The 144,179-nt window shown below is 38.5% G+C and overlaps 1 protein-coding gene across 1 annotated transcript; it reads right to left on the reverse strand.

Annotated features, from left to right (window-relative positions):
* Positions 1 to 4,527: 4,527 nt before the first annotated feature.
* On the reverse strand, positions 4,528 to 86,671 carry TMC2 (transmembrane channel like 2). The gene is made up of 20 exons (XM_056800672.1): positions 86,524 to 86,671; positions 71,278 to 71,623; positions 68,345 to 68,497; positions 62,323 to 62,413; positions 56,550 to 56,631; positions 56,342 to 56,448; positions 51,831 to 51,929; positions 49,531 to 49,673; positions 45,712 to 45,859; positions 42,603 to 42,791; positions 38,732 to 38,911; positions 34,291 to 34,440; positions 30,148 to 30,276; positions 24,844 to 24,911; positions 23,682 to 23,921; positions 20,209 to 20,334; positions 15,511 to 15,589; positions 14,186 to 14,294; positions 4,977 to 5,128; positions 4,528 to 4,632 (listed from the first exon to the last, which is right to left on the reverse strand). Exons 1-20 carry the CDS (start codon positions 86,669 to 86,671, stop codon positions 4,528 to 4,530), a joined length of 2,844 nt encoding a protein of 947 aa, XP_056656650.1.
* Positions 86,672 to 144,179: the final 57,508 nt, after the last annotated feature.

The following is a 144,179-nucleotide window of genomic DNA, read 5'->3' on the forward strand; positions in this document are numbered from 1 at the left end:
AAGTGACCCCTGAAGGAAGAGAAAGATCAGAAGGAATAGGCACTTTTCTGGCATGGGAGATGGCTAATGTTTATACATGGAAGCAGGACATGGAGTGCTGAGCTCTCAAAATTTTAACTCAGCCTCTCTTCTTGGGGCAAAGGCTTAGTGCTCTATATTTTGTCCATCTCCTCTCTGTCCCCCTTTTCTCTCCCTCTCATCTTCCTTAATTTCCATTCTAGCCCTTCTGGACAAATAGAAAGGTATCTGATAAAATAATTTGCACTAGTGTTAAGGACATAGTGGTACCCATCCCAGGGAAGAGGACCCAAGGAGAAGTCTGTCCTGAGACCAAAATGGTAGGATTTGGAGTCAGTAAGACTCAGCTTTGTATCCCACCTCTGAAGCTTATTTTTGGGTAAATCACTTGTACATTTAACCTCAATGAGTCTCAGTTTCTTCCCTTGTAAAATGTAGATGATAATACCTCTAGTAGTCACATCAGAGGACTAAAGGGCAGCATCAGTCTGTAAATGTCATTGTCAATGCTATAGTTTCCCTGGTTCTACCAAGTCATGAACTTCAGAGAAACCACATTACACTGATTGAAGGTTGACTTTTTTCCTTGGGAATGAGGCATGATTGAGGGAAAGGCAGTGACTGATGGGAAGTTCCTGCATTGGTAGTGGGAAGAATCATTGTACAAACAAAAATCAGAATGAGGAAGACAGGTCTAAAGTAGAAACACAATTATAATAAAGAATACAGTAAAAGCTATGGAAGATAGAGAGATGCCACATGTAGCTTGGCTCTAATAGATTGTGATGGAGGTAAGTGATGAGCTATTGAGCTAAAGAAAGGACCCTCAATTTGGTGTATTCATAGCCATAGTTTTTGTTTATTTATTTATTTGTTCATTTATTCATTCATTCATTCATTCTTTTATTTATTTATTTATCTATTCATTCATTCATTCATTTATTTATTTGTTTATTTATTTAAACCCTTACCTTCCATCTTGGAGTCAATACTGTGTATTGGCTCCAAGGCAGAAGAGTGATAAGGGCTAGGCAATGGAGGTTAAGTGACTTACCCAGGGTCACATAGCTAGGAAGTGTCTGAGGCCAGATTTGAACCTAGAACCTTCCATCTCTAGACCTGGCTCTCAATCTACTGAGCTACCCAGTTGGCCTCTCATAGCCATAATTTTTAAAGTTGGGAGGGACTTCAGAGATCTCCCACTCCTACTCCTTCCCCATTGTTACACAGATGAGAAAATGGAGGTTGAAGACATTTAATGACTTGCCTAAGGACATACAAAAATTAACTGGTACACCTAGGATTTGGATCCAAATGTTCTGGTGCCAACCTAGTGTTTTTTTTTTTCCATTGTATTCTACTTCAGAATTCTTTGGGCATGCAGAGAATTTTATTCTAGCCATGTTTATTCTGCTTTTCCCTTTAGCTTTTTCTGAGCTCCATTCACCTGGAAAATTCTTGATGCTGCTATGATTTTCCACAGCAATGACTGACTTTAAGTGTCAAAGGGGGAGATATTTTGGTGTCCCCTCACACTTATTGCATCAGTACTTATCTATTCTATTTAGACATCAAGCCTTTCCTAGACCCACAATGGATGAGAAACTTCTAGAAGGCAGGGTCTGGGTCTTCATTCACTCTCATCTAACACAGGGTGGAGACTTGGTCAATATTTGTTGAATGTTCGTCTTAAACAACGGTCATCAAGGTGCCCATGGAAAAATGTTTTCATTAGTCCATCCTGGGGATACTAGCTGGTCAGACCTATTGCTATGTTTCCGATATTGTGAGTGGGAAAAATGTTTTCTTCGAAGTCAGAGAACCCAGCAATCAATCCTAGCTTTGCTGGTTACTCCCTGGGTCATCTGGGGCCAACTCCTTGCTTTCCAAGAGCCTCAGCTCAGCTGTAGAATGGGGATGCTGGAAGAGATGACCTCAGATGTTCCCTCCAGCTCTAAATCTGTGGTCCTGTGATAGCAAATGGATAGCCGAAGGCAGTCAGTAGCAGAGGGACATAGAAATGGGGAGAGAAGGCATTTTATGGAGCAGAATGGTGCCAGTCTCATACCACTGAGCTTTTTCTTCTTTAGCCTCAGGAGAAATGAGATGGATTTAATCTTTCCGCTGATGCCAGAAAAAATTTAACAAAAAAAAAGGTTTTTGAAGTCAGTTCACAAAATGGTCCTTATCACCATCCCTAGGTTTATTTATTTATTTATTTCTTAAAAAGAAGCACTCTGACTGGCAGCTTTGCAAATTGATATGAATTTAACCTTCAGGCAATAAGATAGTGAGTGGCTAAAGGGTTTGGAAATTCCTTAAGATAGAGACAATCCTAATCTTTGTTTAACAAACAGGGTGAATTAATATAGAGGAAAGGGATGTGGTTTTGGAATTTTGATGATTATTTTTGTTATTCTGTCCTTTTTCATCTTATCTGTGTCACTCCTATGATCTTGGGTAAGTCACTTGCCCTCTGTGGGTTTCAGTTTCCTTCTCTGTAAAATGAGGCAGTTTAAGGCTAAATTATACCTAAAATCCTTTCCACTTGCACATTCATTGATTAAATGATTCTGATATTTTGTGAATATATTATTCCATTATATGGGTCTGAACTTGGTCCCTTACTAGTTAGTAAGGATGTGATGTTAGACAAGTCACTCCCCCTCTTTGTTTCTTACTTTTCTCATCTAATAATGACATCTATAATGATTAGCATTTTATAGTGCCTACTGTGTTCCAGGCATTGTGCTATGTGCTTTACATGTACTTTATCATTTGATCCTCACAACAGCCCAGGTTAGATAGGTAGGTACTATTATTATCCCCATTTTATAAATGAGAAAACTGAGGTTAAATGATTTGCCCAGAGACAGACAGCCAGGAATAATAGCTAATATTTAGACAATGCTTACTACATGCCAAACACTTGACATTTATTATCTTGTTTAATCCTCACAATAACACTAAAGTAGGTGCTTTTATTCCCATTTTAAAGACGAGGAAACTAAAGCATCAGATTAAGTGACTTGCCCAGAGTCACACAGATAGTGTCTGAAGCCAGATTTAAATTCCACCTCTTTGTCTATAAAATGAAAGAATAGGGCCAGAGGACCTCTGAGGATGATTCCAGTTCTAAATCTGTAATTATAGGAACCTATGAGCAGATGACAGCAGCTTGACTCATCTTGAATTCAAATCTGGCCTCAAACACTTACTAGCGATGTGACCCTGGGCAAGTCACTTAATCTTATTTACCTTAATTTCCTCATCTGTAAAATGAGCTGAATCTCAAGGAAAAGGCAAACCACTTTAGTGTCTTTGCCAAGAAAGCTCCAAATTGGTCATAAAGAGTTGGGCATGACTAAAAAATGACTGTCAACAAGAAAATGAGAAGATGAACTTAAAAGTCCCTTTGAGTGCTAGCATTTTGTGGTCTATGACTCCTTTATTTCACGGGGATGCAATTTTAGGATTTTGTGATTCTCTGATTTTTTTGATTCTGTGACTCTAGGTCTGGACCTTTTGGCTCTGTGACTGGTCCTTTGCATTCTGTCTCTCAGCCTTGGACAGTCTGATTGCACGTTTCTGTAATTTTGTTTCTTTTGTTTCTGTGATGCTTGTCCTGGCTCCATCTCTGACATGCTTTCAGGATTTCAGTTTCTTCAGGGGAAAAATAAGATGAGGTTGGGGCTAGCCTTAAGAGTCTTGAGTTTATGACTCAGAAATCAAATGAGTTCTGTCCATTCTGGAGGGTGGAATATCTATTCTATTTACTTCTTATCTTATCAAGTCAAGCATTGACCCAACCAAAGTCTTTAGAAACTAAATTCAAGAAAGAAATCTCGTGAGTCTATAAATGTGAGGATGATATCTTAGCTGATTTGCTTATTGGTCATAAAACTTGGATGAATCACTTTCTTTTCTTCACCTTTTATTAAGTAGCTTACATTTATAAAGCATAGGTAAATTACAAAGTGATATATACATGTACGTGTGCATATATTATTATTATTTCAAACTTTACTTTAGAATCAGTATTAAGTATTGATTCTAAGCCAGAAAAGTGGTAAGGGTTAGATGATGGGGGTTAAGTGACTTGCCCAGGGTCATGCAGCTAGGAGGGGGAAAGGTTTCATGGTGCCCAGTCTAGCATTTTTCTTGAAGCTTTCTGGCTTCTCTCTTCCTTCTTCACAGTGATGCTCCTTTGTCTTTCTGTCTCATTCACCATCTGTGATATGTATAGTTGGAAAATCTTGAAAACCAGGACTACATTTCCCAGAAATCTTTTCCCTCTCCCAGCATCCTTTTCCCTGCATCCTCACATTTGCACGGTTACATGATTGGTCCTCCCTCTCTCTCTTCTTTCTCGAGATCCTGGTAGAGCTAGGCAGGTTTTTACACTAGCTTTTCATTTCAAGTTGTTCTCAATAAATCTTATAAATATAATACTTCAGTTATTATATATTAATTTAATTCTCACAGATATGAGAACTTAGCCCACCAGCACTAATGTCCTGTGTTTTTGTGATTCTGTGGATGCTGGCTTGAAGGCACCTGGAGATGCCCAATTCGAAGTCCATTGGGTTTCCAGAGATTAGTCTTGGGGCTGGCCTAGGAGATGCTATAGTCAGAGCAGATGAAAGAGACTGAATCCTCTACCCTACATCGCTTGGGTGCTTCAGGTTACAACTCAGATGGCTACTTGGTGTCCCTGAGCTACTGGTGCTCCTATTGGACCGCTTCCTTCTGCTCCCTGACCTCCCACATCCGGGGCTGTTGTAACCCTGTAGTAGACTCTAAAGCAAACTCTAAAGCAGAGATGATTTTGTTTTCTTGGATTTCACAGACCCAGAATGAGCACAATGCCTGGCACGTTGTAGGAACTGAATAAACGTTGATTGATGGATGGATGGAGGAGGCAGAATGGTGTGATATCTGCGTGGGAAGGGCAGTACCTTTGGACTCCCTCCTTTCCTCTGTGACCGTTGGTCACTGTTGGGGTTTTTTAGGTAGCCAAAATGTGCATCTTCCACGAGCAAAGACACGAAGAGAGCCAGGAATGGTGAGTCCTGTTCCCGTTTCCGAAGGATGGGTAGCTCAAGAAATCCTAGAGGTGTGAGCATTCCCTTTAAACTTAGAGCAAGAGAACCTAAGGGAGCTGAGAAGCAGACACCAGGAGAGGGCCAGAGGGAGAGGCTGAAGGCATCATGGCTGAGTGTTAAAATTAAAAGTGAATCGTTGTCCCGCCCCATTTCACACCTTGCTGCCCTCTGGACTGGGGAATAACAAAGCAAACCCTTTATAAGAAAATGGGAGGAACTGTGAAGGAAGAGTGATGGGAGGGCAGAAAGAGGAGGGATTCAACCTCTAAAACACTGTTCTCCTCTTCAGCATTCCCTTCATGTCATTGAATGGGGTTCTCCTATCCCTTTCCAAGGGATGAGCCCAGTGTCTGGAGTTGGGGCTGAGGCTGCCCAGGTGGGGGTGCTCCGGACCTTGAGCCAGGGGGTCGGGTAACTGCCAGGCGCAGAGTGGCTGGTAGCATCATTCCTCTTCCAGAGCTAATATTCCTGCTATCCCCCTCTTCCTTCTTCTTAGGATGGTTTTGATGATCAGAGTTTGGCTTGTTTCCTTGAGACAAAAAAATGGGTGGGAGAGAGAATAAATAACATAAACATCAGTGTATTATTTCCTTTTTCATTAAAAAATTTTTTTTCTGCTTCTTCAAACTGAAGTAACACACCAGAAGAGTTATTCATTCCTGGACTGTTTGGTGAAATAAACTTGGCATGTTTCCTTGGATATATTTATTTGTATTCTTTCTCTATACATTTACATGTTGAGCTGTTTGCTTATACTTGCTATGATTGAAAAGCCCCTAACTCCAAGCCAGTCAAGTATTTTACATCTGTGATATTGTGGAAGTGACCAAGTGGTAGCATCTTCTCACTCCTGATAACAACTTTTTATCCTCATTCATGCCTTTTTAGAAATCCTCCATAAGGGCATCAACTCCAAATGTTCTAGGTTTCTGCCTGTAGCTTATAGACACCAGTGATGCTTACATTTCATTCATTGACTGTTAAATGCTCTGATCACATAACAGGTCTAGCTCCTTGTCCTTGAGTTCTTCTCTCTGGTCCTATGATATGCATGCTTTTATGTTACTTCTTCTGCCCAGTTCTTTCTTGGTAAGTTTACTACAGCCTACAGGACTACCATAAAAATAAAAACATTGGCACTCCAAAATTCTTTCGTTTGTCAAACAATTTAACTATATTCTCTCATTTGAGCCAGAAAAATATTGATCCAAATAGATAGAACTTTGTTTCAGGAAAAAATCTTGAGGTTTATTAAAAACAATTTTTCATGTATAATCCAACCTATTCTTTTATTTTTATTCAACTTCAAGTCTTGTTCAATTGTCTTTCCATAGTACACAGGTGGACTTAGCCCTATGGGTTGTCCATTGAGCAGCATATTATGCTCTGGAAAATAGGCATTTGACATTCACTTGAGTTTTTATAGATCTCATTTAAGAGTGTTAATACTATCAGCACCATGTTATCAGCAAAAACATATTAGATAAAAAACGTTTGATTAACTTGTATGTTTGGGGTTTGGAGAAGGAAAGAAATAAAATCAGGAGAGAAAAATCCAAAACAAAACCCATTAGGAGGATCTTGCTATTTATAGGGAACGATTCTTTAATTTGGACTCTCTGCAAGACATCCTCCAAGACAGTGGCAAGTGCCTTTGCTGAACATTCTTCTCCTTGTTCTATGCTTTGCTTAATATTGAAGATCAGAGGTTTGCCGAGCAAACATCTTTGTTGTTATATCTTTTAAGGAATCTTGTATGATTTTAACATACAGCCCAGGGGGCACCCTGCTGGAGGAAACCATTTTTTTGTTTGAGACAGCATTTTGCTTGATCGCACCAAGTACATTTTTAATAGTCAACAAATAGCAAGCGCAGTGAATCTTATATACCTTGAACACTTTAGTCAAATCTGGAACTGGTAAAGCAATAGCCTGCTGTAGAAAATCACAGGAGTATAAATATAGAACTGGAAAGGACATGAGGGGTCAAATACTCTAATCCCTTCATTCTGTAGCTGTTTCAGTTAAAATCCTACTTTCTGCAGGAAGACTTTCCCAATCCCCCTTATTTATATACGTAACCCTTGCCTTCTGTCTTAGAATCAATGCTTTAAATTGATTCTAATCAATATAATTATTATCAATATAATCAATACTTTATATTGATTCTAAGCAGAAGAGGGGGAAGGGCTAGGTAATAGGGGTTAAATGACTTGCCCAGGATCACATGGTTAGGAAGTGTCTGAGATCAAATTTGAACCCAAGACCTCCTATTTCTAAGCCTGGTTCTGTATCCGCTGAACCATCTAGCTTTTCCAATCTCCCTTATTTTCAATGCCTTCTCTGTTCATTTTCTCCTATTTATCTTGTGTATATTTTATTTGAATGTAGTTATTTGCATGTTGTCTTTCCTGTTATCTGTGAGCTCTTGGGAGCACCTTTTACATGTCTTTATATTCCCAGAGCTTAGTGTAATGCCTAGCACATAACAGGCACGTGATAAATATTCTTGCCTCATTACAGATGAGAAACTGACACTTAAATGACTTGTCCACAGTCATACAAATTAAGTGGCAGAGTCAGGTTTTGAACTGAGGTTCTAGGACTCCAAATCAAGTAGTATTTCTATTACAATTTCTTCCAAATCATTCAGAATCTTTTCCTCTTTTGACTATCTGGAAATACTCTCAAATTCATATTGTCTGCAGCATGGACCTACATATAATTGTTCTAGTACAATTGCTTTTTTCATCTTGTTTACTCTTTTTTATTTCCATATATAATCAATAACATGGACTGTGATGTTAGAAGCCTGAATGTGCTAGTCCCACCACCATTAATGGAAAAGAATAATTTATTGTATAAATCTTGATGAATCTTTTATATTTTTTCATCTGTCTTTCCAGGCTCTTCGGATCTTCCGAGACTAATTGAGTCTCACATCAAGCTTTTTTTTTTCCCCTTCTACTACTTTTCACTATTTTACAAAGTCATACTACTGATAATATTCTAACATTCTCCTTCCAAAGATTTTTAAAATGAATTTATATTCCAAGCTGATGTTGTCCTTGATAGCCGTACTGGTCTGTTTGGAAAGGAAATTAAAAGTGTGTTGACTGAGATAATTTCTATGCTCTTTCAGTTTTGTTGTGATTGATTAATATAGATTAACATTTCTTAAAAAAAAGCCAATAGTCTTTATTGGCTTCTGTTCTTTTATCTATTTCCCAGTTTTCAGTAATTTAAAAATACTATTTAAATACATTTAAATGAGCTTTAAAAAAAACCCTTATCTTCCATATTCGAATCAATATTTTGTATTGGTTCCAAGGCAGGAGAGCCATAAGGGTTCTACAATTGCAGATAAATGGCTTGCAAAGGATCTCACAGCTAAGAAGTATCTGAGGTGAAATTTGAACCTAGGACCTCCTGTCTCTAGGTCTGCCTCTAAATCTACTGAGCCATCTAGTTCTCCACATGAATGAGATTAATAAGCTTGTTAGAATAAGTAAGATTGTAGTTTTAATTGCACGTCATGCCTTTTCTCTTTCTTATTCTAATTTGGTATTAATTTTGATCCTTGCTTAAATAAGTCGATAGTCTGATTATACAAGTTAGCTGATTCAGAACTGACTCCTACATTGATCAATTAACGTTTTTTTTTTTGTATTTGACTATAATTAATTTCATTTTTATCATGTCAGTTGGTGTTAGCCATGCAGGTAACTCCCAATTTGCTACACTGAGAAGATTCGTGGACCTTTCACTTTTTTTCCCTGAGCCATATTATCTATACATTTTAGAGTCATTGAGTATTAAGTATATAATGATCAATTTTGAGGAGTATATTGATTTCTTTATTAAATCACTCTATTTCTTTATCTTTTGCAATAAATGTTATCACAAAAACTTTAATTACCTTCATGATGATCTTTTCCAAATGCTTATCATGAGTCCTACAATATGAAATGACTAAGTTATCTCTGAAATGCTGTGTCTATTGTCTGGATACATAATAGAAGCCATTTCACCAATTCCTTTATTTGCTTCTCTAGGGAGTCTCTGAGTCAATCTTTGCATTTAGGTACAACTTCTATTTATCTTATTTTATTTATAGCAACACTGTTGAGACTAAGATGATTCAATATATATGTATATTTTTCATTATTCTGTCTGTGATTGGGATGTCTTCTGCAGGAAGTCTTTCCTATTCCTCTAGCTATCTAAAGTTGTCTTCTATCTGATCTTTCTAAGAATCTACTTATGTACACGTCATTTCCCCTATTAGAATGTAAGCTTCTTGAGGGTATTTTTCTTTTGTCTTTGTAACCCCAGTGTCTAGCAAATATTAATTTCTTGATAAAGATTGTTGATTGATTGGTCAGTAGATAAGGATTTGACATTGAAAGTACCAATTAATCAGAGTCTAAAAATTGTGATTCTTGGCACTACCACCTTTGTTCTTTGTCAATACTCCAGAAAGACTAAAGGCTAGTTTGTATTTTTCCTTCTTTCTTGGATTATCATGGCCAATAAGTAAAGTAAGATAAAATAAATATTGCAATGTGTTTAAATCAGATTTGATACAAATGCAATAGATAGAATCAGTCATCAGCTTTTCAAGGCTCTGACTTTTTTCATTTGTGCTTTGATCAGAGGTGATATGCAGAGAGCCCTCTCTGGTTTAAAAACAAGGACAGTTCTTGGAAAATTAGGAAGAGTCCTTTATCTAAATATTCCTGTACCTGAAAAAAAATCATCTCCATTTAGCTGTTTTTCTTTTTGTTTTGGTGTATGTGGTTTTAAAGAGCCTTTGAGGGGCAGCTAGGTGGCTCTGTGGATTGAGAGCTAGACCTAGAGCCAAGAGGTCCTGTATTCAAATCTGTACTCAGACACTTCTGTAACCCTGGACAAATCCCTTAACCCCCATTGTCTAGCCCTTATTACTCTTCTGCCTTGGAAGAAATACTTAGTATTAATTCTAAGATGGAATAGAAGAGTTTGAGAAAAAAGTTTTTGGGAGTAGGCATGAGTAAAGACATAGTCCCAAGTACTATAAAATTAATGGTATAGATGTTTGTAATATTATCTTGGAATTAGGATAACATTTAGGATTCTGTGTAAATATCTCCCAGCCTTGAGATCCTTTGATCAGAAATTAGATAATTTCTGGGGAAGCAGAGCTGCAGGACACCTAATTTATCCATATGAAGAAAGTAGTCATTGTGAAGATTGGATTTAGTTATCTCCTATTGTAACAATGAAGGTACTTAGCTCTTCCTTTATAGTGAAGCTAGAATTGTAAGCTACAATCTATTTTTAGATTTAAACTACAAAAAGGTGTTAAGTGACTACAAAAGGTGAATTTACCAAAAGAGGTGTAAAGTAACCCAAAAAGATATAATCTAACCAGAGAAGGTGAGAACTAAAGAGTGGGCAGTCTTGGAGAAAAATGTCTCCTGTGATTGGTAGATATGAAATTTAGGGTAGATGACAGAAGAGAAAAAAGATCTTTAAAAAAGAGGACCAAAAGGCAGAAGGAGATGATTTGATGATTTCAGATTCATTTGGATCATCATTTGGATACAGATGATTCATTTGGATTCAGACATTCAGACATTTGGACTCAGATATTCAGGCAGTTCGGAGATTCGGGTACTCACTCAGAGGAGGGACTGGAAGACTGATCCTTGAGGAGTGACTGGAAGGCAGACACCCAGACTTCTTTTAGACCAGTGGTTCTCAACTTTTCTAATGCTGTGACCCCACAATACAGTTCCTCATGTTGCGGTGACCCCAAACCAAAAAATTATTTTGGTGGCTACTTCAAAACTGTAATTTTGCTACAGTTATGATTAGGAATGTAAATACCTGATATGCATTATGTATTCTCATTGCTACAAATTGAGAGGTTGAGAATCGCCGTTTTAGACTGTTACCACTGGTGAGTGAAAAGCTGACTTAGTGACCCCCGACTTTCTGGAGGTGTGAAGTCTCCAGAAAAGGCCCATCTTCTTGAGACTCTCTTCCCTTGGCTGGGGTTTAGAAATTCTAACTCATATCAGAAGAAGCCAGAGTTTCTCAATCTCTCTCTCTCTCTCTCTCCCTCTCTTTCTCTCTCTTACCTAACCATCCCTATCTGTGTTCTCTCTCTCTCTCTCTCTCTCTCTCTCTCTCTCTCTCTCTCTCTCTCTCTCTCTCTCTCTCTCTCTCTCTCTCTCTCTCTCTCTCTCTCTCTCTCTCTCTCTCTCTCTCTCTCTCTCTCTCTCTCTCTCTCTCTCTCTCTCTCTCCTTATTATCTTCCTTCTATTGTAAATATTGTAAATAAACTACCATAAATTTCATTTACTTTAGTAATTCATTTTGAAATTTAGAAATTAAATCCCTGGCTACCACCTAATTATATAAATACTCAGAGTCCAACCACAATTAATTTTAACATCATCCATCCATGCCTAAAAAGGAAATCAAGGGGGCAGCTGGGTAGCTCAGTATATTGAGAGCCAGGCCTAGAGGTGGGAGGTCCTATGTTCAAATCTGGCCTCAGTCACTTCCCAGTTGTGTGACCCTGGGAAAGTCACTTGACCTCCATTGCCTAGCCCTTACCACTCTTCTGCCTTGGAACCAATACGCAGTATTGACTCCAAGGCAGAAGGTAAGGGTTTAAAAATAATTAAAAATAAAAAGGAAATCAGCCTACCCTCTCTTGCAGGATTTACTATGGTTAGCAAAATGAATGGAATTAACCTTTCTTCCCAGATGGCACTTGTTTTAATTAGCTTTAGATGGGGTTATTTCTCTTGAAGTGGGAAGAGAAGGGATTGTTTCAGAGTAATGTTGCCTATCTTTTTTCTACCCTGGGTCTCTCCATATCCCCACCCTGGTTTCTGCTACTGAGTTCTATGAAGTTAAATTATTTTTCTTCATATTCATTCCTAATTTGCCTAAAATTATTATTAGTTCTTAATTAAATTAATTAAAATTAAATTAATTAAATTCACTTAAAAATCAAATAATTATTACATTATTTCCAGCAGAGCTGGATGTCTATAAAGGCTAATGTGACTGGTTGCTGTTTGGAGGTGGTAGAAAACCCTGTGATGCCTTGGTATGATCCTAGATGTTCTCACGAATTTCAATGACCACAGCAGGTGCTGTCTTATCAATTGGTATTGATGTCAAGGACTAATCAGGTTGGCAATCTCTCATCTTCTGTAATAATAATCTGCTACCAAGCCATGCTTTGATCTGGTAAATTTCTAGGCTCTTCCCCTCTTCTCCCTTCTGAAATGTGAATGACTGATGGAAAGGTTTTATTTATCCTTCCCAAGTGCTTCTTCCAGTAGCTGAAAGCAGAAAGTTGATCTTATGGAATCAATAAAGGCAGTTCCTGAATAGATAGGTTCTTGCTTAGATTCTACATTCTGGCCATATTGGGAGATTACTGGTTGCCAAAACCAAACATTCCATTTTCTACATCCAAGAATTTATACAAACCATCTACCATGCCTATAATGCAATTTTTCATCATTTTCACATTTTAGATTTCTTATTTTTTTTTCAAAGCTCAACTCAGTTTAAGGGTCACCTTCTTTATGAGTTTTTTCCTAACTCTCCTCACCCGCAAGCTGTTAGTACTCTTCCCCTCCTCAAAGGACCTATTATTTTCTTAGGTATGTGTATTCTATTTGCCCAGTAGAATGTGAGCTCCTTGAGAGAAGCAACTCTCCTTTTTATCTTTGCAGTCCCAAATACGGTCTTGTTTGTAGTAGGCAGTTCATAAATATTGAATTGAACTATTCTCTTTTAAAAGGGAAAGTTAAGGGGGAAAAAAAGCACTTGGTTTTCATCTGCTTCTCTGCTTTTACCATTAAAACAAAGAAAACCCCCAGGGGAACCTTCCAAAGCCTCCCTTCAGCTCCTCCATCATCCCAGACCCCACAGTCCTCCTCTGTTCCAGTGGAATGGAGGAATCATATTTAGATATCCATGGAAACTCTTGAGCTGATTTCCCATAAACTAATACCTAAAGCATTGCCACTACATAATGTATTTGAAGGTAGCTCTAAAGGCATCTAGGAACACTTTCTTCTGTCAGCAGCCTGGTGTGCTTTGCTGGTTAAAAGGAAAAATAAATCCGGTTGTCTGTATTGAAATGGAAGGGTAGTTGAAAACATAAGAGGAGAGGGGGATGTGGAACTGGAGGGAATGCTAGAGGAATAATAATAGTAGTTGGCATTTCTACAGTGTTTTACAGTCTACAAAGCAGGGTATAAGTGCCATCTTGGAGCCTCAGGATAACCCACTGAGGGAGAACTTTTGGGATTATGATTCAGATTTTAGAGAGAGGAAAACAGCCCCAGAAATGTCAAATAACTTGCCCCTGGCCATTCAAATTCTGATGTGTCAGAGATAGTAATGACTCCACATCTATCACTCTTTCTTTCCTTTATACTGTTGGGTTCTAATCAGTGTAAATAAGTGGCTGCATTATTGGAATGTGCGTGGCATGTCCACAGGGCTGGAACTACTTACCATGTTTTTCTTTTTTAAAAAAATCTTACTTTCTGCTTTAATAAAAACTCTAAGACAGAAGGGCAAGGGCTAGCGGAATGGAATTAAGTGACATGTCCAGGGTCACACGGCTAGGAAATATCTGAGGTCAAATTTGAACCCAGGTCCTCCTAATTCCAGGGCTGGCACTTTATCCATTGTAACACCTAGTTCTGCCCCATCACTATTTTTTTTTATGATGATAACTTTGAGTAGTTTGAATACACTCGGCTACTTCATGGAATTCATTATTTGCATTAATCAGAACCCAGCAATACAGTCCTCAAGTTTCAGGAGCTTAAGAGATCCTATATTATTCAGAAAGACAAGGATAAGGGCTTTATGAGGAGGTGAGAGGATGTCTAGACGCTCCCGTACTGACACGCTTTTACATCTGAATCATCCCCACCCAATATTGCCCAGATACTTCCACGACCAGATTCCCCCATTATCCATCGGGTCAGCGTCTGTCCCATTGAAAGGGAAGCTGGGACTCTCGAGCCGCTCACCTTCTGCGGGGGTTTGGAGCTGGTCCATGTTCTTGAGGTTATTTGTGAGTGTGTCCTGGAAGCTTTTCCTGGCTTTGAAGCTTTTGCTCATCTTCTCCGCTTCTCGGAGCTGCGAGGAGGAATGATAATGACAATAGGAATGATGTCACTTTGGTGTTTCTATATTGCCTTACACATGCCTTGTTAATTTACCCAACAACACCCCTGGGAGGTAGAGGGCTAAAATATCCTCATTTTATAGAGGTGAGAAACTGAGCCAGACAGGCTAAGTGACTTAGAGAGGATCTGAACTCAGACCTTCTTGCTTCTCGGTCCAGGTCTCTATCCACCTAGCTGCTCCACTAGTGATTCCTTCCAAACAAATGAAGGACAGGCACAGGCAATAGGGAGAGGTAACATAGTGAAATCCTTAAGAGGAGGAAACATGGCTACATTTTTTTTTAACCCTTACCTTCCTTCTTAGAATCAATAGGGTGTATTGGTTCCAAGGCAGAAGAGGGATAAAGGCTAGGCAATGGTAGTCAAGTGACTTGCCCAGGGTCACACAGCTGGGAAGTGTCTGAGGTCAGATTTGAACCCAGGACCTCCCGTCTCTAGGTCTGGCTCTCAATCCACTGAATTACCCAGCTGCCCCCCATGAGCTCTTTCTTGAGATGAGGTCTGGCGGATGAGTTGGGCTTTGGAGATAAAGCAAAATATTATGAGGATGATACACTTTCCTTGGAGCAGAATTCACAGAATTAACTTTAATTAGTTGCATTGCTGCGGTTATGGATTTATTTTACAAGCAGAGTTTGGGATTCCATGTAATTCCTCTCTAATTTGGCAGGAACCAATATTCTTACTCGTTATCAATCATTACCATTACTGTAATTAACCCCCAAATGTGCCTATATGTAAATGAATACAATTGAACAATGGGGGGGTGCTCATTTCTTTTTTGATGTTGAGCTGGAGATTCAATTTCAGGTGAAAAGAATTTCAGTTAATTCTTTAATTTAACTCTAGGTGGTTCAATGCATAGAGTATTGGACTTGGAGTCAAGAAGACCTGAGTTCAAATCTCCCTTTTGCTGTTTATTAGTTGTGTGACTCTGACAATCTCTTCCAACTTTAATTTCCTCATCTGTAAAAAGGGAATAGTAATAGTTCCTGTCTAACAGTTTTGTTATGAGACAACATGTAGTTTGCTAACCTTGTGACTATATAGATGCTAGCTAAAATTGTTATTATTCCTAATCCATCTGGGCTCATGAAGCAAATCTGTTTTGAAAATGAATGAATCCATTCCTGCACCCTCCAAGAAGGAATACCCATTCTACTCACCGCTTGGATTTTTTTCCTCAGCTGTATATTGGCTCGTGCAAGGCCTTTAGAAACTGAATTCAGGTAGTAGATAGCCAAGCTGCAAAAGAAAAATTGGTTCAGTTACTTTTGGAGATAATCACAGATAAGCCTCGATGTTGCCCAATTTCCCAAGGATCCAGGGGGCAAACAGCTGGGGAAAGGAGCCTCTACTCTTTTGCTCAGAAAGAGATATGCTTTACTTTCTTAAATCCTTAAAAACAAAACAAAACAAATCTTTATTTTCTCTCTTAGAATCAATATTAGGTATCGGTCCCAAGCAGACGAGCAGTAAGGGTTAAGCAATTGGGGTAGAGTGACTTGTCCAGGGTCATGTAGCCAGGAAATGCCACAGTCAGATTTGAACTCAGTACTTTCCATCTCTAGACCTGTCTCTCTATAATGGGGGAAAATATTGATGATTCTGAGTGGTAAGAACTGGCTGACAGTGACCTGAGAGAAAAGAAATCAGTGAGTGCTGGGGGTTTCAGGCATGGCTTTGGGTGCTGTTCCCATTCCCACTCTAAAACTTCTTGAGAAATAAAATAAAATTAAAAAAAATGATCAACTGTGAAAGGATTAGCTACTCTCAGCAATACATCGACCTAGAACAATTCTGAGAAATTTATGCCAAAGAATGCTACCCACCTCCAGAGAAAGAACTGTTGGAGTTAGAATGCAGATCAAAGCATACTATTTTTCACTTTGGTTTATTTGGGTTTATGTTTTGGGGTTTTGGTTTTATTACTAAAAAAGAAATTACAAAAATGAACAACATGGAAAAAATAAAATAAAATAAAATGAAATTGAAAATTTCTCAGGCCACAGAGATTCATTCATTGATTGATTTAAGAAGCATTTCTTTTTTTTTTAAACCCTTATCTTCCATCTTGGAGTCAATACTGTGTATTGGCTCCAAGGCAGAAGAGTGGTAAGGGCTGGGCAATGGGGGTCAAGTGACTTTCCCAGGGTTACATAGCTGGGAAGTGTCTGAGGCCAGATTTGAACCTAGGACCTCCAGTCTCTAGGCTTGACTCTCAATCCACTGAGTCACCCAGCTGTCCCCAAGAAGCATTTCTTAAACAGTCTTATGCCAGATTCTATGCAAAGTGCTAGGAATATAAAGAAAGGCAAATATATTGTCCCTACTCACAAAAACTCACAATTTAATGGAAGAGCAGGACACATGTCCGTGGAGCAATACTCTAATCCCTGTCTCTTATGCAAGCTGGGCTAGCTTTTCTTCCAAAGGCATCGAAACCATCTCTGAGATTGGATTGGGTCAGGGACACTAAATATTTGAGCTGTTGAGATCACTTCATGGTAAAATAAACAAACAAATACAAGAAAGCAGCAAGTGAGGAGCTCCAAGTGCACTTGCCTGATGGACCAAGATGGTTAACTCAGAGGCAGGAGAAATTCACTTAGCTGAGGCAACTTAGAGTATCTTCAATGAATATATTTATTGAAGATTCTTCTCCTGCTATGGATAAATATCTCCTTTGGATTATAGTCAGATGACCTACATCTAATCTCATTTCATTTCAGCATCGAACATAAACCACCAGGGGACTGACTTAAATAACCAAGGTAGAATTAGGGAGCTGGTAGATCACTTTTGATTCACTGGGATTCATGCTTTCAGCAGAAGAAATTGAGGCTGGGATGATTTTTGACTCAGGTCATGGAGCTAGTAAGAGGCAAGATTTTAACTCAAGCCTTCCTGTCTTCAAGTCTTCTGCTCTATCTACACCACCTGACTTTCCCTGGTGAATTTGCTACTTCTGGGCATATTGCCTATCAGTTTATCCACAGAGAAATATGTATCTAAAAGTTTAAATGAGATAATGTATGTAAAGTACTATGTAAACCTCTTTGCCCTAAATAATTGCAAATGATTATTATTACTATTTCATTCTTATGGGTGATGTTTGGTTACAAAATGACCCTGAAATAGGTCATGTAGTGGATAGAATTTTGGAACTGTAGTTGAGAAGACTCAAGTTCAAATTTGATTTCAGATACTTATAAGCTGACTGACTCTGGGAAAGTCATTTAACCTGTTTGCCTCAATTTCCTCATATATAAAATGGGAATCATAACAGCGCCTACCTCTGAGGATTGTTTTGAGGATCAATATAGATATTTGTATAACATTTTACAAACTTTGAAGAGATATATAAATACTATTATGAATCTTTTATGATTCATGTACCTACATAGATGGCTAATATGGTTGATTTTTGTAACTGACCAAGAGTGTTGAGATGTGAGCTTGTTTTCTATATATCTACTTCAGGCATCTCCGAGACAGATGCAGTAGCCAAGAAGACAAAAGAGATTTTCTACAAATCTTCCTATTCTCACATGCTTTTGATTTCTTTTGCTATGACTCTATGTTTTGAAAACTTTTTATTACATGCAGTTTGGAAATATGATGACATCTATTAAAACATGGTTGTTAAATTTTTGTGGGTCGTTGTATTGTCCAGGAAATTGTGGCTGATGATTTCATCTATAATAATTCTTCATTTCCCATAGAGTTCCTTTGTTAAGTACTCCAGGATTTTTTTTAGTTTTGTTACTAATAGTTGTTTCCCGCCCCCCCCCCCAGTGATCAAGTAGTTAATTAAATATAGTGCTAATCTATTCCCCTTTCCTCAAAGGCAAGGTTATCATAAATCTCATCAATCTGAAATGCAATATGTTCTATTATCTACTACTCCTGGGAGATTCACTGTCCTTAAACACTGTGATCAAGATTTCTGTTTTCCAAACTCAATGATTATCTTATTTTTATCATAGCTTTCTGATAAGATGATAGGTGAATATTATATCTATTGTGCAGATGGAGAAACTGCAATGAATAAGAGTTCCTCATGGCTGTAGAGCCATTTAGTTATTGGACTACTCTCAACACTAACAGTTTTTGGTAGCACCAGTCTTAAAGTTTTTGTGCCCAACTCCTCTTCTTGTCGGAGGCTGTAGCCTGGGCTCCATCATTATTATAATGATCACATCTCTAGAGCATAGAGCTAGGATCATTGTAACAAGATTCCCTCTTGCTTGGTGGTCTTTTCTGCTTTCTTTCTGTGACTAAGGTACTGGCCTATATATTTCTTCCCTTTGTTGTAATTTCCAGAGTCTTTCCTTGGCTAATTCCATTTCTCCATCATGGACTCATTGGACACCCAATCAAGAGAGCATTCCTGAATAGTGAATTATGAATCAAGAAAGGTTGTGAGCTCTAGGGACTACTGTCTGCAACCTGGCCTCATTCTTGTGGGCATCTCTAGTTTGTGGTGTGCGCTGTCCTTGGTACTTACTTTTCATTCTCTGCTGAGTCCTGGATATGAACTTCAGAGAGGATGGAACAACATTGTGCTTTTCTGTAAACCAGCTGCAGAAAAACCACTGAAGACTGGGGAAGTAAAGGGAGGTTTGTGGATAGCCAGAAGGGTGAGGAGAAGACTGAAGGAAATCTGGAACTATATCAGCATGTTCTTTGCATCACTGGGTTACAATGATGAAAGGGCAGAGATAGTTTATCTTTAAACATATTTAAATGTGAGGTTGCAATAAGAATCACTCTGGGAGAAGGAAGAGTTCTTTACTGATAAAAAGAAAGCTAAGCATAAACACTTAAAGTTCAAGGTTCTGGAAGCTCAATTCAATATGGACAACTTTTTTTTTTAACCCCTTACCTTCCATCTTGGAATTAATACTGTGTATTGGTTCCAAGGCAGAAGAGTGGTAAGGGTTAGGCAATGGGGGTCAAGTGACTTTCCCAGGGTCACACAGCTGGGAAGTATCTGAGGCCAGATTTGAACCTAGGACCTCCCATCTCTAGGCCTGGTTCTCCATTCACTGAGCTACCCAGCTGCCTCTGACATCTCTTGATTAAACACTAAGATGGGGTACCCTGATGTGAATGAATAATTAGTCATCCCCAGATAAGAAATAATTCTTATTTTTTCTGGTGTTATTGTAACTGTCTCAATCACATTTTACTTAAACTGATGCTAATATCTCTTTGCATTTCATAAATATATACAAAGGTTGGCATGCCAAAGTCTATGTAAGTTAGAAAGGAAGAAGGGATAGCATGTGTCATGTGGCACAGGAAAACTTCTGTTTTTTAAAAAATATTGTTGTGAATGATCAAGGTATGATTATATAATTTTATTAGGACCTAATTTTTCTTATCAAGTGGAAGCCTATTGATCAGATGCAAACCAAGAACAAAAAGATAAAGATGATTAAAGGCCTCTATCCTTCTGTACATTACTCCATTATAGGCTGATTTTACTGGGGGAGGCAACATACACAATAAAGAAAGGAGTTGACTTTGGGAGAAATGATTTGCATTGCACCAAGGCAGGAGTCTTTTGGCCACCACTGTTTTGAATTCACTTCGTTTCCTCTTATATCTTTCCTGTTCTCTGGTGATAAATTCTTTTGGGGTAGGTGGAGAGGAAGCCAAATTTATGACTTTTTGTGAAGTTTAGTCCTCAGAGGAAAATTTACTTATCTAAAGATTACTTTGGAAACCAAGAATATGAGATCAGAAAACAGTCCATGTTTCCAGAAGAACATCATAATAGTTACAGAGAAAAGAGTAGGATAGGAAGCATCACAGGCCAATGGCACACAAATAGACAATCTCCACTCCCAACTCACGCCATGAGTAGAATGGCTGGTATGATCAGGCCTGGATTTGCTATATAAGCAAAGATCTTGCCAACGAAGGTTGGGAAATCATTCTCAATGGTTTCTGGGATGACATCATACATTCTATTTTTCCCACTAGGAAGAAGAGAAGACTGGTCAGCCACCTGTTAATTTTTATCATCATTATGATTTCTATAAATAGCAATTGTGTTCCTGCTATTTAAAAATGTGTTCTGCCTACCAATATAGAAGAGTCAAGTCCCATTGCCAATGTGGCAGAGAAATAGACTGTTTGCTCAAGGGAAAACTATTAGGATAAACCATGCCAATGATAGAAGTTCTAACAGAATTTTTAGTTTATACCCATCTTTTCTGCTTTTCCTCCCAGAGTCTCATGTTCTGCACAGATTACAATGTATAATACTCTCATTAACCAGCCACGTTTGTTCTCTTTATTTCTTCTTCCTCTTTTCTATTATGCATTTTGCCCTTCTTCCTTATCCTTCCATCGCTCCTATACCATTGGTGGGTTCCTCCCAGAACCTCCATTTTGAGAAAGTTCCAGTAAGTAACCCCTCACTCAGTAGACTTTGTGATTCTGCCTCAGTGTGGGCATCTTTGTCTAGCCCTGCTTTTAGCTCCCTTTATGCCTATTTTCTCCCATTAGAATGTAAGCTACTTGAGGTTTGGGACCACCTTTCTTTTTGTTTGTATTTCTGACTCCAGTGCTTAGCACAGTGCCTGGCACATAGTAAGTGCTTAATAAATGATTATTGACTTGGCTTTTCCTAGCTTGATTTTCTCTTGATTCTCTTATCTACTTATATATATATATATATGTATATATATATATATATTTCTGTTATCTCAGTTGACATTCACAAGTTTATGTTTTTATACTCTCCTGTATATTAAAATTTTTTTTAATTTTGAAATGAATAAATGTGACCATTTCATTGTAATAGTTAATAGCAAACCTTTGTAAAGCTCTTTAGGGTTTGCAAAGTATTTGACAAATGTTATATCATTTTCTCTGAAAATAGTATTATGTGATAGGTGTTATTTTTATCTCCATTTTACAGATAAAGAAACTGAGTCTGAGAGAGGTTAAGTGATTTGTCTAGAGTCATACAATGCCATCAGGTGAATAATTTAAAATGAAAAGAGATGGAATTTTACAACAGGATATTTATGATCATTAGAAGTATTGAACCTTCCAAAATGTGATCCAACCCGATTGGTTACAAAATTCTTATTTTTTATTTGTCCATCTGCAAAGTTAAACTATGTATATTGAGAGACTTATTTGATGGGCTTCCTGCTCTGGAGGATGTCATAATCTAGGCAGTATATGTTTTTCTTTCTTTCTTTCTTTCTTTCTTTCTTTCTTTCTTTCTTTCTTTCTTTCTTTCTTTCTTTCTTTCTTTCTTTCTTTCTTTCTTTCTTTCTTTCTTTCTTTCTTTCTTTCTTTCTTTCTTTCTTTCTTTCTTTCTTTCTTTCTTTCTTTCTTTCTTTCTTTCTTTCTTTCTTTCTTTCTTTCTTTCTTTCTTTCTTTCTTTCTTTCTTTCTTTCTCTCTTCCTTTAGCTTTAGTAACAGCTCAAAGGAAGGAGGTATAAATGAAATTAATTGATCAGTTAGCATCATTAAACACCTACTAAGTTCTAGATGCTGTGCTAGGTCCTGGGGTTAAAAATAGCAAGAAGGATCTAATCTCTACTCACAAGGAATTTATAATCTAATAGAATGAAATGACAACGAAGCATCAATCGTTTTTCATACTTTTAGCAAATAGTTAAAGAGAAAGATAGGCTGAATTTATGATTTAAAAAAAGGTATGTAGGACAGTAATAAACTTCCCTGCTCACCTTTTCCATTTCCTTTACTAGCACCAACAATTAAGACTAGGCTACATTTAAATGGGCAGAATCTATGATGCTTTCTTATTAGCAGATATGCCAGAAAGGCACAAAATGTGGGAGATTTAATATATAAACTGCATGTGTGTCTCCCCTTCTCTCTACTCCCCAACATAGTATAATCAAATTAAAAATGAATGAATTCAGAATAAAAAATATATTCCTGAAAGCCTGATTCTGTCTCATGTACAGAAGCAAATAAGTGTACCCTGGAGCATAATAGCTGATTTAACTAGCCAATGACAGGGCCATTTCTTAAAGCCCTCAGTAGATCTCTAACTAGGGCTCCGTTCATTAGCAAAAGCTCAGGACCACGCAACCAAAGGTCTAATTTGTCCAGATTTGTTGCTTTCCTCTGACTCAGACAAGATGTTGTGTCTCTGCATCCAATTAGGATGTGATTAGCATGCCAGGGCCATCCGAGGCCAAGGCAGAAGCATGGAAAGAAATGCTCCTGGGGGAGCAGAGGTAGACTGGGCTTGAGTCAGTAGAGCTTTGTCACAGGGAGAGCGAAGCACCCAGCAGTATCTAACCAACACAGTGTCCTGCCATCTTGCAACCCCTCTCCAGTTTATCCAACTTAATGTTGGTTTTACTGGAAGTTCAAATCCAATGGCTGATGTCTAAATTCTATCTGCCTTCCATCAGTTTATAAATCATCTTTACCCCAGCTTACCTTCCTTAGAAAACCTTTTAATATATATTCTATAAGTTTACTCTTTTATGAACCCTATGGTGGTGGTGGGATGGGATTTAGAATGGAAACTCCCTGAGAACTGAGACTTTTTGTTTTTATCTTGTATTCCTAGCAGCTAGGACTGTGTCATACCCATAGTAGGTGTCTAATGAATATTGAATTGATTTTTTTTACAAAGTAGAAGAATCAAGACCTCTGTTCTTCCTGGACTCCATATTCATCCACATGAAATTTATTTTCTGTAGAGGAAGGGGAAGATAGCAAGCATTTATTACATGCCTACTATGTGCTGGGCACTGTACTAATCTCTGAATCTTAAAGCTCATATGGCTTCTTTTGCCTGCATTCCTTCCTTTCCCAGAGAGCTCTTCCTATAACAAAGACATCTTCAGGAAAATGAAATAACATGTTGGAAAAGACCAATGTTATATATAGTTTTCCATACTTGCAGCTTACTTCCTCCAAGCGGAAATAGAAATTTATCTTCTAATTTTGGAAATGAGCAAACACAAGCTTAGAGAAGTAGTGATTTACAAAAGGTAACACAAGAAGTTAAGTAACAAAGCTGGACTTTGACCTTAAACTCCTCACTCATCTCCCTTGCATCAGATTTTCTTTTTTTCTTCTTCTTTTAATCTGTGTGGTAATTAGAAGGAATTATAATTAACTGAGGACAAAGATTCTTAATCCATTTCATGGGTGGAAACTGAGGCTTCAGTGATTAAGTTAGGACTTAAACCCCAGAATTCTGACTTGAGCCCAATGTTCTTTCTAAAATCTGGACCCAAGCTATGGATCTGATCATATAAAACCAAGATTAGAGGGCTGTTTCCCACCTTTCCCCCCAACATATATCATTGTACTATACCTGAATGGCCCACAGTCAAAAGAAGGGGTCAGAGACATGATGGTATAAGCCACTGGCAAGAGACTGAGAAACAGGACCAGTAGTAACAAGCCCATATAAAAGTTATTTGATTTAGAGGCCTTGAAAACTCGTTCATGGGGGACATTGCTGCTCATCACTGCCCAACACTGAAAATACATGGAGGTCAGTAAGCGTAGCACATTAATACCAACGAGTCCAGGTGCATAAAAGGAGCCCATCCTGAGAAATAAAAACAAAAAATAATAAGAAGCATAAACAGAAGGGAATAGGAAGGGTGGGAGAATGGGGGTCTTTTGATAGCAATGGAAGGAAGGCTACCGAAGGGGAGGAATTGGAGAGCTTCACTCAACCCATTTATGAAGCTATTTTTGATGAAATCTCCATCCATATGAAAGAGACAATAAGACAGAGGCAGAGAAAATGATAGATTAAGAATCAGGAGACTTGAGTTCCAATCTCTTCTCTATTCCCTAGCTGTTTGACCATTGGCAAATCACTCAGATCTCTCATCTGAGTTTCTCTAAATCAAATGAAGTTGGTGTTCAGAAAACCATTTGAACCCTTTAAAAGGAAGCATAAAGGCTAATGATTAGCAGTGTTCTAGTATAACTTCTAAAACCCAGAAGGGCATCTGGAAGAAACTATTGATTCCCTTCTATATTTGTTCCTCTAAGTAGATCTTTTGAAAGAGGACCTTGATTAATCAATTACTAATGCTCACATCAAAGTCTCATAAATTAATACTTTTCTCTTCAGGCAGGATGACTTTGCTAAAGAATATAGCACAAGGGTATAACCAGAGTATTTCTTTGGGGAAATGGACATCTGCTTGAACCATGTGGGGAAAATCGAGAGAGTAATCGGAAACCAAGTGGGAAGGTTATATAGAATTGTTGAATGTGAAAACTGAGAAGCATTTCAGATCATCTCACCCTACAATAATTTTACAGTTGAGGAAACCAAAGTCCATAAAGGTGAATTGATTAGTCTCTGATCACATAGTGCTATATAAATGAGTAGTTTTAAAAAACTCATCATTCACATTGACATCATTATTTGTGATTGATACAATTAGGGATACAATTCAAGTATCTTACTTCCTTAAAGCAGGTGCCTCCTAAAAACTCATGAAGGGTCTCACCAGATCATTCCTTGGTTGAAGATCAAACCCAGCACATTTCCACTAATGTCAAACTCCGAGTATGAGGGCTACCCAAAAAGGAGAAAGAGGGGAAGCATAATTAAATGAGTTCAAAAAGTGGATAGCCATCACCAACATCTTCCCACTGGACTCAGTTTCTTTGACAATACCTTGGTTTTTAAAAAGGAGGTTTTAAACATGTTCTTAAAGCTAAACAATACTATATATATGTGTGTGTGTGTAAACTATATATATATATCTATAGATCTACACTATGTATATGTGTGTAAATTTTTTGAAGCCAAAGGCTCTTTTAAAAATATTATCTTTTATTGTGTCCACTTCGCATAGTTTCTGGTACATAATAAACCATTAACACTTGCCTCTTAACTGACAAGTATCTTCTCGTGAGGAAAGGAAATGGAATTTGCTTTTTTTTCCTCCCCATGGGCTATCGTTTTAAAATATTTTCTTTCAGTCTATTTGATTTAGTTTGGTCCTCTACTGTAAATGTTCCTTGGCTATAACAAGAAAAGAATGAGCCTAATGAATAAAATAAGTTTAGATAAACATTGTTCATTAAGTTGTGAGATGTGAAAAGAGGACCTATGAAAAAACAGAATACTTGTAAATTCTTCCCCACCAGCATCAAAACATCTGTGAACATTACCAGGGAGGCCAGTGAAGTTAACCTCGATTTAGAGTTTTGCTTTTTTGTTTTGAACTTTTTTTTAAAGCCACATTGTGTATTTTGTAAAGTATCTAAGAGCAAAGAGGAAGAAAGGATTAAAAGGTGGATATCCTCAAAGGCTACTTTCTTGTACTTCTCAAGAAAAGGATTCTTGGGGAGGAGTAGAAGAAGCCAAATTAAGATGGGGGGAAATTCAGCTAAATGAAGGGGAAAGATAGAAATTGATAATCTAAAACTTTCCTCGAAGAGTTCTAGGTTCTGTGCTTTGATCTAATCAAGTATTTTATAGCTCTCAAGTCATGAGTCTGACAAAATTCCTGAAGCATGGTGGACATTTAAAAACCAAATCTTACTTAAAATTTATGCCTATCGACTGCTGAGTGCAGTGAGTGTATATAGCAACAGTGAGTAGCTAGCCTTTATACAGCACTGGAAGGTTTGCAAAGTGCTTTACCATAATTAATGCATTTGATCCTCATAGCAATACTGGGAGGTAGATGCTATTATTACCATTTTATAGATGGGGAAATAGAGGCAAACAGGTTAAGTGACTTGCTCAGGGTCATATAGGTAGTAGTAAGTGGCTGAGGCAGCATTTGAACGAGATTTTACTGACTAGCATTCTATCCACTCTAACACCTACCTTTAATAAATGTTCTTTGTATTGTGCCACTAAACAGCCCAATTATAAACAAACTGTCCTTTTAGACAAATAGCAAATATGATCTTTATCCCCAATGTATGGAAGTGAAAGGCTTCTGGTGAAGATAAAAGATAATACATTCCCCAAGGGACTAAAAAGAAAGTGAAGAAATAACTTGAGGGACTAAAGTAAAACTGAAAGATCTTTGTACAAAGGATAAAAAACAAACAAACCTATCTGCTAAGGAAAGAAACAACCCAGAATACTCAGTGTGAAAAAAAGTTTTCTTGTAGGCTTTTAGAGTTTTTTTTTTAAAAGGTCTCTACTGATTATTGAAGAAAAGGACTTTAACTAGTGAAGTAAATAAAAATAGAAAAGAATTCCTTCTCCCTCTTCACCTCAGGTAAAATGTCTTTGATGAAGATCTCATTTCCAAGTTATATAAGGAGTAGCTTTAAATATATAAACATAAGAGCTATTTCCTCATTGATAAATAATCTAAGGACATGAACAAGCAATTCTCAAGGGAAGAAACTCAGGTTATTTTTAGCTATGTATAAAAAAACTCCCAAATCACTACTAATCAGAGAAATGGAAATTAATGTAATTCTGAGACCCCACCTCATACATATCATAGTGGCAAAGATGACAAAAAAGGAAAATGATAAATGTTGGAGGGGCTGTTGAAAAACAGGAACATTGATGCACAGTTGGTAGACCTTTCAACTGTCCTGGAAAACAAATTGGAATTATACACAAAAAATTACTAAACATATTCCCTTTCATCTAGCAATACCACTGCTAAGCCTATAACTAGAAGAGATCAGTGAAAGAGGAAAAGTTCTTATATATACAAAGATATTTATAGCAGCTCTTTTTGTGGTGTCAAAAAACGAGAAACTAAATGACTGCTCCTCAGTTGAAGAATGGTTGTATGTGTTGTGATATATGAATGTGATTGAATATTTTCTAAGAGATGAGGAAATAGATAATTTCAAAGACACATGAAAAGAATTGTATGGATTGATAAAGTAACCAGGAGAACAATTTCTACAATAACAGTGCTTAAAAAAACCCAAACCTTTAAAAGCTATAAAACTGTGATATTAAGGACTACCTACTATTCCAGAGGACCAATGATGAAGTATACTATCTACTTCCTGACAGACAGGTGATAGATTTAGGGAGCAGAATGAAACATATTCTATTTTTGTATATAGTCAATGAAAGAATATATTTTCCTTAACTGTGAGTATTTGTAACAAGGAATTTGCTTTTATTTTCTCTCTCTCTCTCTCTCTCTCTTTTTTAATCCCAATGGGGTGGGAGGGTAAGAGGTAGAGGAAAGAGATTTCTATTACTTAAAAATAATTTAAAAAATCAAAGAATTGGGGAAGGGTTCTACAGACAGAATATTTTATGACTTTTCCAGTAATATTGTTTTATTTTCTTTCACGGAGTGGGAATAATCTGCAAAAGTTTATAATATTAAAATAAAACCTATCAATAAAACTTTAAAAAATGAACCAATTCTTCTGGTAGTCTTTTGATGATAATGGTCATGTACTCAGAGAGACATTTCTGCTAAAGTATTTCACAAACTGTTAAGTTTAGAGCCTCAAGTGAATAAAAGTGGAGCCCAAGAGGTAACACATCTCACGGTTGGGTACTCCACTTACCCAATACTATATAAAGCCTTTGTTTGGTTTGAATGAGACCTAGAGGAGCAGGCAACAGTCTAAGAAGCCCTATACTCCCTCACCTCCTGTGATCCAGGATATATCTCATATATATATATATATGTATATATATACATATATATATAAAATAATGCTGCATAGAGCTTATGATAGACCCTAGCTAAGAAGAAATGGCATTACCCCCTTGGGAATTTGGATCAAGTCTCTGCCCCCTGAAGCTTCCAATTATGTTTCTTTTGAGAAAGAATTGCTGGCTAACCTGATATTGGGCCATGGAAGGTCTTACTATGGGCAACCAGTTTTTTGATTCCTGTATCTTTAATGGGGTGGGGAACTAGGTGGCATGGTGTATAAAGTGCCAGATCTAGAGTTAGGAAGATATGAGTTCAAATCCAGTTTTAGATCCTAGCTGTGTGACCCGTGTCAAGTCACTTAATCCTATTTACCTTGGTTTCTTCATCTGTAAAATGATCTGGAGAAGGATAAGGCAAACCACTCCAGTATCTTTGTTAAGAAAACCCCAAAAGGGGTCATGAAGAGTTGGACAGGACTGAAAGTGATTAAACAACAAGAATATTTAATGGGACCAAGACCCAAAGTCATAGTTGGGGCAAGGGGAAAGGGGATGGAACAAGGATTGTAGACTTGTATCACTTTCTAAATTATTAATATAGAAATAATTAATAAAATATTAAATATTTTATGTTTCTCCATAAAAAGATGCCTGTGGAGTGGAATAGTTGTGATTTAGGACAGGACATGTGTACTTCTCTTCTTCCTCAACCTAGAGTGCATTCCATGGTGCAAAGCTCTTCAAAAAGCACTAAATACACTGGAATTAGATAGGATTGCTAGCACTTGCCAGGGAAGTCCCAAGCAAGCTTAAGTAACCTTTCATGGAGACAATGGGAACACAGGGGAGATAGGCTATATGTCTGTGGGGAAAATCTACATTTAGATTTTCAGAGATGCTAATTGCTTGACAAATTCTGCTTGGCTTCTAAATCTCTAGCTTGAGTGCTTCAGCCCTATAATAAAGGAAGAGAATTCCAAGTTTATAAGTCATCATTTTTTTTCCTAATCAGGGACAGGACCTGAGTTTGATGCAATAATTAGGACATTTTAAAAGAGAGTTCTATAGTTAAGGTCCACCTTGAAGTAGGAAGGGAAAGAAGAGGAGGAGAAAGTACAAAGTTGACTTATGACTTGTTCTAATCTTTGTCCCAGCTGTGTGACCCTGGGCAAGTCACTTAACTCTGTTTGCCTCAGTTTTCTCACCTATCAAAAATGATTTGGAGAATGAAATGGCAAACCACTAGTATCTCTGCCAAGAAATACCCCCCCCCCCAAAAAAAACCCAAACTAAACTTCACAAAGAGTTGAATATGAGTGAAATAAGTAAACAATAACAATCTTGTCCCTAAGAAATTTTAGCTTTTTTGGTTCATTGGCTCCTTTTTGGGGAGCCTGTATGAATAATGAGACTTGAGTTGATTGCAGACTTTCATGACTGAGCTAGAAAGCAGAACTCTATTATAGCTGGACTGTGGTTTGTTGATTTGCCATTACTATATTAATGGCATGGACATGAGAAAGGCACTATTGCCAAAATGCTAACATCAACTGAGCTGATTTAAGTGAAATAAAAGTATAGCAGAATACAAACTGCTTAAGCACAGGAACTATTTTTGTTTTTGTATCCCTGACACCTAACACAGTGCTTTGCAGAGAGTAGGTATTTCATTAATGTCTCTTGAATAAATAATAAAATAATTGAATATGAAAGGCCCTGTCTTAATGCTTATTCCAAAATAATGGACTGAAAATCATGCCATTATTTGACTTGTGTAGCACTTTCTGAAATGAAAAAAGCTTTCTTCTACTGTTTTTTTTTCTTTTGATTCCATTTTTGCTTTTACCCTCTCTCTCCTTTACTCTTCTGGTCTTCTGGCCTCATTAAGAACTCTTCCCATCATCACACATCCATGGCAACCATCCAAGTAACACCCTAAATGTATTGACTAAATTTTTCTTACGTCAAAGACTACCATTTTAGAAGGTCATAGTATAAATTAAACTGGAATAAGCTATGTTTTTCCTTCTCCAAGCAAATCTCCTAGCCTACAGAAAGTGCAGAATAGACACTTCCATTCTCTGAAATGGCAAATAGTCTGTCCTTAGGCATTAAAAAAGTCCACAAACCTACATATAAAAATAAAATAAAGGAGTTAAAAACATTTGCACCAAAAGCCTATAAAACAATGACCTACAAATCCTGCCTCCAGGTCCCAACACCAGCAGTAGTTCATGAATCTGACGAAGCAAGCCCGAAGGAAGTCTCCCAGCAGGATGGTTATAAATGTCACCAGGATGTCAGACACTGTGAGCCTCACAAATTCCTGAAAAGGGAAGAAAAGAAAAGAGCTGTTGGTGTTGTGGTTTTTTCCTCAAGGATGTTGGTCACTGTCTCTTGACTTCTACTCATTGATGTTTTGGGGCAATACAGTTGCTTCTTCCCAAGACCAGACATGGACCCTTCCAGTTTATTTGGAGAGGATGACCCAGAACCTCCTACCCCATTTAAAAGGCATTCAGTTTCAAAAACAGACTGAAAACACGACTCAGGGGTTCTGTGGGCATCTTGGACCAGATTACCGTAGCACACTGGATAAGTCACTCAACCTTATTTTTTGGTGTTTCTTCAGTACAATGAGGAGAGAGCTGCATATTTCCCAATTATTAGGAAGTACAGGAGGTCTCCAAAAACCTCTGGAAGCAGAAAAGATGAAATAATAGCTGTCTTCAAGTATCCAGCTGTCCACCTATTACAGAAGTCTTGTTATATGATGCTTATTATCATCACATCTAGGTAGTTTGTTAAATAACAGAAGTCCTATTATAAATAAGAAGTCCTAAATAACTCTTCACAGTTCTCTCCATATCTATACATGGCCCTAGGCCATGGGTTTCATTTGATTCAGTAATCAAGTGCTAAAAACTTAATATCCCCAATGGATTGTTCAAAGCTTTGGGGATGCGCAAAGGAACTGGTGTACCCCATTTCCTATCTTGGTGCTTTTACACTGACTTTCCCCTATGTTTGGAAGGCCCTCCCTTCTTACCTTAGTCTCTTAGTTGACCTTATCTTCTTTATAATTCAGTTCATGTACCATCTTCTTCATTAAATCTCTCTTAATCCCATTCTCCCACCCCAATCTGCTACTAAGTCATCCCTCATGAAATCAGCCGGTGTCTTTCACATTTGCATGCCATATATTTATTTACAAATAAGTATGTATTCTCTCTCCTATGACAATGTAAACTTCTTTTGGGCAGGGACTATTTTTTTCTTCTTCTGGTTTTGTGAACCCAGTATTGGCCACATAGTTAGCACTTGTTAAGTAAATGTTAAATGCTTGTTGAAGAAAACAGTCTCTACCCTTAAGGAACCTTCTGTCTAGTAGGAGGGATGACCCTAATATGGAGATAACAACAAATATTATCTGATAAATGAACAGAAGCAGTTGAAACATAATGACATGGGATCATTAAGGGATGATAAACCCTTTGTAGTTCAGTGAAGTCTTCATGGAATTGGTAAGCACCTCAGCTCATCCTTGAATAAAGGAATAAGATTTTTAAAAGTGTAAGAGATATGTAGGGTGATCCCTTTTGGCATGGGGGTATTTCTTTCCACACTCTCCTCATTCCATGTGGAGGCATTGTCATAGTTAAATAGGTGATTTTAAAAAATAAGTTATTTTTTTTAGCCCTTACCTTATGTCTTTGAATCAATAGTGTGTATTGGTTCCATGGCAGAAGGTGGTAAGGGCTAGACAGTGGGGGTTAAGTGACTTAACCAGGGTCACACAATTAGGAAGTATCTGAGGTCAGATTTGAGACTAGGACCTCCCATGATGTTTTTTGTTTGGCTGGAATGCAGAGGGTATGAAAGTGGGGAGGATGCAATAAGATCTGCACTGTTGATTTCAATAAGAAAGAGGAAGACCTTGAATGCCAACCTTAAGAGTTTCTATTTAATTCTGTAGACTATAAAGAATCAGTAAAGATTTTTGAGCAGAATAACGATGTGGCCAGACTTGTGATTATGCCATCCTTGGTGTGAAGGATGTATGAGAAAGGAGGGAAACAAAGTGTGATACCTGATCAAGAAGCTATTACAGGGACAGCAAGGTGGCTCAGTGGAGCCAGATCTAGAGATGGGAAGACCTGGGTTCAAATGTGACCTCAGAAACTTCCTGGCTGGGTAACTCTGGGCAAGTCACTTAACCCCCATTGCCTAGCCCTTACCACTCTTCTGCTTTGGACCAATACACAGTATTGATTCTAAGATGGAAGGTAAGGGTTTTAAAAAAAGGAAATTATTATAGTAGATTATATGAACATAAACAAGAAGAAATAAAGAAAGTAAATGAGAGACTGAAGCAGTTTATGAGACTAGTCTATGGATAGGGTAGAAGCCATGGGAGACCAGTAAAGGTCAGTTGCTATAACACAAAGAAGCTTTTCCTTCCTCCCTCCTTCTCTCCCCTAGTATTCTGGAAGTATTAGTTCAGCATTTTAAGGGTTAAAAATGGTTTTTACTAAATTTGTTAGTTAAAAAGAATTATTGTTGTGGTCGCCATTTATAAAAATTAAAAATTGAACTATGAGTACGTTAGCAGATTTAGTAGCTTTATTACATCAGTGTAGAGATAGAAAAGAGGGAAATGTAGGAAGGAGGTGGAAAATATTGCTAGCTAAATACCCTATAATTGCCAATCTGAAGAAATCCAGCTCAACTCTGACAAAGGCCCTCTCAGGTCCTGATCTCCAACCAGGAGTCATGGTAGTCTCTTCAGCAAGAGTCTTACCAGGGCAGAATCAATCTCCAATGCAGAAGTCCAAGGCAGAGGAAAAGACCCTCCAGTGTAGAGATACTAATGCAGAAGTCCTCCCTCAGCCAGAACCACCAAGGCAGCAGAAGTGAATCAGAATGTCCTTGGCTGGCTTTTATAAGCAGTTTTCTTCATGTCACTTCCTGTCTCTCTGGTTTCTCCTTCCTTTCATTGTGGGCTGGTCTATCACATCTCAAGAACCAATCAAGATCTCTCAATTTGCCTAGCACTTCCCCAGGGGAGGCAGTGCTTGTGGTCTTTTAAGACTAACAAAGTGTTAATGACTAAGTAAGTTTGAACTCTCTTTGTTAGTAACTTACTAAGTGTTAAGTAGGGGTACTTCAAGTTCCTGATTGATTAAATTAAAATTAAATTAAAAATTAAACAAAAATTCCCTTTTACAACATATCTGGAAAATGAATTTTATAATGAAAAAAGTAATAGATCATGACTAATGTATTTGCTCTGTTTATTTTGGAATTGGATGCCTACTGAGGGAAGGATGAGCCAGTGGGAAGTTTGGGGTGGGAGTCAGGCAACCACAGTCAAAAACCCAGTTCTACCACAGCCTTGCTTCATGACCTGAGGCAGACCTGTAGACCTCAGTTTCCCAAACAGAAGTTGAATTAGATGATCTTTAAGGTGCCTTTGTGCCTTAACAATATGATTCGATGCTCTCCTTCCCTTGTTGATACTACATTATAAAGGGAATTACTGGGAAAATGCCACGCTCCATTTTCCACGTGAGCTTGGATGGTTCTCTGAGTGAGTTCATTTTAGCCTTGTCAGAGTAGAGTTCACAAATATCCATCTCTCCTTTGCCCCCTCTCCCCACCACTTTGCCACTAAGCCCGAGCCACTTGGCAAAGATGTACAACTTTTTACTCCCACGGTTCTTGTATTTCCTTTGACAGATGTCTAGACCAGTGCTCTAACTTGCTGAAAGGCAAACCTTTCACAGTAGATGGCACAACAGTTACACAGGCCATTCAGCGGTCTGGAAAAAGCCAAATGAATCATCTAAACAGACAATGTGCACTCTTGAATTTTGTTCCTAGGAAGCATGTGTCATACACTCCGGGAAGAAGTATGAATTTAGGTGGCATAATACGCTGCACCAATGTGAATCACCATGGCCACCGCCATTGATGGGGTTTCTTCTTTTTAAACAAATATCTCAGTGATGTTCTGTGACTTCCTAAGTGGTATTTGCTAATTATAGGAGGCACATGGAAAAAAGGTATAGAAAACTGAGAAAATGGGCTCAAGCAGGGGGCTGGAATTCACTAAAGAAAATAGGTATGACATTTCCATGGTTTAGAAAAATTATGAAAGTGGCAAGGAAATAAAAAGATACTGGGTGATGATAGGATTCATTAAAATACATTTCAACATATACATATTTTATATATACACATTTAAGATATATGTAATATATATGTACATTTAAATATATATCTAATTTAAGTATATATACAGTCTACATTTTAAATATATAATTTATATATTACTCACGATGCCCACTGTTGTCTCCCAACAAGAGCCTCTGGGCACATCTGCTGGATGAAGTGGGGGCCGAGTCACACTCTCATTCCACATAGAGGCATTATAATAATTAAATAGGGTCCAATGGGTGATGTTCTTTATTGCTTCTTCATTAGAAAGCTAGAAAGAAAGATTGAGATATAGGGTTGACAATGTCAACATTGGGAGTCCATCAAACCAAGGTAGCTTGCAAGTCCTGGATGAGGAATCAGGATACCTGAGTTCTAGTTTTGACTGTGCCACCAGTTGTTTGTGTGACTTCTCTCATCTCTTCATTTGCTAGTGGAGTATTTTGGATAATTAACTTAGTATATGGCAGTGGGAAAATTTCCGTTTTTTTGAGTCACAGGACTTGGGTTCAAATTCTTCCTCTTTTATTACATCCTTTGACTTTGCGCAAATATTTAACATGGCAGATTCTCATCTGTAAAATGAAGTTGGACTAGATAACTTCTTAGATCTTTTTTAGCTCTAAATCCTGTGACCTTAGACTATCTCACAAATCACTGAAACACTATGGATTGGATCTTGAGAGACACTTAGAGTTGTGTGTCCCATTGTAGATGCTACATCGAAGGTATGAGGAGATCCTGGAGTGGGTTCACAGGAGAACTAGAAAGATGATTAAAAATACTGGTGGGGCAGCTAGATGGCTCAGTGGATAGAGAGTGACCTGATTCGGATTAAGATGTAATTGGGAAATATTTAGTAAATCAAATAAAATTTTGATGGAACACAGATAATATTACATATTAAAACTGTAGGGATCTTTATGTGTATTTTTATGGTTCCCATTTCTGTTTGAGTTTGATCTCATTTCTCTAATTATTCCCTATTTGGACTGGGAGTTCTGAAGTACTTTGTCCCTTCAAATATATGGGGGAATTGGGGATGAGAAGGGAACTTGATTATAACTTCCATGGATATGTGGGAGATCACCTTTTTTCATGTGTAGACATCGGTGTGCACAATGTAGGCTAGGGGTGTTGACATACCCTGGGAAATCCTTCTCATAAGGAGGCTAAAGGGCAGATGGATGGATGGAATGGGAATACTCCCCCAGATGAGAGATTTGATTCTCTTGCGTCTCATTGACTTTGTTTCATGCCAATCAATTGCTTTTGCTAGGAGATTTATGTGCCCCTGGTGTAATCTAGGAATGGAGTAATATATTTATTGGTCTAGGCATATAACTTACAAGTGATTATCCCCAAATAGCTACACTGAACCTGAGAATAGCAAAGGACACTACATAGGCAGGAGCAAAACTTTAAAATCTGGACCCCCACAGCAATTTCAAAATCCCTTGATTCCACCTTTTCAAATGAGGGTTTGAGGAAAGGGGATACTTTCTTTTTGGCTCTTCTTTCCCTAATTAATGCAGGGAAACTTGAGAGTTCCTGATAAGGTAGGAATTATAAGGGAAGGTTAAGAGAATGGTGACTATTTTTTTTTTCTCAGAGAAGAGAATAGTAATTATATATGTATATATATATATATATATATATAGAGAGAGAGAGAGAAAGAGAGAGAGAGACAGAGACAGAGACAGAGAGAGAGAGAGAGACAGAGACAGAGACAGAGACAGAGAGACAGAGACAGAGACAGAGACAGAGACAGAGACAGAGAGACAGAGACAGAGACAGAGACAGAGAGACAGAGACAGAGACAGAGAGAGAGACAGAGACAGAGACAGAGAGACAGAGACAGAGACAGAGAGAGAGACAGAGAGAGACAGAGACAGAGAGAGAGAGAGAGAGACAGAGACAGAGAGAGAGACAGAGACAGAGACAGAGACAGAGAGACAGAGACAGAGACAGAGAGAGAGAGAGACAGAGAGAGAGACAGAGACAGAGACAGAGACAGAGACAGAGAGACAGAGACAGAGACAGAGAGAGAGAGAGACAGAGAGAGAGACAGAGACAGAGAGAGAGACAGAGACAGAGACAGAGACAGAGAGACAGAGACAGAGACAGAGAGAGAGAGAGACAGAGAGAGAGACAGAGACAGAGAGAGAGACAGAGACAGAGACAGAGACAGAGAGACAGAGACAGAGACAGAGACAGAGAGAGAGACAGAGAGAGAGACAGAGACAGAGACAGAGACAGAGACAGAGACAGAGAGAGAGTTTCCCTCAAATATTTGAAGCCTTGTTAGAGAGAATATGGTGGAGAGATAGTGTTGAATAATAGATATCTGAGTTCAAGTATTTCCTTTGACATTTGGGGATGTGACCCCAGTCAAGGCACTTAACTTCTTAGTGTTCTGGGCAACTCTGGAAGACTATATAAGCTGATGACCTATAGGGGTAGAGAGTTTCTTCACCCTGGAATTCCCAATTCCATTGAAATAATGGGTTCAAAATCCCTTTATTTCTGGAGTATTTACCATCTAAAAGGTTCAAAGTCCTCAAATGAAGTATGTGGAAAATTAATATTGAACTGTATTAATTTTAATATGAAACCTTTCTTAAACTTTGGGTTTAGAAGGTCAGCCATCTTCCAAGTTAAAGTAATTTATTCCCAGGCCTCAGGGCATCTCACTGGACTGGCTTTGTTAGAAGCAGAGTGGACACATGCTACTTATTTATCTGTAAACAAGAACTCTTTAAGTAAGAGAAGTCAGCAAGCTCTAGTCACCATTTTGGACACATGTCCAGACATGTGTCAAGGAGGAAGGGTGTGTGTGTGTTGGCATCCTCCTGAGACCAGCTTTATCCTGTGATGAAGTAATGAGGGAGGAGTTGAGGTATTTGGGCCCACCTTCTCTGACAATTTTCCAATCAGAAAAGTCTTGGGGAGGGACTAAATGGTGACAACACAAAGGATATATATTGGTCTGTGTCACAGGAACTTGCTCTCTCTTGCATCAATCTTTTGCCCTGCTCCTACTCCTTGGTGTCCATTTGGATTATGGAGGGAGCCTAATGGCTAGTTTAAATTTTCTTGAGAAGCTGATTAATAAATTAACTTAAATTTAATATATACTGTCTCTCAAGACTTTAGTGGTTATAAGTAGGACTTCTAAAAGATGCCCAGGGTCAAAGTTTTGCCATTCTGATTTTGTAGTTATGGAAATTGAGGCATTGAGCGTAAACCAGAGAAGGGAATCTAGGGTATTTTTAATAAGATAACACTGAAAAACCCAACCTCCATCATCAAGGTTCCAAGGGGTGCATTGCTGGCAAAAAAAGAGTGTTCAACAAAAGGATAGATGGATGAACGGCTAAAGGTAGATTTTCAGATGAGATGTAGGGTACAGGCAAGTCAGGGAAGAGAAGTATGGAGTATAAATAATCCAATAGGCATTTGACCACACACAGTGGCCTTCAATGATCCAAGCTCTGTCAGTTGTTTTAAGTTTAAAATTATTCAAAGTCTTTGCTGCAGTGTTTCCTCTCAGATGTGGGCAAGAAGGATAATGTCTCTTCCTTGAACCTTGGCTGCAAGTTGATGAATGACAGTCACAGAGATTATCTAGCTAGAGGTGATTCAGTGTTTCAGATATTAACAATTCCTAGAATCATAGGATTTTAGAACTGGAAGGAACCTCAGAGGTCACTTAATGTGACTCTTTTTAATTTACAGATAAGAAAATAGTAATTTTTTAGTCTTGGACAGATTAAGATCTGGGCAAGGACATTCAGCTTATTTGTGCATGAACTGGAAGAGGATTTTGAGTCTCCTGGTTTTCTTCTTAGCCCTCTTTTATCATTCACCCAGTAGAACAAAGAAGAAATGCTCAGTCATCTCTGTAAAGTAAAACCTGCCTTTTCCATTTGAATATTAAAAGGGCTATTGAGACCTAAGAATGCAAGTAGCTTTTATGATCAGAGACTTAAAAAATGATGTTGTCAGCCACAAACTTTGAGGATGGTGGTATTTTTGGATGAAGTACTGTGGTGTTCCTGGGAGTCAATGGGCAAAGCGATGATCTTGGAGCAGGGTCCAAGTCTTGGTTCTGATACTTATTAGTTAAGTTACCATGGACAAATCTCTGAATCTCAGTTTCTTCTTCTGTAAAACTGAGATAATAATAATCACATTTCTTACCTATTAGGGTTGTCACATCTTCCATAAAGTGGAATAATTTTGGAGAGTGAACTTTTAGTTTGATTGTTTTTTAGGAGCTCCCAGGGAGTAAAATCTCTCAACCAACATATATTGGCACTTCCTTGACATCTTATAGATTGAGAGAGTTGCCCAAGGCAACTTGTGCTCTGCCACATAGCTAATTTGTGTCAGAAGTGGGACTTGAGCTCTGGTCTTCCTGATTCAAAAGCTGGCTCCCTGTACTTAATTGGATATCAGTGTAAATTATTATAAAACAAAACTGTTGTTCTTATTAATTATAAAAATAAAAATGACCAAGTAGAAAATATTCTGGGGACATGATGCTGGCAGTATTTTACCTTCAGATGGACATCATCCATTAAGGCCAACAGGAAAGTGTAGAGGTTTCCAAGAAAGAGAGCAAAGATACGTCCTAGCTGCCACTTCAATCCAATTCGAGGGTGGTAGTTCTCCAAGGCAGCGATGGTTTCAAACAGTGGTGGACAAAACATTCCTAACAGGGACATTACAATTTCAACCTGCCAAATGGAAAGAGTCAGCGATTAATTTTTATCACTATTAATCAATGCTGCTACAATCATAATGCCAACATCACAACCATAGACTTTATAATTTTATTTCTATTTAGCCTGCCAACCTTTTAACATGATGGTAATATCAAGTCCAGTTCCTTGAAATACTGAGCCATGGCAGGTCATATCATAGCTGGGATATTTAGAGGGAGATTCCTGTTGTTTGTTATTGAGTCTGACCATACAGTAAGATTTTCTTACAACTTCAATTCTTATTTTATTTCTATCTACTCTGAACTCCAGCAGCATTTGTCTCTATATCCACAAAACTCATCAGCTGATAACATTTGGTCATGTGTTGTCCTCCAGGAGGGACTTATGCTTGCTACTTCTATTGCCCCAGAAAGACGATGCTTTTTTTAAGGGGTTACTTTATCCTTTGCTGGTATTGGTGGTCATGTAGTGACCACTTAGCATTCTTTGATTGCTCATTTGGTTGATCCCATTTATATTTATATAATTTATTTATTTTGAATTTATATTCATTTATTTATTTATATTTATATTATACATATATTTATTTATTTTATTTATATTTATATTATTATTTTATTTATAGTTATAATTTATATATTCTGAATTTATATTCCTTCAGAGATGGAAAAATGGGAATAACAGTGACATGGAGATAGAGTGGAGTACTAGAAACTCTACCCGGTGACCTGGCACCATTTTGAAAATTGCAATAATAGCCCAGAGTTGTTAATATGGTGGTTTAAGGATTGCAAAATATTTTACATATATTATCTCATCTGATTCCTACCACAACCCTATGTTATGTGCTAAGTGAGGTTAAGGTCATGCCTGGAGATTCACACAGATCTTTTTTTCCCCTTTAATCTTTACCTCCCTTCTTAAAATCAATACTGTGTATTGGTTCCAAGGCAGAAGAGTCATAAGGATGAGGCAATGGGGTTATGTGACTTTCCCAGGGTCACACAGGCAAATTCAGGTCTTTATGGTACAAAATCCAGTGCTCTATCCACTCTACCTCCTAGCAATTTCAAATGAATTTGTTGGAGTTTTCCCCAGATTGTTAGTTTCTTGATGGCAGGTTTTGTCTTTTATTTCTTTTTTGTATACTTAATGCTTAGCGCAGTATTTGGCACAAAGTAGGTATTTAATAAATAATTATTGATTCATTGATTGTGCTTATAAGAGCCATAGGGTGGCTTAGAAGAATTAATTTACCTGTACCCTCAGTCACCCTTGTTTTGTTCTACATTGGAACATCTATTGGATTAGGAAGTCAAAGGATTGGTACTCAAATTCCAAGATTACTGCCAATCCCTTGATCAATCCTTCTTGGTTTTAGGTTTTTTTCTCTAAATTGAGAGGATTGGATCAGGTGACCTTAAAGATCTCCTTTAGCTCAAAATCGGTTACCCTATGATTGACACCATACTTTGAACATTGAAGGCCCTTAGTGAATGGAAGGATGGATGAATGCAAAATGTACTGTTCATGAGTTCAGATGGGTGCATGATATCAGTGGCAAAAACACAGAGAGAGGAGTTTTCCTGAACTGCTTCCTAGAATCACCTCAATGGCCAAATTTGACATCTTTCCAGTTTGCTAATAATGGACAATGAGATGATGATCATCATCACTGCATCCAGATAAATTAGGACTGCTCAGTCCCTCTCCACAGTATTTCTAGGCTACTGGCTGTGGTATCTCCTTTGTGAAATGACTTATTACTGGGGGTCTTGAACTACTTGGACATCTCACATAACTGCCCCTGACTCTGCAACTCTCAACACATAAATTGTACAAGGCAGGGGAAGAATGCAGGTCTCTTGAATTTCTGATTTTCATGAGGACATTGAGGATCAAAACTTGGGATTATTGTATCAATTACCCTCATCAGGCCCACCAACCCCCCCACCCATCATATCCCTGTGAGAATGGAAGAGGATGGAAACTTTGCTAGTACATAGAATATGCTACTCGGGTTCAAAATAAATTAGAAGGGAAGTAGAGACTTTTAAGCCTTTATCCCTTTCTCTACCTATCTTGCCTTATCTTCCAGTCTGAATTCCTGCCCTTTCTAGACCTGTCCTTATAATACATCTCCTTGGAATTACTATATTTGGTGCCCTGGGAGATTTCTTTATAAGGTAGAGGATGGAGAAATCCATCCAGCAATCTATTTTTTATTTTAGCAGACCTTAAGAGAGAACTTATTATATGGAAAACAAAGTTAGTGGAGTGTCATGGCCAAAGTGAGGAAGACTTGAGTTCAGATTCCACTTGGGGAACTTTCTAGCTGTAGAACCATGACTAAGTAATGTCTTCTCTTAGCTCCTCAGATACCTTTCTGACACTTGTCATCAGAATAGGTGGAAGAGTTCCTCTACTAACAAAAATGTGCTATATTGGCTCAAAATTAAATGCTCACCAGTCACTTGTGTACTTTGATCCTAGCTAATCCTAATAGAGAAAGCTCAGGAATAGTTTTGGGAAGAGTGATGCTTCAGTCATCATCCTGAGAAACCACCCCCATGGAGACACAGACTAGACATTATTCCTGAAGGGATTACAGTCCTTGCTACTGAAGACCTAGAAAGGAAAGGTCTTATCACTAAAGTCCTTGTATTGTCAAATGGTTCAGTATCAGAAAATAATATCATTTTATCAATAGAAATGATATTAAAGAAGAGGCATTGCCATTGGCTTTGTCATAGCCCCTAAGGACCAGGGGACTTTTCCATTTAATTAATAACTAAATTTATAACATAAACTATATAATTGTATAAATTCTGAATTTATACAATTATATCTAATTATATATATATCTATATATCATATGGAAATATAATTTATAAAACCTTCCATGAATTTTCCCTCCCATTAGAATGAAAGTGCCTTTGAAAGTAGACAGTTTGACTTTTCATTCTTTTTCTTTTTTTAAGCCCTTACCTTCCATCTTGGTATCAATTCTAAGATATAAGAGTAGTAAAGGCTAGGCAATGGGGGTCAAGTGACTTTCCCAGGGTCACACAGCTAGGAATTATCTGAGGCCAGATTTGAACCTAGGACTTACTGACACCAGGCCTGGTGCTCTATCTACTGGGTTTATTTAACTGCCCTTACATATGTTTCAATGTAAGCACCTCAAGGATAGAAGTTATTCTGGTTTTGCCTTTGAATCCCCATCATCTAGTATACCTATCATAAAAAGGTATTTAATAAGTGTTTATTCATTGATCTTATAATTGTGGTGGGAATGAGTTTGCTAAGCAAGTTATCATACATGAAATCGCATGTGATTCATGAATCATACATGTATCATACATGAAATCAAAAGCAAGAATATTTCATTGATTTCAAAGATCTAACTATCTCCTCACACTGGAAGCTCACGTTTTAAGCTACAGATAATTCATACATTAATTATAAATCATCCTTATCAGCTTATTAAAGCAGATCTGTTAAGGAACTCTAAAAGGCAATACTCAGAAGCTAAGTTCCATTTGCTATATCTGCTTAAAAAATCTAAAAAAAAATCTGTAACTTAAGCTTTTATGGATTCAGACTGGTTTTGCTTAACCCTCTGCTTGCCTGAATCAGTCAGATTTTACTGTGTGCAACATTTGACCCAATGTGAGTGGAAACTCAGCTTTCCCCTATTTACCTCGTTCCTTTCATACCAGCTGACATTTTGCATTTTGGAGAATTCCTGGGATCGCTTCACCACAAAATAAATGAGGTACCCACTTCCACACAAGCAGCAGATGATGAGGAAGTTGGCTAAAACCCGGAGAAATCTGGTCAGGTGGATATTTTCTTCTTTGTTGCTTTCTTGTTCATCCACAATGGATTCCTTATGTGTATATTAAAAAAAACCACCAAAAATAAAAAAAAATATCAGAGTAATCTGGAATTATAGCCTGGCCTTCAGACTCAAAATGGAAGGAGTGATGAGACATAAAAGGTTATATAGTACACTACAAACTCCCCAAGGGCAGGAACTTTAGACACTTTTGTATTTCCTGAAGTTGTGTGATCAATTCCACTCAACAAACATATGAAGGGGCAGCTCGGTGGCTCAGTGGATAAAAAGCACCATTGATTTATCAATACCCAGTCCTGGTTCTAAGATAAAAGGTAAGGGCTTTAAAAAAGGAAGATAAAAAACCCAACCAAACAGAAAATGAAGCCTCAGACAAGGCGACATGGTTGATCTTGGAATCAGGAAGGCCTGAGTCTAAGTCTTATCTATGACATATACCTTCCCTGCCACCATGGACAGGTCACAACCTCTCAGTGATCCTGGCGATTTCCTAAGGGTCTACGTTTTGATGGAGTTATTGATCTGTAGGGAGTTTTCACATTGGGAATTTCTCAAACTGATGAAGTTGTATGTTTTATGCCCCACTTTCCTCCCAGGCTCCTACTGTTCAAAGTTCAGTGCTAGGCTCTGAGAATACAAATAAAACTCTCCCTGGCCTCAAAGAGCTGACTTTCCTTGGTATTTACTCAAATGTTTGCTGAATGAATGAATATTAATAACAAATCGTAAACACTGCAGGTCAGTCTCTGGTTTTAAACATGTTTGAAGGTTATATGCCAAGAACACTACCTACTATTTGTCTTTGGATAAAAACAGCTATAATACCGGCAGACTATTTACTATTCCCCATGGCACTATGGCTGTTTAGTAAATTCCTTCATCACTTGGAAGGGGATCTTTTTAACCAATCAATAAGTATATTTTGAGCACCTGCTGTATGCTATGTACTCTATAAGGCACCATGGATAATACATGGGAAGTAGGAGATCTGGTGGAGTTAATCTTTTATTTGGGAATATTTGGGAATTTTTTTTAAACCCTTACCTTCCACCTTGGAGTCAATACTGTGTATTGGCTCCAAGGCAGAAGAGTGGTAAGGACTAGGCAATGGGGGTCAAGTGACTTGTCTAGGGTCACACAGCTGGGAAGTGTCTGAAGCCAGCAGGTATTTTCCTATGGAAAGAGCATTTGGCTGAGAACAAGACCTCCTAATCTCATATTTGTCATGAATAATACCATAACATTGAGCTTTATGTTGGTCTTTAATGTTTGTAAAGTATTTTACATATATAATTGATTCCTATAGTAACCCTGTGAAATCAGTGCCCTAAGTATTATCATCCTTATTTTATAGGTGAAAAAACTGAAGTTCAGAGAGGTTAGGTGATTTGCCAACAGACACAAAATTGCTAAGTGTCCCAGTTGGGATTTCTGATTCTAACTACACTCTAGTGTCTTTCCATGTTGTCTCTTACCAAGTGACCTTTGACATTAAATCCCAGCTCCTTTACTGGTCTCAGTTTTTTTTTTAAACCTTCACCTTTCTTCTTAGAATCAATACTGTGTATTGGTTCTAAGGCAGAAAAGTGGTAAGAGCTAGGCAATGGGGGTCAAGTGACTTGCCATCAGTCACACAGCTGGGAAGTATCTGAGGTCAGGACCTCCCATCTTTGGGCCTGACTCTTAATCCACTGAGCTACCCAGCCGCCCCCTGGTCTCAGTTTTTTTAAAAAAAATATCTGACAAATGAAGATGTTGGGTTATATGATCTTCAAAAGATCTTTTCAGCTCTGAGATGCTTCTACAATTCTATGAATTAGACAAAAGAAAGTATATGTATGGAAATTAATTCTGAGGAGAAAGATATGGTGGGGCAGGGAGCTAAAAGTAGGTAAGGAAAGCTTTTGGTAGATATGAAAAATCACTGGAACCTTGAAGAACATTTGAATAGGTAGAAGTGAAGAAGAGCAGAGCAAATGCATGGAGGTGGGAATTAACATGATATATTTGGGGAAATGAGGTTTTTGAGGAAATTGAAAACTAGGTAGAGCTTTTGACTTAATTCAGCAGATAATCAGGAGACATTGCCTTGTGGCATTCTCTAAAAACAATGGGCTTCCCTCATTGTTCCTGTAGAATTGTTTGACCATCATTGCAAATATATTCCTAGTAGATGGAGAATAGAGACTATAGGCAGGGTCAGTCCTTAGACACAACTGTGAAGTAGATATATAGTTTGTTTTTGCAGCCATTCCCTGTATCCTGTCAGCGTTCATATTCTCCTTTCGAGATAATCTCTTCCTTTTTATTTCTTCAGCTCCTTCTCCCAACCCTACCTCCCACACCTTCCTGATTTTATGATCCATTCCAATTTAATTGCATTTGCCTCTTGCAAGTATTTAATTTCCACAGATGACTGACAGAAAGAAAAGCTTTCAAAATCCAAAAGAAGGCATCGATTTTTAGTCGAAATTCCTGCCTGATGACTCAAATTATACCAGGTAAACAGCTGTCATCTTTGCTTATTGCTAAGATTGACCTGCTTCTTAGTCAAGCAGTCAAGAAGTCCTTTTGTTCTTATCATTACCATGGGTCCCAAATAATGACTTGGGTGCTCTGGGGCCAACCTTAAGGCATATACTAGAGAAAAGAAAGAATAATAGAATAGAAAAGGAGCAATAGAGAAGGAAGAAAAGAGAAAAGGAAGATATTATGGATAGAGCAATTCTTCATTATAAAAAATAGATGAGAGATTCATTCATTAAGAACCAATAACAATTTTTTCCCCCTATAAAACCTGAGATAAAGGCTTAATCCTATCTTATAAAATTTCTGACATGAGGCTGTTAGGAAAATTTCTTTCCAAAGCTCTAATTGAGTTGGTTTCTGCCAGTGCCTAAAATGCGAGGAAATTTCCCCAAGAAGAAAGTGGGCCCAGGAGGCTGGCTACCTTGAAGCTGGTGGTTATAGATGCATACTTGTTGTCAGCTGTCTCTGGATTGCCAATCAAATAGTCCCAGCTAGTAAACATCTTGAAGCTGAAAGTGAAGTTGTCGCCATTTCCTTCACCTGTGCTTTCTTGGGCATTGCTGGCCATGCTGCAAGAGAAATATTACACAGAACCAGAGACAGTGTCATTGGTTTATTTTGGCCAAACATAATGTTCCCAGAAAAACTCTGGATTTGTAAAGAGCTGGAGAATAGGAAAGACAGAAATCCTACAGCTTAAAATGTCAGCAAGGTGGGTATCTTTTTAAAGATAGGTTGGATAGGCTGATGATACTCTACATATAGTTCATCTCCCTGGAATTCAGCATTTGCAAAAGCAAATCTTATTAGGTAAGAGAGGGGCAACTCTTTTACCTTCTTTATTTTATAGTTCAAAACATGGAACATGTTCAGAGAACTACCTGAGGTTGAACAGCAGGTGCTTATGGTAGAACTAAGTTCTGACTTTATCAGATGCCTTATGGAAACTGCATTTGGCTTTTGTCAGTTTAATGAGTTTACCACTATCCCCTTTTGGTGCCTCATCATGATGTATAGGTGATTCTGGATTGTGGTTTGGTAGATTCTGCTAATCTGAAAAGACTTAAATCATGGGTTCATTGATGCACCATGAGTCTATCCTTTAGATCAGCTCAGGGTTCTTAAGGTTTTTGGGTGTATCATGGACTCCTTTGGCAATCTTATGAAGCCTAGGGACCCTTTCTCAGAATAATGTTTTTAAATGCATGAAATAAAATACATAGATTTACAAAGGAAACCAGTTTTATTGAAAAAAGTTTTCAAAATATAAGCAAACAAAACAAAATCCCAGATCCCAGGTCAAGAACCTCTGTTCTAGATAAATATGGACAGGTTCATTACCAGAAGATTGGTTTCCAGGTAATAAATATTATTTTATATAGTAACTCATGAAGACCCATTTACTAAGGCATGGAGTGGTTCTGATATGTATGATGGGAAGACTACCCATGGACCTGGAATTACTGATCTCTGAAGAAGTAAAGTAATAATAAAAATTCATATTTATAGTAGTATAAAATTTTTATAATAATTTACATCCATTATATCATTTTATCATCACAACTGTCCTGTGAAATGGGTACCATTATCACCTTTATTTTACAGATGAGGAAAATGTGGTCAAGAAACTTGCCAAGGGTTACACATTTAGTTAGTGACAGAGGCAGGACTTAAACCCAGGTCTTCCTGACCTTAACACTAGCAATCTATGTGCTGTATTATGTTACCTCTTATAAAATATTAGAGAATATTAAAGGATCTCTAATTCCATGAAAAATTCTGCTATAAATTGAATAAATTGCCCCCCTCTTCTTATATAATCTGTTATTTTATGAATCTAGATATTCTTTTTTAAAATTGATTTTACTTGAAGAATTATTGAATATCTATTAGATACCTAACTCTCAATCTAGTTTATCTTTCTCAAGATCAGATAACTATACATTTAGGGATCTTAGAGGTCCTCAAGTATAAGTTAATTTTTAATCAATTCTAATATCCTAGAAATTGGCACCAATAATAATAGTTTGCAGTACATTAAATAGAAAAGAATTGAAGGACGATGACTTTCCATATTATTTTCATTTGAACCCCTCTGAAAAAGATGAGAAGACATGAAATAATAATAATATCAATGCCTTATTTTCACATGGGACATTGTAATTTTCAAAGGACTTTCATTTCCATTATCTCATTTGAAATTTAAATTCTGTGAATGAGGAGATAGAGATAATATCTCCATTTTACAGGTGAGAAAAATGAGGCTCTTTCATTACAGGGCTTTGCATATAAATGTAAATATTGGCTCACAAGGATAATACTTCACAGGAATTTGGGAATGGTCTAGGCAAAATGGAACAAAAACAGATTACTGGTAGGAATCAAGGAGTATAATCAAGATCATTTTCCTAATTTGACAGGGCAAATCTATCTATCTTGAAAGACTCATCTTCTTCCTTCCTTCCTTCCTTCCTTCCTTCCTTCCTTCCTTCCTTCCTTCCTTCCTTCCTTCCTTCCTTCCTTCCTTCCTTCCTTCCTTCCTTCCTTCCTTCCTTCCTTCCTTCCTTCCTTCCTTCCTTCCTTCCTTCCTTCCTTCCTTCCTTCCTTCCTTCCTTCCTTCTTTCCTTCTTTTCCTCTCTCTTTCTGAAGAAATCTTAGTTTTTATGTGTCATATCCCAGTAGAATATTATTAAGCTAGATCTGCCTATATCTTGTCAATTCTTGGGGCTCAAGACTTTTTTGTTTTCATCATTCTACTGGAAAGTGAGGCATGAATGAGGGAGCTGTCTGTCTGTGGTGCATATATATTCCCACAAACCTCAGTGCTGGGGTAATAATAATGATAGTTAGCAATTGTGAACCTTAAAAATTCTCAGACCCTACTTCATAAGGTTGGATTGTGAACCTTAAAAATTCCCCATTGGGACCATCCCCCATTTGGGCAGTGAAAGTAACTTAGATCAGGAATGTGAGAACTCTACTTCACCATACTTAAGTATGCCTTAGGGGAAGATAAAGTTGTAAACTCCTTTCTGAACAATGAAAAGTACTTAAACCCATACTTATAGTGGGACAAAAAGTTCTTAGGCCATGCCTATTTTAGGACTAATACAAAAGGGTGATAAGTACCTATAAAGGTCAAGCAACTTGTGAATTTACAAGGAACAAAGAGGTGAGAAACTTACTCAGAGCTTTCCTGGTGTGAATTACTCAAAAATTTACAGCTTCTTTGGTGTGAACTAAGAATGGTCTGTCCTTTGAAAAACGTCTACTGTGATTGGTAGATATAAGGACTTAGGGGAGGTGACATAGGAGAAAATGCCCTTTAAAAAGGAGCTCAGATTCATTCAGTGGGGCATTCAGATTGAGGATTGAGCTGGTGGAGGCAGCTGAGATGATGCTGGCCTGGTGTCACTAGAATCCTTGCTTGGATAGATCTTATGGTGAGTGATTAAGGACTGACTGATCTTTCTCTTAAGGGCTTAGGCCTGGGTTGGCCAGGGCTGCCCTGGGCTGGCCTATCCTTTTCTCATTATTCCCCTTTTCCTCTCTTTCTCTCCTTTTCTTTAATTCCTCATTTGTATTAATTAAAATCTCTATAAAACCCAGCTGACTTGGGTATATTTGAATAATTGGGAATATTTCCCTGGCGACCACCTTATATTTGATTTAAAAACAAAACACTGTAGTGAAAACATATTTCCTGCGGTCACAACTTACTCATCCACTCTTATATCTACTACAATTTAAGTCTTCCACTATTTAATCACTACAGTTTATGGCCTCAACTATTTTAACTGCCATGCATTTGTAAAGTGTTTTAAGTTTATAAACCACTTTACAAGTATTATCCTATTTTGTTCTTACAACAGTCTTGGTACATAGGTATTATTATCATTTCTATCTTATAGATAAGGAAATGGAGGCAGACAGAAGTCAATTGACTTGCCCAGGTCACACAGCTTGCAAGTTTCTGAGGTTGGATTTGGACTCAAATGTTCCTGACTCTAGGCCTGGTGTTGTATCCACTGTACCACTTAGTTGCCCATTTGGTACTAAGAATAAATACTATAGATCGAATCATGAGCTATGCTGGGAGAAAGGCTCCAGTGTCATTGGTCTTTTAGATGAAAATGTGAACTTTGCATAGGAAATTTGTGATGATCTGTGGAAGTCTGACTTTCAAAGACAGCTATCAGAGAGGAAACAGAAATATTTTAAATGAAGGAACTCTACTTACGATCTAATGACAACCATTAGGCTGTAACCAAATACACTGACCCCAACCATGAAGTAAGCCATTGGCAGCCTGTACTTCAACCATCCAATTGTTCTCTGGTTGTTGTAGTAACCATAAAAGAGAGCAGAATACTTGATGTAGCCCTGCAGAATAGTAAATGTCAAATGTTTACTGTTCTGGTGACTTATGTTACTGAGTTTAATGAGTGTACAATAAACTAGTAGATATGGAATACAGAGCCCCAGATGCTTTTATTTTATTATTATTATTATTTTTGCAGAGCTTTACTTAATGCTTGAGGTAGAGAGAAAGGAAGGGAGCAGAACTTTCTCTCTCTCTCTCTCTCTCTCTCTCTCTCTCACTTTTAAGCTCTGGTGTACTTTTTTTTTTTGCTCTCTGAGCTTTACCATCATATCCTTTCTTCCCTTTGCAATATTCTTTTTCTCCCAACAGGTATTGGGATATAAAAGTTATAAATTGAGGCTACATTTAGAGACAAAGGATATCTATGTGTGTGTGTGTGTGTGTGTGTGTGTGTGTGTGTGTAACCATTCTAGATCATTTTTATTTTTCCATTATTTCTCAATGTCTGGATTTAATGCAGCTTCATAAAAAATCTGTTTTTTTTTTTGCTCTTCTAAAGTACATGAGGCCTGCCCACAGAAGAGTGAAGTGATATAGCACCTGTGGGTTTTTTCTCTCCTTAGGTTCCATCTCTGTAAATCAAATCTCAGCCAGGATACTCTGGAGATGAATGGCTAAAGCAACCAACTGTTATGGGGTAGGAAGGATGGCTGTGAATTTGAACTACCTCTTGTTCTATGGAAGAAAGGATTCTGGAACTGTACTGTGTCTTTTCAGGAACCTGATCACCAACCTTAGGGGTAAGGATTTGATTGGAGGAGTGTCTGTGTATTTGCTTGCAAGAAGTCTCTGCTATTTCATGATGGTATAACTCCATGCAGATGCTATACTTTAGGTTGGGGAGTGGAGGACCAAAAACACAATTCTTGATCCTTGGGAGCATTTCAACTTCTGATCCCTGGGGTAGGGGTGGAAAAATGGTGTGGTCATGACAGGCCAGTGTAGAATAAATGGGGAAAGTGGACTCACTCTTTCATTTTTCAACCACAAGTATCACTTGTTTTAGACTATTTTGGCTCTGGTGACTATGAATAATCCTTTATTATAGTGGTACTTGGAGGGGATGGGGGAAGCAGGAAGGATGTTACTTGTTAGCTAATCATCCTCTCCTACTGAGTGGGAGAAACATCCTGGGTGGTTGGACTAGCATTCTTGACTCCTTGTCACTTATACTGCCTGTGGTTCCCTTTCTTGGAATTGGAATGATCCCCCAAAGCCCTAGATCAACTTTATTTATCCCCTATCCCCAAATCATTAGGAATGTTGAGCTGTTACTAAATACTTCATCCTATCCTATCTTCTCCCTCTCCTTCTTCCTCATCAATTCTCCACATCAGGATTTAAGTTGTTTTTTATTGGGTTTGGAGGGGACCTTGGGGTCTGTAGACTAACAAGGACTCCAGGCTTGCCAAATGATGATTAGAGTCCTTGGGAATAACTGAGAATTGTTCATGCAAATCTCTGACATGTGGAATTTTCTGGGTCAGGTCTGGCAAATCACCATTGCACATGTGCCATTAGGCTTGTCATCAATCACCAGTTCATAAAGAGCCCCTTCTTTCCATTACAGAGGCAAGGAAGAGTAAAGAATGTCTGAGATGATGAAGTAGCCAAAAACATAAAGATGACTTCTAGAGTCCATTTTCCATTTTGTAATGGTTATTTAGGCAGTACTTGATTCGCCCTCAAGTCCCTGCTCACTCATGGTGCATGTTCTATCCCAATTTTTCTAATGCTTATGAGCCTTCAAATCCAAGATGGAGTTATTTGTTTAAATTCCATGTTTTTTGATGGCAGCTGGGTGGCTCAGTGGATTGAGAGCCAGGTCTAGAGCCAGGAAGTCCTAGATACAAATCTAGCCTCAGACATTTCCTAGCTGTGTTATCCTGGGCAAGTCACTTAACCGCCATTGCCTTGCCCTTAGTGCTCTTCTGCCTTAGAACCAATACACAGTATTGATTCTAAGACAGAAAGTAACAGTTTTAAAAAATCCATGCTTTTTTTCAATGAGCTACTATTTGAATGTGGACATTTTAATAAAATTACTGAGCTTTCTCCATCAGGATTAGAAAATGGAGGCTTTGTGAGAAGTGATGCAATGCTTTAGTGTGTCAGCTAGTAAAATAATCATGTTTATGGGTGGATTCAATACTTACCTCGAAATCCCAAAGAACCGAAAAATCCATAGCTTTCTCTTCCTCAGCCCGGGGTACAGTTTTCCTCGGTATACTTCCATAGGGCATACCCATTAAAACCTGGTTGAGGAAGAGATTAAGATGTTTATTTCATTGACAATAAATTTCTCTATCCCCACCTCCATTTATGTGTGTGGCTGCATCCTTAGCTTCCACTGTGTTAAAGCAGGGCACATACCTTTTCCCTTATTTTCTTGTTTACTGAATTTTGCTGATGGGTCTCAGTACAACCTCTGCCAGCAAACTTGGGTAATTTACTTGTAGAAGGAGCAGACAGACACTCCAGAATGGTGTCTTCCAGCTTCACTAGCTTTCATAAAATTATCAGCCTCTCCACGGTAGATTGAGTTCCACTGTTAGTTGAATTTTCAAATACTGTTGTGCAGGAGATTATCACAGTGTGATAGCACTTTTGTGTTACAAAATGACAGTGATTTACAGAAAATTACTCTGAGGATCTGAGTGATTTTGGTTTTCAATATATAGGCTTGAGGATTTTTTTTTTCCTTTGAAGAGAACCACACACTGGTTTAACCAGAAAGAAAAATTTACCTATAGTCATATTAATATTCTCAGAAAAGCCTAGGGGAAATAGTGAAGTAGCCAACTACGCTTTGGAAACCTTCTTTGTACCATTTAATGCCTTTTACTTCTACTAATACTTGTTCTTCTTTCCAGATCCTTATTCTGGGCAGATTTCCTCTTACTCTTATTCTCTACTTTCTCATCTAAATCCCTGCTAATGTGTTAACTGATAAGAGTTTAAGGTGTCATCCCTCCTAGAAATACATGAAGCTCTTAGCTTGCAAATTGGATTTCAATTCATCTTCCAGTGCTTACAATCTATGAGACCTTGGGCAAGACATTGAACTAGACCTTGACCTATAAAATGAAGGGGATAGACTAGACAGCTTCTAAGGTGCCAAGAATTTGGAAATGTATGACATATCATTGCCAGCAGTATTTCTGTTAAGTTAGGGGGTTAAATAGACGTTTATGAACATTCCTTTTATAGACTATTGCTTCTACTTGAAAATATATTCAGATTTCTAACAATTCATTTAAAAATGAAATATTTCAACAAATGAGTGTGTGTGTGTGTGTGTGTGTGTGTGTGTGTGTGTGTGTGTGTGCGCGCGCTACCTGTATTTGCATTGTCAGTACAGATTAAAAAACTTTGTAGATCTCAAAGAATGTAACTTTAAAAGTGGAATTGCAGACATATGGGATGTGGCAGATGAGGACCCCTGCTTGGCACTCCACATCATAACATGCTATTAGCCTATTGGATAGGCTGGGTCTGCTGGAGGGTATCTCCCTAGGGAGCCCTGAATCCCATTTTGAGGATGCTTCTTTAAGATGGATAACTTTATGAGTAGATCAATTACACCATTATCCTTGGAGGCAAATGACTTCTACATCTCCCTTTTCTGAGAAGTCAGCCAACCAGCAAGTTTTTAATGTATTAGCTATACTTTGACCCCTCCACTTGACTTGTACTGACTTCTGAGCTTTTCCTTCAGCTCCTAATTTCTTTCTGTGTAGGAGAATCCTTTATTTTCCATTTCAGCTTTTTTTTTTAACCCTTACCTTCTATCATGGAATTAATACTGCACATTAGTTCCAAGGCAGGGTTATAAGTGACTTGCCCAGGATCACATAGCTAAGAAGTGTCTGAGGCAAGATTTGAACCCAGGACCTCCCATCTCTAAGCCTGACTCTCAATCCACTGAACCACCTGGCTGCCCCTATTTCAGGTCAAATCCTTAAGATTTGGGACATCGTGGAGATTGCTCAGAAAATCTCATATATTATTTGGTGTTTTAATGAGTTCTTGCATTTCTCACTGGTGTCTAAACTTTTTCCTGTTAGCAAGTAAGCCCCTTGGAGGCAGGGATTGTTTCTTCTCTTGTCTTTGTATCCCCATGCCTGGACTTGACATGTACTTTAATAAATACTCATGGGATGGGATTGGAGTGGATTAGTAAATTAAGTACTTTTAGGTACTGGGGGAACTTTTAGTGTCCCCTCTGATATGAAGAGGAGAAGTACATGCACTGAATAGCTTAATTTTTCTTAATACCCTCTTGGGAGACTTCAGGCTTTTAGCATCCATAAATACAATATAATAGATTTTAATTTTATTTTTTTAATTTCACAGACCTTAATTTATTTTTAGCCTTCATAATTCTATCAAATAGAGAACGGTGTCAACCAGAGCAGATTTTTAAAATAAAAACTCTTACCTTCTGTCTTAGAATAGAAGGCAGAAGAGTGGAAAGGACTAGGCAGCTGGGGTTAAGGGATTTTCCCAGGTCACAGAGCTAGGAAGTATCTGGTCTTCCCAACTCCAGGCTGGCACTCTCTCCATTGAGCCACCTACCTGTCCTTACCAAAGTGGAATGATAATTGCTTTGCACATTCCCCCCCCAATCTTAGAGTGTTTCCTGAAGACAATGAGAGGACATGAGACCTCTCCAGGATGACTTAACAACAACATGTCAGAGATGGGACTTGGATCTAAGGCTTTCTGATTCCAGCACACCCATACATTTTAAATTACCTTGCTTATGAGTCAGGAAATTATATCTTTTAATAAATCTACATAGCATTCATTTGAAAGGTTACATTTGATTTTAGGGCTTGTCAATGGAGAGTCCTGCTAAGCTAATAAGGTATGTGTAAGCAGGCTTTATAGCTAATGTATAGTTTGGAATAAAGGGTTTATAAATAATAGAGCTTGCATTTGCAGTCTGGGGCTATTATAACACATTGGCAGCCACTTTGAGCTCATCCATTTTAATTTGCATTGTGTTGAGAGTTTTGAATTCCATGATGAATGACTGAATAGCAAAATGTCTCAAGGGTAGTGATGAAAGGTAGAATTAGGTCCAATGTGCTCATTAAGCCATTTATAACAGGACGATTATTGGCCAGCTATTGTAAGGCTGATTAGTAAACCAGGCAGAAAATATTACATGTAGGAACCATGTTATTCTGGAGCCTTTTCCAAGAATGCATTTGGATTCATAGGACGTTGCTACTAGCATAAGCAAAGAAAGTTAATTGTAGGTATGTACTGATTTTAATGTTCTTGGCGGTCTAGTGGAAAGAGCCAGGGTTCGAGAGTCAGGAGGTTAAGGGCAAGTCATTTAATTATTTTTGCCTTGTTTTCTTTACCCATAAATTGGGAACAAGACTCAGGTATGTTGGAAAAGTTGAACAGAACAAGGCAATAAATATAAACCTGTAATAACAGATAACAATTAGATACTGCCTTATTATTTGCAAAATACTTTCCACACTTTGTCTTATTTGAGTTTCAGAGTCAGGAATACAGATATCATTATCCCCATTTAACAGGTGAGGAAACAGAGGCTCTCAGAATTTGTGTCTTGCCCATGATCACAGCACTTAGTACAATGGCTGGTATATTCTTTTTAATTCAATTAATGAAACATCTATTAAGCACTTATAGCATGCCAGGGACCGGAGATACAAAGACAAAACCATCTCTGCTCTCTAGGAGCCTATAATGGTCAAATATCATAAAAACTCAATAAATAATTGTTATAGGGTTACCATGTTAAGGAATGTTTAAATCTGGTATTTGGACCTGGGTTTAAATTATTATTATCTTTATCTGTGTAGCCTTGAACTAATCGCTTAGCCTTTATGGACCTCTGTTTCTTTATCAATAAAATGGGGGGGATTGGACTGAATGATATCTAAGATTTCTTCTAAATCTAAATCTTATGGCAATTTAAAGAAATGGAATCTGACCTCACGAGAATACTTATGTCAGAAGCACATGTAGTCTAGTTTTGTCTATTCCATTGACCTGCTGAGGGCACAGGACTATTGTGAAGATGACATTTCAAATTATTACGATCTCTTTTATAGCTAGAAAACGCTTGGTACGGGGGCAGCTGGGTAGCTCAGTGGATTGAGAGCCAGGCCTAGAGACAGGAGGTCCTAGGTTCAAATCTGGCCTCAGACACTTCTCAGCTGTGTGACCCTGGGCAAGTCACTTGACCCCCATGGCCTAGCCCTTACCACTCTTCTGCCTTGGAGCCAATACACAGTATTGATTCCAAGATGGAAGGTAAGGGTTTAAAAAAAAAGAAAGAAAGAAAACGTTGGGTAAATGCTACATTGTGAGAAGAATATTCATGGTTTATATTGACTAGTATTTGAGATTTCCAGTGTGCCTTCTTCACAACAATGCTATCAGATAGTGGCCAAATATTTTAGGCACTTAAATGCCCATTGGCTGTTTGATGGCGAGCTGAGGCTTTTAGAGAGGTTAAATGATTTTTTTTACATAGGTTAAGAAGTGGTCTAGCCAGATTTCAAACTCAGGTCTACTATCCTTGAACTCCTTTTGTTCCTTCTGAATTCTATTGTCCCAGATCTCTTTCCATGACAAAAATTAGGCCACTATTCCCAAATAAAGAGGCTTCTAATCTTACCTCTGGGATGATGACCAGACCAAAAATCAAACCAAAAAGCACCAGATTCACTCCATACATCCATCGGAGGAAAATGAAATAGGAGGCTACTGAAGAACCAAAGTGACCTGGGATGAAGGAAAAGAAAGATGCTGAAGTCTGGGGGCCATTGAAAGTCCCCTGGCCGGTGTGAGCAGAACCTATGCCCCAAGCACCCAGTAACACTTACTTTCGATCTCTTTGATCTTCATTTCCCACGGAATACACTGAGTCTTGAAATTATCAAAATCTCGCTTAAATTTGATCCATTTCTGAAAGAAAACGATGGACTTGTAGCATTCTCGCCAGAGCAGCCGGAGGGAGAAGCCTGACTTGGGAGGTGGAGGATGGATGGGGTGGGGACGCTGGGCACTTTTTGGGCATGACTCAATTGGAATCATCTTGGTTCAGCCCTTTGGAACTATGGCAGGTCCACAGCCACAGAGGGGCAGCGGTGAGGTGGATGGCAAGCAAAGCCTTCTCCCCACACTATTCACTTGTAAAAGAATGGAGAGGCTTTGGCAAGAATTGTGAAAAGTGCCACAGCAGCAGCCTATCTACTTGCCAAATCTACCCAGTGCTTTGTTAGTCAAGTCAAGTCTATAAGCAATATTTAGGACTCTGCTATGTGCCAAGCATTGTGCTAGGAGAACACAATCCCATCTTAGAAAACAGTAGATAAAGATGGTACTTGAGAAAAGCTGTAGAAAACATACTGTCACGTAATAGAAATTGTATCATTCTGGGATCTCCAAGAGATTGAAAAAAAATGACAGAGAGGCAGGCTGGTCCAATGAAAAGGGTGCTGGACTTGCCATCAGGGGAGACTTGGGTTCAACTTCTGTCCGCGACTGGTTGGGTAGTAGTTGCTAGTGGCTACCTTCCAGATCCTCAGCTTTCCCATCAGTAAAATGGGGATCAGAGCTACCTGCCTCAGGAGTAATGTGAGAAAAGTACTTGTAGACCTGATTATAGAAAAGTGAATACAGTGAGGGCAGTCCTCAGTGAGTCAGGGAGGCTCCCTTCAGTGAACTTACGAAAGGATGGGAAGGCATGAGTGAACTCTGATGTGCATCCCCGGAGAGAGCAGTCACAACAGCAAGATCACAGATATTTTTGAGTGGTTGAGTATTATTATCAGACACAGACATTGATTGGCTAGGAAAATAAAATCCTATGGCCAAATCAGATTTGTCCAACACTCATTTTTTTTCCCTTTCCAAGTTATTGTAACCTTGTTTCTCTCTTTTCTTTAAACCTTTACCTTCTGTCTTAGAATCTATACTAAGTATCAGTTTCAAGGTAGAAGAGTGGAAAGGGCAAGGCAATTGGGTTAAATGACTTATGCAGGGTCATACATGTAGGAAGTATCTGAGGTTACATTTGAACCCAGGACCTCTTGTCTCCAGATCTAGTCTTTTATCCACTGAGCCACCTAACTGGTCCACTGACTTTATCCTTTCATTATCTTCTTTGTTTCTCAAGACTCAAGGCCAATGAGAAAAGAGAATATATTCTTTTAATTTTTTTTTTGTGCCCTTGGTAACCAGTAAGAGTCTAATTGATGTGAGTTGAATTTATTTTTTTAATCCAATTAAAAAGGACATAAAATGATTCTATGTCTAAGGTACTAGAGATGTTAAATAATTTTCAATTTACAGATAATTCCTGCTTTAAAAATCTAGATGATAGGGGGCAGCTGGATGGCTCAGTGGATTGAGAGCCAGACCTAGAGACAGGAGGTCCTGGGTTCAAATCTGACCTCAGACCCTTCCCAGCTATGTGATCCTGGACAAATCACTTATCCTCCATTGCCTAGCCCTTAGCACTCTTCTGCCTTAGAACCAATAGACAGTATTGATTCTAAGATGGATGGTAAGGGTTTTTTTTTTAATCTAGATGATTTATCATAGACTTTATGTTTAATATCAATACAACTAATTAAAGTTGCCTTGTAACTACTTACATTACTCTCACTTTAATACATAAAATACTCAAAGAATTTTTTAGTTCCTCCCTTTAAGTCTCCTCCAGGATGTTTTTGTCTATTTCTTCTGATTTACATTTCCTCTTATATGATGGTAGGTTTGCAAACTTTGTTTTTCTGATTCTGTTTTTATTCAAATTGCATGATTTCTTTTAAAATACATTTTACTGATATCTTTTGTTTTTACACTAAACACATTTCTAAATGTATCCTTTTTTATTCTTTCTCTGAGTGAACAATTTCTTATAAATATATAGAAAAAAGGAGAAAAAAGTTCTGCAAAAAGAATATAATCAAACAGGATTTATATATTTTCTCTGTGCTGGGTCCTAATTACATTACAGTATTCCATTACATTCCAGCTAGGTGATACAGTAGAGAAAATACTGGACATAGAAGAGTGGGGTTCAAATTCAGCCTCAGACACTTACTAGCTATGGGACCCTAGGCAAGTCACTTGACTTCTGTCTGCCTCAATTTCCTCATCTAGAAGTGGGCATAATAATAGTCCCTATCTCCCAATGTTAGGATAAAATGAGATAATGGTTTTGTGAGTTTTATAACTAAACTTTGTAAGCCTTAAAGCAGTATATAGATGTTAGCTATTGTTTTTGTTTTTATTATTACTACTACCACAATTTAATCATTTTTATACTTTTGGACATTGTAACCTCAAAATTTCTTAGACTTATAAATGTTGGAAATTTCACCATTGGGAAATTTCATACTTGAAAAATTTCCTATTGATAGTGGGTCTTGACTATTGGAATGTGAACCCCATTGGCATGGGAGGTTCCTCCTCCTCCCTTCTTAAGATTACTTTAGGACAGAAACCTTTTGCTGAACAATGGAAAGGACTTTGACCTATGCTTAAGCATAGAACAGGAAGTTCTTTGAGTCATGATTGATTTTAGAATTGATACAATGGAGATACTTGGAATCAATCTCCACCCTATTCAGTCCTAACAGGATTGAGTAAGGGCTGCAGCCTAGATCAAAATTTAATTATTCCAATCTCTACTCTACTCAGGTTAACAGGATTTAGGAAGGGCTGTAACAAAGGAGCAAAGATTTAATTATTTGAAAATATGACCTTCAACAGACATGTGCAAAGCCAGAGACCTCTGGGCGGTCCTGGGTTAAGCTAGAGCCTCCATTGGCACAGGGAAATTGATGGACAGTGATTGGTAGATGTGAGGACTGAGGGGAGGCAACTTGGATGGTTTCCTTAAAGATAGGGGAGTCTGAAGACTTGAGGGGTGGTGGAGAAGTTGGTCGGTGTGGTTGCGGTGTGCTCTGAGAAGCTTGCGCTGAAGGAAGCTGAAAGTGGGGGCCTCTGAGACTGTTTCTCAATTTTGGTCACGTGAGTAATAGGGACTGATCTCCTTTCTTTGCCCCAGCTATCTAAGGGCTTGGGCCTTTTGGCCTAGCCTAAACAGAGGGGGTATTTAAGCCCTATTCCCTTCTCTCCCTTTTCTCTCTCTCTCTCTCTAATTACTTCCTCCTATTGTAATTAAACTCCAAAAAAGGTTGACTGCTGATTTGAGTTTTCATTTAGGAATTACATAGCTGAATTCCTTGGCGACCTTAAATTAATATATATCAGTCTTTTAAAAGTGATTTCCTTGTAACAACATCGAGGCTGCCTCCAGGATTTTTGCAATTGCAAAAAATTCTGTTATATTTTTTGAGACTATTTCGGGGAATATCTTCAATCATGGAAGTATTACATTAGAGGGGAAGATTATTATTATTATTTTTTAAACCCTTACCTTCTATCTTAGAGTCAATACTGTATATTGGCTCCAAGGCAGAAGAGTGGTAAGGGCTAGGCAATGGGGGTCAAGTGACTTGCCCAGGGTCACACAGCTGAGAAGTATCTGAGGCCAGATTTGAACCTAGGACCTCCCGTCTCTAGGGCTAGCTCTCAATCCACTGAGCTACCCAACCCCGGAGGATTATTTTTTATACGACCAGATTTCTCTCCTAAAACGTTGGCAATTCTACCAATGATATTTCACCACATTCTCTCTGTCTTTGACTTTCATGATTTCATTGTTTATCATTTGTCCAATTTTCTGGTTATGATGTATTATGGTTATGATTATCTGGTTATGATTAAAGATGTTTTAATTAATATCTTTTTATTATTTTTGTGAATGAATTTTTTTCTTTAAAGCCTTGACATTGTCTTAGAATTAAAGCTGTGTATTGATTCCAAGGCATAATTGCGGTAAAGACTAAGCAATGGGGGTTAAGTCACAGGGCTAGGAAATATCTGAGGCCACATTTGAAACCAAGACTTCTCGTCTATAGGCTTGGCTCTCAATTCACTGAGCCACCTCACCAACCCTGAGAATGAATTCTTTTTTCAAGCAATTATTAGCATTTTATACTTATTCTTTTCGAAACTGTCATCTCATATTCTTTGACCATTTATTCATTGTGGTCTGGAAGTATGTTGGATTTTTTAGCTAAAATACATACTCCTTAAAGGTCACTGCAGATATTTTTATCTGCTACATTACATTGATATTAGATGATTCTTCCTGGTCCTTTATTATTATTGCATCTCACATTTGTTAAAATGTGCCAGGAATTTTTTTTATAGTGGCATCTCATTTTTAGCTCACTTACCGATGGAATTTTATGCTATTAGAAATAATTAGAGCACAAATTAAAGTCCATATCCAAAAGCCAAACATTAGTATTTTTTAGTATAGGTTGCAAGAATTCAACAAAACAGATCATAACTCCAAAAAAAAAATTGGGGGATGTTCCTTTGTCTTTTCCCTTGATTGCTTTGATCCTTAAAGATCTCACCAGGAAAACAGAAGTGAGAAACCCAGGGACAATAGGTATGTAAGTAGGAATTGTTAGCAGTATTTTTTGGTTTAGATCTTTAATTTACTTGATACAGGGAACTCCTTAATAAGGCAACTCTATCAACCAATGCAGACGTGCCACTGGTTATGTCACTTATAGTCTTAGAGAACTTCCTGGGGAAACATATTAAACAACTTGTCCTGTGTCACACAGTCAGTAATGTATGTCCTAGATAGGATGAACCAAAGTTCTGGACTTTGAAGTTATCTTTTTGGTAGAGCTCTGCATCCTATGGGAATAACATAAGGAACAATTTCCACGTAAATAATTAGAAAGGGCTTTTAAAATTCACTGTTTGGGGGCAGCTGGGTAGCTCAGTGGATTGAGAGCCAGGCCTAGAGATGGGAGGTCCTAGGTTCAAATCTGACCTCAGACACTTCCCAACTGTGTGACCCTGGGCAAGTCACTTGACCCCCATTGCCTAGCCCTTACCACTCTTCTGCCTTGGAGCCAATACACAGTATTGACTCCAAGACGGAAGGTAAGGGTTTAAAAAAAATAAAATTCACTGTTTATTTTACATGAGATAGACAGGGCATGGGACACGGTCAAGCCAGGAGGCACAGGGGAGTCTTTGAAACAAACATTGGCATAAAGAAATGGCTATGAATCTCTTGCTCGTGGGATTTTTTTCTCCTGGGTTATGCCTGGAGTGGAAGAACTCTTTACCCTGTAAAGTAACAGATAATTTTCCAACAATGAGTTGGAGAAAAAAAAATAAGTCTCACATAATGTCATCTCAACAAGGCTAGCCTGGGCAGAGCAGGGCAAAGAGATTTGACAGAGCATGGAAGCAGGAAGAGAGAGGATGGATCCACTTCCCATCTCTGTCAGCAACTCATTGTGTGACCCTGAGCTAGGCATTAAGCACTCTGTGTCAACACGTCTCATTAGCATCCTGGCAATCATTGTCGTTGCCATCTGAGAAGCGTTTACATGGATTAGAGATTTTGTATTGATGATAGGCTTCCCTAATACCTCCGAACACAAGCTCTTAACAATGTCCCCGCCATTATGATTGAATAAAGACAAGACTGACCCAGAAACCAAGCTGCCCCACTCCCCTTGATCTCTTTGGTGAGGCACATACCTTATTCATCATCATTTTATAGGCGTAGAATTTCTTGCCTTTTCCCTTTCCTAATGCTCCTTCAAACTTCTCTACAAAAGCTTGGGCTTCCCTAGTCAAAAAATAGGGTAAGTGCTTAATTAAAAACCAGACATAAGAGAAATAGGCTCAGTGAGGGTATGGAGGTGACTTCATAATAATATGGAAGGAAGCTTTGCTATCCATACACATGTTGGGTAAGAAAGATATGAACCAGCCCGTCTATTAAATATTATATGGCAGATCAGAGCATCTTGAGGGTCTGCATATATATCCATGACTGTCAAGCTGGAGATATGCTGGATTTAGGCTACATACACACATATACACACATACATGCTCATTTGCACATACATACCCCATCAGAGTTCAGGCCAGGGTCTCTTTCATATGAAGGTAAGAAGTTCTCTTTTTGTGCCTCCATTCATCACACAAAGATGGCATTTTGTGCCACATCAAATAAGCCAAAGGCAAACATATCATAAGAATCAGATGAGATAACAAAGTGTTTTGTAAACCTTAAAGCACTATGAAAATGCCAGTTTATAATAATGATAATAATAATTTTATTTTTGCTGTTTCAACCCTGTCCAACTCTTCATGACCCCCGTTTGAGGTTTTCTTAGCAAAGATGCTAAAGCCATTTGCCATATCCTTCTACAGATCAGGAAACTGAGGCAAATAGGGTTAAGTGACTAATCCAGATTCACATAGCTAGTAAGTATCAGAGGCAGGATTTGAACCCAAGTCTTTCTGATTACAAGTCTGGCATTCTATCCATCACATCATCTCTTTTATACCAGATTTTATTTGCTTATGTTTACATATTGTCTTCCCTGAGAAAATGTAAGTGTAGGAACTTTTTTTTAACCTTAGTACCTAGCAAAACGTCTGGCACATAGTAGGTCCTTAAAGAATGCTTTGTTCGTGGACCTTGCTACTTTTCTCTACTCTTCCCTCCTCGACTCTTCTTCCTTTACCTTCTGTCTTAGAATCAATTCTAAGTATTGATTCTGAAGCAGATTTGAACATAATATCTCTGATCTCTGGTTTGGGTGCTCTATCTACTGAGTTACCTAGCTGCCCCATGCTACTTTTCTGGATGCCAATTTTTCAGAAACTTATAAATGAGTTGGGTATCGTTGGGAAGAAATGCAAACAGGAAGTTCCAGATGATCTGAAGACTTGCTGTTTCTGATTTCTCTATAACTTTGAAATCTAAGACTTAGGAAGCTATTGGGTCTAATAGAGACTTGACTTTATTTCCCCCTCTACAACACATGGTCCTCTAACCTCCACTTATCTACTTCTATAAGAGGGAACCCATTGCCTCTCTCTGTCTCTGTCTCTCTGTCTCTGTCTCCGTCTGTCTGTCTGTCTGTCTGTCTCTAAATCCATACCTTCTGTTTTGGTATCAGTTCAAAGACAGTAGAGTTGCAAGGTCTAGGCAATCAGGGTTAAATGCCTTGCCCAGAGTCACACAGCTTGGTGAATCCACTGCCTCTGGAGATAGCCCATTCAACTTTGAGATAGCTCTTATTGTTAGGAAGATTTCTTCATCTATTGCTTCCAGTCTTCCATTATATTGTCAACTCCTCCATTTGACTATATTCCTCAAAACAGGGACTATCTGAATTATCTTTGTAACCTTAGTACTCAGTGCAGTGCCTGACACTTAGTAGGTGCTTAATGGTTATTGATTGGCCTATTCTGCTCCTTCTGAGTCTCAGCTGAACAAGTCTAAAACCTCTATTTTTATGTATCAACCTTTCAGATATTTGAAGACACTGACACTGTCTCACTTGTATTCTTTGTATTTCAGGTGATCCCTTTTCCTATTCTAGTTACCCTTTTTTGGATATGCTTCATCGCATCAAGGTCAACCCTAAAATGTGATACACATTAATAGTATAATGGGGACAGGATCAGAGAAACAAGGAGCCTCCTTTCATCTGGAAGTCAGAACTATTCAGAACAGAACATTGATGAGACTTTACTCAACATTTCCATAGGAACTATAACAACTGATTTTGACTTTCCTTCTGAAGGGAAGTTCTTTCCTTCCTTCCTTCCTTCCTTCCTTCCTTCCTTCCTTCCTTCCTTCCTTCCTTCCTTCCTTCCTTCCTTCCTTCCTTCCTTCCTTCCTTCCTCCTTCCTTCCTTCCTTCCTTCCTTCCTTCCTTCCTTCCTTCCTTCCTTCCTTCCTTCCTTCCTTCCTTCCTTCCTTCCTTCCTTCCTTCCTTCCTTCCTTCCTTCCTTCCTTCCTTCCTTCCTTCCTTCCTTCCTTCCTTCCTTCCTTCCTTCCTTCCTTCCTTCCTTCCTTCCTTCCTTCCTTCCTTCCTTCCTCCTTCCTTCCTTCCTTCCTTCCTTCCTTCCTTCCTTCCTTCCTTCCTTCCTTCCTTCCTTCTTTCCTTCCTTCCTCCTTCCTTCCTTCCTTCCTTCCTTCCTTCCTTCCTTCCTTCCTTCCTTCCTTCCTTTCTTCCTTCCTTCCTTCCTTCCTTCCTTCCTTCCTTCCTTCTTCCTTCCTTCCTCCTTCCTTCCTTCCTTCCTTCCTTCCTTCCTTCCTTCCTTCCTTCCTTCCTTCCTTCCTTCCTTCCTTCCTTCCTTCCTTCCTTCCTTCCTTCCTTCCTTCCTTCCTTCCTTCCTTCCTTCCTTCTTTCTTTCCTTCCTCCTTCCTTCCTTCCTTCCTTCCTTCCTTCCTTCCTTCCTTCCTTCCTTCCTTCCTTCCTTCCTTCCTTCCTTCCTTCCTTCCTTCTTTCCTCTCTCTGTCTTTCTTTCAAGTTTCTTGCATTAAAAAGTGCATTTCTAAAAAGAAATATTAAGTGACCCTTCTTGTGCCTTCCTTCCCTCGTCTTTATAGAGCTTTCTATATTTAATAAATGTTAATTGAACGACTCAGTGAGGATAAATAGTTATCCAATCTTTTTCAGTTTTGAAAGAGCTCAGGGCGTGAAGAAGGCAAGAGGGTTTCTGAAGAAGGAAGAGAAAGAGGATTGTGAAAGTAGAGGCCTGGGATAAAAAGATAAACTCTTCAGCCTTTTACCTGAAACTTTGTCTAAGGAAGGGGTAGCTTTGATAATAATAATAATAATAATAAATAGCTCCACATTTATATAACTTATACAATATGCCAGTGGATATGTAAATGCTTTCCAAATATTAGTTCATGAGATCCTCACAATTCTCAGAGATAGGTGCTGTTATTATCCCCATTTTACAGATGGAGAAACTGAGGGGGTAAGTGACTTTCCCAAGGTCACACAATAAGTGAGACTGAATTTGAACTCAGGTTTTTAGGCCCAGTCTTCTATCCACTGTATCCTCGATTCCCTACAACTGAAAAGAGAGAAATAGATGGTGTGCATTGAGATTTCTTCCTTCTCTTCTTCCTCTTCCTCCTCCTCCTCCTCTTCCTCTTTTTCTTCCTCCTCTTTTCTTTTCTTTTACTTTGAAGGAAGAGCTCAGTTACTTTGCTTCTCTAGTTTTATGAAGGAAGTTTTATATCTCTGACTTTGGGTAAAGGGGCTTCCATCCCAAGGGATTTGTTAATTGATTTATTGCTTTATCCAACCCAGCTTCAGACAGCTGGCACCCAGAAGTATGCAGTTTCCCTAGATAATTGAACTGCATAAGTAAAAAGGGAGGCCAAGAGAGAATTCCCAGGGGAAAAAGAGGAGTATTCTTGGCAGAGACAGAACCAGGGGAAACGGGTTGAAGGATCTTTCTTGCTGAAATCATTCTTTTCTTTCAAAACCCAGCTCTTTCTCTATGGAAAGATTTCCCTGATTTCCCTTCACTCTTACTCCCACTCCACAGAAGCGGCCATCTCTCCTTGAATCAGTAGCATCACTCTGACCTCTCCAATAAACTTGATCGTATTTTAATTTACTGTCTACATGTCCTTTACTCTAGTGGGGAAGCTTCTTAAGGCAGGACATGGATAGTCTTTCCTCACTAGGATGACCCAGCACATTACCTTACATAGATTTAGGACTTGTTGAGAATATACTGAATTGAATTGTATTAAACAGGCTCTATAAGCGAACCCTGAGGAAAGAGAGTGAGGTGAGGGATGCAGCTTGCTTTACCCATTCTCCTAATTCAAATCAGTTGCATAAATGGAGATTTTGAGCCTTTGGACTTCACGGCACAAAATCTCCATTTTAATCTTTACACAGTCTTTGAGTCAAGTCCAATATCAATTTGACTCAAGGTTCGGTTTAAAGAATATCTTGATGTTCTTGTTCCAAAGCAGTAGAAAATAAGCTTATTCATTCTAAATGTGTATACAGGCATGTCTATGTGCCTAGGTGTATTTATTGTGTGTATGTATGCTTGAGGAGTGGGTCTTGGACTTGTGATGGCATTGAGACAAAGGAATCTCAGATGAGAATATTCCAACTAGTTCGAATTGGCATCTTTTCTGAACTTGCTCTCTTGGTGTTCTTGGCAACTCTTTAAGACTTTAAGTCCCAGGGTCAAACAGCCAATATATATCTGAGGTAGGACTTGAACCCAGGTCTTCCTGGCTTTGAGGACAGTCTTCTATCTACTATACCATTGCCTCTCAATGACTTAAAATCTCTCTTTCGTTCTCTCTCTACATACATATATCTTTGTTTTTGTGAATAGGGAATCTGTCTATGTTTCTTCTTTGCCTTAAACAGTTCCAGTGTTTGTCTCCCTTTGGAGTGTTGATGCTCCCTTCTTGACACCATAATGTCCCTGCTAGGATGCCAATTTTCAATTTTTCCCGAAGAATTCCTAGAGAACTCTCACGTACATATCTATCTCCCCAAATGCCCCAAATGCCTTAGAGCAATGGTTCTCAAACTTTTTAGTCTCAGAACCCTGTTATTCTTGGAGGACCCCCAAAGAGCTTCCATCTATGTAGGTTACATCTATTAATATTTACCACCTTAGAAATTAAAATATCCCAGTATTATTATGAAAACAGTTCTGACCTTACTGACCTTCTAAAAGGATCTCACTGTCTTCCAGGAGTCACTGAACCACATATTTACAACCATTGCCCTAGACACATGCTGTGTTTTTTATTTTTAATTTTTTTTCAGCAAAATGGTAACAGGGGTAAAAACAAAGACCTTTGAAAAAGGAGGGTCCTAGATTCAAATAATGAGTCTGGAACTGTTTATATGATGCAGGGTATAGAAAGCAGGAATTAGAGAATCAGCCTTGTGATCATGATGTTATGGGTTCAAGTGCCACTTCAGATGTATACTTCTATATGACCCTGGTCAAATCATCTAAACTCTAAACACTGCAGGCAGCTCTCTAAGTTTGTGAATGATTGAATAGTTGCTGATTGGGGTTGGTAGAGGGATTTCCTCTCTGGTTTAGTTTCTCCTAAACCAGGGAAATCACAGGTCTTATATCCCATTCTCCCATGACCTGAGGAAAGTCACTTTATCCATATTTCAGTTTCCTAATCTGTAAAATGGGTATAATGATGCTTTCATTACTCCTCTCATAGACTTTTCTGAGAAAAGCTCTCTGTAAACATGGAAATGATACAGAAATATGGATTGTTATTGAATGTTTGGAAGGAGGTGGCCTTGGATGATAGAAGCACTTAGTTGATCAAGATGACAACATTGGATCATATCCCGTTTTGTATAATTAAGAATTAAAAAAAATTTCTTAATCCCATCTCACCTGCCAAACTTTAAACTCAATGGTAGGAGACTGAGTTCATATACTGCTTCTGTATCGTGATGTTAATTACCGTAAATATTCATGGATTGAATTGGTTCATCCTTCCCTAAGATCAAACCCTGGGCTGCTGAAGAGGCAAGCCTTTGGGCTAGACTAGAGAGAGTAGGGACATAGTGTTCTCCTTCCCAAAGGAAGGCTTGGTCTCAGAATCCTCACAGATAGCCAGCTTTAGAACCATTTAATTCCCTCTGGTGTTGGTGGGTCCTGGCAGGGAACTGGTGGAACAGGGAGAAAGGACCCAAGTAGAAAGAGGACTGATTCTACTTTACCTGAGAACTTCTAATTTTTTCATCATTGGCCAAGGCTTATTCCGGATGGTGGCTATGATCTTCTTCTTTTCTTCCACCTGCTCCATGATGCGAGCCATTTCTTCCTCTGAAATGGACTCTTCATCTGAGGAGTTGGAAACTGATGGAGAAGAACTAGGAGAGAAGTATCCGATAGAGAGGAGAATTAAAAAACAAACTCCAACCATGGTTCTTTTATTTTACAATGTTGTCCAGACCCTGGGAAGCCTGAATCACTTTAAAGAAATAAAGAGATCATCATCACCATCATCATCATCATCATCATCATCATCATCATCATCATGCCACACATTCTATAGTGCTTTAATACTTACAAACTATTTCCCTCACAACATCTCTAGGAGGAAGATGTCACAAATGTTATTGTCCATATTTTACAGGGGGGGGGACTGAGGTACTGAGGGTTAAACTGAGGGGAACTGAGATTCTGAAGGGCTTGTTCACAATCACATAATTAAGAAATATCTGATTTGAGATTTAAATCCATGACTTTGGACTCTGAGTTCAGTGCTCTCCTCACTGTGTTAATTTGGAAATGAACAACATTGTTGGGAAAGAAGTAAAGGAGTTTTTTTCATACCCCACATTCACCTGTGCTGCCTAGGCTCCATCACTACTGCCTGGCAATGGTAGACTGAGAAGGGGAAGTATAGAATTCCCTCTGCATCTCAGAAGGATCCATTGACTTTTGTTTTCTGGGACCTATTGGGGTTCTTTGGAATTGATGACTGTCCAGGGCACTTGACCCCAGAATCATAGCATCTTAGATTTGGAGAGGATCTCAGAAGTCATTGACCCATGCCAGCCCATTCCCGAATAAGAATCGTCTGGACACTGGTCATGATAAGAGTCCATCTGACATCTGCTTTCAGACTTCCAATGAGAGTGAACCTACCATCAGTGAATCCATAAAGTATTTTTTTTAGGTGCCAAATATATACCAGGCAGTGTGCTAGGTTATAGGGACAAAAAGGGAACTGTCCTTGTTCTCAGGAGCATATGTTCTATCAGGAGGACCTGATATATATCCACATATAGGGATAGGCTCTGGACTATCCCTATTTTATTGTTCTATTGTTTTGATTTTATTGTTTGTGATTTTATTGTTATTGGCAAAGCCTGTTTGATGAAACTCCTTTTATCAATGCAAATGTGTGCCTTTTATGCAATTTCTAATTTTGGAAGCTTTTCCATAGCATTAAAAGATGGACATTTTCTGGTCCACAGCTAATAATAATAATAGTAATAATGATGATGATGATGATAACAACAACATAGATAGGACTTACTTTGTGCCAGGCATTGTGCTTTTTTTTTTTTACACCTATTTCATTATTATCTTGATTTTACAAATGAGGAAACTGAGGCAAACAGATGTTAAAAGCAAATAGAAATTAAGTCACTTGTTCAAGGTCACACAACCAGTAAGTGTTTGAGTCTAGTTTTGAACTTGTCTTCCTGACCCTTGTTTTAGTGCCACTTAGCTGCCCCAGTGTCTAAGAGAATTTGAACCATATCTTCCTGGATTTAAAGCCAGTTTTCCATGCCATATTACTTTTCACATAAACATAAAATATACATAATATAAAATACATGTTATTCATTTTAGGTGATGAGGTGGACACCAGCAGCTCTTTCTACTTTTGGACAATTGTAGTCTTTAGGAATTTGTTTCCTAAAACAGGATAGATATACAGAGAGAGCTGAGTTTGAAATGTACTTTTGAGACTTATTAATTAGGTAACCAAGAGTAAGTCACTTAATTTCCAAGGTCCTCAGTATCTTCATCTGTAAAAACGAGGAGGATGAACAAGACTGTCTCTGAGATCCTTTCCATCTCTAAATCAACAACCTTATTCTAGCCCCCTGACCTGTGGGATCCCGGGCAAAACACTAAACATTTTTGGGCTCAATTTTTCTCATCTGGAAATAAGAGAATTAGATGAGATTATCTCATCTGACTGATTCTATCAGTCTAGGATAAGTTAAGCATTCGTATAGTTCTATATGCTAATTGGTTGTGGGAAGAGAATGAATGGATGAAATTTTATTTTGATTATTTTGACCATTAGTTTTTTCTACTTTCTCCCTAAGCTTCCTCTCAGAGCTGCTAAAAACTATCAAATTGACAAAATAGAATTTCATAGTTTTTTCCCTTCTATTTCCATAGGAAGCATTTAAAAATGGAGATTTCAACCCCAGACTTCAATCCCCAGAAGTCCTTGGTAGTTCCCAGGATTCCCTGAAATCTCACCAGAGGTCCTCACCTGGGCTGAGAGCAAAAGGGATATTTAACCTGACTGTACCACCTACTCACTCTCTCTTTGCTTCCGCTTCCAAGCACACGTGTCTCTCAAGATGTAGAGTAAGTGAAATTGAATAGGCTTTCAGCCCTCCTAGGCACGTGCTTTCTTATTTTGTGTTTTCTTTATTTCTTAATCTTTAATAAACCTCTAAAAATACAATACTTTTAGCAGAGTAACTAATTTTAACTGTTACACTCATCAGAGGTAAGTAGCCCAAAGATGGAGAGAAGGAATAGAGAATCCTTGAGGCTGGCTAAGTTTCCAAATGACTGATGAACATCTCCAAGACAGGAGATGGTGGGGTCCCTCTAAAGCAGAGTTTCTTCCCTTTTTTATAGTATGGCCCCCACTGGCACCTTGGTCAAGGTTATAGAGTCTTTTTCAGAAGGATATTTTTAAATGCATAAAATAAAATACATAGGATGACAAAGGAATCCATAGGCTAGTGAAAATAAAAATGTAGTTTTTTTTCCTCTTTGGATTCTTGGACCTCCATCATCTATCCACTGACTCTTTTGGGGTTCATGGATCCCAGGGTAAGAAGTCCCTTCCTAGGATTAGATTAAGTTTGGAGGTAAAATATCCTACCTGTATTTCTTCAGGTGCTTCTCTTTCTTCTTCCGAATTTGTTTTTCTTTGTTTTTGGCTTCTTTCTGTTCCTTATTGGAAGCCTTCCTCTCCCTCTTTCTCTTCCCATTAGAAGACTTCTCGGCTTTGTTCCATTCATCTTCCCCAAACATTTCACGGTGTTTTCTCCGTACATCTTTCTTCTGGTGGAGAGCCTTGATCTTGATTTCTCTACTGCCTTCTTCCTTTTCTTCTTTTCTGCAATCATGAGTTCTCTTTTTCCTATTGGAGAGAGCCTGTTGCTTACTTGGTATGGTGTCTGACTTTGGGATTGGCTTTCTAAAGGTTTTCTTCCCTTCCACCAAATCTGTACAGAATAGAAATGGACATGGATGACACCAGCTTGCCTCATGTTCTGGGATGGGGAATCCACTCATTCTGGTGTGCAGAGTTCTCCAGTTTCCTCTGAGGAAATTGGAAAAGCAAAAGTAAAAAAGGCTAGAGGGGTCCAGGCGACTTTTCTACCTGGGTGACAGCCAGTAACACATTTTCACTGTTTTTATTGGATAGTTTAGAATCCTCGAAATCTTGTTTACTGAAGTCAAGAAAAGAATTAGCCCAATGCATGTGATCCAAATCCAAATTGCCTCTAAAGTCATCTAGAAACCTGGGGCAAATTACATCAGCCAGTCAGTCCCATAACTCTTAGTTCAGAGAGGAATGGTTCAAACCAAGCGGGATGATATTACTTGTTTTCCTTGCTGTAGGGCCCCTGAGGGGGACTATGCTTTGATAGAACTTTTTTCATGAGTTGACAAAGTATCATTTCTTAGAAGCCAGGCTGCCATTAGCTATTTGGTCTCCACCTGGAGGTGTGGGTTCACATGCTACTTCTGATACCTCTTCTTTGGTGGCGGGGAGCAGCATGTTGTAGTGTCACTGTGTACCACAAAGTACAGAACTGGAGTCAAAAGGTCTAGCTCCAAATCCTGGCTTTGTCTCTTACCTGTCAATCTCTTGGCCTCAGTTCCTCATTTGCTAAATGATGGAGTTGGTCAAGATGGCTTCTAAGTTACCTTCCTCGCCTAAATCTATGTTTCTGAAATCTGTGTCCTCCCCACCCCTCCAACTCCAAAAATGGGAATAAGAAAACTCATCTTAAAAAAGAAGGGACTAATAATAAACATAAAATAAAAATTCAAATAATAAATACATAATTTATTAAAGAAATAAAATGAAAGAATAAGGTAAAATGTAAATAAATAACATTTATTTAATTAATAAAAAATTTTTTTAGTCATTGTGGCTTGGGAACCTCAGGTGGTGACCCAAGACCAAAGTTACTCAATAGTCTATTCATTTGCAATGGGTTCGCAGGAAGCCTGTGAATGTAGTAGATTCTTGAGAGCTTCCTGGCTCTCTGAATTGTAGTTCCTAAGTACGTGCATTGTGTATCCCTAGGGTGTGCTTCCGGCCATGATGCCAATCTAACTCAGCAAAGTTTCCTGGTTAGTCCTAGCCCTAAAGTCAATGACATTTTCCCCATGGCCTCTACCCCTCCACCTCTAGCCCCCATCTTGTAAATTTTCCCTTCTTAATGGAATTTCCTCATTTCCTATCCCAGATATCTAAGAAGTATCTGGTTTCCTCATCCTTTTTTAACATCAGGACCTCCTCTCTCCAATCGTTTTATTAACAGCTAATCTCAGGAAACAGTCTAATAAACGCAAAGCCTTAAAATGTAAATGTCTTACAACTTGTTGTCTTGGACATCTAGGTGTTAGGTGACTTGCCCAGGGTCACACAGCAGTACGTAAAGGGGTGCTTGTCCCTCTCATGCCATCTCAACTCTAAGGGTGGTTCTCTAGTTCCTGCTATCAACTATGTCATATAAACAGCAAGTCATATAATCAGTGTCAGAGAAATTATTTGAACCTAGTCCTTCTTGACTCAAAGACTTGTGTTGTTTCCCCTCTCACTGTGCTGAAAAGATCAAACAAAGCCTATGTCTAGGCAGTGGTTGGAAAAGTATGGCTTAGGGATCCCTGGGATCTCCAAGACCCTTTGAGAAGGTTGGCGAGATCAAAACTATTTTCATAATATGAAGATATTTTAATTTCTAATTAAATTAATTTACAACATGGTAAATATCCATAGATTTAACCTACCAAAATGAAAGTTCTTTGAATGGGGTCCTCATTCAATTAGAAATATAAACCAAGAAGTTTGAACTCAGGTCTTCTCGACTCCATGACCAGTGCCCTATCCACTACGCCATCCTGCCTCTCTGGGGTTGTTGTGGAGATCAAACAGAAAGATATATATATATATATATATATATATATATATATATATATATATATAATGCTTTGTAAACTTTAAACCCCATGCAAATGTTATCTCTTATCTATAGGCAGTCCCTTAAGACTTCCCTGCAACTTAAATACTTTTAGTTAATAATAGTTCTCCCTCCTATCATGCTTATTCTTCTTCATACTTAAACCCCTCTGTCATAGAAATGAAACTAGCACACAGTGATTGTTCACAGGGAAAGAGAATCCAAAATGCCAGCATTTCCAGCAAGAGACTCTCATGCAACTATCAGCTCCAACTAAATTCAATCATTCTCCCTTGTAGTCACGATGTGACTTGCTCAGTTCTATTATGCAAGAATATCCTTAATTCCAGATGACTCTGAGTCATAGGATCAACGATGCCAGGCTGGAATCCACTTTCAGGGGTTCATCTAGTCCAACCCTTCTCTTTACAGATGAGGATATGATGGTTCCTAGAAACAAAATGGTCTGGCCAGGGTCACACAGCTAATTGCAGGATAGAAAAAAGGAGCCAGAAGAGCAGGCTGTCTAGTTCTACAGGCATGGTTGGGCTTCAGACCTACTTCAGCCTGGCTATCTTCAGGGATGACAACTTACATGTGTACCCCATCTTTTGCTCTCTCTTATATTATCTTGATTTGTTTATCAGAGATCAAGATCTCTCCCTCTTTCCTAAGGCTGCTATTATTGAACCCTTGTACCTCACTCAGTGCCCTAACTTAGATGTCATGGCAGAGGGTCTCCTTCCACATAAATTCACACTTTGCCACTCATCTGTGGAGTTGAGGGAGTCCCTTTGATCTCCTGCTATTTTGGCAGTTTATTTGCTTCTTGATTGGGGAGGTAGGACTGATGTGGTTGGAACTCCTAAATCCAGGAGTGACATGAGGTTGGATGGTGTCGTGGCATTCTGGATTTGGAATCAACATGCACTAGAGTCATGTCTCCTCTAGATGTGGGCAAGAATGGCTTGGACCTTCATGGACTTCTGAGATTTGGAGTTTTTGCTTATTTCTTGAGATAAGGAAATATGACATGGTTTGGGACAGGGGTCAGACTAAAAGGAGAGCTTAATAGATAGGAGAGAGGTCAGTTAGAATAATAGAAGGGAATGGTAGGAATTTCCCTATCCAAGGAGTATCATGATGACCTGGCAAGCAGTGGTGGCCACATCTTCAGTTCTCCTCCTCATAGTCATGCCTCTTTCTGGGACACTAGAGAGGTAAAAGCTAAAGCTTTATTTAAAAAAAATTGGGGGCATTCATTCAGGTGGCTAGAACTCTGAAGAAGAATAAAAATCCCAGACATAGGGGAACTGACTGTCATTACCCCCTCTCCTTGCCTTATTTTAATTATTTCTACTCACTTTTTAGTTGATTTTCTTGGATTCTCTAACTACACCATCATAATAACTGCAAAGAGTGATAATTTAGTTTTTTTATCATCTACTTTAATCCCTTCAATTTCATTTTCTTCTCCAATTGCTAGCATTTCTAGTACAATATTAAATAATAGAGGTGATAATGGGCATCCCTGCTTCACTCCTGATCTTATCGGGAATTTGCCTTACTTTAGATGGATGTCACTAGCACCTATTTCTAAACTTTGTTTTTTATTCTGTTAATATTAGACTACGTTAGACTAATATACATTTTATTCTGTTAAAGACTACATTAGATGAATCTTAAAGACCTTTGTGCACCGCATTTATTTGTCTCTTCTCAGTGGAAGTGGTTAGATCCCTGGATCTGGAATCGAGAAAGGTCAAGAAGACCTGATCCACTTCCTAGCTGTGTGACCTAGACAAATGACTTACCCCCTGTTTGTCTCAGTTTTCTCAAATGTAAACTAGGGATAATAAGAGGACCTTCTTTACAGGATTGTGGTGAAGATCAAATAAGAAAGTATTTCTAAAAAATGCTGCTTGGCATAGTGCCTGGCATAGAAAAGGTGCTCCCTATAGAATAGGTTCAACCCCGTCATTTTACAGATGGAGAGCTAAAGCACAAATGGGTTATTTTTGGTCTTTTAAATAAGCACCTGCCTTCCTATTTCCTTTTTTCCCTTTGTTCATGACATGAGGATGTGGGACAGCTCTGGGAACCATGCAGGGGAAAGTGACCCCTCCTGGATCAGGACTAGGAGCCCAACCTTCAGCCTATGTTGGAGAATTTTCTCCCTCTAACTGGGATGGGGAGTGGGCATTCTTGAAAGCCATCCTTCATTTCATAACAACTCTTACAGGGGCAAAATGACTATGATTTGGGGTCCTTTAAATCTCCTTCAACAGACCCCAAAACCTAACAAAGCAGCCCCAGGACCTTGGGCAAGGCATTTATTTAGCTCTTGGAGGGTCAGTTCCTTCATCTTTAGAATGAGGACAATAACTGTCATTTATTTGTCGTAGGTGCAGCCCTTTGTAAGTCTTAAAATGTTACACAAATGTGAGTAATGATAATAATAATAATGCTATTTATATAGTGCTTTAGGGTTGGCAAAATACTTAAGACAAATCTCATTTTATTTTTTCTAACAACGTTGGGAGGGGAATGTAATTATTATTCTCATTTTAGAGATGAGGATACGAAAGCAGACAGAAGCTAAGTGACTTTGTTTGAGGTGGATTGCTATTATGAACCTTGAGAACCTCCCCACCCCCTTTTTCATTTATCAGGAGCTACAGGGAAGCAGAATCCAAGCAGGCATTAAAGGCTTAGATCATTCCTAGTCTATAGGTTCTTATGGCTCTAGAACTGGTACCCCTTTATCTTTCTTTAGGCTCCACAATTCCCAGGCCTTCCTATCTTTGGAACACCATGAGTCACATCTACTCATTCATAAATAATTGATGCAGCAATTTAAGGTTTTCAAAGCACCTTACAAATATTATATTGATGCCTCATAACAACCCTGGGATGTAGGTGTTATTTTTGTCCCCATTTTAGAGATGAGAAAACCAAGACAGAGAGAGGCTCAGCGATTTTCTCAGCATTACCCAGCTGGGAAGTGTCTGAGGATGGAACTCTATCTACTGCATCACTATCCTCCCTTAGAAGGCAAAGGGCAAGGGCATTAGGGGCTCCATCCACCTTGTTAATAGTTCTTTTTTCGCAAGATTTTCTATCTTGCCACTGTGTGTGGAATGAGAAGCTCATAGACTCTTTGACTCAGGATGTTAGAGTTGAAGGAGAACTCAGAGACCATCCAGTTCAATTTTCCTGTTTCACAGAGGAAGAGAATAAGGACCCAACTGAGGCACAAATTCTCTAGTCAGCAAGGTGGAATGAGCGAAAGATTAAATGACTGAGGAAACTAAGATTAATTTTCTGAGCATATGGATTAATTAAGGAAAGCATGCCAATTGTCTAACAAATTGGGACCAAGTCCCTTCCTCAGTTTGGTAATGGACCCTGAATCATACAAGGAAAGACAGATTTTTTTATATATTAAAAACAATAAAATATATTTATATTTATATATTAAAATTTATATATTAAAAACAATAAAATAAAGTCTATTCATTTAAAGGAAAAATACCATATTAGGTAATCCAATTTCCAATTGTATGAAAGATTAGGGTCTTTCCAAGTTGGGATGGGGAGAATGAACAGGTGGAATTCTCTGAATTCGGAAGGTCCCCATGTCTGTATACAATCAAAGGAACATGAAAGCAATAACTAATTGATCAGTGTGGGGCCAGCTTTTGGAGAAGACATATGGGTTGCTTAAGATGTACAATAATGAGAAAACTTCTTATATCAGTCTTAGAATTTGATTGCATTTCTGGTCAACATAACTTAGGTCCTTAGCTAAGGGTCTCTAAAAAGCACTCTAAACAGGGGTCCAGTTTCTTGGCCATGTAGGGCTAGGTTCAAACAATTTTCACCCCATCCCAATTCTCACAATTAAATAAACTTTTCTTACAGGACAGAATTTGGTCTAAGCCCATAATTGCATAGAAAGGGAACTAAGCTAGCTCCAAAATTGAGCCACAAGATGGAGTCTTCTCAATGGTCCACTCAATTTCCATAATTAATCACTTTCTGTCCTAATCCCTCAATTTTCTTCACAGAGGGTACTTTACTTGTTCCTTGCTACAACTGGGGCCAGAGAGTTGGTGTAGTGGCTAGAACACTGAACCTGGAGTCAACCAAGATCTGAGTTCAAATGTGCCTTAGAAACAAGTTGCATGATCTGGGATATTTGCCTCAGTTTATTAATCTGTAAAATGATCATAATAATAATAGGGTCTGTTATGAAGATCAAATGAGATAATATTCAAATGCTAGATGCTGTTGTTATTGTTATTAGTATCTATCATCATATCCCCTTAAAGCTTCCACAAAGCTCTTTGGGAAAGCCATTACAGCTGGAAGGTAAATTTTCTACAGCCATGCTAGATATGTGCTCCTACTCTGGTTCTTGCTTTATTATTATTGGACTATAATTCCTTGGAAGAGAACTACCAAGTTCTCAGATCATTGACTTAGAAGGGACCTTAGAGCCAAATTGTTCAATCCCATCACATTTTAAAGATGGGGAAACTGAGAACATGAAAGGGTTAATTGACTTGCCCAAGGTCACAGAGGAAGAACTTAGGAGAACTAGAATTCAAGACTTAAATTTCTGACAGTAAATTTAGCCTGGGCATCCACTGGGCCCCCCTACTTTTTCTATTCATCTTTCTTTGTACCTAACATGTACAGTTTGCATAAGTAGCTGCTCAGCTATTATTTTTGTCTGTATCTATGGTTTTGTTGGCCTAGGGAACTCCCAGTGAGGGAAATCTCTCTACTGATGCAGACTGGCACCAGTTCTGCCATTTAACTTCTCTCTGTAGTGAGTCCAAAGACTTTAAGTGACTTGCCCAAGGTCAGACTGCCAGTATGTGTCAGAGGCAGGACTTGAATTTCTCTCTCTCTTCATGACACCTAAGGTGGCTTTCTAGCTACTCACTTCCCTGAACTGCAGCTCCATAGTTACTGCTGAATAATTTATTATTATTTTGAGTCTAATCCCCAAGTGTTTCCCACCATAGCCTTTGGAAGTGTTCTTGGCTATTGCCAGAGCAGAAGAAATCTCTCCTTTAGCAGGGAAGGACTTTAGTGTCATCTCAGGCAGCATCTAGTTAATTCCTCTAGTCTTGGTTTTTCAATTAACTGGCATTGTGACCTTGGGCAGATCATACTTCTTTGGGACTCAGTTTCCCCATGTGTGAGACAAAGGAGTTGTCATTGATGGTCTCTAAAGTCCCTTCCAGTTCTGAATAGATGACCCTGCCTGTCATCCTATTGTGACAGAGTCTGGCACTAAAGAAAAAGTCTTGTCACACTATGATCTCTTATCCATAAGTCAGGAAAAAAGGAATAAATGAAACAGGTTAATATTAAAATAGTATGTCATAGCAATTAGGGGCCATCAAGGAAGAAGGTTTTTATCCTCAGAAAATTATTGACTATATCTATTTAGCAACTAAATAGAATATATTAGTGTGCAGGAGGAGATCTGACCCATTTCGAAGGTTTGTACAATAAAGATAATCTTTAAAATGACTTTTTCCTTTTTTTTTTCCTATTAAGGATAGGCAGAAGAAATAGGATAATCAAATGATTCATTCAGTAATGATTCTAAGGAGGACATTTTAATACATTTATTTGCTATTTCTCTAATGACTTTCTAGAAAATAACCTCAATATACTTACTCTGGGCTTTTGAACTGAAAATCCTAAGACCTCAGAGAATGGTGAAATCCTTCTTTCACTGTGAAGAAGGCATTATGGTTCAGAGGATAGATCTATGCTCCTGGAGTCATGATGACCTGAATTCAAATCCAGCCTCAGATTGAGACCCTAGAAGGTGTGGAGATACTGATGAGGAAGTGAGGTGGGAAGAAGTAAGGGGCAGAATGACGATCTTGTTCCTTCCATTCCCATCTCTGATCTACCCAACCCCAGAGTTCCTTTTATCCAAAAGTTCACTCAGAAAAATAGAATGTCACAGTGGAAGGGGACAGGAGAGAGCATTCAGGTCAATAATAAGAGTAATAATAGCTAGCATTTGAAGAGCACCTTAACATTTGCCAAGCACCTCACCAATAGTAGCTCATTTTATCCTCACAATGATTGTGAAAGAGAGGTGGTATTTTTAACCCCTTTTTAGAGGTGAGGAAACTGAGGCATAGAGGTTAAGTGACTTGCTCATTTATAGCCAGTAAGTGTCTGAGGCAGGATTTGAACTTGGATTTTTCTGGCTCAAAGTGACCCTTAGCATCAGCAAGCATCATCTGCAATGGGGATAAACTAGAAGCCTTCCCAATAAGATCAGGAGTGAAACAAGGATACCCATTATCACCTCTGTTGTTTAACATTGTATTCAAAATGATCCTTAGCTGTGTGACCCTAGGGAAGTCACTTATCCTATGTTTGCCTCAGTTTCCTTTTCTGCAAAGCAGAGGTAATAATATAGGACCTATCTCTACCTCCCCAGAGTGTTGTGAGGATCAAATGAGTTAATCATGAAGCACTAAACATAGTGCTTGGCATAAAGTAAGTGCTATCAAATGTCAGTTATTAATTATTACTATATAGAGAAGGATTCCTGAGGACTACATATTGGCTTAGGAAGATGCAAATTAATATTATCTATGTTTTGTTGAATTTTTAATTATTTCCTTAATTTTTCCCCAATTATATTTAAGGTTGGTTTGAGTGTACTCAGGAGGGTTGTGGGTTCTAGTCTAGTGTTTGAATGCTCTGGTGTGGTAGATGGCCTTGGAAGACCCATGTCTCTGACACATACTGACTGTGCCTCAGAGAAAGTTCCTCATCTTCTCAGTGCCCTTGTGAATTCCCTAAGACTAAGAGTTGGGGACAACTAGGTTGCACAGCTTGGAATTAGTGGAATCTGAGTTCAAATTTGACCTCAGGTATTTTCTAGCTGTGTGAGCCTGGGCAAGTCACTCAACCCCAGTTACCTAGCCTTTGCCCTTTTGTCTTAGAGTTGTTACTAAGACAGATAGTAAAGGTTAAAAAAAAAGACAGAATTGCAGAGAAGGTGACAATCTGCACTGAGAGAAGGAGTTTTCTCACTAGAAGTTTGCATAGGATGGGAGGTCCTAGGTTCAAATCTGGCCTCAGACACTTCCCAGCTGTGTGACCCTGGGCAAGTCACTTGACCCCCATTGCCTAGCTCTTACCACTCTTCTGCCTTGGAGCCAATACACAGTATTGACTCCAAGACGGAAGGTAAGGGTTTTAAGAAAAAAAAAAGAAGTTTGCATAGGGACAATCCCTCTTTCTATTTGCTTTTTCCCTCTGTCCTGTGTTTTCCATCTTATACCCAAAGGGGTTCTCCTCACTGATCAGGTCTAGAGACTTCCCCTTGCACCAATCCAATCCATACATATCCACATTTATTAAGCACCTACTATGTGCCAGGCACTGGGTTAAGTTCCCAGGATACAATTATCCTCACCTTTCACTGCCCATCCCAGATGTATCTGACCTAATAATTCCTCTTTCAGGAAAAGAGGCTAGGTCCCTTCCCTAGCTCCATTAAGGGATTAAGGGGATGCTGATGATGGTGAGGATAATAATAGAAACTCATTTATACAGCACTTTACAAAGTGCTTTCCTTACAAGGACTCAGAGAGAGAGGCAGACTAAATAAAAGGCAGGATGGTTCTTGAGCTACTACAATTTAAGGCTGCACTGAGACTTTTGGGACAACCTATGTTATTACTCTGGTTTTATAGATGAAGAAAGAAAAGCTCCCAGCAATGGAACTAGAAAGTGATCAAGACATCTCAGAACTGAACTGAGGTCTTTTAACTCCCAATTCAAACCCCTTTCTGCTATATTATTTGACACTTGGGGGATATAATGCATTTTTTTTTGGTGCTCTTAATAAGACTGGATTCCTAAGAAAAGCTAGCAAAAATGTTGGGTAGAAAGGGACATGTCTAGGCTCTCTGTCCTCCAAGGGAGTCACTAGAGGAGATGTGGTGATAGCGAGGTGGAAAGGGGCAAAGCGCAGAATATTGTCTTGTTCCTTCCATTCCCATCTCTAGTCTACCCAAGCCAGGAGGTCCTGCTATTCCAAGGTTCACACAGAAACACAGAATCTCACAGTGGAAGAGGACAGCAGAAATCATTCAGGCTAATAGTAATGATAGCTAGCTTTTGTATAGTACTTTAAAATGCCTCCTCCAGAGAGATCCTTGTCCTAGACTGAACAAAAAACTCTCAAGTCCCTTTTAATCACCTAAGCCAGAACTCAGCTAAAGACAGTCAAAACCATAATTACTTGTCCAATCACTCTAGTCTCTGGCTGTGGCATCTAGGCTTCTCCCAGCACCTTAGACTGAGACGAATGCTTCCTTCCCAAGATGGTGGCAGGGTCCATGTCCTTCCCCGTCTCCAAAAATCTATCTAAGCACATTGAATTCATTGGAAGTCCCAGAACTGAAGTTCTGCCCATCTTTTCATATTAATCTTTCTACCTCAATTAAATATCCTTAAATTTATTTTGGTAGTTCTGTGTTTTTTTTTTTCAGGTTGACATAATAAAGATGAAGTAGCTTGGAAATCCATCCCTCCCATAATCCCCTGTGACTGGGGACCACAGTGGGATAGTTGTGACCATTTTTTTCTGCACAATTAATTTCTTCCCAATGTTTCACTAGAATTCTTAGAATTTCTGACTGCTTTGTCTTTCATTTCTTTTGAAAAAGACTTTTTTTCTGCTTCCACAGTGATGTTATTTTTATTTATTTATTTGTTAAAGTTCCCAATTATCTCTTCCTCTTCTCCTCTTTCTAGCACTAAAGAAGTAAAAAAAATGGTGGTCTGTCCATTTTCACTCTTATTTTATCCTCACAACAACCTTGGGAGACAGGTGCTATTATTATTGTCTCCTTTTCAGAGGTGATGTAACTGAGGCACAGAGGTTCAATGACTTATAAATTCCCATCTCTTGATAAGAGAATAAACTCCTTTAGTTTTCTTTGTTCTTCCAAGGTTACTGAGCATGGATGGAAAGAACCCCACAAAAATAGAGATGGCTTCATTTAGTATGAATTTATGTTGCAGATCTTAGCTGGTGACACAGCTTGGGGTAGGGATAGAAAGGAGTTTAGGACTCCAAGTTCAAGTCTTGCCTTTGATACCCATTGGCTGTCTGACCTTGGGCAAATAAATCACTTAATCCCTCATTGACCCCAGACAACTTCCAAGATAATTTTAAGTCACAGAGCAGGTGCTGAACTATATCAGTAGAGGGAGTTTTCTTTCTGGAAGTTCCCTCCCTCAACAGACTTAACCGCCAAACCTCAGCTAGATTCCCTTCTTCCTTTCTCAAGTACTTATCTCATTTTCCATAGTCTTCTGTATTTCCACTCCTGCTAAATAGGGAGATTTTAGCTTAAAAAAAATCCATCTACCAAGCAGATTTTCCATTGTCCTGTGACTTAGTCCCAAAGAGTTTTCTCAGACACCGAACAGGATCACACAGGTGGTATGTGTCAGAGGCAGAACTTGAAAACCAAGACTTTTTTTGTTTTTTTAAACCTTTACCTTCTGTCTTGGAGTCAATATTGTATTGCCAACCAATGTATTGGTTCCAAGGCAGAAGAGTGGTAAGGGTTAGGCAATGGGGGTTAAGTGACTTGCCCAGGGTCACACAGCTAGGAAGTGTCTGAGGCCAGATTTGAACCCAAGACCTCCCATCTCTAGGCCTGGCTCTCAATCCACTAAGCTACCCAACTGCCCCCCAAACCAAGTCTTCTTGATGCCCACAGCCTCATTTCTAGCCATAATGCTGTATTCCCTTTTTTTGTTTGTTTGTTTCTGAGGATGTGGGTTCTTATTAGATGTCAAAGACAATCATTCTATGGCAGGGAAGATATTAAATCATCATCTAGTTCCTGTGGGTGAAAACAAGTGGAAAACCTGTCTCCAAACGTGGGTATACAATCATTTCAATATCTGAAATTAAATGAAAACGATAAAAACCAACCACTACCACCAGCACTCCCAACCATCCCTCTGTCTGTGGTGCTGCAAAGCTATGCTGTTTGAGAGCTGGGGATTTAGGTGATTTCTCCTTGTTGCAAATAGTTTACAATGACCACCAACCTGGGCTAAGTTAGGAGGCTGGACAGTAATGAGAATGGACTGAAATAGCCCAAATTCGTCAAGCCTATGTGAGCGTGGGGGAAAGAGGCTCCTTGCATGTAAGCAGGTTCCAATCTAAGTCTCCAACTCAGGAGATACACCTTGGAGTTGTTTCCTGAGATCAGAGGTGAAGTGAATTGCTCCAAGTCAAATAGGGAGTAAATTGATATAAGTCTCCTTACTTTCAGCATCAGAAAGAGGGAATAAGTGATCTTCTTCATATGTGCATGGCACAGATGTAGCACAGATGGAGAAGACAGCAGTGCTTTCTCTTCAGTGCTCTGTCTGGGAGAGGGACTGAGCTTGTGATTTCATTGGCATAGAGAACTCCCAGATGACTAATTCCCTCTACCACCCATGTCGTAGCAACTTGTAGTCTTACAGAATTGTCTGGGAGCCTAGTGACATGGACAGACCAGGTCGTCCTCGGTATCAGAGATGAGGCTTAAACATAGACCTTCTTGGTTTCCAAGCTGACTCCTTCTACTATCCCATGATGCCTCTATTAAAATACTACATTCAATTACAGAATTAAGCACGCTATATGTCCCAACACCAAATGGTAGAAGGCTTGGACTGTGTGGGCTCTCTTTCTGCTGAAACCTACTGTTTATCTTATGTGGTGGCACGAGAACCAACCCAGTAGCCAGGAATCCTGTCTTTCTATAACTAATTTGTTGACATTTGGCAGCTCACAACATCTCTAGGCTTCATTTTTTTTCATCAGTAAAAGGAGGTGTTGGACTAGATTTAACTGAATTCAGCTTAAAGTGCCCAAAGATCTCAAAGATGCTTACTAACTCTACAATTCAGATTCTGTAGCTCACTATCAAATTTTCCATTCCACCAATAAAATTCATTGGTCATGGGGCAGATAGAATATTCTTACCAGTGATTTACATTGCATTAATGATTTCTGGAGGAACCTAACATTGGCAGGAATCTCAGAAAAATGGTAAGATCCTATGGAAAGAATGTTGTCTCTGGAGTCAAGGACTTGGATTCAAATTTTACCTCTGATGTTGACTTACTTGTATGATCTTGGGCAAATTAGTTAATCTACATGTTTCCTTAGTTTCCTCATCTGTAATGTATGTGTGTGGGGTTGGGTTAAATCACTTTTTTTTTTGTATATTAGGCACTTATTCAACACATTAGGAGGCAAAAAGTAAAATTAAATCTAGCCCATGCCCTCATGTAACTTATGGATTAAATCACTTCTGAGATTCCTTCCAGGGCTGAAGCTACAACCCTCTACCTTAGCAGCTTCCTTTTGGTACTTCTCTGACAAGTAAGAGGTCATTTAACCTCTCTTTGAAGATTTCATGCTACTTCCTAAAATAGCTCATTTTGCTTTTGAGTAAATTTTTTTTGTTTGGAAGTTTTTCTTACACTGAATCTATATTTCTTTGCAACTTCTAGGCAAATCAAGCCAACAAACATTCATTAAACACCTACTATGGACCAGGGCAATTTTGGAATTTTGTTTCTTCTAGATTCGGAGGGGAGAGATCTAGTCCTATGATTTCCTTGGCGTAGTAGGGAGCACCCCATGAGGAAAATCCTTCTACCAAAGCAGATCAGTAACAGACCCACAGCTCAGTCCCTAGTCTTGCCTTCTGGCATCAAACAGAGCAGGTTCAATCATCTTTGCCCTATAACTGGCCAAATATTTGATTTCAACCACTGTTTCTCCCCCTGAGTATTTTCTTCTTTGGGCTAAATATCTTCATGTCCTTTAAGTGAGCTTCATTTGCCATGTTCTCATCTCCCAAAGTGACGTGAAGGTTTTGAGAGAGGAATGCTCATGGCTAATAGCCTTGTGATTAGGAAGCTAATCTAAAAATTCCATAAAGCTCCATCAAAATGTCAAAATCTAGGTTGTGAGTCTCATCGTACTGGTGTTAGGAATTAGCTCCTTGTGGGCAAAAGAAGAGTAATCTTACCTGCCAGGAACATATTTCCTTTTGAAAGATAGTTTGTCATGGCGGAGAGATTACTGGATGATATAAAAAAATCCCAGCTATCAGAAAGTTCAAATCTCGTCCCTGACACCAGCTATGTGACTGGGCAAATCATTTCAGATCTCGTAACCTCCGTTTTTCATATGTAAATTGTGATAATAGTAGGAACTATGTCAAACTATGAGACTCAAATGAGATGGCATATGTAAAATGTTTTACAAACTTTTAAATGCAATACACGTCAGTTATCAGGATCTTATATAGATTTTATAGAATATCAGAGATATAAAGGACTTCAGAGATCATCTAATTGGATTTCTTCATTTTATAGATGAGGAAACTGAGACACAGGGTCATTAAATGAGTTGCCCAAGGTCACACTACTAGTATAAGAGAACTTTCTCTAGAATCTAGGTTTCCTGGTACCTAAAACAGAAATTCAGTTTCTAAGATCAAAGGATTTGGAGCTGAAAGGAATCTTTGAGGTCTTCAAACCAAATCCCTACAGGAAACTAAGGCCCTGAGAGATTAAACATCTCAAGATTGTATAGCAAATAAATATTGGAGGCAGGATTTGAATTTAGGGCTTCTTGACTTCAAATTCAGTACTCCATCTCACCTTTCACAGGTACCTATCCCCAGCCTAAAAGGAACTTGGAGACAAGCACATAAGAAAGGATTTTGGCACTTTAATCACTGTAAGCAATCCCATCAATGCTCATCAATGTATACACAAGCCAGAAAAGCAGTTTTCACATGAGTATATCTCCCAAGACATGCAAGTCCTCCCTTTACCTCCACTGAGTGAGTTCTTCATAGGTCCATCCACGGTGATATTCACTGTAAGATAACAAAGGAATATGGGATGAGGGAACTTGCCTTTGGGATATTTCCCTTCATCCTTATATTCAGAATCTTTCAGGATCATATCAATCACCTGCATCTGGGAGTGAGCTTCTTTTCCTCCGATGAAGCCTCAAATCTCCCTCCTCTCCAGAGAGTCTGGACATTTCTGAATGTCCAGGAAAAGTCCTAAGTAAGATTTCACACCCAAAGAGCAATTTCAAAAAGGCTGCTCTTCCCAGTAAATAACAAAAAGCCCCCCTAAACCCCAAATAAGAATTATTGAAAGAGAACACCCCCAAAGATCCCAAAATCCATAACCCACCTTCTTCCACAAGGACCTGTAATTGGCTTTTCTTTTTCTGTGTCATGATCAATCGATCTTTTATTTGTTTCCTCTGGAGTCCTCTTGGTCCTTAGCACACACCGTGGCAAACCTCAATGACCATCATTGGCCTGCTTCCTTTCACATGGCTGGAGCAGGATGTTTTTTTGCCACTGGTCAATTTCTTCAAAGGTTTCCCAGGATGTAGTTGGGGAAAAGGAGCCAAAGGCAGGGGACTGGGAAGAAAGAGGAAGGGAGTGGGAGAAAGAGAATGAGAAAACACATGCTGAGTGTCGATCAATCCAGTCTGCACACTTTTCTGCTCCTGTTTCCTTGGTGCCAAGCTCTGGCCTGCCTTAGGTTACAGGGCATTATTTAAACATGAAGCAGGGCCCCAGACAGCAGACGTTGGAGGGGGTCATCTATCAGGGGCCACCACGGCTTCCATGCAATTCAGGCAGAGAATAGCAAGGCTTTTTAGATGAGTGTGTGATGTGGATTTGGAACACTCAGCCTATTTGCTAGGATGAGCTGCCCCTTTAAGGACACCCTTCCAGTTGTTGAATGCTTTATGAATTCTTCCAGTACAGTAATGCATTGGGTCTGGTGGATAGTTCCTTTCCTCCAGATATCTGGCCTTTGTGATTGCCCATTTGGCTGTTAATGCAGTAGTCTGGCTGTAGGACCAGGCAGGAAAATCGAAGAGCTTCTGATATCTAGGCTTTCATTGATAGAGTCGTTGTCTAGTGTGACTATTCTCCAGGGCTGCTGCTTAATAATTGACACCAGAAATGGCTGCTCTGTAACTCACTTTGAGTGTCTTGGACTAGAGTGGTCTGTAGGTAGCTTAAATATGAACATACCTGATGCATTCTCAATCCTCTTAGTACTTGGGGTTCTGCACTAAATTTGACTTGGATCTAAACTTCCTTTTGGAGCAGCGAGGCGGTATAGTGGATAGAATGCTGGGTCTGGAGCCAGGAAGAGTCATCTCCATAAGTTCAAATCCAGCCTCAGACACTTACTAGTTGTGTGACCCTGGGCAAGTCACTTAACTTTGCTTGTCTCAGTTTCTTCATCTGTAAAATGAGCTGGAGAAGGAAATGGTAAACCACTTTGGTGTCTTTGCCAAGAAAACTCCATATGGGGTCATGAAGAGTTGGATATAACTGAAACATCTGAATGATACAATCCAATACAAATTTAACTCTCTCACAGGCTCTCTAGCAGATAACAGGACATCTATTTGTTCTTGACTTCACCGAGATCTTACAGTTAGTTGGCATTTAATCAAGTTAAGAAAGAACCTAATTATCCTGATGGCTATTTGGGGCCTTTGTTTCCAAGGTGTACCAGACTTACTTTTGTTGCCAGGTATTTTGTGGATAGGTACACCTTTACCAGCTCATGATGTTCTCATTGATCCTTCATATATTTACCCCCTTCAGATAGCTGAGTGACCTTGGACAATTCACTTAACCTCTCTGTGCCTCAGTTTCTTCATCTGTAAAAGGAAGATAATAGGGGGCAGCTGGGTAGCTCAGTGGATTGAGAGCCAGCCCTAGAGACGGGAGGTCCTAGGTTCAAATTTGGCCTCAGCCACTTCCCAGCTGTGTGACCCTGGGCAAGTCACTTGACCCCCATTGCCTAGCCCTTACCACTCTTCTGCCTTGGAGCCAATACCCAGTATTGACTCCAAGACGGAAGGTAAGGGTTTAAAAAAAAAAAGGAAGATAATAATTTTACCTACTTCACAGAGATGTTGTGGAGATTAAATATGATAACATATGTAAAGTACTTTGTGACTCTTAAATCTATATGATGGTGGTGATTTCCAGGTGAATAACATAGCCTCCTTTAGGACAGAAATAATTTCATTTTTGCCTTTATAACCCTACCACCTAGCTCAGTGCCTCATATATGGTAGATGTTTAAATAAATCCTTGATGGATTGAATTGACTTGTGTTGTAGTGAAAAAAATTTAGTTTCCAAATTACATGTAATAACTCTTTTCACATATATTTTCTGAAATTATAAGATCCCAATTGTCTTCCCCCTTCTCTTCCCTCCCCTTCTCAGAGATGGTAAGCCATTTGATCTGGGTTATATATGTATTATCACACAAAACTTACTTCCATACTGATCATTGTTGTAAGAGAATATTCATATAAAGCCAAAACACCAAAATGAAAACCCAAGTAAACTAAACTGAGATATATGGTCTGCTTTGATCTGCATTCCAGCTCCAATAGTTCTTTCTCTGCTTGTGGATAGCATTCTTTGTCATAAGCCCTTCAGAATTGTTGTAGGTGACATTTTTGATTTTAATCTTGCCCAATTTTTGAGGGTTATCTGACTGTGTGAAACTATGATCGCTGACTTTCTCTTCTTCCTTCTGGGGACCTATAAATTGATAGGACAGATTCTATTCATCTCAGAAGACGAAAAGGGAGTTGGCCCTTCAAACAGATAAATTTTTATTCTTTTCTGTGCTCATCCCCAGGCACTCATTTAAGAGAGAATGTGCCTGGGATAAGCACTAGCATATTACTTGGTGAGGTTAGCTAGGAAGGCTTTGAGAGGAGTCTGCTAAGGGGAAATTGGAGTCTCTGATGCTGGGGTATTGATTTTTTAAAAACTTATTCAGCATCTTGGCTGTAGTACACCCATCCTGGAGGCCAGAGTTATAGCAAGAAGGCTCAGGAAACAACATTCTTTGAATGTTTTAATCTGTTAGAAGATGAATGAGAGAAAGCAATACATATTTGAAAGCAGAGAGCTTTAGATGTATGAGTTGGAAGCCAAAGAGGGATGGCTGAATTAGGAGGAGCCTGGGCAGGCTCCTTTCAGGGTCAGAGATTGCTTGCAGTTTCAATAACATGTTGGAAACAGGGTGATCCAGATGAAATATTAGTTCCGTGCATCTCAACATCCTTCTTTGATACTGTCTTTCTAGTTCTGAATCTCAGCTCTTCCAACTGGTTTCTTTTCCCCCTCAGTTCTTCTTTGGGTGTGAGTATTGCTATCAACTTGGCCTAGCTTTTTAGCTCTCCTTCCAAACCTGACTCTATTTCTTTGCTGCTTACTGCTTGTTGCTAATTTACTTGGTGCTAGGAGTGACCCTAAGTTGAAGGATTTGATTCCCTGATAGCTGACACTTGAGAGAAGGTATAGCTAATCAGCTTATTTTTATTCTGTTTTCTCTGTTAAATAGAATATTTGTTCTGTCTGGAAAGGATAGGGGGGAAATATTACTGAAACAGGTGATTCGGCATTAACTTATTAGGGATAAGAATAAGTCAGTGAAGCATTCATTCCACTCCATCTTACTGTATAAGGGAGGTGGAAAGATGAGACTCAAGCATTAGGGAGAGGCTGGGAAATAGATACAGAAGAAGGATCTCATTCAGAGACATAGGACACAGCCTTATGTTCCTCCAGAAGCACCTGGGTTCTCTTTCCTGTTAATTTGTACTTTAGAATAGTTAACCCACCTAGTTTTCATGAGATTATTTAAGGCTGAGGTAGACTCCTCTCTCCATCAGGACAGATTCTTATGGATCTTTCACTAAGGCCCATTTTAGCTGAAGATGGAGGCCAACAATGCCAGAGGTATTAGAAATATTTCCCCTGTACTCTAGTTATTGCATTGGAAACAGGAAAATGAAACATACAGGAACTAGAATGGAGACTAGATTAGATTTCTTATAGGCTCAATGTCTTATGTTTCCCTCTAGGTTCACTCTGGTCTTCTTCTGAGGCTCATGACTGAGGGCTAGTTTTCAGCACTGGAGGAACAGACAGCTCATACAGCCTAGGAAGTGTTTTTTTTTTTTTAATTTTATAAAGCTTCTGCACTGGAGTCACATAGGTAGAATGCATCACACATAGCCCACATACAGGGAAAAGAGGGCCCCTGGGCACAGTGGTTAAATTGGAAAATAAGCTGCAATCACCATGACACTTGGAAAAAAAAAGAACAGCCATTTAGCAAAGCACACATTTCCTCAAAAGGTCACCCTCCAGCTTTTATGATATTATTCCATTTTCTGGTCAGGTTGTCATCCTGTGTCAATGTCATACCCTGAGAGTGGAACAGCATCAAGGCTGGAGGCCCTTTCCAGGGCTTCAAATTCAACAAGTGCTTATAAGTAGTATAGATAGTATACACTATATACTATCGTACTGCATATACTATATACCTTGGCTTTCAAGACACTATTTCCTGTTTCCAGATGATTTATTTTGCTTTTTAAGTTCTTTTTCCCAGTTGTCGTTAGCCTCTCTTAATTGTTTTTTGAATTGTATTTTGAATTCTTTCAAAGCCTGTGAACAATTCACTGGAGTTTGTATGTTTTTGCTTGATGTTCCTTGATCCTCTTCTGTTTCATTTGCTTTTTGTTCATTGCCTGGATAGAAGCTGTGGATTGTAATTTCCTTTTCCTTTTTCTGTTGTTTACTCACATTTCTCCTTACTTACTCTTCTTACCCCCTGTAGTTGCTTGTAGTCTTGCTCCTCTCATTTTGTGCCAGATACGTGAGTTTGGGCTGTTCTGTCCTGATGGGGTTTCTTCTCTGTTCTGCTGTTTGTTCAGGTAGTCTGATCTTCCCCAGTTGTCAGCAGAAGCTGAGAAGGAGCTGGGCTTCCTGCCCTGTGGTCAAGGTCTGTAGTTTGTTGCAGCCTTTGCTCTTCGAGCTCCATCAGTAAGGCTCTCAGATTGATTTGTGGGGGAGGGGTGTTGGAACTTGAGCTTCTCTGCCCTCTGAAGGGTTCTTATCTGCTCTTATTGATAAGATTGAGCCAGGGTGGAGTTGATCTGCAAAGCTGACTGTGCCCTGGGGCCAAAACCTCCAAGATGGAGCGTTTTGGCTCGGCTTCCTTCTTTATACTTCTCCTTCAGCTGCCTCTATACTGCCTGTGTTCTAAGCCCTGAGCCTGACTCATCTTTGCCAGCAAGGTTCTCCCTCCAGACTAATGCCCTTGCCTGCCCAGAGATTCCAGCCACCACTGGGGGCTCAGTGCTATAGGTGGAGGAGGGGTCCTTGGACCTTCCTTCTTCCTTCCCCTTAAACCCGCTTGTTCTAGAGTTCAGGCTTTTTTTGGGGTGCACTTTTTAAGTTGGGTCCAGGAGGAGGGTTCCCTAGCTCTGTCCTGTTGTTAGATTTGGTTTTCCATCCCCTAGAAACATTGTGTTTTTGATTGGTGAGGAAGGGTTTACAGAAGTCTGAATTTTTGCTGCCTCTAAGCTGCCATCTTGACTCTGCCTCTACTATATACCTTGGGAGAGAAATGTTTAGACAAGACAGACCCCTATGCTTATGGACCTAACAGGCTAGTAGGGAAATATACCATCATCACAGATAATTATAACAATGTAAATAATCGCAGAATCAAAGAATTTGAGTTTCAAAGGATTTTAGAAGTCTTCTAATCTAACTTGTGCCTGAGTAGAAATCCCCTTTATAGTACCCTTGAGAAATGATCCTCTGAGATTTGCTTGAAAAATTCCAGTGAGAGAGAACCCATTATCCCCCCCCCCCCCGCTCTAATTATTACAGTTTCTCTTTGCAACTTCTACCACCTGTTCCTTCTTCTGTCTTCTGTAGCTGAATGAAATAAAACTAATCTCCCTTCTACACTAAATTGCTCAGAAGTTTAGAGACAGCTTTTATGTCCCTTTTCCTCCACATTTCTCTCCTCTAGTTTCTTCAGTTGATCACCAAATGCCATGAACTTGAGTCCTTTTCACCTTCTTGGTCACTCTTTTTTATGAATACCCCAGATTATCAGTATCCTTCAAATGTGGCACCTTGAATGGGACACAATAATTCAGAATTGAGTTGATCAGAGCAAAGGGTCTTGGATTTGTCAACCATTAGACTTGGATATGGTCTTTTTTTTTTAACCCTTATTTTCTATCTTAGAATTAATATTGTGTATTGGTTCTAAGGCAGAAGAGTTGTAAGGGCTAGGCAATGGGGGTTAAGTGCCCAGGGTCACACTGCTAGGAACTGTCTAAGGTCAAACTTGAACCCAAGATCTCCCACCTCTGGACCTGGCTCTCAGTCTACTGAATCACTCAGCTGCCCCTAGACATGGCCTTTCTAAATGCAGCTTATGATCAAAATACAATGTCCTATTTTTGGTCAGCTATATCACACTTCAACTCATATTGAGCTTGTTGTAGATGGAAATGGAAATGCCCGCAGATGTTTTTGAGCTTTCTAGCCACCCATTCCCTCCACCCTAGCTTTTTTCAAGTTGATATTTGGAGCCTAAGTTTAGAATTCTGCTTTTATATTAATTTCGTTAAGCAACTCTCCATTTTCTTCCCCATTGAAATCCTTTGCTTGTCTTGAGCACTTCATTCTTTTATTGTTTGTCTTATTTACATAGTTTATTATGTGTATAATTCCCCAATATTGAACTAGCCTCTCAACCCTAGTATAAATCTAATCTGGTCATAGTGTAAACTCTTTCCCCCATGTTACTATATTTCTTTGCTAATATTTTATTCAACATTGTATCTATATTCATTTGGTATATTGGGATTTCTGTGTATAGTTTTTTTTTTCTCTGTTGAGTAGTTGATTCTGTCATTCCTAGTCTAAATTTCCCAATGGGATTTTAGAGCAGAGGGTTTGATTTTACCTAGGCTTTTCCCTAAAGCATCCAAGTCTGTTCTTCCAAAATGTTGGATTCATGACAGGCCATGCCTGTCTTTTCTCTCCATTACAAATTAAAAAATGGTGTGGTTACTTCCCTCCAAGGTTCCCCTGATTCCCATACTGTTAAACAGTTCCTCGTTGGTGAGAAGTTTGTATGGAATAGTAATGGCTTGGTTGGTTCCCTTACCTGTTGGAGGCTGAAATTTTGATTAAAGTAATAAAATATGATTAGCTTTTTTTCTTTAAACAGAGAGAAAACTCTAGACGATGTCAGGAATGTTTAAATTCCTTATGACTATCAAAGCAAGCCTCTATGCCAGGTCCATGATCTTTGTGTGAGACTCCTGCTCTATTTCCTTTTTAACATAATTTGATAATAAAGTTGCTTCTGTTTCTGCCTTTACTTTTTTCATTGAAATTTTCTCACATGTTTTCCTCCTCTCATTCTTATATTTCTTCATGCGTAGAGCTCTTTTTATTTTTTTTTAGATTTTATTAATTTTTTTCCCATGGTTATATGATTCTTGTTGTCTTCTTCCCCTCTTCCCTCCCCTCTCCTAGAGTTCACAAACAATTCCACTGGGTTATACATATATTATCATAGAGCTCTTTTAAAAAGTCCTTACTTTCTGTCTTAAAATTGACACTAAATCTCAGTGGATTAAGAGCCAGGCCTAGAGACAGGAGGTCCTAGGTTCAAATCTGGCCTCAGCCACTTCCAAGCTGTGTGACCCTGGGCAAGTCACTTGACCCCCATTGCCTAGCCCTTACCACTCTTCTGTCTTGGAGCCAATACACAGTATTGACTCCAAGACGGAAGGTAAGGGTTTAAAAAAAATTGACACTAAATATTGATTCCAAGGCAAAAGAGAGGCAAGGGCTAGGCAACTGGGGTTAAGTGACTTGTTCAGGGTCTCACAGCTAGGAAGTATCTGAGACCAGATTTGGACCCAAGACCTCTCTTTTCTAGGCCTGGTTTTTTATTCACTGAGCCACCTAGCTGCTTCATGAGTTTATTTTCTTAATGAACAGTATTACTCCATCCCCCTCTCTCATACCTGTACGCTAAAAAAATATGGTGCACCCTCCAGAGCCATACTCATCTCAAGAAAAATTTGTAGGGGAAATTTTCTTGCTGAGAGTAAATTATAGTAATGAAAAAATTCTGGGTACTAGAGATACAAAGATGAAAACAAAGCAATTCTTGCCCTCAAGGAGCTTGTATTAGTCTTGGGCTTCCTTCTTCTAAGTTTCAGTCATACCTATGATACCAATTTTGCTTCCTTGAATTAGGAATTCTAGTTCACTTTTCTAGTTGTCCAGGCTTTTGTGCATATATGTATAGACCTTTGAGGACCTGATTCTTATTGCTAATTCCTTTACCAAATTTTGTTTCCTATGAACTTTTGAGAATTTCTACGCTGTTCCTTATTTTATATTTTAGAACCCTCTCTCATGTCTAGCTTGGTGAATATATGTAAGTGTTTTTCTCTTTTCCTTTTCCTTTTTAGTTTGAGGACAATTGGCTAGATTTTCAAGACCCCAAATTGATCTAATTCTACCATCCCTTTTTGGGCAGGTGGCAGCTAGGTGGCATAATGGATAGAGTGCTGGGCCTTGAGTCTGGAATACCTGATTTCAAATCTTGCCTCAGGTACTTACTAGCTGTACTAACCTGGGCAAGTTACTTAACCTCTGTTTGCCTCAGTTTCCTTAGATATAAAATGGGGATAAAAATAGCACCTACCTTCCAGGATGGTTATGGGGATCAAATGATATATATTTGTAAAGCCCTTTGTAAAGTGTCTGGCAGAGAATAGGTTCCTTATAAATGTTTATTCCCTTCTATTTCACTCCCCCAATCCATGTCCAGGAGCTTATATTTTAGTCCAGAAATCCAAATCCCAGGCTAAGTAACCAGTTTTAAAACGACCTATTTACTTCCATGATCTCTTTTTTTTTTTTTAAACCCTTACCTTCCGTCTTGGAGTCAATACTGTGTATTGGCTCCAAGGCAGAAGAGTGGTAAGGGCTAGGCAATGGGGGTCAAGTGACTTGCCCAGGGTCACACAGCTGGGAAGTGGCTGAAGCCAGATTTGAACCTAGGACCTCCCGTCTCTAGGACTGGTTCTCAATCCACTGAGCTACCCAGCTGCCCCCCATGATCTCTTTTAAAGCCCTTTTCTTTGATGAGCAGCAGTGATCAAATAAATACTCATAGAGACAGAAGATAAAGAGTTAGTGAAGGACCTATAGAAGGAGCACTTAGAGCAACTGGAGGTGAACCAGGAAAGAATGTAAGGAGATACCCTTAAAAATCATATCATGGGGCAGTTATGTGGCTCATTGGATTGAGATGGGAGGTCCTGGGTTCAAATCTGACCTTAGAACTTCTCAGCTGCCTATCCTTTACCACTCTTCTGCCTTGGAACCAATACACAGAATTGATTCTAAGATGGAAGGTAAAGGTTTTAGAAAGTCACATTACATAGGTAGTGAAGTAATCTCACCCTATCCTGAGAATGATGTAGCATATATATATGTTCTCTCTCTCTCTTTCTCTCTCTCTTTATATATATATATATTTATACATATATATTATACATATATATATACATTTATATATATATGTATACATATATACATATATATTTATACATATATAATATATATTATACATATATACATATATATTATACATATATATATTTATACATATATATACATTTATACATATACATATTTATACATATATATACATATATATATATATGCATATATATATATATATAATAGGGACAATTATTATTTTGCCTGTTTTTTAATTTCTATCCCCAGAAAAACTAGAAAGGCGTCTTGGACGTTGAAGCTTTGAACGTTTCTTGAATGTAATATACAGGATGGAGGCATAAAGTTTGCTCACTTGGGAATCGAATTTCCCATAAGTTAACCATATTACTATGAATCTAAAACTTATGCCCGTGTGAACTCGAGATATGGCACCCAAGTGTCCCCTTCTCCTTAGCACACTTCCCAAGCAGCTTGCATCACACACCGCACGCCTTACTCCGTGGCATCGCCGAATATCATGTCTGTAACATTCAGCCTTTTGATCGACACTTCACAGGCTCACAGTTTTTAAGTAAAAACAGTTTAGTTTGAGAAAAGTGTAACCAGATCCCAGCAGTGAAAACAACAGGCTTTTTAACTTTTAATGAGATATTTGGCGTCTTTTCTTTCATTCTCGTTAACACAAGGCTTTAGCTAATTAATACTTCAGTTACATTTATTGAACATTCAACTCATCCATAAGTAATAGCTGTCTCAGAAGCACCCCACACCCCATCCACCCCCTGCAGTAATATTTGAAGCGTTCACACTAATATTCTTGCGGGGCGATTTAAAAAATCCTCTTGTTGTTGTCTATTTTCTACAGTTTGTTCTGTTTAGCGCGATTGCCGTTACGCTGGCTTCCGAGGTGACAACAGTAGAAACAAATGGAAAATTATTTGAGGCAAAAGCCACATCATTTGAAACCAAAGCCAAGGGTCTTCCGGAGCCACTCGTGTTTATTTATTTCCTAACCTGATGCGCTGAGGAGGTAGCGTGGTGACAATCTTCTTGATATACTCTCCTATTAAAACCCAACAAAAACAAGTCAACAACCACTTTGCTATCTCCTTACAAGACACCTGAATGCATCAGGAGGAGGTTTCAGAGCAGTACAATGGAGCAGATACAGTTACCCCGGGAGGCGACACCCCCTCTGGATAATGTAACCCAGATTACTCATCAGAGTACGACGGGATATCATTGCTTGGGATAGAGTGTAGGGAAAGGCAACGGGGAACGATACCAACTTTCAAAGACTGGAGTCTCAGGGAAAGGTCAGGGGAGTTAGGTTTACTCTGATCAGAGGACTGAAGGATGTCAAAATGTTGTAGCAAGGTTTGGGGGGATCTTTTACAAAGCTTCTCCAAGTCAGGCTCTCAGCTCCTTTCAGTCATCGAATGACAGCTGGAAGGGTCCTTAGAGGTCATCAAGGACTACCCATTCATTTTATACAAGAGGAAACCGAGGCTCATATTGGTCATAGGATGATAAATAAAGAGCTAGAAGAGAACTGGGGGATTATGCAATTTTGCCCCTTCCTTTTATAGAAAAGGACACTGAGTCTTGGGTTCAAATCTGGCCTCAGACACTTCCCAGCTGTGTGACCCTGGGCAAGTCACTTGACCCCCATTGCCTAGCCCTTACCTCTCTTCTGTCTTGGAGCCAATACACAGTATTGACTCCAAGACAAAAGGTAAGGGTTTAAAAAAAAAAGAAAAGAAAAGGACACTGAATTTTAGAACAGGCTTAAAATGATAAATATTGAGTTGGAGGGACCATCTCTCCATTTAACTTTTGTTTTTAGCTTTTTAAGATTTCTAATTTTTATGATAACTATTTTTTTATTTATCTGCCCTCCCCCACTAATACCCTGTGCCATTCCCTGCTATGATCAAATTTTAAAAAGACGAACCTCTCAATACACATGGACGTAGCCTGGCAAAGCAAATTCTCTTATTAGCCATGTCCCAAAATGTGTGTCTCTTTCTGCATGGTAAGTTCATTGCCTCTCTGCCAGGAGATAAGTGGTGTGTTTCATCTTCATTCTTTTGGACTTGCAGTTTGTTATTTTGCTTTATGATGTTGTCATCATTGCATAAATTATTCTCCTCCTGCTCACTTCATCTTTACATCATAAAGGCCTTTGTAATTTTCTCTGCAATTACTCATCTCATCATTTCTTATGGCTCAAAAGTATTTGATTACATTCACATCCCATATATTTTTTTGAGATCCGGTACTGCTAGGCAGTTTTTGTTTCCATTTTTTTTATTATTACCTATACCATTCTTGAGCTTTTGTTCCTCCATGTGAATTTCATTATTGTTTTTCCTAGCTCTATAAAATATCTTTTGGGAGTCTCAATGGCATGGAATTGAGTAAATAAATTAATTTAGATAGAATGGTCATTTTTATGATGTTGGCCTCACCTGTCTCTGAGTAATTAATATTTCTCTGATGATTTTGATCAAATCTCATTGCACAGAGGAGGAAACTGAGTCACAGAAAACTGATGTGACTAGCTCGAGTTCTCATGGGCAGGGTCAGTGTTGACATTAAAATTTGTATCTTTTTATATTGCATGCCACTTTTCCCCCCCTAATCATGCTGTTTTTCTTGGTAGGCATAGAGAAATCAAAGCACTTAGAGTTTTGTGGGAGGAAGGTAGATAATCATAGTTCATATTTATATAGTTCTTTAAAATTGAAGGAGCAATTGTTGTAATTACTGAATGAGAGAGGTAGTAGGAGGTTGTTGTTGTTTAGTCATTTTGCAGACTCATTTGATTCTTTGTGATCCTATTTTGGGGTTTTCTTGGCAAAGATCCTGGAGTGGTTTGCCATTTCCTTCTCCAGCTCATTTAACTGATGAAGAAACTGAGGCAAACAGGATTAAGTGACTTGTCCAGGGTCACATAGCTAGTAAGCACCCAAGGCCACATTTAAATTCAGAAGGATGTCCTCCTTACTGCAGATCCAGAAATCAATCCATTGTATCACCTACCAGCCCTTAACAGGAAAATGACCCCAACTTTATAGGTGAGGAAACTGAGGCTAAGAGGTTGATCTTCCTGCCTATAAGCCTCAGATTTAGTAAAGGTTAGAGATGGGATCCAAATCAAACCTTTTTGGTTCTAGACCTAGGGCTTTCCCCACTCATCCCAGAGCCTCTTGGGGGACAGGGCTGACCCACTGAGGCTTGTCCATAGAAAACATGATGTTTAGCATACATTTCTACAATATTTTAAAAATTAACAAAATCAGGAGGCAGTTTGTAGATTAGTCAGGGAGGATCATATTATACCAAGAAAGATAAGCAGGTGGGTTGTGTTACTAGGAAGGAAACCAAGCCAAAGGGGCCGCATCATATACTCAGAGAGAAACAAATGGGAGCATGGAAGCTGTCAATGTGAACTTGTCTTCCTGCCTCTGTAATCAGACATTCAATCCAGAGGCGTATATCAAATACCTCCTATGTGCCAGCCACTGTGCTAGGTGCTGGGCTACAAAGAAAAAGACTGAAATAAATCAGGAGCCTTAGCCAAGGCATTTCCCTTGGGGTGCTTCAGCCCTTAGCACAGTCCCTGGCACCTAATAGTCTGGGTTTATATAGCACTTTCATTTGCAAAGCACTTTATTAAAGTTTATTCCCACAACAATCCTGCGATGTGTGTGCTATTATCATTTTTATTTTATTTTATTTTTTTTAGATTAAAAATTTTTTATTATATACATTGTAACCATCATCAAAAAGCATTTAACTAAACAAACACATAAAAAATTATATCATTTTTATTTTATTTTTTATTTTTTTAGATTAAAAATTTTTATATTATATACATTGTAGCCATCATCAAAAAGCATTTAACTAAACAAACACATAAAAAATTATATCATTTTTATTTTATTTTTTATTTTTTTAGATTAAAATTTTTTTTATTATATACATTGTAGCCATCATCAAAAAGCATTTAACTAAACAAACACATAAAAAATTACATCATTTTTATTTTACAGATGAAGCAATGGAGACTGGAAAAGGTTAGATGATTCGCCCAGTCATACAGTTAGTAAGTTAGGTTACAGTTAGGATGAGCTTCTTTACTAAATTGTTTTTTGCCTTGGTGTCAATTTTGGTCCTAAGATAATGAGGTTTAAGTGACTTGCTCAGGGTCATACAGCTAGGAAGTATCTGAGGCTGGATGTGAACCCAGGTCCTCCTTACTCCAGGGCTAGCACTCTATCCACTGTGCTACCTATCTGCCCCTGAATGATTTTTTTGATTAGTAGTATAGAAATAAAATGACTTCTAGGAGTCCCAAATGTTGTTTCATTCTTTGCATTTGTGTCCACAGCAGAGGTCTAACAACATTAGGTGTTTATTAAATGCCCACTAATTGAAAGAGATTAAAGAGAATTAATACATTTGAACTCCTTCAGTAGATGGGAGCAGGAGGGTCTGCCATTTTGCAGGGAAGGAGTTCTAGGGAGAGGAGTAGGTGTCCCACCCCGTAATGATTGCTTATGAATCTGGACTTGGCTATCAGAGGTATCCCTTCATCGACACCATCATCGACATTGGCTGAAAACCCCAAATATTCAAGGTGATATGCATAGGAACCATCCGATGTCAGGGTGAGCGACTCTTGCCCTTAGTCCAGCCTCTAAATGCTTTCTTCTACACTGAAGCCCAACGTGCCTATTCTCTGTTGTATCACGGTGCTGTGGGTGTATAGACTTCCATTGTCGAATCCAAAGGTGCATTGCTGGGGCTTGCTACAGCTATAAACTGAGATCTATCTATACCTGGGAGATAAGAGAAGCAAGTGGTGCTCTTTGGGTCAAAATGAGAAAGAAATTCCCACGGGAAGTCGGGACTGGTCTCGATTCATTGGTAGAATGTGTTGGCACCAGGGAGATGTAGCCTAAAGTCAAGTCAAAGTCCGCTGGTCTTTTTGAGGCAAGATCTCATAGAATGGTTGGATTTGGGTGGGAATCACTTGGAGTCTGGCTCTTGTCTTGTCCTGAAATCCATTTTTACACAGTCCCACGAGGGAGATTGATTCATTGTAACCAAACTCACCAGAGTCTGGGTTGTAAACCAAAATGTCAACTTAATAATTTACACTCGGGAGATACCTTTCCAGCGATCAGAATACTCGTGTCCTCTAGCCAGGACACTCCTGTCCTGTTATCAAGGTACCGAGCATCCAACAAAGCCATCCGAAGGCTACCTGGTGGGCGCAGAGCTTGAGCGAGGAGGGTGGAATCCACATATGAAATGTTTGTCAATGGCGTCGTAGGGGACTCTCCCTGGCTATTCTAGCATGGAGTATACCCTTTTCATGCCCCAAAGACTCCTTTGCTTTGAAGACAATGCCTTTTACATTAGAGGTGCCCAGTCAATTAGGGAATGACACATTCTAGCTCTCTTGGGTCTAGGTTTCCAGTTATCAGAAATGTCTATCATTACAGCACCGCCTCATGGCACGTTACAGTTTCCAACACTGCAGTTAATTTACATTGGATAGTGATAGCTTCCCGACTATCTATAAGGTGCCATCTTAATTTTCCCAAATTACTTCCAATTCACAGTGTAGAATGGTGCAACAAAAATCCTATCCATTGTGCTGATTGTTTTTAGTCTTGGTAGAGAGAGAGCTACTTGCTTACTCGGTTTTGGGGTGTGCTTCATTTTGAGGAATTACAGGTAATCTTCATGATGCTTATTTCCTCTAGTCAGAGCAGTAGAGAAGTATAATCTGTTTTCAATGGTATGGACTCCTTGAGCTGTTCTGCTTACCACGTGGGGGCTATCCCAATGTATACACAATGACACTTCATTTCTTTTTCTTTTTTTTTTAAACCCTTACATTCTGTCTTGGAGTCAATATTGTGTATTGGTTCCAAAGCAGAAGAGTGGAAAAGGCCAGGCAATGGGGGTTAAGTGACTTGCCCAGGGTCACACAGCTGGGAAGTGTCTGAGGACAGATTTGAACCCAGGTCTTACACTTCATTTCTAAGCAGGCTCATAAAAACAAAACAAAATAAAACAAAACACTCTCCTCATTCCAGAATTTTATTCTGGGCTAGGATCAGTTAATCTTGTTATGTCTTCAACTTTTATGATCTACTTTGTTCATATTTTGAAGCTGATGACCAAGTTCTTTAAACGTGGATCAGAGCCATAAGTAGGGATTTTGTGTCAGGAGAGAGAACTATCAGCCACTTTTTGGACGATGTGGTTTTCATTTAGTAGGGTGAATGACATTGAGAGAGAGAGAGAGAGAGAGAGAGAGAGAGAGAGAGAGAGAGAGAGAGAGAGAGAGAGAGAGAGAGAGAGAGAGAGGGAGAGAGGGAGAGAGAGAGGGAGAAGGAGAAGGAGAAGGAGAGGGGGAAAGAGGGAGAGAGGGAGAGAGAGAAAGAGAGGGAGAGAGGGAGAGAGGGAGAGAGGAGGAGAGAGAGGGAGAGAGGGGGGAGAGAGAAATGTAGGTTCAAGACTATGGTTCAGTATTGAGAGAAGGATAGGGATAGGGTGAACATAATTCACCCCAGATCATATGTGTGTTGGAGCTATCTTGTGAGTTGATTGTTAACATGTTAGCGTGAACATTTTTATTTTGGAAATTCACAGCTATAAATGAAAGTTTACATGTTTGTTGATTATCTAACCTTAGGAAAGTAATGAAGAAATTGTTAATTGTTAGGTGCACAATCCTACCTCCCCACCCCCCAAGAATCCATTGTTTAACACTAACCAGCTTGCTCCAGATGGACACCAGCTAGCTCTTATTTGACCTAATTATTTTCACCAAGTCCAAGCTCTGTTGTTTCTATGAGGCTGAAGGATTGTAAATTCAGTTACTACCCTCTAAGTTTGATGCCCCCTAAATTTTGCACCCTGGGACAAAGTCCTGGCCCCTTCATCTCGGTTGTAGTTCAATTTGTAATCTCAGTATGTTTTTTTTTTTTTAGTGGTGTTTCAAGCTATTTTTTAAAATTTTATAATATTTTATTTGATCATTTCCAAGCATTATTCATTAAAGACAAAGATCATTTTCTTTTCCTCCCCCCCATCCCCCATAGCCGACGCGTGATTCCACTGGGTTTCACATGTGTTCTTGATTCGAACCCATTGTCATGTTGATAGTATTTGCATTAGAGTGTTCATTTAGAGTCTCTCCTCTGTCATGTCCCCTGGACCGCTGTAGTCAGGCAGTTGCTTTTCCTCGGTGTTTCCACTCCCACAGTTTGTCCTCTGCTTATGAATGGTGTTTTTTTCTCCTAGATCCCTGCAGATTGTTCAGGGACATTACACCGCCACTAATGGAGAAGTCCATTATGTTCTATTATACCACAGTGTATCAGTCTCTGTGTACAATGTTCTCCTGGTTCTGCTCCTCTCGCTCTGCATCACTTCCTGGAGGTCATTCCAGTCTCCATGGAATTCCTCCACTTTATTATTCCTTTGAGCACAATAGTATTCCATCACCAACATATACCACAAATTGTTCTGCCATTCCCCAATTGAAGGGCATCCCCTCGTTTTCCAATTTTTGGCCACCACAAAGAGCGCAGCTATGAGTATTCTTGTACAAGTCTTTTTGTCCATTATCTCTTTGGGGTACAGACCCAGCAGTGCTATGGCTGGATCAAAGGGTAGATATTCTTTTGTCGCCCTTTGGGCATAGTTCCCAATTGCCCTCCAGAATGGTTAGATCAGTTCACAACTCCACCAGCAATGAATTAATGTCCCTACTTTGCCACATCCCCTCCAGCATTCATTACTTTCCTTTGCTGTTATGTTAGCCAATCTGCTAGGTATGAGGTGATACCTCAGAGTTGTTTTGATTTGCATCTCTCTGCTTATAAGAGATGTAGAGCACTTTTTCATGTGCTTATTAATAGTTTTTATTTCTTTAACTGAAAATTGCCTGTTCATGTCCCTTGCCCATTTATCAAATGGAGAATGGTTTGCATTTTTGTACAATTGATTTAGCTCTTTATAAATTTGAGTAATTAAACCTTTGTCAGAGGTTTCTATGAAGATTTTTTTCCCAATTTGTTGTTTCCCTTCTGATTTTAGTTACATTGGTTGTGTTTGTACAAAAGCTTTTTAATTTGATGTAGTTGAAATTATTTATTTTACATTTTGTGACTCTTTCTATGTCTTGCTTGGTTTTAAAGTCTTTCCCCTCCCAAAGGTCCGACATGTATACTATTCTGTTTTTACCCAATTTACTTATGGTTTCCTTCTTTATGTTTAAGTCATTCACCCATTTTGAATTTATCTTGGTGTAGGGTGTGAGGTGTTGATCAATTCCTAATTTCTCCCACACTGTCTTCCAATTTTCCCAGCAGTTTTTATCGAATAGTGGATTTTTGTCCCAAAAGCTGGGATCTTTGGGTTTATCGTATACTGTCTTGCTGAGGTCGCTTGCCCCCAGTCTATTCCACTGATCCTCCTTTCTGTCTCATATCCAGTACCAAATTGTTTTGATGACTGCTGCTTTGTAATATAGTTTAAGGTCTGGGACTGCAAGGCCCCATCATTTGTGTTTTTTTTTTTCATTATTTCCCTGTATATCCTTGATCTTTTGTTATTCCAAATGAACTTTGCTATGGTTTTTTCTAAATCAGTAAAGAAATTTTTTGGGAGTTCAATGGGTATGGCACTAAATAGATAAATAAGTTTGGGTAGGATGGTCATTTTTATTATATTGGCTCGTCCTATCCATGAGCAGTTAATGTTTTTCCAATTGCTCAAGTCTAGTTTTAGTTGTGTGGAGAGTGTTTTGTAGTTGTGTTCATATAGTTCCTGTGTTTGTCTCGGGAGATAGATTCCTAGGTATTTTATTTTGTCTAAGGTGATTTTGAATGGGATTTCTCTTTCTAGTTCTTGCTGCTGAGCTGTGTTGGAGATATATAGAAAAGCTGATGACTTATGTGGGTTTATTTTGTATCCTGCAACTTTGCTAAAGTTGTTGATTTTTTCAATTAGCTTTTTGGTTGAATCTCTAGGATTCTTTAAGTAGACCATCATGTCATCCGCAAAGAGTGATAACTTGGTCTCCTCCTTGCCTATTTTGATGCCTTCAATTTCTTTTTCTTCTCTAATTGCTACTGCTAGTGTTTCTAGTACAATGTCAAATAGTAGAGGTGATAATGGGCATCCTTGTTTCACTATTGGGAATGCATCTAGTTTATCCCCATTGCAGATGATATTAGCTGATGGTTTTAGATATGTACTGTTTATTAATTTTAGGAATGACCCTTCTATTCCTATGCTTTCTAGTGTTTTTAATAGGTATGGATGTTGTATTTTATCAAAGGCTTTTTCTGCGTCTATTGAGATAATCATGTGGTTCTTGTTGGTTTGCTTGTTGATGTGGTCAATTATGTGGATGGTTTTCCTAATATTGAACCAGCTCTGCATCCCTGGTATAAATCCTAGTTGATCATGGTGGATGACACTTCTGATCACTTGCTGGAGTCTTTTTGCTAGTATCCTATTTAAGATTTTTGCATCTATATTCATTAGGGAGATTGGTCTATAGTTTTCTTTCTCTGTTTTTGACCTGCCTGGTTTTGGAATCAGTACCATGTTTGTGTCATAAAAGGAGTTTGGTAGAACTCCCTCTTTGCTTATTCTGTCAAATAGTTTGTATAGTATTGTGGTTAACTGTTCTCTGAATGTTTGATAGAATTCACTGGTGAATCCATCGGGCCCTGGGGATTTTTTCTTAGGAAGTTCTTTGATGGCTTGTTGGATTTCATTTTCTGATATGGGATTATTTAAGAATTCTATTTCTTCTTCTGTTAGTCTAGGCAGTTTGTATTTTTGTATATATTCATCCACATCACCTAAATTGGTGTATTTATTGCCATATAATTGGGCAAAGTAATTTTTAATGATTGCCTTAATTTCCTCTTCATCAGAGGTGCTGTCCCCCTTTTCATCTTTGATGCTGTTAATTTGCTTTTCTTCCTTCCTTTTTTTAATTAGATTGACGAGTACTTTGTCTATTTTGTTTGTTTTTTCAAAGTACCAGCTTCTAGTCTTATTTATTAAATCAATAGTTCTATCACTTTTGATTTTATTAATTTCTCCCTTAATTTTTAGGATTTCTAATTTGGTTTTCTGCTGGGGGTTTTTAATTTGATTGCTTTCGAGTTTTTTAATTTGCATTTCCAATTGGTTGATCTCTGCTCTCCCTAGTTTGTTAATATATGCACTCAGGGATATGAATTTACCTCTGATTACCTCTTTGGCTGCATCCCAAAAGGTCTGAAAGGATGTCTCGCCATTGTCATTTTCCTCAGTGAAATTATTAATTGTTTCTATGATTTCTTCTCTAACTAAATGATTTTGGAGTATCATATTGTTTAATTTCCAATTAGTTTTTGATTTGTTTTTCCATGTACCATTACTGATCATTATTTTTATTGCCTTGTGATCTGAAAAGGCTGCATTTATTATTTCTGCTTTTCTGCATTTGTGTGCCATGTTTCTGTGACCTAATGTATGGTCAATCTTTGTGAATGTGCCATGTGGTGCTGAGAAGAAGGTGTATTCATTTTTATCCCTATTTATTTTTCTCCATATGAGTATTAATTCTAATTTTTCTAAGATTTCTTTCACTTCTTTTACCTCTTTCTTATTGATTTTTTGATTTGATTTATCTAAATTTGATAATGGTTGGTTCAAGTCTCCCACTAATATGGTTTTACTGTCTATTTCTTCCTTCAATTCTCCTAGTTTCTCCATTAGAAATTTGGGTGCTGTATTATTTGGTGCATACATGTTGATTACTGATATTTCCTCATTATCTAAAGTCCCTTTTAACAAAATATAATTACCTTCCCTATCCCTTTTGATCAGGTCTATTTTTGCTTTGGCTTTATCAGATATCATGATTGCCACTCCTGCCTTCTTTCTGTCAGTTGAGGCCCAGAAGGTCTTACTCCATCCTTTAATTCTGACCTTGTGGGTGTCTACCCACCTCATGTGTGTTTCTTGAAGACAACATATGGTAGGGTTTTGGATTCTAATCCATTCTGCTATTCATCTACGTTTTATGGGTGAGTTCATCCCATTCACGTTCAAAATTATGATTGTCATTTGTGGACTCCCTGGCATTTTGATATCCTTCCCTAATTCTAACCTTTCTTCTTCAGCTCTACCTTTTAGTCTAGTGATTTACTTTAAATCAGTCCCCCTTGTCCCCTCCCTTGATATGTTTCCCTTTCTAGTCCCTCCCTTTTTGTTCCCTCCCCCCTCCCCCCTCTTCTTCCCTCCCTTTTTTATGTTCCCTCCCCCTTTCCCCCCTCGGTTTTCCCTTCTCCCTTCCCTTGTTGGGTAAGATAGAATTCACGATCCCAATGGATCTGGATGTTCTTCCCTCTCAGAGTTGATTTACCTGAGAGTAAGGTTTAAGTAAAAACTCTCTTCCTCTCCTTCTTATAGGAGAATTCTTCCCCTTCCCTTCCTGTGTGAATCTTTGTGTGAGAAAGATTATTCTATTTGGTCTTTCTTTTCCCCCTATTTATACATTACATTTTCCCCACATGTTAGTATACATAGATTGATATAAATGTAGTCCTTATAGAAGAGAGTTTGAGTGAAAGAAAAAGATAACATTTTTCTCCTTTTCCCTTTCCTTCATATTTACCTTTTCAGGTATTCCTTGCTCTTTGTTTTTCGGTATCAAACTTTCCACAGAGCTCTGGTCTTTTCTTTGCACAAACTTGGAAATCTTCTATTTTGTTGAATGCCCATACTTTCCCTTGGAAGTATATAGTCAGTTTTGCTGGGTAGCTGATTCTTGATTGAGCTCAGTATGTTTTCTAAATATAGTGGCTGACTTGTTCTGCTGGTTAGAATGCAGTTCTCATGAAGCCACAAGTTCTTATTAAATCTTTATCAGGTATGCTTTGTTGTATATGGAGAGGGGCACTCTGGAGTCAGAGGGCTAGTTCAAATCCAAATCTTGATAAATACTGCCTCTGTGACCTTGACCAAGTCCTTTACTTCCGTGAATTATTTGAATGAAGCAGTTGGACTAGACATTCTCAGAGGATCCTTTTATCTCTGTTTTTCTGATCCTACAGTTTTTGCTCTCTCTCCGGCCAGGCATCTTAAAAATGGAAAATTATATACACAAGGGTGTCATGCAAATATAAAACATTGCTATGAGTAGGTAAGAAAGGGTAGATGACAGCTTGAATCCATTATCACTAAGGGAAAAACAATAAAACAGCACATTTTTTTTGATGGTAGGTTAGTACAATCTTAATGGCAAGGGCAATATAATTAGAAAAAGGATAGTTGAGAAGATAAAACTTAGAAGGAGAGTCCATTTGGTTAGTTTCTAATAGTTCTAAAAGTGACCTCCTTGGTCAGAAGTACCACAATAATGAGTTTTAATGTAATCTTTACTCAATTTTCTGCAAATGGATTATTGTTCAGATAATTCATAAGCTAAACTACATTTACCATTATTCCCAGGAAGACTGCGGGGCTACCTACAGAGGATGTGTGTGGGCTTATGTGCTCTAGATGTCATTGAGCCATTTTCTGAGAAGGAGGGGTCAGAGCTCACATATGAATACTTTTCACACTACTCTCTCCTGTTCCCTGCATCTCATCTTGAGAAAACTAGCAATTGATTTAGAATTTTATATTTGATTTCATTCTGTAATTTATTCTGTTCTGTAATTACCTAAGCTGTGTTTTTTGTCTCTGAGTTAAGTTTAGAAGTTCATGAGTTCAGAAGTTCAGTTTTCCTCTCTGAATTAATTATAAAAGTTGTTTCCTTATAAACCACTTTAATTGAAAGAAAACATCTATCTCTTTACCACTAGCTGCCCTTGTACAGTTACAAGAAAACTTTTATACTTGGAGGGTATAGGTAGATGGCAGGAACTCTCGTTGGTTATCTCTGCAATACTGGCTGAACTTTAAGAAAATCTGGTTAGTTATTGCTCTAACTCTAACTAACCATGCAGGTGGACACCACCAATGAGCTTTCCATAGCAATAAGAAGGAAGGTGAGACTGCCGCTAGCCCTACATTCCAGATTTCCATCCAATCATGTTTTCTACCATCTATGACACTTCAGACTTCATACCGATTCATATTGTTTTCCATCTCTGATGTCCTGTTCTTTGTTCTTTTGTACTTCCTATAACTACATGCAGGCTAGTAAGCCCCACTTCATGGTCTTTTGGTTTACTGAGGAGCGAAAAAGATTCATTTTATTGGTAACTGCTAGCCTTTCCAATAAATGGAATGTGCTCAGAACTTTGTGCCTCAATTGCCCTTACTCTTAATTTTGATAATCTCTAAATTAGATTGTTTCATTACTTTACTTTATGACAGGAAAATCTCCTTTATCAGCTTGCACATCAAGACCTTTCCTTCCCCTCCCATACAACTGGTTGAGTCTAGTTATCTCTTGCCTATTTATAGTTTTTTCTTCTTCCTCCCTCTTCTCTTAAGACATCCCTATTCCCACCGAGGGTTCTGAGACCCTCCTTATGAAGAATTCATATTCCTTCTTCCCATCCTAGTTGAAATGACCATTCCTGGAAAGGACATGCCCTATTGCTCCATTCAAGACAGCCCCAAATGAATATCCCTGTTTACGACTGTTCTATATCTACTGATAGAGCCTATCAGAACAGAAGCTCCTTGGGGGCAGGTATAGCTTGCTTTTTTGAGTTTGGATCTGCAACACCAGACTATGTTCCTGGTACATAGGAAGCACTTAATAAATGTTTTTAATTTATTCATTCATTTTCTCCTTCATTCATTTATTCAGTCAATGAATTAGAATTTTGGACTAGGAAGGGACCTTCAAGATCATCTAGCCCATTTCTATCATTTTAGTGATAGGGAAACTGAGAGACAGAAACAAGACAGCTTCAATGACTAACCCAAGACCACAACACCAGTACATGGCAGAGTCTATGAAGAAACCGGGAAGGAGCTCTTTTTATTATTTTTCTGCCATTCTGGGTTCTAGAGTTTTCATGGTCCCAACTCGTCCAGATATTCAAGGCTATGCTGTAGAAAAGAGAGGTGAATTTTCTATTCTCAGATGTGCTCAGGGCCTCATCTTCTTTCCATTCACATAGAGAATGGAAAAATGCCAGTTCTTATCAATATTAATGGAGCCCTGGAAACTTTTTTTTCTTCCTAAAAAATAAACAAACCAAGCAGAGCTCCCTCTTGTGGTAGCTCCTTTGGACAGCAATGCATCAGGTAGGTGAAGCCCCATTTGTGTTTGGAAGAACACCAAGGTGGTTCTTTATAGATCTAAAGAGTGCTTATTTTCTTTTGGGTGGCAATAAAGCAACAATTTTCGACTGCTAGTTCCTGGGGTCTGTGGCATTCATCCCTCTGGAAACCAGATGGGAACAAACAAAAGCTTTGCTTATTTGATTCCAAGAGACTTTTTCTTCCTTCCTCAAATAATTATGCCCAAGTCCTAATTGGTGCTTTCAGTTGTACAATCAATAACAACCAAGAATAAATTTGCCTGGTATAAATCTGTATGCACCCTAGGGACAGGATGGAGTTTGATTAATTAGTTGTCAAACAGGTGGACAACTGTGAGGAAAATTCTATGATGTGCTCACAAAACAGAACAACAATAATACAAACCTGACATCTGTATGCAGCATATTATATTTTATAAAGTGCTGTCACATTTGCGATCTTATTTCATCCTAATAATGAATGTGAGACAGGAAAGTGAGTATTATCATCTTTATTTTACAGATAAGAAAACTGAGTCTTAGAGAGGTTAAAGGTTGTGCCCAAGGTCACACTGATATTAACCGGCAGAGACGGACTAAAACCCAATCCTGTATTCTTCCCACAATGCCACAACAATTATTTGTTCCATAGTATATCATGCAATATTTCCAGATATATCCCAATGTTGTAAATAGTTTATTGCTGGATTGAGCACTATGATCACTACAGTCTCCAAAGAACTGAAATTTTGGGTGTATGAGATGGAGCAATGATGAGAGACATGTTGTACATAAATGGGCTATGGGACATTAAATGTGAGGACATGTGTAAGCTTGTGAGCTTTTCAAAAGTAGGGAATATATTTTGCCTTTGTATTTCCAGTGCTTAGTTCAGGGCTTGTCCAATAGTCTGCACTTACTAAATGTTTGTTGATTAATTGACATGGCATAAAAGATGTCATCCAGGAAACATTTGATCAGAAAAAAAAATAATTTGCTCTTGGATAGAGAAAATGATGGTAGATGGTGGGTGACCTGGTATCTTTGGAATATACTTAAAAAGACAGCACATTGGATAGTTCCTGTATGTATGGTTTATGGAATGAAGAAGATATGAACTGCAACTGAATAAGATGAAAAGAGAAGGGGTGGGTTGGCTACATTTTGCACGACATTGGGGAATATTGTCACACTAGAGAGTTTGACCAGTGAAGCATAAGCACCATCTCAGAGTTATTCTCTGACTTGTTAACTCAATTGTCTGGAGCACGGTGCTAACAAGGTCAAGTTTATCTGGGTGCTCCCCATTTGGGCCATTTGGCATTGATTTGCTCCAAAGCCATAATCCATATAATCCACACATCATCCACCCACATTGCAAATATGTACCCTTGGTCACAGAAGCACTAGATAAGAAAGATAATGGATTACTGTGGATTAGAGTAAATCCATCCCTCTGCTGGGAAAAAAGCTTGAAGCATATAGTCTATTGTAAAACTTAAAATTTTATCTCAAATAATAAAAATATTATATTTTAGGAGGTTTATTAAATGATCATTAGAAATCAAGGAATAAAGAGGATATAATATATATTTATTATATTACATTATATTACATTACATTACATTATATTACATTACATTATATTATATTATATTATATCATATCATATCATATCATATTATATTATATTATATTATATTATATTATATTATATTATATTATATTATATTATATTATATTATATTATATTATATTATATATATAAAATTAAAAAAAATCTGTCCATGGCTGATTAGTCATTTCAAAATCCCCACCTTACCATCATCACCACTGGCTGCAAACCAAAGAGGGTATGGGAGGAGTTACTACCACTTAAATATCAATAATGTGATCTCACCAACGTGGAGATGCAGGAGAGGTTATAGGGACTTTTGGGAAATACTAAGGACTTCTGGAGAATGAAGTCAAAGGTTCAAAATCTCCATTTATACACTATGAAGAGTGGATCAATAGGACCACCTAAGTATATTAGACATCTTTGTTTCTGGAACATTTTAAAAATAGGTATAGATATAGGAATTTCATTTGGTGTGGCCTCCAATGGAGAAATTCCTTTCCTAATGTAGGAAAGCATGTTCTCTGCAATTTATATTCTTAGAGAATTTCTTGGAGCACTAAGAAGTTAAGCTACTTGCTTAGGATCACATAACCAGTAAATTTTAGAGGCAGGTCTTTTGGTTTTGAACGCAGATGTCTATTTACTATGACAGGACACCTCTTTGAATGAATAGCAGTACCAATGGTAGCTCCTTCCCTTTATCTCTTGTGTTTGGATGAGTAAGAGTAAAAAAGCACACATATAAAGTAGCTGGGAGAGAAGTCCATCACATATGGCCTCAGGATCAACAATACGGTTTTATTTATTTTCCTTGTTTTTTTTAACCCTTACCTTTGATCCATTTTAGAATCAATACTGTGTTTTTTAATCAATACAATAACTAAAGTATTATATTTTATTAAGTTTATTAATAAAAACTAAAGTAAAAGAACTACCTGAACCCAGCCTGGTCATGAGAAAAAAGAGTGAGTTACAGCAAACTTAAATACAAATGTTACCATGCAATGTGGTGGAGAGAGGAGAGGAATTCTGGCAAATACTGAAGGACTTCTGACAGATGAAGTCCAAGGGTTCAAAATTCTACTTATATAATACTGTGTATTGGTTCCAAGGCAAAAGAGAGGGAAGGACTAGGCATTGGAGGCTAAGTGACTTGCCCAAGGTCACACAGCAAGGAAGTATGTGAGCCTGTATTTGAACCCAGGACTTCCTATCTCTAGGCTAGTGGCTCTCAGAGCTTCTTAGCCACCCTCTATCCATTTTATTTCAGAGCTCATCTCCCTGCTCATCCTGGAGATTTTTTTCTCCCCATTCAGAATTCTCTCTGATCCCTGTAGAGCTATAATTAGCTTATATTTATAATCCAAATAGGGTTTCCTTCAGAAAACACAAATATGGCTTTTAATCTGACTTAAAACATGCTTTGCTTTAAAATCAAGGCTTCTTTCCTGAGTTCTAGTCCAACTGCATTTATATATCACATTTAGGGAGTTGAATCCAGATTTGGAGGTCTCATTTGCCATGTTCCCAACTCTTTATTAACATTTGCCTTTTCCAAATCAACAGTGCTGACATCTTGTATCTTCATGTGTCTATTCCCTTATGCCTGACCATAGGATCACAAGTTCATAGATCTAGGGATGATATGAATCTCTGTCATCTTTTGCTCTAAAATGAGATTAATAACATTTGTAGGGCATTGGAGGATTGTAGTCCTCAAGCAGAATCTAATAAACTTAAATTTAATAGGGATAAATGTAAAATTTTATATGTGGGATCAAAAGAAATGAACTTCACAATTTGAGGCAAGGTCTGACAAGCTTAGGCTATATTGTGAAAGAGGTGCTGAATGGACAGCAATTTCAACACAATTCAAAAATATGACAAAGGAGACAGATGATATCTCCCTGCCCTTACAGGATCATAGCCTTAGAGTTCAACTCATTATTTTATAAATGAAGATTCCTTTGATTAAGTGACTTGACCAGGATCATACACTTAGTAAGTGGCAAAACTAGGGATTTGAATACAGTTCTTCTGTCTCCAAATCCAGCACATTTTCCTTTGGTAGGTAGGTAGGGGACTGGAAGAAGAGGGTAGGTACACAACCTACCATAATGTATTTGGTTACTCGGATGAAGTAGAGACAGTAATGTACTCATCAGATATGTTGCAGAGGGATTCCTGTTCAGGTATAGGACATACTAGATGGCCTCAGGTCCCTTCTGCACCTGTCATTCTTGGATTATTTATTATTGTTGTATTATAGTCAACTAGGCAGTGCCTTAACCCTCTTAGTAGACTGTATACTCCATGACCACAGTGAATACTTCTTATCTTGGTCTCTCCTTTGATATTTGGTACAATGTATGTAATATTCAATTATTAAATATGTGCCCAATGTACAAAATAGTGGGTTATTTAGTATATACCCCAAGCATTTGTTCATTTGAATTTCAGGCATGAAGAGCCATATATACTTACATCTGTAAGGGATTCTGGAAAGGACTGTTGTCCTTGGCTATTTTTTTCTTGGATTATAACAAAGTGTTGCAAGATGGGAACCTGACTTGGTATAGATTAGACAAGATGACATCTGGGTTCCCTTCCAACTCAGAGATATTGGAAGAATGTAAAGAGTGACATCAAAATGGGAAGTGGAAAGAGTACTGGTTTTGGAGCCTCAGGACCTGGATTCAAATCTTGACTTTGAAACTACCTGTGTGATCTTGAGTAAATTGGTCTCCTCAATCCTCTACTTCTTCATTTGTAGGAGAAAGGAGCTGGGCTGACTTCTGAGATACTTTCTAGCTGATGTCAATAAGCATAGTATTATTTCTTCTTTTTTTTTAATCTTACGTTCTGTCTTAGTATCAATTCTAAAAAAGAAGAGCAGCAAGGGCTAGGAAGTCAAGGTTAAGTGACTTGCCCAGGATCACACAGATGGGAAGTATCTGAGGCCAGATTTGAATGTATGTCCTCCCATCTCCAGGCCTGGTGCTCTTTCCATTGTACTAACTAGCTGCTAACTACCTAGCTGCTCCAATGAATATAGGATTCCAATGAGTCATAGGTATAATCTAGTTCATTAAGCACTAAGCAGATGAGAAAACTGAGCCCCCCAGAGAAAGGGAGCCACTGTGATTCTTTATTGTCCCAAAACATACTTTCCATCATCTTTAACAAGCCAAATAAGGATTTCTGCAGATTATTCTTCTGTATGTTTAAAAATCAAATCACAAGGGGACAGCTGGGAAGCTCAGTGGATTGAGAACTAGACCTAGAGATGGGATGTCCTGAGTTCAAATCTGGTCTCAGACACTTCTCAGCTGTGTGACCCTGGGCAAGTCACTTAACCCCTATTGCCTAGCCCTTACTGCTCTTCTGCCTTGGAACCAATACACAGTATTGATTCCAAGATGGGAGGTAAGGGTTTAAAAAAAATCAAATCACAACCTGGATTTTCTCCTAGATTTTTGGGTTAAGAAGAACAATATATCTAAATCCAAAGATCTATACATATACCATACATATATACACATATATGTATATATTTAAATAAAAGGTAGAAAATCAGTGATAATCATAACTGGTTCCCTTTATAATGTTTCCACGCATAGATAAATCAATATTCTACTCCTAACAAAATTATTATACTATGAGAATATGTACTACCCATAATTTCTCTTTATACACATTCATTTTTGGACTGCCCTTAGATGGAAGGATGTATATATAGCTTTGAATTTTCACTGCTGAAATTTGTGAATTAGAAATGAGAATGTACATCATTATGTATTTTTTAGAGCATAAATTACATTAAGCTATTCAGGACAAGCTGCTATTAAGAAGAGAAACCTATTGAATTAATATTGCAAATTTTAATATGTCTTAGCTCTGTTCAATCTTGCTAAATTAAAATTAATGATCAAAATAAATGCAAGAATGCTTGGATAAATCACAAGGAAATAAAAATATCTCCCAACCTTTTTACTAATTGGGATATTAGCTTCTTCTTTTGGTTACCTTTTTGTATTCAGCCTATTTCTTCCCTCAGAGATTTCTGCCATCATCCAGAACATTTACAGAAATGTCCTTCCATGCATAAAATCATCTAATAATATTTTGTAAAAAGCACCCAATTCAACCACCTCTGTGGAAAGAGATTCATCTGTTTTCCCTGTTTCTCCCCACCTGACCAATTTAAAATGAGTAGAATATACAAGAAAACTATATCTTCCCTTCATTAAATTCTACTGTTTGGGCCTATTTTCTCTTGTTCAATCATTTCAGTCATGTTTGACTCTTTGTGACCCCATTTGGGGTTTTCTTGATAAAGTCACTGGAATGGCTTGCCATCTCCTTCTTCTCCTACAGATGAGGAATCTGAAGCAAACAGGGTTAAGTGACTTACCTAGGGTCACCCAGTGAGTAAGTGGCTGATGTCAGATTTGAACACAGGAAAATGAGTCTTCTTGATTCTAGAAACAGCACTCTATCCACTTCGTCATCTAGCTACCAGTTTCCTTTAGAATTAACCAAATCCAACTGGCTGCCCAGTTTTAAGCAGGTTCTGATATTTGAACCAAATTTCTCTTTGGGGTTTGTTTCTAGAGGAAGTTGGTTTGCTTACATTTATTTAGGCTCTGGCATTCCCTCTTCTAGAATTTTGTGTTTGGAAATTTTGTTGTTTTGTTGTTGCTCAGAGCCCACATACTACCATCTCTCTCTCTGTCTCTGTCTCTGTCTCTGTCTCTGTCTCTGTCTCTGTCTCTCTCTCTCTGTCTCTCTCTCTCTGTCTCTCTCTCTCTCTCTCTCTCTGTCTCTCTCTCTCTGTGTGTCTCTCTCTCTGTCTCTCTCTCTCTCTGTCTCTCTCTCTCTCTCTGTCTCTCTCTGTCTCTCTCTCTCTCTCTCTCTCTCTCTCTCTCTCTCTCTCTCTCTCTCTCTCCCCTCCAACAAAGTTTTTTTCCTCTCCCTCTTCTTTACTCTGTCTGTCTGTCTGTGTGTCTGCCAGTCTGTGTGTCTGTCTCCTTCTCTCCTCCCTTTCACTTTTGTTCTCTTTAGTATCTTAGAGTGTAACCCTCAGGCTGTCCATCTGCTACATCTCCTTGACATTGCATAACCAGGTCACCTCAATTTTCTGTCACATGTATCCTCTGGAATGTTTCTGAATCACTTTATGAGATGTCCATGGATGATAAAACGTACAGTGTGTTCTCTCATTATGGGGTATGGCTTTGAGCAACTTCTGGGGAATTCTATAGCCACATAAGTCATCAAATGGTGCTTGAAGCTTTAGATACATAAGCTCAAGCAAGCAGATTATACATTTTTTGTGTTCTCCAAATTCAGTATCAGGGGTTCTTAGCCTGGGGTCTGTTGTCTCAGAGGTCTTTGCTGGTGAGGGGAGCTAGTTGTAGAGTGCTGTCTCAATTTGGGTGATTGATTTATACTATATAGACATTAATATTTCTTTTAATTTTGATACAATTCACCTGTAAATCCATTTGGATAAGAAGGTTTTCTCTCTCTCTCTTTGGACTTTTAAAACTGGTTCCATTTCCTTTATTGAGATTAGATTATTTAAGGTATATATTTAGTATCAATAATATGGAAACAGGTCTTGATCAATGACACGTGTAAAACCCAGTGGAATTGTGTGTCAGCTATGGGAGGGGATTGGTGGGAGGGGAGGAAAAGAACATGAATCTTGTAATCATGAAAAAATATTCTTAATTAATTAGTTAAACTTAAAAATAATAGAAAAGATGTAGATTTAGTTTTCCATTAGTTAGACTATTTTGTATTTTTGAAGTTAATACTCTATTTTATGTTCTCCTTTTGAGGGGACATATAATGGTGCACAATAAGATCTAATCTGTTCATTTCTATTAGGTATATTGTGATTTTTACCTGGCTAATTTTTAATTTTGTTGATTTGATTTCTGCTCTCTTCTTTTAAATCAGGTTGATAAAGTCTATTAGTCTTTTCAAAGAACAAGCTTTAGTTTTGCTTATCACCTCTGTAATCTAAAGCTCTTTTTGGTTTCCAATTTATGTACTCCTTTTCTATTAAAAAAAGACTTCCTATTTTGTGTTTATTTTAGGGTTATTTATAGTTTCTATTTTTTAAGAACACATTCATTTCATTAATTCTTTCATTTTCTATTTTTAATGCATACTTTTTAAAGTTGAAAAATTTTTATCAGGGTAGTTTTGGCTGCATGCTGGAAATTTCTATCAGTTGTCTCATCTTTATTATTATCTTTTACATAGTTATTGTTTTTATGATTTGTTCCTTGATTTAATATTATGAAGCTCCATTATTGTCTCCACTTAGATCTGCCTTTTATTTATGATCTTTGTATTAATGAATTTTTAAGTTGTATAATGCAAAAACATGTAGTATGTAAAGGATATGTTTATTATTTCTTCCTTTTTACATTTATTGCAACTTCTCTGTGCCCTAATATATGGCCCATTTTTTAAAAAGGGCCATGTGGTGATGAGAAATATGTACATTATTTAGTGGTCTCATTCAGAAGATGCTATAAATATTTTTGTGCTAAATTCTCCAACACTTCATATAATTTTATATTTTCCCTTATGCTAATCTTTTTGTAAGATTTGTCTGATTCATCCTCCCACCCTCTCTTCTGCCATTTGTCAATTCTTTCCTTAGTTTTGGAGCTTTTGAAGATCTCAGCCTCAGAGAGATTTCTTTCCAATTTGGAACCTGCACAAAAAGTCCTTTATAGGGTAGGCATATATTTTGCTTGTATATTGTGTAAAGTTGTTTTTGTGGTTATATCCTTTCAAGAAATCTCACGAGATCCTAAAAAAATGCATGACAGATGCCATATTGGAAGAGAGCCTCTAAGATTGTATCTTCTCGTCCTCCTCCTCCTTCTTCTCCTCCTCCTTCTCCTCTTCCTTCTCCTCCTTCTCCTTCATCTTTTCCTTCTCCTTCTCTTCCTCTTCCTCTTCCTCCTCCTCCTCCTCTTCTCTTCTTCTTCTCAAAATAAGCTCTTGGACTTGCTACTCCCCAGAATCAATTGCATGACTGTGAAGATATGCTTTGCTGTAGAAAAAGCCTCTTGGAAAGTCTGCCAAATTCCTACTCTTATTTGTATCAATACACCCTCCATACATGCACAGATAAATATTGTAGAGATTCTATAGAGATGAAAAAAACAGTTTTATTTCCTTAGTCACTGTTTTTTTTGAAAATAATATCTTTACTTTTTTCCATTCTTTTGAAATATTCCTTGATTAGGGATATTAGAACTAGATCCTTGAGTGCCTTAAAATGATGTTGCCTTCATTACAAATTTCATCTATATGTATTTTTCCATATCTAGTTACACTTTCTTAAGTGCCTTGATTGGGATTTTGGGTACCAAGAGTTCAAATGTGTTAGCTTCACTGTCACTGGTGATGAGATTAGATGGCTACATAAACACCACTAAATTAATTCCTTTCCCATCTGTCTTCTCCTTACCTATTCCACTTTTATCTATTGATGTTCTCGAGTAATCTTATTTAGTCATATCATATGTTAAATATTCTCTAGGCTCATCTTCCCTTCCATCAATTTACTCTATTTTGGGAGACAGCACTCTGATGATAGGGTACCTTCTTCTTCCAAGTTATTTTGCGAATGAGCTTGTACTATGTAGTGTTTATCCTTAGCTGCCATTGATTTACAAAGAGAGCAAATTTTTGTTCTAGTTTTTCTGCTTGTTATTTTTTGGCCGGAGATGATGATTTACACACTTTTGAATCAATAACTCATCTAAATTGATTAAATATATTTATATATTAGTGATAATCAGAATCTAGGATAGAGGAAGTTCCTTCCTTCCTTCCTTCCTTCCTTCCTTCCTTCCTTCCTTCCTTCCTTCCTTCCTTCCTTCCTTCCTTCCTTCTTTCCTTCCTTCCTTCCTTCCTTCCTTCCTTCCTTCCTTCCTTCCTTCCTTCCTTCCTTCCTTCCTTCCTTCCTTCCTTCCTTCCTTCCTTCCTTCCTTCCTTCCTTCCTTCCCCCTCCCTTTTTTGGTGATGTTGTTCAAGGCTTGCTACATCTGTCTCTCCTTGATGATATGCAGGTGCAAAGTATCAGTATGAATTTTTTACCTCATTCAATTCTCAAACCTGAATGATTTTTTCCAAATATTTTCCCTGTCATTGAAGGGATTATCTGTCTTGTCTAAATATTGGATTTTTCCATGGTCACACTGGTGTTATTAAATTTCAAGGTATATGTTGATTGGTTAGTGGCCAAATTTTCTATTTTATCATCCTTTGTGCAAACAAGTGTTAGCACACAAACTGCTTTTTTGCTTAAACTTCTCAGGAGAAGTGTAAGCCAAGATGACCAAATGTCCCATGAAATGGTATTTCTTGCTTGCTTTCATTATATGATGAAATAATTCTACTAACTTCATTATTTGCTTCTGTCGGAGTCATCTCTCAGTGTAGCCCCAACTTCTTTCTGTTTTCTGATTTCATTTGTAGCAAGAATGTCAACATATGCATGGTTTAGTTCCTCTAGGAATGTCCATTCTGGTTGTTGAGCAAAGGTCTCACACTTAGCATGGTGGCAGTTTAGTCAGTTAATCAATAGGCATTTACTTTTTGTTGCTTAGTTTTCAGTCATGTCTGACTCTTTGTAATCCCTTTTTGGGGCTTTATTAGCAAAGATACTGGAGTGGGAGTGGTTTGCCATTTCCTTCTCCAGCTCATTTTGCAGATGAGGAAACTGAGGTAAACTAATAAGTATCTGATGACAGATTTGAAATCAGGTCTTGCTGATTATATCTACTGTGGTACCTAGCTGCCTTAATAAATTGTGTTTTTTTAAGTGTCTACTATATTCAGACATGCTGCTAAGTGCTAGGGATACAAAGAAAGGTTAAAGATAGTCCCCATCCTCAAGGAGCTCATAATCTATGGGGGGAGACAAGAATCGAACAAATATACAAGCTACATACAGAATAAGCAGGACATAATTAATAGAGGGAAAGCACTAGAATTAAGGAGGAAGGGGAATGACAGAGGATTGTGTGTATGACCTGAAGTTCCTGGACCTTAACTACATGTCAGCTTCAGCCTCCTTGTTCCCTTTTCTGAGTACAGGTTGGAGAGAAGGGTCCCAATGGTTGGACTTTCCTTGTCCAAGCAGTCCTGATAATTCAGTATTGATTTGCCTCCTGCAGAAGTAGACATAGACTTTCATCCATATCAAGAGGAGATATCCTAAGAGTAGCCTTTCTCAACCATAGAGGTGATTTGGGGGATAATCTCAGGTTCCAGACTTCATTTAGAGTTCTTCCTCTTCTTAGAGGGAGATTTCCTCAACAGCATGATTCTTGGTGAAGGAAGGAGATTGCCAGCAAAAAAATAAAACCATGCCATGTGGACCAGTAAAGCTGGTCCTTGCCAATTCTTCCTGATATTCCTGTGATTTAATCAGAGAGGACAAGCTATGTTTTTGTGTAATATCCATTTTCTGTGGAATTGAAACAAAGATTGTTCTATTGCCAGTGGATAGAGTGCTGGGTCTGGAGTCAGGAAGACTTGTCTTTGTGAGTTCAAATCCGGCATCAGATACTTACTAGCTGTGTGACCCTGGGCAAGTCATTTAACCCTATTTGCCTCAGTTTCCTCATCTGTTTAATGAGCTGAAAAAGGAAATGGCAAGCTACTCCAGTATAATTTTCCAAGAAACTTCAAATGGGTCCAGAGTTGGACATGACTAAAAAAATGACAACATTAACCAATACATATTTGTTACATTACCCTGTATTAAATACATCACATATGTGGGAAGTACTGATCCACATTACCCATATTTAGGGAAACAGACATAAGCTAAATTTGATTAGGTAAAACTCTGATTTTTGGTGGTGGAGAAATGAGGAGAGAAATAGGAATAATGGATCAAAAAAGAGAGATTTTCTTCTCTTTGAGGCAGGGCCCTCAAATTAAATCCAGTCTTTTTATGTGCTTTGAGTCTTCAGGAGAACCTACATCACAGGTTATGTGTGTAAATGATGTTTCCCTCTTCCCTCAATTGAATATTGGGCTTGTTGATGATTGGGGCTGTTTTTTATTTTGTCTTTATATCTCCATTGCTTCATATAAAATAGATATTTGTAATATTTTATGAATTTAATATCTTTAGCATTTCATAGTAACTATAGTCCTTAAGATGCCTCGGGAGTACAACATTTGGGCAATATGTGGTAAATTATTAATCTCCAGTTCCTTTTTTTAAAATCCCTTATTTTCCTTCTTAGAATCAATCCTGTGAATTGGTTCCAAGCAGAGGAGTGGTAAGGGCTAGGCAATGGGGATTAAGTGACTTGCCCAAGGTCATATAGCTACAAAGTATCTGAGACCAGATTTGAACTGGGGACCTTCTATCTCCCAACCTGGTTCTCAGTCCACTGAGTCACCCAGCTGCCTCCTAACCTCTAGTTTCTAGACTAATCACGACTGGTTGATGCTTAAGAAAAGGAAGAAAGTACCAAATCTTCATCCTCTCATGGGTTTGTAACTTCTGTGGAAGGGATATAGAGGAAATAAATTCTTCATTCAGATATTGTTCTTTGATATAAAATTCTAGTCCTAATGAACTCACTAATGCAAATATCACTATTTTATATACTTATGACCTTAAATAAGATTTTAATCTTGAAAAAAATTCTGGTAGATCTATTGAGATAAAAAAGTGATTTCGTTTGTAGTATGGAAACCAAATTTCTTTAAGTTTATTTATTTAATTAATTTAGAATATTTTTCCATAGTTACATGAATCGTGTTTTTTCCCTCCACTTCTCCCATCGTAGCCAATGAGCAATTCCACTGGTGGAAACCAAATTTCTACCAAGCAGCAATGAATTCATTCAGTTTTCTAGGATTCAGGGAGGCTCTAGGAGAAGAGGTTGAAATTCAGCTTACTCAGTCACCATGGCCAATGGAAATTTTCCATTAGGCACAAGTATACTGAGGTTCTCTTAAGGACTTTACCCAGCTCCTGGAGTTCCCACCCTTCAAAATCCATCTTGACATATTACATTAGACTGATCAGAGTCTTTGGGGACTTTCCTCAGCTCCATATTTCTGCATCGTTAGTTATTCTCTTCCTTTTGCTTCTGTGTCATTTGAGGAAATGTGTGGGACCAGTAATTGGCTATTCTGAAATTACAGACATGACTGTTCCCTTACATTTATGATCTCATGTTTTACTTATTTCAGCCTAAATGTTTTTCTTCTATTTGTTCTTTCTTGTATATGCTTAACAAATGTTGGAGTCAACATAGGATTGTTCAAATATATGTACATATGTTTGTTTATAAAATAAAAAAATAAAATAAATATGTATTTTTGATTCGGTTATTGTCTTGTCCAACTTGATATGTTCTCATGGACTTTTTCCTATGGGCTTTTCTTAACAAAGATACTGGAGTGGTTTCCCATTTCTTTCTCCAGTATGGTCCAGTTTTATAAATGAGGAATGGTGGACAGAGATCTTTCGGACTCCAAGCCTGGTGCCTTCCTTAATTCACTGCACCCCTTATCTGCCTTATGTCATTGAATGCTCCTTCCTTATCTATTCTGACTGTCCGTCTCTCATTTGATTGATTTACTTTAATTTTTTTCTAGAAATTGCTTTATTTTCTTTTGATTTTAGGGGTATTTGCAAGGGTTTTTTAATATCAAACTTCCCCTAAGCAATCTGGAACCATATACTGTGTAATGATGAGAAATTTTGACTAGATGTGTATAAAATCAGGGTAAATAAAAAAAAAGGTGCTTTTAAAGCTTAGAGATAAATGAATGATGCTAAATGAAATAGTCACTGATAGCCATTAATTATTGGTGACAAAGGTACTGAATTGTACCTAGATGTATATATTTCTTTCAATCTTTTATTTATGCATTCAACAAGCTTACAAAATAAAAAGGACTTAATATAGCATCCTGAAAGACTTCATGTAGTTTTAACTTAGAGATTATAGTTTAAGCTTAAAGCTTAAAATTGCACTAAGATTTTTAGGACACTGCATGTTCAATACCTAGGCATTGGGGCAGAAATAAATATAAATGAAACAGTGCTCATACATTCAAGAAACTAAAAATGTAGGAGTGACTAGATAACAGAATATGCTAAAAAGAGAAATGTGGAGTAGATAAGAGAGCTGCCATAGAAATCACAGTGATCTGGAATCAAATCCAGTCCCTGAAACATATTGCTTATACAACTCTGGGAAAGTCACTTGACCTATCAGTGCCTTAGGTAAGTCACCCAGCAGGTGCTGATCTACATTGACAGATGGACTTTTCTCATTGGGAGTTCTCTCTAGGGAAATCAGAGGTCTTTTCAAAGCAACTCCTCTCTGTACCCCCACCTCCCCAGCCCCCCAAAAAGAAAAAAAAGCTTGTGAGAGGAGTGTGAGTAATGGAACTAATACATCTTTTTATCTGATCATAACCTTCTATTCTTCCATTTCTTCCTGAAATCTATTCTGAGCCCTTAACTGTAATCTATAGCTCCTCCATCCTTCAATGCTCTTCCAGGCTCTGACTTTAATTTTCTCCTTTTCTAATGAGTTTTGTCTCCAGATTTGAAATTTCGGCTAAGAATGAATTTTGCTTTAGTGTACTAGTTATTTTTAGAGAGCTAGATAATTCAGGGCATCCTTTTCCTCCACTTTATCCTTTCCTTAATCCAGAGTCCAGAGGAACAATTCTGCCTTCGATATTGGGATATTGATGGCTCCTTCTCTTCACTTCCCTTTCTCTGTACCTCCCCCTTTCTCATCCTGTGTTTTATTCAGCCATCACCTTCTAGCTTGCCCTCTCCTCATCTGTATTCCAAGAGCACCGCTGGAATTGTTCCCTGGCAGGAGACTGACAGTTTCTCAAGGACCTGATATTTCCCCCCTAACATGATGGGCAGCAGTGACGGGTTGATGAACATATTTATCCATCTCTTTAAAAAGCTGTGATTATTTTCACTGAAGAAGCTGCTGCACTCTCCAGCAAGAGACACTTCTGAGTGGCAACTATTCAAGGAAAGAATTATAAAAGGGAGGAAAAGAAAACAGGGCTGGCTTTGAAAGACTAATATTTAGCATGAGATAGACCTAAAAATGACACTGCTCCTAGGCATCTCAGGTTCAAGAAAGGGATTTTGATGATTAAAATGGTGTTACTCATGCTGCTCTGGTGGCCAAAGCAAGTTCCCTGCTGCTCCCAGCTGTGACCATAACTCCCCTCCCCCTCCTCACTCCATACATCCCTGAACCCCTTTTTTCTTCCATAAGTAAATCCCATGGCTTGGCTCAATGACTTTTCCTACTGGTTTCTTATTGATACCCCTCTTTCTCTTGCCCCACTTAATTTCCCTACCGAAAGCGAATGCAGGTTTCCACTTAGACTCCTATCCTACCTCCCCATTTATTGAATACTTTTCTAGAATCCCTTTCATTTCAGGATTGCCATGGGGTGGTACTTTATACGTGTGTTACCCATACAAATCATGTGTATACATAATCTACATGGGCTAGAATCCATATTTTGTCTGCATAGATTATCTAAATGTGGTTCACAGAGAAGCATGTATCTGGAATGTCTCTGGAATCTTGCCCACTTCTCTCTAAGGAAGACTTTTATTGCTGCTTGGAGGAGAGTAGGAGTAGAGATCACAAGGCTGACTGTGCTATTCTGCAGTGAGAGAAAAGGGTAATGAACTAGAATTATATCTGTTTGCTTCCCCAAATATTGGCAAGATAGGATTTTTTTTTTTAGGTTTAAGCTGTTTTCATGGTTACTCTTTCCTAAAAGAGAAGGAATGAGGAGCAGTAGGTAGCTCAGAGGTTTGAGAACCAAGTATAGAGATGGGGGGTCCTGAGTTCAAATTTGATCTTAGAGACTTCCTGAATGTGTGATCCTGGGCAAGTCACTTACCTGTCATTGCCTAGCCTATACCATTCTTCAGCCTTGGAATCAATGCACAGTATTGATTCTAAGATGAAAGATGGTAAAGTTTTTTTTTTGTTTTTTTTTTAAGGAGGAATGCCTCAAGCTTATATCCTCAGACTTGATGGTTTCCCATCAAATGCTAGTTACACAAAAAACCATCACAAATAGTGAACAGTGTGAAGAGAGAATCAAACTTTGTCTATCAATCAACAACTTTTAAATTAATCAATCAAGAACTTAAAGTACCCTGACTGGACACTACGTAGGAGTCCAAACAACAAGATGCAAGTTCAAGATCCAAGCTGAAGATCCCCTGGACAGGAAGTTCAGGACTTTTTATAGTCCTTTTTCCATGTCCCTTCCTGTTCTTTCCTCCACTTTACAGGAACCAATTGCAGTCTTTCAATGTGCCTAGTACTGCCCAAGAGGTGGTCTGTGGCCTCTGGAGTTGTCACCCACTCTGGCAAGTGACTTGTGAACTTTCCTACTTAGTGACTGGTCAGGGTACTTTAAGTTCTTGATGAATTAATTTAAAAGTTGCTGATTGATAGACAAAGAAAGTTTGATTCATTACCATTCATACAAAAATATAGTAGTCAGAAACCAGAGGTTATATGGATTATATTTGATAACACACAGAGTGAATGGGTTATTTATATGAGAGTGAAAAGTAGACTTTTTTCTTGTTTGAGCTAAGATCTCGCTTATACTTTTCACCCAGGGAGAAATTCCCTAAAGTTTCCAGGGAGACAAGTTAGAAAGGAGCTGTCTTTCCCCTATATGCCTATTCTCTTTCTCCATGAGTATCTGCTTGAAGAATCCAGAAGCATATGTGCCTTAGAACATCTCTCTTCTCTAAAGCTCTCTTGTTAACTTAACCCTTATGTAGGCAGCCAGTGTTCAGACATTCTCTCCACAAATGAGGAGAGTCTTCTGCAAATTCTCCAAACTTGAAACCTGAATTACCCACCTAAATGAATTAATCCATCCCTATCTGACCCATAGTCCCTTGACCAGTTCTTACCCTTCTACTGGGGGACTTTAACCTACATGCTGTAATTCCTTCAAACACCCTAATTTCCCAATCAATCCCTTCATCTCCCATGACCTCCATTCCATCCTAGTCACACTCAGGGATGTGACTTGGGTTCAAATTCTTTCCCAGGCACTTACTTTCTGTTGACCCCCATGTAAGTCATTCAAACTCTCAGATGTGCCCAGTTTCCTAATTTATAAAATAGAACTGGATTCAATGATTTCTAAAGTTCCTTCCCATTTGAAATCTATGCTCCTATGAACCACTTGTCTCCCTATCGCCTGTATGGTGAGGAGAAAATGTCTTTGTCTCATTTGAAAGGTGGAGAAGGTGAGCTTGATATATGTGCATATTTATATATCACTTTCAGTTTCCAAAGCCTTTACATGTATTATTTCATTTGATCTTCAAAACAATGTCATGGTTAACTGTTTGGGATATTATTACTTCCATCTTATGGATGAGTATGCCAGGACAAAAAAGATGAAGAGACTTACCCTGAGTTACCTCGCTATTTGATATCCCATCCTTCCTGACTTCAGATCCAACACTTTATACATTAGACCACACAATCTCTTGCATTCCTGATTATATAGAAATCTACGGCTTTTCCATACCCTAAGTCAATAAGATGGAGCTTCCAAAAATCTCTGAAAGTTAGCTGTTTTGGTGAAATTTGTCATAAAATTCATGTTAGGGAAGTGGTTATTGGAATGGAGACTTATTAGCTATAGGCTGAGAGAGAGAGAGAGAGAGAGAGAGAGAGAGAGAGAGAGAGAGAGGACAGAGAGGGAGAGAGACAGAGAGAGAGACAGAGAGAGAGAGAGAAAGAGAGAGAGAGAGAGAGGATAGAGAGAGAGGGAGAGACAGAGAGAGAGAGGATAGAGAGAGAGGGAGAGACAGAGAGAGAGGGAGAGACAGACAGAGACAGACAGAGAGAGGACAGAGAGAGAGGGAGAGAGACAGAGACAGAGAGACAGAGACAGAGAGAGACAGAGAGAGAGAAACAGAGAGACAGAGAGAGACAGAGACAGAGAGACAGACAGAGAGAGAGAGAGGACAGAGAGAGAGGGAGAGAGAGAGAGAGAAAGAGAGAGAGGACAGAGAGGGAGAGAGAGAGAATAACCCTAGGAAAAGATGTTAACTGCAATGGAGACTTAAAGCCTGCTTCCTTAGCCTCATAATACTTGGTGCCTGAATTCAGGAGATGCCCAGGGAGTATTCAGTTTATGAAGCTATTTGGAAGTGTGCCGGAAAGGAAAAATACTGGTCACCCTGGTGCTAGCAGCTGATTAATGTGAAACAACAGGAAAGTATATAAAGGAGAGAGAAGGATGTATTCTGTGGAGCCAGAAAATAATTGAAAGTGTTTTTCCTTTACAAATCAATTGCTGGTTGGAAAACTACTCAGCTTTCTTTTAGTCTTCTTCATTTTAATTTCTCTCTCTCTCTCTCTCTCTCTCTCTCTCTCTCTCTCTTTTTCTCTCTGTGTCTGTCTCTGTTTCTCTGTCTCTGTGTGTGTCTCTGTCTCTGTTTCTCTCTCTCTGTCTCTCTGTTTCTGTTTCTGTCTCTGACTCTCTTTCTCTGTCTGTCTCTGTGTGTGTGTCTCTCTCTCTGTTTCTCTCTCTGCCTCTGTCTCTCTCTGACTCTGTCTCTCTCTCTGTCTCTGTCTGGCTGTCTGTTTCTGTCTCTGTCTCTCTGTCTCTCTGTCTCTGTCTCTCTGTCTCTCTGTCTCTCTGTCTCTGTCTCTGTCTCTCTCTCTCTGTCTCTTTCTCCTCTCCCACACACAGCAAAAGCATGCTTCTATGGGGGCAATGTTAATCCAGTTGCATGATAAACAAATATTTCTCTTCAGCCATCTGATTCTTCTAAGACTATTTTCAAAATTCTTGTCATTGCTATAGTTTAATGAATATGGCCAGGTTTTGGCTGCCTAAATTCATCTATCAATCAACCTGCTGAGATGTTTGTGGAAGAGTGGGCAGTTTGCATTTCCCTCTTTTCTTCTATTGGCATTTCAACTCATCTCTATGAATTAGAGGGGATCAAGGAAGACATTTCTGAAGTCTAATGATGAAAGGAAATCAATAACAGAGGGATCCTTTTTTTTCATAGGTCTTGAAAGGGTAGGGGCAAAGGTGGGAGAGGGTATAACATGACTCAGTGATTAACAAGGGTCATCTCGGACATCCTAAAAGCCACATTCTTAGAGAAGAGGAAGAGGTTTTATGGATAATACCATAAGCAATTCATAGCTGCAGGTTTTTTTTTTAAAACCCTTACTTTCCGTCTTGGAATCAATACTGGTATTGGTTCCAAGGCAAAAGAGTGGTAAGGGTTAGGCAATAGGGGTGAAGTGACTTGCCCAGGGTCACACAGCTGGGAAGTGTGTGAGGCCAGATTTGACCTCCCATCTCTAGACCTGACTCTTAATCCACTGATCTATCCAGGTGCCCCATGTAGCTGCAGTTTTTGTGATAACAAAAACAAGACAAAATTCCCCCCCAATACTGGAAACAAAGGGAGTACCTATCATCAGGGGAACAGCCAAAAAAACTGGACTGTATAAAATGCAATGGAATATAATGGTACTGTGGTAAAAGGAATATAAAGGAACCTAGGAAGATATGTATGAACTGATACAGAATGAAGTTGACAAACCCATAAGAAGAGCATACAGGATGCCAAGAATGATGCAAATTGAAACATAAATGATTATTCGATTGTTCATTTCTTCCCCATCTCCATTTATTTCCTTCTATTGTAGATAATTGAATTTTAGTTATTTACGCATTATTCTTACCCTTGTGGGAAGAACTGCTGCTGGTGGGAAATCAAGGCAACAGGTCCTGATCTCATCAAGCCGTGGATGACATCACCAGCTCAGCAGATGACACTGATAACTTCTGTGAAGCAGCAGCAGCAGCATTGGTTTTAGAGGGGTTGCAGCAAGGAAGCAGATGGAGGAGCCTGAGTTGCCTTGGTTGAGAGCTCTCTCTGCACATCCCCTCCTCACAGAACTCATTGGTTTTCTCTGCATGTTCCTGCTTCTACCTGTGATGTGGGAGCGTGTGGATGAGAATACCTTGGTGTATATGGGGGAAAGGGCAGAGAGGAATTTTCATGTATTTTACTACGCCGTTTAATTAAAGGTCTTTTGGTTTGCCCTTCTGAGTCTACTGTGGTTGGCTAATCTGGGAAAAGAAACACGGACAGGACTCTGCGAGCTGCCACTTTGAGTGGACGATGACTTCAAAGGTGATTTGAACTTGGGGGAGCTTTTAGGATGCCTATGAATGAAGTCAGAGGCCAGCTGAAATGTGTTTAAATATTCTCACTTGGAAAAAAAGCCGGGGTTCCCTCCTTTCAAACTGGACCCTCTGAACCTTTACTCATACCAATAATTCAACAGATACACCATCTCATCGATTTAGTTTGAAAGGTGCGAGTTAAAATCTAGCCACCCTCAGCTGGGTGCTTTTTATATCCATCCTTCCATAAATCCATTAAAAGGGACTTACTCAGTGGACATGGATTCCAGGATCTTTTAACTATTTGTGGGCACCAGTTTAGCCCTGAGGCTAATCAAAGAAATCACAGGATTTGTTAAATCCACTTCCTTTCTTTATTACCTACTTCCAAATAAGATTACTGTATTAGCTTCATCCTATAGCAGCACATTTGTATTGAAGTGCAATCAAGGTCTGTGCCTTGTAGCAAATATAGCAAGATTTCTTTTTATCTGTAAAGCTAGGTTATGCCTTCAGAAAGTTTGAGAATCCCTTGACCTATAATGTTTGTTCATAACTATATTTACTTCATTTTTCTCCAATGTGGATAGAGCAAGAGGGAGAAAGGAAGGAAGAAAGAAAATTCCTTTGAGAAATCACGGAGTCACAGAATTTTAGAGCTGGGAGCAGCCTTAGAAATCCTCCTCCCAGCTCCCTCTTATTTTTATTTATTTATTTTTTTGCAGATGTAAAAAGCAGAGGCTTAGAGAAGGGAAATCATTTTCCAAAATTAGATCTCTCATCAGAAGGATGATTAACTCGGGGCTATTGGTTCCCATCTCAGCGTTCTTTTCAGGACACTTCCCCTAGTGCTCTTACTTTTTTTCCTTGCCATTCTTACCTCTTCCTTTAACTGTTCACTGCTGCTTTCAGTACAAAACTCCTTGCCTCTGGAGTGCTGCTCTGAGCTGCATGACAATCACTCTCAAACCCTTTCTCTTAGCTATTCTTGCTAAAGAAATGAAGACGAGGAAGAGACATAAAGAGCAGTGCTTCATTCATAGCTATTGTTATACACCCCAATTCTTCTTCAATGGTTCATTTACAAGAGGTCAGTTATAACCACTGATTCTCCATTTGGATATTGTATTTGAAGAATACAAAATAGAACCACCAAAACCATGTTCTGGTAATACACGCCTCCATTAATCAAAGACAATCACACTGCTGATAATCTAATCATGGTCCAGCTAACATTCATTAATTTAAAGAGCTTTTCAAGTTCAGGCAACATTGGATTAAAAGACTGAATGGATGTGTATTAGGCATTGTGGAGCTGAACAAGAGAAGGGAAGCTTTGAAATATGACTTTTAAACATTCTATGAATTATGTAGCAAGAGAAGGATTTCAGCTTTTTGTAGCTCAATGAATTCAGATGATTCCCCTTTCAGAGATGCGCATAAAATCTTTATTGACTTATATGTGAGCAGATGGAAACTCTCTTCCAAATAAAAGTACATATTTGTATAGCTTACATATAGTGCAGGGTTTTATTTTGTTTTCTGAATTCAAATGGAGCATAGACTCCAAATTTGTGTCTTTGAGACAATTTGCCTCTGTCCCTGGATGTACCAGGAACAGCACCATTTTTTTTAAAGACCTAGAGTATTTTGCATAATCTGGCCTGGACACCTCAGAGGATGGGAGATGGAAAGACAAATGGAGATAGAGCTGGTCCTCCGGAGAGGATGTAATTAACAGCATCAGTTGGAGGAGAGCTGAACTTCAGGGAGTAGCTCATCTGAGTGGCAGCATTGGTGAAAGCTGGCTAGAGACAGCTAAGAAGCTAAGGGGATGTAGCATCTGGTAGGAGAGAGGGCAAGATGTACTGGATGATGGGAGCATGTGGAGGGAGCAGCAAATGAGGGAGACCTGCCTTCCAAGAGCAACAAGGTACAAACAAAGGACCCTTGGAAGAGGGCATTAATGTGGAGGATCAAAACCTAGCCTCTCCCTTTGCTGGGGTCCCAACTTGATAAAGCACTGCAAAGTCCAGAGACAGTCTGGTTTCTGGGGGACAGACAACCCCCCCCCCCCCCATAGATTCCTCTCAGCTGCTCTGCTTAGTTTTGACTTCACTGACATCATGCTTCCCCTAGAATAAGCTCAGAATGAAAAATATTGACACATGGTGATTGCCTCAGGATTGGTACCTCATCTTTACTCACAGTTGCCTCAACCCTTCTGACTGGAGGACAGAGAAAAAAGTTCTTCCAAAGCCTCCCTTTTTAGAAGACAGAGTTTCCAGCCACTTCATTTCCAATAAGCTGCTCTGTTTGGTTTTGACTTCATTCCCCCACTCTGAGAATCCTTTGGTCCTGCCTCCTCTAGCTTTTCAGTTCCTTTTGTGCTGTTTTTACCCATTAGATTGTCATCTCTAGGAGGGCACTCTTCTCTTCCTCCCTCTTTCTTTCTTTCTTCCTTCCTTCCTTCCTTCCTTCCTTCCTTCCTTCCTTCCTTCCTTCCTTCCTTCCTTCCTTCCTTTCTTTCTTTCTTTCTTTCTTTCTTTCTTTCTTTCTTTCTTTCTTTCTTTCTTTCTTTCTTTCTTTCTTTCTTTCTTTCTTTCTTTCTTTCTTTCTTTCTTTCTTTCTCCCTCTCTCTCTCTCTCTCTCTCTCTCTCCCTCTCTTCCTTCCTTTCTTCCTTCCTTTTTCTTCTTTGTATCACCAGCTCAACACTATGTATGGCACATAGTAGGTACTTAATAAATATTGTATTGTATTGTATTGTATTGTATTGTATTGTATTGTATTGTATTGCCTTGACACTCAATGGGATAAGCTATGGACTTTGTCTATGCCTTTTAGTGTAGAAATAAAATAGCATTGTAGGTTCTGTCCTTGAATGTGGGTCTGCACTTACCCTGGAGTATCCAGTTTCTACTGGGTTGAGGCAGTACACTAGAAAAGAGAGAGGTCTTCAAAAAGTTCCTGGGGCTTCTGATCCTTACACAGGTTGTATGAATCCTTCAGGGCTGCTTGTTTGGTTTCCTGTTTAAAGATGGCCAAAATGACGAGGGCATATGGAATAAAACTGTCCATGATATTTTAAGAACAAATATGCTGTTTTTAGGGGACTGTAAACTCAGTATGTTAGCCACTGAAAAAAGCTAATGATGCTCTCTTAGGCTACATTAAGAGAGGCCTGCTGTCCAGAATGATGGGTAATGATTGCCCTGTATTCTTTGTCAGATAAGATGGCAAGCATTTATATAGCACTTTAAAGTTTATAAAGCATTTTAGAAATCTCATTTTATCCTACAACAATCTCAAGGGAGGGAGGTGCTATTATCCCCAACAAATAAGATACAAAATATATTTAAAATATTTCCATGGGAAGAGGACTATCAATTAAGAGTGTGGATCAGAAGATGATATGTGAACTGAGTTCTGAAGGAAGCTAAGAAGTCTATGAGTTGGAAGTAAGGACTGACATAAAGGACCTGATTACAAGTTTGTGTGTGGGGGCAGACAGGGCAAAGGAGATGGAATATCTATCTATCCACATACATACATGCATATAGATAATTAATTGTATATATTATTATATACATTCTACATATAACTAATCGCATGTTATATATTCTACATATACCATTAATTATATATTCTATATTGTACTCCTATATAGAATCAATTATCTATATATTCTATATTATAATTCTATCTAATTTACAGAAAAATTGCTCTTTGATATACATTCTATATGTATGCTTTTATGTATATATACATATTATATTACATACATATCTACTTATACACGTATATTATGTGTATATTCGGAAGAGCAGGCAGGTCAGTTTGACTGGAAAGCTGAGCATTAAAGAATAATGTATACAGAACTGAAAAGGAGACCAGAGCTAAACAGAAGGCTTTAAAAGTGAAAAAGAGGAGTTTGTAGTCTTTTAAAATAAAGGTGAAAGTCTCTGATTCTCCTTTGGGGGTCTAGGTAATACGTGGTTGTACCTTCTACCCTCTTATTCTACTTAAACATGAAAAAAAGTGAGCAACTGGCCTCAAATCTGATAATTCTCTTTAGAGTATCCTCTGATAAATCTGATTTTGTGATCAAAACAATCTCTTATTTTTAATACTCTTTTCCCCCTGTCCCCTCCCTCCCAGATGCAAGGGGAGAAATATTGGGCATTTTCCTATAGGATATTTAGCAGGTAGTACTAATGGAGAGCAGTTGTGACCCTAAATGAGTCCTGATACTGAAAGTACTCACTATTTAGGGTCACAACTGCTCTCCATTAGTACTACCTGCTAAATATCCTATAGGAAAATGCCCAGTATTTCTTCCCTTACCTCTGGGAGGGAGGGGGCAGTACCTTTTTTATTTAATAGAATTGGAATTTAGTAGAAATGGAATTCAAGGTGTCTTAGCTTGATGAACCAGCCCACTGATTACTTTTTTTTTTAACCTTTCTCTTCTGTCTTAAAATAAATCCTGTGTGTTGGTTCCAAGGCAGAAGTGTGGTAAGGGCTAGACAATGGGGATTAAGTGACTTGCCCAGGGTCACACAGCTGGGAAGTGTCTGAGGTCAGATCTCAGCCCAGGTTCTCCTGCTTCCAGGTCTGGTGCTCTATCCATTCTACTACTTAGCTGCCCCCAGATATTCCTTATGAATGATGAGTGATCTAGGGGTCAGATGATTTGTATTTGGAGAAGAGGAAATAGGAAATACAGACTTGGATTTATTCATTGGGAGTTATTTATAGAATCTGCAAAGGAGAGAAGTTCCTGAGCTGAGTGTGGATGAAGCTACTGCTAGAAGATGGGATTGGTAGATTAGGAGAGCTGAGTTTTCAGAAATGAGACTGGAATGAGTCTGTGTTCTGGAGATGTTTTCTTCTGCTTATTTGATCAGAGAGCTCATTCTGACTTTGTTGGCTCGCTGGCCCCATCTCCCTTTGTGTGGGGAAATGAGTATGTAAACATAGTACACTGGCAGTCCTGGTTACTTGCCTTCTCTTATGTAAGCCAAGTCATTGGTGGACTCCTAACTCTAATACTTGGAGAACCCTGCAAATCAAGGATCTCTATGATAGCCATCTTGGAAGTCCTTTGACCTCAAAATGGCGGGGAGACCTTCACTCTTTTCCCTCTGGAGTCCTTCCTTCTGTAGTCCTTAACCCCAGTCTTAATTATCGCATGCTCAGAGGTAGGTAACTCACTGGACTTGGTGTTGGGATGATCTGGGTTCAGATCTGGCCTCAGACACTTCCTGACAGCATTACCCTGGACAAGACACCTATTTGCCTAGCCCTTGCCTTTCTGTTTTAGAGTTTTACTAAGAGAGAAAGATTATCACATGATCAGTGACTTGAAGTTTAAAGACATCCCAGAAAAGTCAGAAACGGGGAATTCTAGAGTAGTCTTTGTCCTTCCATTTCTCTACTAATTCAATGCACTATTAACAGTATATGGTACTGATCCAGAAACACCAGAATGAGACCAAGGTGGAAACCTTATATTGAATTGTGAAATAATTTTCCCTTTATTATCCCCTCCCCACCAAGATGCCTTATTCTGAGATCAGACTTAAAGTCTCTCCCCTGGATTATGAAAGTAGGTTGGGTTGTCCTTTATTTTGTTAAATCTTAAAAGGATAACAGGATTAAGGACAGGGCTGGGAGCAGCCATGGTGAACCCTGATTAAGAGTGTTCTTGGTATTGGAAAGTATGGTGGTCCAACCACATGGTGGGGAGGAAAGTGCCTCTTGCCATCCTCTAGACCTGCCTCTTCCTGTGATGAGGAAATGAAGGGGGAGCTGGGGTCTCTAAGTCTACCTCTCAGTGGCTATTTACCAGTCAGAGATGTATTCAGATGACCAGGGGAGGTACTGAGTAGTGAGGTCACATGGGGATATAGAAGACATGTGAGCTAAAGGAATTCTCTTCCTTTTGCCCTGATTTTTCTCATTGGTGCCTCTTTGGATTGTGGAGTAAATCTACTGGTCATTTTAGATTTTCTTGAGTGGTGGGTTAATAAATGAACTTAAAATTAAGAAATACTGCTTTTCAAGAATTTTAATCATCACACCAAATATCATTGGAGTTTAACATTGCTGCTCAGTGTCTCCCTCACTATCTTGTGAGTATCTGAGAGCTGGATGGTCATAGTGGTAGTTCAGAACTAGAATTGGAGACTGGCTACTTCTAAATGGGTCAATCCTTTCTACTTCTCTAATGCAGGTTTGCTTTAGTATGACCTTTACTCTTCTGACTCCATTGCTATAATGGGAAGAGCCATGTTCTTGCCTGGGTAGTTTTGATAAACTTATTCCTTAATTCATGGGCCTAAGTGAAGGCGAGACTACAAGAAAGAAACTGAATGTAGAGGTTAAAGGATGAGTCTTCCCCATTTTTATGTCCAAGAACAAACCCAGATTAGTAGTCTTCTGGCTAAGAATAGCATTGCCCTTCTGATTTATGAAGAAAAATCCTTCAAAAAGCAGATTAAGTCCCTATTTTATACAACTGGAAGCTGAGGCTTACAAAGACTAATTAGTTTGCTTATTGTGACCCAAAGAGTGTCAAAAGTGGAATTAGAACCCAGTTCTCTTCTGACATCAAATATGGTGCTCATTTCAGCCTACTACTCTTCAGTGCAGGGTGATGTCAGCTGTGTTTTCTAGGTATCTAAGGAGGGAGCTGGTACTCTCAAGGGAATTCACTATTATTAAATTTCATTAATTATCAGTTATAATTATTTCTTGAATAGTTGTTGTGTATCAGGAACTCTGAAGACATAAAGATAAAAATAGACCCTGATTTTAAGGAGCTCTTATATTCTACTAGTGAAGACAAGGGGGAATGGAAGGGAATAAGCACTTGCTAAATATTTTTTAAATATTATCTCATTTGATCCTCACAATCCTGTAAGATAGCTGATATTATTATCTCTTTTATAGTTGGAGAAACTGAGCAAACAGAGACTATGTGATTTGCCCAGGATCACACAGTCCAGTCCAGTGCCTTATCCATTATGCCATGTTGTTTTATTCCATTTAGTTCCCCCAACAAAACTGTAAGGATTTGGGGGGGGGCAATTTGTTCTTTTATATACTTTTCTCTTAAGGATCTTCATCAATAATTGCTGCTTGATGATTGGCTTTTTGCTCACCTCATAACTATTCTTTCTCTTTAGTTTTAAAGCTGTTGATTCAAAAGCTTAACTATTCTTGCTAAAGAACCTAATTCATCACAAAAACAAGAACAACAGCCAACAATCACTCAGTTCCCAAGAGTTCTCTTCAAAGCAGCTTCTTGAGGTAGCCAGTGCAAATATTAGCAGCCCACTTTGTAGATGAAGGAACTCATCCCCAGAATGGTTAAATGACTTGGATAGGGCCAACATGGCTCCCAACTATCAGAAGTGGGAACTGGACCTTAGTTCTTCTCAAATAATACTCCTCCATTAAGCCATAATGTCCTTCCAATGGTCTTGAAAAACAATTAAGTATACCACCTCATTCTATCTCCTAACAGGACATGTAAGAAATGGCAACAGGCTGCCTTTGAACAAACATTATTACTATGTGCTTTGATATTCTAATTTCCCATGCAAACAGCCATACATAAACTTTCTGGTGCCATCAGACCCTAATGACCTCTGAAAATAAGGACCAGGGATAGCAAAGAAAAATGGAAATGTAACTTTCCTGAGCCTTTTTAGTGGTTGGTTTCATACACCTAGTAGGAAGCTAGCCTGATGGGCTTTCAGTCATTCTGTTTATGCATGCTCTCTGGTAAAGTCATCTTCTCTGGAAGGTCAAGGGCCATCATGAAAGGCTGCTGGAGGCCTGAGTTTTGTGTGGAGGTAGGAAATACTGGGCGTTAGTCCTGTCTCTGACTCACATTGGCATGTGACTCACCCTCTTAGTGCTACTAAAAGACTGTAAATTGTACAGAGGGTGCCATTTTGCTTTTGGTAAAGGGAAGTTTCTCTTCTGGGAACTCCCTACAATCCCAGAATAACCATCAGTCTGAAAAATTATAGTACCTCACAGGATTGCCATAAAATTTAATTGAAATAATGTATGTAAAGTGTTTTGTGAACCTTAAAGTACTTCATACATTTCAGCTTTTATTCCTATGAAATGCCATTTAGAACAATTCCATTTTATAGATTCACTGGAAGCCTTGGCAAACATCACTTGTTTCCCTTCCCTTCCCTTCAGACACTTCCTAGCTCTGTGACCCTGGGCAAGCCCCACTTAATACCAATTGCCTAACCCTTGTGAAAACATTTTTGTGTATTATCTATTAATCCTATATAGTAGGGAGAATTTCCTACATCTGGAATTTGGGTCATAGATTTGACTTAGCCTGCTAATTTTTAAATTTAATTAATTTTAAACCATCACCTTCTGTCTTAGAATCAATACTGTGTGTGGTTCCAAGGCAGAAGAGTGATAAGGGCTAGGCAATAGGTATTAAGTGACTTGCTCAGGGTCACTCAGCTAGGAAGTGTCTGAGGCCAGATTTGAACCTACGACCTCCCATCTCTAGGCCTGGCTCTCAAACCACTGAGCCACTCAGCTTCCTCCTAGTCTATTAATTTTTTTAAACCCTTCCCTTTTGTCTTAGAATAATTACTATGTATTGGTTCCAAGGCAGAAGAGTGGTAAGGGCTAGGCAATGGGGGTTAAGTGACTTGCCCAGGGTCACACAGCTAGAAAGTGTCTGAGGCCAGATTTGAACTAGGATCTCCTTTCTCTAGGCCTGGCTCTCAAACCACTCTCAAAACCCATCTTCCTCCTAGTCTTCTAATTTTTGCATGTGCTGTGTCCACGTTAGGGATGTGAGTGATGTGGATTGGTTGATAGACCACTTCTTAATTTAGCAATCATCAATTAGGGATGCCTTGGGGTGTTCAATAACGAGCCCCTAAACATTTATTAGGCTGCTGTATGCAGCTCAGATTGTCCCTGCAAGAGAGCCATGGAGACTTAACCAATAAGCCTGATGGAATCAATAACCAAAATCAGTCTTGAGAAAATTTTAATTGTAGCATCCTTACTGTTCTTTTACCTTGGTACCAGTTCTTAGTATCGATTATAAGACAGCAGGTAAGGGTTAAAAACAATTTCACACTGACCCTAGAGCTGAAGCCTTCATTTCCAGATGAAGATCCAAGAGGGAAAATGTTGAAGTATGAAACAAGCTTATATATTAGTCTGTATAAAAGGTTGTGTTGTACATATTTGAAAAGTCTAGCCTGAGGTAAGTTGTTTATAAAATGATAAAATAACATATGGAAGATAGATATGGGAATGACATTCCCCATATTTTTTATTTTCTTGCAAGACAGTGGCAACCTGGGAAAAGTGCATTAAAAAGTATAGTTGTTTATTTTTGCCTCCAGGTGGGACTGTAAAAAGACATTAGTGATGAATTAAGGGAAACAACCTCAGAGAAGCCCCTTGGATAGAACCCTTTGCTTGCAATGAATAAAAGGATGCTTTTCCTTATGACTTTCACAATCCCGTTTGGAAAGCCAAGGGCATGTTTGGTTAGGTCTGGACTGTATCATATTAATGATAAGTATTTTCTACCTCTTCAGATTTTTTCCCCTGCTGAAAACAATCCTGTTTTCCAGCAGAGCATTTGTATTATCTACAGTCTTTCACATCAAATTTATGACAATCTTCTAATATAATGGAGACCTAGGCACACAGAGCTGTTTCCATGACACTAGCCAACAGAAAGCTGTGCTCTGATGAAGCTTACGAAGGAACCTTCCTTCTCCTTCCCCCCTCCTTTGCATAGAGGATGTAGCTGCTTCAATTTGCTCCTGAAGTATTGATGTTTGACAGTTGGAGCTTTTGTCCAGACCCAGAAGACCACACCTTGATGCTGCAGACACCCCAGCAGCCTAAGCCCAAACCAGTGTGCTTCTGCCCTCCTGGAACAGTTGGGATTTAAGGGATTAGAAGAATGAGAAGGAAGGCAGCAGGCAACTGCAGAGTTTAATTTGCTTGGGTTTGATATGTCATCTGTATCACATTGAGAAAGGAGCAGGATCATGACAAAGCAGGAGATGACTAAATGCATGTTGCCTAGGTGAGAACCTATAAAGCACCGTAACCATCTTTCCTGAAGAAGAGAACAGCCTGGGAGGATGACCATGGTGCAATTTGGAATGGCGCCTTTTCCCTTAAAGGCTTATCTACAAAGATCTCTAAATATTGATATAGATATCTATTGCTATTGATATAGGTATCTGTATCAGTATCTATAGCTACCTATATATCAATCTCAATATCTAGAGTTACCTATACATTATATTGATCTCAATATCTATAGCTCCTTATCAATACCAATATCTATAGCTACCTAAATATCAATCTTAAAATCTATAGCTACTTATTTATCAATCTCAATATCTATATCTTGATATCAATAGCTATTTATATATCAATATAGTTACCTATATTTTGATCTCATTATCTATAGCTACCTATGTATCAATATCTATAGCTACCTTTATATCAATCTCAATATCTATAGCTCCTTATTTATCAATCTCAATATCCATAGCTACTTGTGTATCAATATCTATAGCTACCTATATAGCAATCTTTATATCTAGTTACCTATACATTATATTGATCTCTATATCTATAGCTACTTATCAATATAAATATCTATAGATACCTATATATCAATCTTAAAATCTATAGCTACTTATTTATCAATCTCAATATCCATAGTTATCTATATCTTGATATCAATAGCTACTTATATGTCAATATAGTTACCTATATTTTTCTCATTAGCTATAGCTACCTATGTATCAATATCTATAGCTACATTTATGTCGATCTCAATATCTATAGCTACTTATTTATCAACCTCAATATCCATAGCTACCTATGTACAAATATCTATAGCTACCTATATTTTAATCTCATCTATAGCTACCTATGTATCAATATCTATAGCTACCTATATTTTAATCTCATCATCCAAAGCTACCTATGTATCAATATCTATAGCTACCTATATTTTAATCTCATCATCTATAGCTACCTATGTATCAATATCTATAGCTACCTATATTTTAATCTCATCATCTATAGCTACCTATGTATCAATATCTATAGCTACCTATATTTTAATCTCATCATCTATAGCTACCTATGTATCAATATCTATAGCTACCTATATTTTAATCTCATCATCTATAGCTACCTATGAATCAATATCTATAGCTACCTATATTTTAATCTCATCATCTATAGCTACCTATGTATCAATATCTATAGCTACCTATATTTTAATCTCATCATCTATAGCTACCTATGTATCAATATCCATAGCTACCTACATCTTGATATCGCTAGCTGCCTATATCTCAATATCAATAGCTACCTCTATTTTAATCTCATTACCTATAGGTACCTATGTGTCAATATCTATAGCTACCTATATATTAATCCTAATACATAGATATAGGTATTTTAATCAGGTAGTTGAATGAAATATTTAGAAATACCGCAGAATGGTGAAAGTTTTATTTCTGTGATAGAACCAGTGCTTGAGTAATAATCTAAGGTTTGAAAGTAAAGAAAAATGAGAAAGTGTGAAGAGTCCAGTTATATCTCTTGGAGACATCATGGGATAAGATTCTAAAGGTTTAGGAGGAGAAAGTCATGCCAGAAAAGTGGGTGTTGTGTCTTTATGTGCAGCTAGAGTGACAGAGAGAATGCTTATGTGCTCCTCCATCTGCCTGAATGTGCATATGTATTTATATTATATATTACAATATATTCATATTACATATAATGCAGATGTACCTCTGATTGGAAGATGGAGCAAATAGATCCTCCATAAACCTTCATTTAAAGAGAGTGTCAGCTAGATGATGTAGAGAATAGAACACTGGGCTTAGATCCTGAATTTAAATCTGGACTCAGATACTTCGTGTAATCTTGGGCAAGTCACCATTTGCTTCAGTTTTCTTGTTTGTCAAATGAGCTGGAGAAGTAAATGGCAAACCATTTCAGGATCTCTGCCAAGAAAACCCCCCAGGTGGGGTCATAAAGAGTGAGGTATGTTTGAAATGATGGAACAACAACAAGGTTAAGCATTCCCTTCTCCCCCCACTCTTCCCATTTGTTCTCTTTCAGACTTTTCCATCATGCTCTGGCTGCTTGATTTCTTCTTCCCCTTTCCCCCTGCACTCTGATTTTTCAGCTTTCTTTCTTGTGATGTCTTTCCCCATTGGATTGTAAACTCTTTGAGGACAGTCCCTGACTTTTTGTGTGTGTATTGCTCCCCAGTACTTAGCATAGTTTCTGGCACACAGTAGATGTGCCATTAATACATGTTTATTGACTGACTTGTTATGCCCTTCTAGGGCAGCTCTCCAGCCTCTGACCCCCACCTGACACCCAGCTCTCACTTGTGGCTCCCAGTAGCTGCTAGCATGTGGCAGCGGCCACAGCCCGGGCAACGGCTTCGACAGGCTGGCTAAACCTTGTGAGGGTAGCCATCGGGTCGTTGTGGACCCCTGGTGAACCAGGGCTTTGCTCACCCAGCATGTGAAGACTGCTTTGGCGGAACAGATGGAAGAAACCAATAAGAAGGTTCAACGGCTGAGATGGCGACGCAGCAAAGCACTGTGGAGTGCTCAGGGCATGTTGAAGCACAAAAGACAACACGGCCATCCAACGCAGCTGAGGAAGTCTCCAAGTGTAACGACTTTTCGTGCCACTGGACCCAGGCTTCCAACGCAGAGAGAGTGGGACTGTCTCTGTGCATTGACTTTTCCACTTAAATCTCCTTCACGCACAAGTGTCTTTGTGCACACTCATCTACATCACAGAAGAAAACGCACAAAGACAATCGTCATCCTCGGTTACTGAGAGACAACTACTACTATTGACTGACTGAATAATATTAGTAATGCTATTATTAAACAGAGCATGATTACAGTGGATTAAACAATAAGCATAACAAAGGTGTTAAGTTTATAAACTAGAAATTAGCCCCTCAAAGGATGTTAGTAGATTAATTAAATACCTAATAATAAGGGGAAAATGAAGAATAAATATCTTTAGAAAGTAATTTTGGCAAGATGGACTGGGACAGAGGCATAAAAACAGACCAATAAATCCAACAAATGAGCCAGATATCCTATTGTTTTCCAAAAGAAAGAATCCACAAATCTCAGATATTGTTATCTTGCTTTTTGGTGGGGTCATAAGATCTAGATTTGGAAAAGATTTATAGGGATCATATTCCTAAATTGGATATAGGAAGAAACTGAGGTCAGAGATGGTAAGGAATTTACTTGAAGTCACACAATATGCAACAGAATGTTGTATGTAATTTGCAACAGAACTGGCATTCAAATCCAGGTCAAATGATGTGCTCCTTGCATTCTTAACTCAGAGAGTATTGTTATATGAAAACCAATCTAAAAATTTTAAAAATCATTTTCATCTACTTGCATGTTCTAATAGATATTATGTGAGTTAACATGTGTGGATATCCTCTCATGTAAAATCTTATGTAATCCAACTTCTGACATAACAGGGCCTTATGCCTAATTTGATGAATTAAATTAATTTAAAATATAAAATTAAATTGAGTCAATGACACTTTATTTATCAAAAAGGAAGAGTCACTTTAGAAAGAGAAGAATGCACATCCATTGTTTCTTATATTCACTATCCCCTACAGTAATGAAAATATGTCTTTGAGGGCTTGTGGTATCAGAATCAGATGACCTTCTCTGTAAACTTTTCCTCCATGAATCTTGTAGTATGTGATGAAAAATTTAGATAGA

Source organism: Monodelphis domestica, chromosome 5 (genome assembly GCF_027887165.1).
Source record: "Monodelphis domestica isolate mMonDom1 chromosome 5, mMonDom1.pri, whole genome shotgun sequence".
In the NCBI taxonomy this organism is placed as follows: domain Eukaryota; kingdom Metazoa; phylum Chordata; class Mammalia; order Didelphimorphia; family Didelphidae; genus Monodelphis; species Monodelphis domestica.

What these genes read in the sequence shown, in the direction of transcription:
- TMC2 (XM_056800672.1), bottom strand. Translation starts at nt 86,671, where the DNA reads ATGCAGGTGATTGATATGATCCTGAAAGATTCTGAATATAAGGATGAA. An exon ending in GTCTGGTCATCATCCCAGAG is followed by an intron (nt 51,930 to 56,341) that starts GTAAGATTAGAA and finishes TTCCTCAACCAG; the next exon opens with GTTTTAATGGGTATGCCCTA. An exon ending in GGAAAGGAGGGAGTCCAAAG is followed by an intron (nt 4,633 to 4,976) that starts GTACTGCCCTTC and finishes AGCATCTCCTAG; the next exon opens with GCCAGCCCCAAGACTAATCT.